This window comes from Zophobas morio, unplaced genomic scaffold (genome assembly GCF_036711695.1).
Source record: "Zophobas morio isolate AGI-343-1 ecotype UQ-CSIRO unplaced genomic scaffold, CSIRO_AGI_Zmor_V1 ptg000029l, whole genome shotgun sequence".
Taxonomy (NCBI): domain Eukaryota; kingdom Metazoa; phylum Arthropoda; class Insecta; order Coleoptera; family Tenebrionidae; genus Zophobas; species Zophobas morio.
This window is the reverse complement of record NW_026972134.1, coordinates 5,406,468-5,550,646: the sequence shown is the minus strand read 5'-3', so window position 1 is coordinate 5,550,646 and position 144,179 is coordinate 5,406,468. Positions and strand designations below refer to the sequence as shown.

The 144,179-nt window shown below is 33.5% G+C and overlaps 11 protein-coding genes and 2 long non-coding RNA genes across 24 annotated transcripts; 9 read left to right on the top strand and 4 right to left on the bottom strand.

Moving 5' to 3' along the window:
• Nucleotides 1-16,006: 16,006 nt before the first annotated feature.
• On the bottom strand, nt 16,007-16,996 carry LOC135137623 (uncharacterized). The gene is made up of 3 exons (XR_010281892.1): nt 16,865-16,996; nt 16,684-16,807; nt 16,007-16,635 (listed from the first exon to the last, which is right to left on the bottom strand). It is a non-coding gene; the product is annotated as an uncharacterized LOC135137623 (long non-coding RNA).
• A 16,367-nt stretch (nt 16,997-33,363) lies between these two features.
• On the top strand, nt 33,364-35,548 carry LOC135137397 (lipase 1-like). The gene is made up of 7 exons (XM_064067027.1): nt 33,364-33,562; nt 33,953-34,130; nt 34,185-34,299; nt 34,347-34,590; nt 34,636-34,770; nt 34,819-35,049; nt 35,100-35,548. The coding sequence occupies exons 1-7, from the start codon at nt 33,398-33,400 to the stop codon at nt 35,262-35,264; spliced, it is 1,233 nt and encodes a 410-aa protein (XP_063923097.1). The 5' UTR covers nt 33,364-33,397; the 3' UTR covers nt 35,265-35,548.
• Nucleotides 35,549-49,701: 14,153 nt separating this feature from the next.
• Nucleotides 49,702-55,556, bottom strand: LOC135137778 (heat shock 70 kDa protein-like). 3 transcript variants are annotated; one of them, XM_064067515.1, is made up of 3 exons: nt 55,504-55,556; nt 51,488-51,696; nt 49,702-51,439 (listed from the first exon to the last, which is right to left on the bottom strand). In XM_064067515.1, the coding sequence occupies exons 1-3, from the start codon at nt 55,539-55,541 to the stop codon at nt 49,800-49,802; spliced, it is 1,887 nt and encodes a 628-aa protein (XP_063923585.1). In that variant the 5' UTR covers nt 55,542-55,556; the 3' UTR covers nt 49,702-49,799. The 3 variants fall into 3 exon arrangements, with proteins under 3 accessions (XP_063923585.1, XP_063923586.1, XP_063923587.1); XM_064067516.1 differs by lacking the exon at nt 55,504-55,556 and adding an exon at nt 53,322-53,427; XM_064067517.1 differs by lacking the exon at nt 55,504-55,556 and adding an exon at nt 53,066-53,142.
• LOC135137320 (chymotrypsin inhibitor Ani s 6-like) lies at nt 53,460-79,619 on the top strand. Its single transcript, XM_064066944.1, has 4 exons — nt 53,460-53,679; nt 77,878-78,120; nt 79,182-79,367; nt 79,423-79,619. Exons 2-4 carry the CDS (start codon nt 78,069-78,071, stop codon nt 79,617-79,619), a joined length of 435 nt encoding a protein of 144 aa, XP_063923014.1. The 5' UTR covers nt 53,460-53,679; nt 77,878-78,068.
• On the top strand, nt 53,623-67,907 carry LOC135137780 (lipase member K-like). Of its 3 annotated transcripts, XM_064067518.1 has the most exons (11): nt 53,623-53,684; nt 55,583-55,689; nt 57,157-57,280; nt 57,385-57,426; nt 65,822-65,894; nt 65,939-66,116; nt 66,175-66,289; nt 66,467-66,713; nt 66,981-67,139; nt 67,184-67,414; nt 67,472-67,907. In XM_064067518.1, the coding sequence occupies exons 2-11, from the start codon at nt 55,656-55,658 to the stop codon at nt 67,625-67,627; spliced, it is 1,359 nt and encodes a 452-aa protein (XP_063923588.1). In that variant the 5' UTR covers nt 53,623-53,684; nt 55,583-55,655; the 3' UTR covers nt 67,628-67,907. The 3 variants fall into 3 exon arrangements, with proteins under 3 accessions (XP_063923588.1, XP_063923589.1, XP_063923590.1); XM_064067519.1 differs by lacking the exons at nt 53,623-53,684; nt 57,157-57,280; nt 57,385-57,426 and having other exon boundaries at nt 55,505-55,689; XM_064067520.1 differs by lacking the exons at nt 53,623-53,684; nt 55,583-55,689; nt 57,157-57,280; nt 57,385-57,426 and adding an exon at nt 63,889-64,263.
• A 6,079-nt stretch (nt 79,620-85,698) lies between the features above and the next one.
• LOC135137319 (uncharacterized) lies at nt 85,699-88,003 on the top strand. The gene is made up of 3 exons (XM_064066943.1): nt 85,699-85,739; nt 86,067-87,405; nt 87,464-88,003. The coding sequence occupies exons 1-3, from the start codon at nt 85,699-85,701 to the stop codon at nt 88,001-88,003; spliced, it is 1,920 nt and encodes a 639-aa protein (XP_063923013.1).
• A 768-nt stretch (nt 88,004-88,771) lies between these two features.
• LOC135137626 (lysosomal acid lipase/cholesteryl ester hydrolase-like) lies at nt 88,772-92,485 on the top strand. The gene is made up of 8 exons (XM_064067325.1): nt 88,772-89,176; nt 89,228-89,402; nt 89,456-89,633; nt 90,561-90,675; nt 90,726-90,972; nt 91,023-91,181; nt 91,232-91,462; nt 91,514-92,485. The coding sequence occupies exons 2-8, from the start codon at nt 89,253-89,255 to the stop codon at nt 91,673-91,675; spliced, it is 1,242 nt and encodes a 413-aa protein (XP_063923395.1). The 5' UTR covers nt 88,772-89,176; nt 89,228-89,252; the 3' UTR covers nt 91,676-92,485.
• A 483-nt stretch (nt 92,486-92,968) lies between these two features.
• On the top strand, nt 92,969-95,566 carry LOC135137627 (nose resistant to fluoxetine protein 6-like). 2 transcript variants are annotated; one of them, XM_064067327.1, is made up of 10 exons: nt 92,969-93,032; nt 93,082-93,667; nt 93,726-93,922; nt 93,974-94,149; nt 94,196-94,364; nt 94,419-94,606; nt 94,658-94,802; nt 94,969-95,158; nt 95,209-95,351; nt 95,399-95,566. In XM_064067327.1, exons 3-10 carry the CDS (start codon nt 93,914-93,916, stop codon nt 95,540-95,542), a joined length of 1,164 nt encoding a protein of 387 aa, XP_063923397.1. In that variant the 5' UTR covers nt 92,969-93,032; nt 93,082-93,667; nt 93,726-93,913; the 3' UTR covers nt 95,543-95,566. The 2 variants fall into 2 exon arrangements, with proteins under 2 accessions (XP_063923397.1, XP_063923396.1); XM_064067326.1 differs by having other exon boundaries at nt 92,997-93,667.
• A 3,390-nt stretch (nt 95,567-98,956) lies between these two features.
• On the top strand, nt 98,957-99,408 carry LOC135137525 (uncharacterized). The gene is made up of 2 exons (XR_010281839.1): nt 98,957-99,137; nt 99,189-99,408. It is a non-coding gene; the product is annotated as an uncharacterized LOC135137525 (long non-coding RNA).
• Nucleotides 99,409-102,487: 3,079 nt separating this feature from the next.
• On the top strand, nt 102,488-109,887 carry LOC135137456 (nose resistant to fluoxetine protein 6-like). Of its 3 annotated transcripts, XM_064067120.1 has the most exons (15): nt 102,491-102,603; nt 102,658-102,780; nt 102,838-103,138; nt 107,120-107,388; nt 107,434-107,596; nt 107,650-107,894; nt 107,952-108,052; nt 108,111-108,307; nt 108,358-108,539; nt 108,582-108,750; nt 108,800-108,984; nt 109,033-109,177; nt 109,228-109,417; nt 109,470-109,612; nt 109,664-109,887. In XM_064067120.1, exons 4-15 carry the CDS (start codon nt 107,291-107,293, stop codon nt 109,808-109,810), a joined length of 1,965 nt encoding a protein of 654 aa, XP_063923190.1. In that variant the 5' UTR covers nt 102,491-102,603; nt 102,658-102,780; nt 102,838-103,138; nt 107,120-107,290; the 3' UTR covers nt 109,811-109,887. The 3 variants fall into 3 exon arrangements, with proteins under 3 accessions (XP_063923191.1, XP_063923192.1, XP_063923190.1); XM_064067121.1 differs by having other exon boundaries at nt 102,488-102,780; nt 107,445-107,596; XM_064067122.1 differs by lacking the exon at nt 107,120-107,388 and having other exon boundaries at nt 102,488-102,780; nt 107,445-107,596.
• A 480-nt stretch (nt 109,888-110,367) lies between these two features.
• On the top strand, nt 110,368-113,283 carry LOC135137318 (nose resistant to fluoxetine protein 6-like). Its single transcript, XM_064066942.1, has 11 exons — nt 110,368-110,421; nt 110,574-110,747; nt 110,800-111,044; nt 111,094-111,194; nt 111,244-111,440; nt 111,490-111,665; nt 111,715-111,883; nt 111,930-112,114; nt 112,165-112,265; nt 112,945-113,087; nt 113,137-113,283. Exons 1-11 carry the CDS (start codon nt 110,368-110,370, stop codon nt 113,281-113,283), a joined length of 1,692 nt encoding a protein of 563 aa, XP_063923012.1.
• A 5,205-nt stretch (nt 113,284-118,488) lies between these two features.
• Nucleotides 118,489-121,153, bottom strand: LOC135137538 (lipase member K-like). 5 transcript variants are annotated; one of them, XM_064067228.1, is made up of 8 exons: nt 120,972-121,153; nt 120,689-120,889; nt 119,718-119,895; nt 119,558-119,672; nt 119,253-119,499; nt 119,041-119,199; nt 118,775-119,002; nt 118,489-118,723 (listed from the first exon to the last, which is right to left on the bottom strand). In XM_064067228.1, the coding sequence occupies exons 2-8, from the start codon at nt 120,848-120,850 to the stop codon at nt 118,568-118,570; spliced, it is 1,245 nt and encodes a 414-aa protein (XP_063923298.1). In that variant the 5' UTR covers nt 120,851-120,889; nt 120,972-121,153; the 3' UTR covers nt 118,489-118,567. The 5 variants fall into 5 exon arrangements, with proteins under 5 accessions (XP_063923298.1, XP_063923300.1, XP_063923302.1 ...); XM_064067230.1 differs by having other exon boundaries at nt 120,689-120,735; nt 120,916-121,152; XM_064067232.1 differs by having other exon boundaries at nt 119,718-119,870; nt 120,689-120,735; nt 120,916-121,152.
• A 14,168-nt stretch (nt 121,154-135,321) lies between these two features.
• Nucleotides 135,322-138,553, bottom strand: LOC135137624 (lipase 1-like). The gene is made up of 7 exons (XM_064067322.1): nt 138,422-138,553; nt 136,530-136,710; nt 136,368-136,482; nt 136,073-136,319; nt 135,870-136,025; nt 135,587-135,817; nt 135,322-135,532 (listed from the first exon to the last, which is right to left on the bottom strand). Exons 1-7 carry the CDS (start codon nt 138,434-138,436, stop codon nt 135,365-135,367), a joined length of 1,113 nt encoding a protein of 370 aa, XP_063923392.1. The 5' UTR covers nt 138,437-138,553; the 3' UTR covers nt 135,322-135,364.
• Nucleotides 138,554-144,179: the final 5,626 nt, after the last annotated feature.

The window sequence follows — 144,179 nt, the reverse complement described above, 5'->3', positions numbered from 1 at the left end:
ATAGAAATAAGACGTGAAGTTAAAAAGGAATATGCAACGTTCATCAGGAATATGGAAAACTCTATCAAAAATGACCCGAAGAAATTTGCGTCATTTTTTAACTCTAAAAGAAAATCGATGAGCATTCCAGGTAGGATGACACATGATGGGAACGACTTAATCAGCGGATATTGTGCAAGCGTTTGCTGATCAATTTGCCAGTGTGTTTTCAAATATATATATCTATATGATCTGTGTAAATATTGTATAATATATTGTATTTAATTCAAAATTTAGAAACACCTCCGTTGTTTCAATGTGGGCGATTATGTGAGAGCCAATGACCGGGGGTGCCTGTTTTTACACCCTCCGCCCTCTCGGGACAGTGTCGGGTCACCACCGGCCTTGAAACGGGGAGTTGATCTGTATCCTTCCGAGAATATACACCAAGAGTTTATCTGGCATTCCGCTGCTCTATTTATTAATCATATACAACATACAACTCATTCAATTCTCAATACTACATCGTACAATATCCAAAAAATGACATGATGTTTTATCGCAAGCCCGTCCATAACTGTGACAATGATCCAAAAGTTTGTATACATTGGGATTGCGAAATGTAAAATTTACTGACGAGATTTACATACTGACCTAATGTATCCAAAAACTGACAGTTCGAAACCTTGGCGGACGTTTACTCTTACCCATCTTTCCTCATATTTAATCTTCTCGTCATATTATTGTGAAGGTCGACTAATTTTGTTGTGTTGATAGAATTGTACCACGTCATTTTTAGTCCTTTAATTGGGCTATTAAGTATTTATAACAACGTAATAACTGAAGAAGATTAGATGAATTATTAATACTACGTAATTCAATAACAGTAATTAGGACAAAAACTATGCCCAATTACCAAAATTCACCCTTCGCATTTAATGTTTATTGGTTTGAGTACCTAATACAATAATAAATAATTAATGAAGCACTTATTACTTTTACTGCGACGCATTTATTTTAGTTAGTATAGGTGTATATCTGTGCGTAGTAAACGATGTATTCCAAGAACATAAAGCTGATGAAAGGTATGTAAATTTTATTTGGGCTTACAGTAAAGTCAATGTACTGTCGGGGAATTGATACTGATTTGATAAAGAAGTTTACAGACGCTTTTCGTTGTAGATGACTGTCTAAATTTTATAAGATGCACAACACTAGATATATTTGGAAATAAATACATAAAAATAATCATTCTAACTTCGGTATTGTTGCATACTCTATCAGTATTAATGACTATATGGCACTGTGTTGCTGGTTTTGATTCGACATCTTCAAAATATATAATGCTCATGTTTGCAATGTCAGGAGTTAGTATTACGTACAAATCATTCCAATATCCATGTTTACCAAATGTTTCTTTTAGATTCTAATATATAACTGTGCTATGTTCTTAATTGACTCGAGATTAAGACTATTCGCTAAAACCGACCTCTTTCAAGTTATGTGGTCCACGGACTCGGCCACAGAATCCACACAAAAACAAATCTTGAAAGAAACAAAAATGATAAAAATGTTTACGATCTGTAGTTGCATTTGGCATGCCATCTCTTGCCTGATAATTATACCAAGGGGAGAGGAAAAGGAACTTCACTACATGTTAATATATGCACAGCAAACATTTTCAAATTCTTATGGAACTTTAGAATTTATTTATTTGTGTTCGTGTCTAATTCTATTCTACGCTATCACATATTTATGTTTAACGACAGTCTACTACACGCAACATGTCAAGTTTCAAATTTACTTGCTTGTAGATCATATTAAACATTTAAATCGTGACTTTGATGAATATAACGAAGAAGAGTTATTGTACTCCGAACAGTTTCAGAGGACTATGAAAGACAGGTTATTGTTTATAGCCGAGAAATATATGTCTATAAGAGAGTACGTTGCCTTTTTTGTGTTATTTAGGATTATATTTGAAATTTCAGAGTTTATTATGTGTTTAAAAAGGAGACGGTTACTCTAATTCCATTGCTAGCATTAGGAGAAATTGCTATTTGTCTTTGTGGAATAATCTGTTACTACAATGTAAGTGGGAATCACTTTTATGCAATTACTTACTCTTTTTACCTTGATAATAAATTTTGTTTTTTTTAAGAGACAGTATGTCGAAAATCTTTTCCTGCGATTAATAATTTTTGCTATTGATATTGGTTTCATTTCAGTAAGTTTCTTTACTTCTTGTCAGGATTTAGAAACTACGGTATGCACTTTCTTATTGCTATGGAATAAGTTCACCTAATTCATTGTTTTAGTGCGACAAATGGTTTTCAGAACTTTACTTTTGCAAATGGGTTTACTTTAATAAAGCAAATCAACAACTGCTTCTCAATCTGATGAGTTGTAGCCTAGTACCACTTAAACTAGATTTAACACAAGATATTTCAATGAATTACGAATTTCAAGTGAAGGTATGAATGACTATAACAGTAAGGAATCTTATAAAAGTGATATAATTTTTTTTTATTTTATAGGTTTTTAAAAGGATTTATTCTTTTTCGGCAGTAATGTCGAATATTGCATTTGAACAATAAGTATTTTTCCGAAAAGCTTTAAAACGATTTACTTACTTTTCGCTTGTAACTTAGAAATGAAAATTCTTTTGACGAAAATGCTGAAGAATATTTCATTTTTCTCACATTGATGAAAATACCGGAAACAGTTATTTGCACTATTAGCAACAAAAGTGTTCTTTTTTCTCATTTTTATAAGTGCACCAATCAATTGTGGAACTCGAAAATGGACGTTTCCATTTTTCTTGATACTATTCTGAAATTTTCGTAATGAATTTGAAGTTTCCTTCTCTTTATCAATCCGCCTACATTTTGCTCTTTTCCGCATTACTAATCGTAAATAATAATTTTTTCTACTCCTATATATGAAAGTAGACTTTTTCCCATCGTTTACCCTTAACGAAAACATAATTTTCACTTCTAGAAGTGAAAATACTTATTCATTCTAGAAGCGAAAGTAACCATGGACTGCTATGTGAAAAGTGAAAATTTAAAGTTTAAATCCACTGAAAATTTAAGTATCTTTTTTTTAATTTGATTAACTGTTAAGAAATGAAATATGACTACCTATTTAAATTGAAACTAAATTGATTAAAACGGATTAATAAAATTAAACAAAAATGTTTGACGCAGCAAGATCTGCATACGTCTAAGCAACCAGTAGCGCTAGTCAAGTAGTCATATTGTTTATTCTACGTGATTGTTTTATTTCGTAATGACATATTAGGTTTCAAATTGTGTTCCTAATTTATTGAAAAAGAAAAGCCATGTCTGATTTAGAAGAATCGCGTAGTTCCACACCACCTTGTGTGATACAAGCAGCAACATCCGCTTCAAATGATATCTTACCACAAAAATCCCAACAGAGATATCAGTTTGTATACGAAAAATTTATAACTTGGCGGAAGGACAACCGAGTGACATCTTTTTCCGAAAATGTCTTGATGGCTTATTTCGGTACATTGTCAAACAGTCTGAAGCCCTCCACATTATGGAGCATGTATTCCATGCTACGAAGTGTAATAATAATAAGTCTGAAACATGATGTTGATATTTCTAAATACCTCAAATTAAAAACTTTTCTAAAAAGGAAGTCGACGGGTTTCAAATCTAAAAAGGCAAAAGTATTGAATTCGGAACAAATTCAGTTGTTTATCGATAAAGCAAATGATGAAAAATTCTTGTTCACGAAGGTAAGTTGAGTTGAGGTTGTGTTTTATAATGTTTCATACTAGACTATTTGAAGGTTGCTCTAATATTTGGGATCTGTGGGGCCTGTCGTTCACATGAATTAAAAGATTTAGAAATTCAAGATGGTCAAGATTTAGGAAGCGCTTTATTTGTGACTATTCCAAAGACAAAAACAAATTTACCTCGTTCATTTACAATTGTTAATACCCATTATAAAATCTGCAAGAGATACATCAATCTTCGTCCACAAGGAATAGACAATACGACTCGTAGATTTTTTTTGAATTACCAACACAACAAGTGCACCCGACAAGTTATTGGAATTAATAAATTTGCATCTGTTCCAAAAGAAATTGCTAAATTCCTCAAATTACCAGATTCACAGTTATATACTGGCCATTCTCTAAGGAGATCTTCCACGACACTTCTTGCAAACACGGGTGCTAACATGACTGAAATAAAGCAGCACGGCGGATGGAAATCGAGTTCTGTAGCTGAACAATACATCGAAGATTCGATTACTAACAAAATTAATAGAGGGAAAAAAATTTTTGATTCATTACAGGTTAGCAAAGAAAATATCGGAAGTTTACCACCTATTGAGGGTTCGTTGTCACCTAAGGAGACAGAAATAACAGAAGCAGAGGTTCCTCCTGCATCACATGCACTTGAAGACTATGTGCCTTCATCAATAATTAATAAAATAGAAAATAATGCTAAAGCAGCAGGTGTTGTACACAATTATTATAACTGTAATTTTCAATATATTACAAAATAAAATTTCCTGAAATTTATATGTAGTTAGGTATGTTTTTTGTCGTAGAAAAAATAGCATTTGCGACTCGAACTGAAAGTCAATTTTTTCGTTCGTTGAGTGTGTTACACTCGTCGCTGCGCGACTCGTGAAACAATACTCAACTCACGAAAAAAGTATGACTTTCACTTCTTGTTGCAAAATATACTATTTTCGGAATTATGAAAACATTCGTTAATTTTAAGTTAAGTAGATAATAGTAATTTACACAACTAGTTCGGGATAGCCTGCTTCCCACATGAACGCTTGTGTGAATGCGGGAAGCAGGCTCACGAACGTGTTGTGTACAATATTTTTTGCAACGAATAAACCTTTAAACTGAAGAGATTAACTGTGAGTTATTTATAAACGATGGCGCCGTCAACACCTCACAATGTTGACACTACGCGAGTATTTTAAGGTTACCATGGCAACGGAAAGTTAAAATGCACGTGTGCGGGAAGTTCGAACTCCCGCACTCTGGTGAATGCACGAAAGCCATCAAAAAAGGTCATGAGTGTAAAAATATTTCCCAATTTTTAATAAACATGTTGAATATCCAAGCTTGTTTGAATAATTAATTAATGTAAATGATAATCAATCTTGCTTAGCAATTTCTGACTGATTTGTGACATAAAGGCTAATTTATGCCCGCATTTGTGTGCTTATAAACAAGATTATGATTCTAAAATAGAGTAAACATATATATGTTAACGGGTATTATCGACTAACTTATTGCACTGATGGCTTTCTAGACTTAAAGTTTAAATAATATTATGATAATCTGAAGAAAAACTAATAACTTTAAGGATACTTACTAGTTATCAGGACTAAAATATTGGGACTTGCATAATGTTGAAAAAGTTTTATCACAAGCGAAAAATAAATGAGAAATATCTACATTTTGTTTGAAAAAATTTTGACTTTGCATAGGGAATCCAGATATTTTATTTTTAAAAATGTTATTGTGACTAAAACGAAATTTAAAAATTGCTGCTACTAAACACCTTGTTTAATTTTCGTTAAATCTCCTTTATTTTGAAAAAATTGTATATTGTTACGAAAAAGAAGTTTATGAATTTCCCAAATTCATGAATATATATCCCAAAAATAATAAAAATAAATTGAAAAGTGTATCTGTTGAAAAACTGGTTTCCGAAGGACAACTGAACGAGCCAGGCTGTATAATAACTTATTCAACTTAAGGATAATAAAGAATCTACTATATGCAAGATAATCAGAATGGAATCATCTTAGTTATTATAAACCATTATTACCTAATTATAGTTAGATTTTAAAAGTTCATAGTAAATTACTCCAAACTGCTAGATATGCGTGAGTTTTCACAGGTATTTTAGTTTTTTGTTAACAGAGGATTAGAAATACTGAATAGAGAATTAGAAAGACTAAAGTTGTACGGTTCTTTGTTTTAATTTAAATTTTTTACCAAATTAAATTTTAGAGCTTAAAGCCAAAATGTCGTCAGTGGATAATAGTATATTTTTTTTATAGTCTTTGCCACTTCTATTGAAACTCCACTTGTTGATTCTAAACTTGGCAACGTTCGCTTTCAGTTTAGTAATTATTCTATGGTATTGATATCAGTATTGAATGTCATGTCATATTTGTCAAAATATTCAAATTAAAAACAATAATTGTTTTTTCGTTTGAAAATGGAACAACGTAGAAAAAACGAGTCCTTTTGAGTGCTGAGATGAAAAAAGCTATCACAAAATTATATGATAAACTCCACAGATACCATTCAATGTAGTCTGTTAGAACAATTGCTGTTTGAAATTTCAGAAATCTTTTCCGTAAGTTAAAGAAGCGCCTTTTTAAAATTTTGAAATGTTTATATTGTTACTGTCTCGGAAAGATAGAACATCGGCTTTATGGAGCACATCTTTGAACAATATGTGACGAGCCGTCACTAAATTCGTTCATGAGAAAATTGTAACTAAAAAGACGAATAACAAATCCCCAAAACATAACTCAAAAATTTGCAAATCTTAATTAATTAACACGCATGTCCCAATCTGCATATAGTACAATTCAAATAGATAAACAAACTCAACCACCAATCCCCGAATGCAGAAAGAAAATTCGCGTATTCGTAAATTGCAAATAACATTGCGCTTGCCAGACGTTGCAAATAGCTTGTACAAAATAATACGCCATAAACATCGCCAATCGCAATTACTTGCATCTAAAATTGCATCCAAACTAAAACACCTGCAAACGAAACGCAGACGCATAAAAAAAAACATCAAAGAACGCCGTCGCTTCAAACTTACTACGTCATCAACCCAGCAGTGCATCTGTGCACGCACACTCATCTTAGCCCTCGCTAGAATGATCCCCACTTCATCCCCGGAACTGGGATTTCATCAGCTTCCCATATTTTTACCATATAAGGAAGCGGACTTACCGATTGGTCGACGCATCTTCACATTTTCATGACCATATAAGGGCACATAGTACCACACAAAAGTACGGGTCTATTCCTGTCCAAAACGAAGCTATATAAGGGTGAATGTCCAGCAGGACAGAGATTCAGTTTGAGTTGAAGTTCTGAGTTGCTGTCGGAGACGCTGCCAAAATTTAGTGTCAAGAATTTTTACTATTTTTGTTGAATTTTGAAGAAATCCGAACTTAGAAGAATTTGCTGAGCCCGAGAGGAAGATAGAAAAATTCTCAATGCTGCGGCTGTGTAAGTCTACATTTTAGTCATTCTTGATTTATCTTGCTTTCCATTTTTTCGTCATGTGTTCTCGAGTTCGAATCGTACATGTGTAGCGTTTAATTTATGCGTTTTCTTCGTTACGTTGGGTGTGAACAGTTAGCGCCGGCACAGAAAGTAATCTTTAGTGCTTCCATATGTTCCCGTTTGCAGGTGGCACGTTTGGCCTTGCGTCGGTTCTTGATAGTTGGGGAGGATTTTTCGATAAATTACCGTTCGCTTTTATGATAATTATTCTAATGTTTCCTTAATTTGCCGATTTAACTCTTTTGCTTGCGACATGAATATTTTATGTGCGTTTTTTGGAAGTTCCCGAATTGAAACCTTTTTAATTTAATTTTCTTGCAGTCGATTATTTTATGTTGAATGTTTGCCGTTTGTTTTCTTAAATTAAATTAACGTTCATTATTACGTTATATCAAGAATTTTATTTATTTTTTGATATTTAAAGAATGCAAACCTTTAAAATTTTCCCCAAGAGTGATACTTTTTATCCACGCAGAAAACCTGTGCTTCTGCGTTGGGAACTCGTGGTAGGTAAGTGAAATTTGTTTAAAATATGTTTAAACAAGATGGTATACAAAAATGCATTGCGTGTTTTAATCGTATTTTATTATTTCAAAATTACGAAAAATACGTACAAACAACAATTGCATCAAATTCAAATCTGAACTGTCATTCAAAGATAACTAGCGTCCTCGTAAGGAAAATGGCACCGAAAGTAACTATCGGGTTATTTGTCAAAAGTGGCTATTCGGCAGGCTTTATCAACCCAACTATCAACGCAGGCGACGCTTTAAATATATATGAAATTGATAAAAATGGCAATAGTGATGATTTTTGGACATTTTTGTAAATTCATGTAGATGACAATATTTGGAAAATAGTGTTACAAATACCTATTACTGTATACTAATTTGTTATAGAAAATAAAATTTAAAAACCCTTTATTTAGTTATAAACAATTTTTACCTTTTATGAATAATAAAATAATAGTAATAACAAAGAAATTTCCATTTTAATAAATTTACGTTTTCGTTAAAATTGTTATTGTTATAAATTTTTTTTTATACTTGATGTTTTTATTTAACAAAGCTCCAATCATTATTTTTTCATTATTTCTATATTGCCGGACGAAGCGGAATAATATCCCGAGAGGGGCCCTGCGACCGGAGAAACGAGCGTAAAGTCTGCGTCATGTCGAAGCCGTCGCATCGCCCGTCCAAGCCAACTCCGTCGATGGAAGTTCCGCTTCAGTTTCTCGACAACCGTCCCCATGTCGCCGTTACTCTTTTTGGCACCATATACGACGCCCTGCTGGACACCGGAGCCGGTAGTACGTTTATTGGCCAGGAAGTCGCCACCGTGCTGTGCCAAAGAAACGTTGCCCCCGTGTCAGCCCCCCAGGCTCGGATTCGCATAGTCCATGGCGACATCGTCCCGTCTGCAGGAACCTACGATCATGAGGTGATGGCGACGTCCCTGTGACCGTCACCAAGGAGTCCAGGTGACACCACCGTCTAAACCCGGAACTCACCGTCATCAAGGAGTCTGAACCCGGAACTTCAGTCCACCAGACCCGCACCGGAAAGCCGTCTTCAAAGGAAAAAACAAGAAGTTACACTCCTTTTTTTTATCGACGAAAGGAGGGAGTGTAATAAAGCGAATTTTCGCAGGCCTGAAGTGCTCGGAAGCGATGAAGTGTTGCCTGTGTGCTGCGGCTGGTTCCTTTTTTTTGAAGTTTTAAGTTTCGAGAAGTGCAGTTCGACCCTCCGACCTCCGTAAGTACCTTTTGGGTCGTCTGCCCGTTTACGTATCGGTTTTTGAATCGCCGCCCCCGAGCGAGAAACCGTACCACCATCACCGAGTTTTTTTTGTCGTCACCGTCACCAGTCGAAATCGTCGTGTACCGCCACCGTGCTCCCCTTCTGGGTAGCCGTACCATCCTCGCGCGATTTCCAAGTTTCGTCTTGAAGAATGTCGCCACCCAGAAGGAACGACCGTGCCGGATGTTTAATTCTTTTCCATATTGAATTTGTTGTATTTTATTTAATAAGTAGCCGTATGTTTTATTATTTTAGCTGTATAGCTCATGTCAAGGAATAAACCCGATTTATTGTTTAACATATTCCTTGCCGTTTGATTTTATTATCGTGTTTTCGCAGGCGGTCACTACCTGAGATCCGTGTCTCCGGCTTGAGAGCAACCCCGGTGCTACCTTCCCCGGAGAGGGAGCTGGCGCCCGAGCGACCGCCCCTCCTGAACGAAGGCGCCACCACCGGCGCTGTGAAGGTCGCCGCATAAGCTTAGGTCGGCCAGAGGTGTTTTTTATATCAACGACACTTGTGGGTCCAAGGCTTGGCACCCACACGTTATCGGTGAGAATCCGGAGCGTTCGTCCCGTCCCACCGGAATTTCGTTGCATAATTTTACCACCACCACCAAATATTACTACTAGAATGCGAAATTTTACTAAGCCTTTTAACACTTTAATCAAAATGGCAATTTAAGATCAAAAAGTTATTTCAGGCAAAATTTAAATTATTGAGGAGCATATTCTCATAATGAAACAGATATTGTTTTGCAGAAAATCGCTCCCTCGTCATCAGTGATCCGTACTTATGGTAAGTGTTTATCAGCCATAAGTGGGTTATGGTCTTTTCGTATTTCTAGTCCCTTTTAGAATCATAAGGTTTGTTGTTTGTAGAAGATTTTATACTACCGATGTAGTTCTGCGAATCGAGGTTTCTATGGTTGTTATTGATAATGTAATTATGTATTAATATTATTATTATTTTTTAAAGTGATCGGGCAGAGGCCAAGGTCTGTTATCCCCGCGCTAACGATTAGCGATATACAGGTTAGTTGCTGTGCAATCTACAGGAGTGGGCATCATACAGGATGACTGCGAAATATATGCAATAATTTTAACCACGGCATCTCTCACCCTAGTATTGTCGAAATATCGAAAAAATTAATTAAAAATCGAATGGGGCAAAATCCCCATGAACCACCCTCGATACGAAGGCACTGAGCCACCTTGTAAACAGAGTTGGAAAAACGTTCGAATTAAAAGGACGTAAACACATTCAGTTTCAATTAAAAGTAAATCTGACTTTTTGCTGTTTATCATTCATCGGTAAAGGTCAGTGCAAAAGATTTTTGGTAATGCTTCATGATGATCGACTTTTGATTCTGACGGATGTTTGGTCCTTGCCATAACGATTTTACATTCTTTATTGGAACAAAAATAAAAGCAACTTAGAATGCTACTACCTTTTTACAAGAAATGTTGAAAATGTTATCCTTGAGTAGCAATACAGTCGTCAGAGCGTCGCAAGATGTTTGTTAATAGGTAAAAAAACACCGGAGTAGCGGCTGCCACTTTCACTTGTTAAAGCTCTTCAATAATTTCTGGACATTGTTGATTTCCACAAACTAACTGTTTCATCCAATCGATACACGTTTATCGAAAACCATCTCTTGAAATCGTACTTGTTGACGAGCATGTGGAGTTTCATCGGACAAAAAGTCAGTGTTTCATCCGTAAACACAATGCACTTTAAAAAGTTAGGACGTTCACGACACTGCGGTAACAACCATTTGCAGTAAATTACACAACGTGGACAATCAGCGGCCTCCAAACCTTGCACTTTGTCCTGTGAAACTCCAACTTCTCCTTTCTGTCCTATCAGGGCCACGATAGTGAGTTTGAGGTTGAAGGTACCATGATTCGGAGATGCTGTACCACTGATCCAATGTTCGAGCACACCAATTACCATATCGACACACTCTGCATTGGAAAACTGCACCATACACCGATTTTACTGACTGCTCGATGTTGACTGGCCCTTTCCGTGTTTTTCACGTTGCGATTAAAAAAGTGCCTGATAAAGTCACTTTTTTGTTCTTAATCCGAGTCGCTCTGTCCCATTCATTGTAGTAATTATGTAGATCACGAAACATTACCATTATAACAATTTATATTTAATTTCAAATAATTTTTTCTAGACACTGCTACCACTCAAGACCGGGAATTTTACGCTGTGACATAATCGCGGTGAGCTATTCCCCATTTTTTTTTGCATGCATTTCGCAGTTACCTTCTATCTAACTTTAAAACTCGCAGTAGACTGACTGTCAACAATTTCTTGGGGTAGCGAGTTCCAGTCGTGGAAAACTCTGTTGACGATAAAAAACTGTCGAACGATTGTTATAAAGTCATCTTTTGCCAACTTAAAACGATGACCTCGGGTTCGCTGATCCGTGCTCAAAGTAAACAAATGATGTGACTGTGAATTGGACAAAGATTGGACAGCCGTCACTAAGTCACCCCTTTTTCGCCTTTCAGACTGAGCTATCAAATTCATTACCGCAAGCCTTTCACCCTAATTTGGTCGTATTCTACCGTAAAGTACCCTAGTCGCCCTACGCTGCACCGACTTTAGGAGTTGGAGAACAGGACTCCATGCGGAGTTTGCAAATTCCAACATAGGTCTTATATAAGTTTTGTACAACTTCAAGAACACCATGGGATTAATTTTACAAAAAACTTTACTTAGAAGAAACAACATGGAGCTGTCCCTTTTATAGTAACATGAACAACTTGATTTGACCACGACAGGTCAGAACTCACTAATACTCCCAGATCTCGACAATAATCAGATTTTGTCAATTCAGTATCATCAATATATAGTATTAAACCTTTAGGTTCTTCTTACCAATGTAAAGAACTTCACATTTATGTATGTTAAGTGGAAGCAGCCAATCAGTGGACCATTTGTATACTGCAAGAAGATCTTCTTTGAGAAGCACAGCATTAGAACTATTGTTGTATAACTTAATGTCGTCTGCTACATTGCAAAGTGCGACTTAATTGTATTCTTTAAATCTGCTGTATATGCTACAAAAACCAAAGGATTAAGACAGAACCCTGCGGGACCTCACTCAACACTTCCACTGGTTGACTGAAAGAACTACCCACTTTAACACGAAATGTACGATTGTTGAGAAAAGGATCAATCCAACGCCAAAGCTTACCTGATATTCCAAGATGCTAGAGTTTAACCAACAGTCGACGTTTAGGAACGCGATCAAAAGATTTGGAGAAATCGAAATACAAAACATCTATAGTGTTCCCAGAATCAAATTCTCTAGTCCAGTCTGACAAACAACATAAAAGATTGGACGGAGTTTACTTACCAGGTAAAAAACCATGCTGCTCTGTTGGTACTAAAGAATAATCTATTAAAAATTGGATCAGCTGCTCATAAATAATTGATTCCATAATTAAGACTAATCGGTCTATAATTATTACCGGCATTAAATTTATCTCCTTTCTTGAAAATAGGACGAATTATTGCTGTATGCCAGTCCGGTGGCAGGGAAGCTGTATCAAACGATTGCCTCGTTAATATTCCGATAGGTTCGCTAAGCACATCCGCGCAACACTTAAGAACCATAGTGGTAATAAAATAAGGACGAGGAGATTTTGGTACGTCTAACTTTTTCAATTTTTCGTATATCGCACACTCGGAAAAATCGACCTCACTAAGTGAAGCGAGATTAGTAGGACCAGATACGTTCGGTATTGCATCCAAGGACTCTCGTGTGAAAACAGTTGAAAAAGTATCGGCCAGTATATTAGCAACTTCACTACTATCATCCGTTAGAATGCCGGAATTATCCCTAATTTGAATAGTCGCCACGGGCCCTGAGAGTTTTGTGCGGATATGCGTAAACAGCCTATTGGTGTTCTTAGAATCTGCGATTCGGGACTCATATGCAGTTTTAGTCTTCTTGATGATAACTATAGAAACTTGATTTTTTACAGTTCTGTGAGCTTTGTAGCTCACTTCTGAACCAGACCTTTTATAGTTACGCCAGAGCGCTCGCTTCCTTCTTACTAACTTTAAAATGCTACCAGTTATCCAGGGTTTTTTGGAAGACCTTTTAGCTACAGTGGTAACAGTGTTTTGGTCGACAGTGTCATGTAAATTGCTTTTGAAGAGATTCCAGTTTGCCGAAATTGAATTACGAGATAGTAGTGACCTCCAATTTGTTTTTGCTAAACATTGGTTTACTGCTGCAAAATCAATAGCTGTTCTCTTAAACGAAACAGTTCACTTACGCGGTATAAAACAGATTTGCAGATTGACAATTAACGTGATATCAGAGAACACTAGCGTTTTAGGGATATGTATGTTTAAGTTTTTTCAACTAAATGTTTGTGCAAGATGTTTAGAAAATTAATAAATGACTTCAGTAACTAAAAAGAAATTTTAATACATAATAAATTTCATTAGTAAAAACCACAGTGAAATTAATTATTAGTGCAATATAACATGAAAGTAAAACATAATTTGACAACAAAAACGTATACTCGTATTAGTTACATCATTTTAACTTTCCCTGCATTTACGTTAATAGTACATTATTACACGTTTTTCATAAGCCGATTATTGTGGCACGAATGAGTTTTGAACACGACGAGCGCAGCCATAATAAGTCGTCTTATGAAAAGAGTGTAATATAATATTTTTTCTACGTTACATTCTAAATAAAATTTAAAAATAAATTCTAAGAAAATTATTTTTGATTAGGAATTTTCGACAGTCGATTAGTGAAAAAAATCAATATTTTCGTGATCATTTAACACAAAAGAGAGCAAATAGCCCATTTGTTAACAACTTGTCGACTTCCCGCACAATAACATTGCTAACATAATCAAGGAAAAAGTTACTGTGTTACGTGTTATAATAAAATTAATGTCTTATTCACACATTTTACAGGAGAGGAAAACAAATTGATAATAGTTATTTATATATCAAGGGAGCAAAGTGAAACATTTCCTCCCGAAGATTCAAGAATCCGAGGGAGGAAATGGCACTTTGCTCAAGTATATATACAGGGGTAGTCACGAGAAAATTATTTCTGAAAATTATTTTTACGCAACCCAAAATACTAATACCATGTACCACTGATACTAACTGAATTTAAAATTAAATGCTTAATCCATGATTGCTTTGACTTTGGCACTTTTGGCAGTCACTTTGACAATTCCAGAAAGGAGGTTACCGAGTGTCCATGGTTGTACCGTAGCTACTCGGAGATAGACTACGCTGGCGCCGCTAATAAATTTGTTAGGGCTTGGTTCGAGTATCTCTTGATCTTTTGCAATGCTCCGGATTAGTTATCAGAGAATTATTTCTAAAAATTACTTTTACGATATTTTATTCAAAGGATACAACGTAAACTTGAAAGCGTAATTAAATAATTTAACTACTGCAACAACTGTAGAAAATGTTGACATGTTAGACTGATGCTACGGCGTTTTTGTAAATGGGTGCTCGAAGAGGCCCAGAGGCTACTGATTTGTACTTCGAAGAGGCTCTAGTTGACGCAGAGATGGCGAACTAAACACATGCCTATTAACGGGGAAAAATATTGCTAGAGTACTTACGGCTTCAGAAGGGCGCAAATTGAGAAAGGTACGTCGATCCAATGGGGTTGCAGAACGGAGTAAACGATGAAGAAAAATGTTAAAAATTAACTAACGTCAAACGGACACTGCCAAAGTCAAAGCAATCATGGATTAAGCATTTCATTTTAAATTCAGTTAGTATCAGTGGTACATGGTATTAGTATTTTGGGTTGCGTAAAAATAATTTTCAGAAATAATTTTCTCGTGACTAACCCTGTGTATAATTTTTTCTACGAACGAACGTTTAAAATTAATTTTACAAAAGTTTAAATGAAAAAACTATTACCGCAAAAAACTAAGTCATCTTGATAGTTTCTATGACAATTTTCAAACAAATAAAAAATTAATCGCATTTGAACAAATCGTCTCGTGAATTGTAGTTTTGTGTTCCTTAAATCGCATTAATTTTGGGAAAAAATGGAGGATTTGAATGAAAATAGTGGTTCAGATAATAACTGTACCCCTCCAGACGTTTTATAACTACAGTTAAATCCATAAGGTTGTAACCACTCGTTAAATTGTAAGGTTGGCATTACAGCCAATGGTGTTTTTCACATGAACAGATTGGTAACGGCGCATGTGTCAAAATTTGACAATTACGCACGAGAGAGTTTTATTTAAATATCTCACAGTTTGTTATTAAACCATATCATTGAAAAATGGTACCAACACGGCATATTGTGATAAATAAGCAGATGAAAATGGCACTTGCCAACTGCCACAATGAATTGAAACTTGCTTATCCCTAAGCATCGTCCCGAGAACTTGAATTCAAGCTTGTAAAAATCTTTTCAGTATATACTTAGTTATTCTTATACCATGGAAAGAGAGTACTATACTATGAGAGTAACGTATCGACATTCGGAACTTTTTTCACAACACGGTGGTCTGTCGAAGGACTTTTAGTTTTAACTACCTCAAGTTGAAAGTGTATATCTCGCTTTTTAGTACAACATTGTCTTTTCAAGTTTTATACCCACTCTTTATATCCTACACAATACAACTAAATGTCCCTCATTAAATTCAAACACTGCATAAACTTTCCGACTTTCCCTGTAAACTTATCATTAATTCGTATCCTTTTCATAGTGTTCCCGATGTCAAGCCCACAAAATTATAACCCAACACCAATCTGGAGAACCGTTACAAGAAGCAAAGTGGAAACCAAAACAAAAATCGCAGTGGTATTCAAATTTGGAATTTAAAGATCTAACCTACCGTATATTTGACAAAAGCAAAAAAAATGAGTTTTTTACTCTTCAGGATTTGTTTATTTTTGCGAAAGAACATCCAGAATATACAGCAAGTTTAAATACTTTACATCGAGTATTAAAATCCATGGGATTCAGATCTAAGAAAGTTAACAACAGAAAAATAATTGCTTTTTGGTTATTTGGTCTATGTGTTCCCAATGTTTCTAACCACTCCTGTAACAGTAAGTTTAAATAAGCAGTCAAATTATTTTCAACATACGTATTATTTTAGCCTCTGAATTTTGTGAAGTTCCATTTTCTTCATTATTACCACTAAAATCCTCAGGACGGAGGAGCATAGCCAGACCTATCGCCTTCAACCAAATTCCTTGTACACTTTGTAAATAATAAGTAGTACCAAATATTAGAGTTATTAAACATAACGTTAAAGACTTGTTGGTGTCCCATTTTTTTGATGAAAAATTGGTCATCCGTTGCGACTAATTAAGGTGATCTACCCATTATAGACAATTTTGGTGTTGCTCGCGAAATTGATCATTTCAGCCGAGAGAGCTGGTCCTTCGAGTCATATCATATCATAGTTAGCCACACATATAATTATCACGTATACTCATGTACAATAATTTAAACAAATTCTGAATATCTCAGTTATTCCCCATCTGTAAAGTAATTTTTATGAAGCAGCAACAATAAATAAATCAATTCACCTTGTTTTTTTACCAACCCAACATTTGTTTTCATTCGTGACCACAATATTTTTGGCTTCATTTTATCGTAATTCGTAAACGTATCAACTGCAAGTCTAAATTACAGCAGGTGGCATTCTTCTTTCTACAGATGAAAGATAAAACACGTTTCTATTTATCGTTGCTCTTGTATCATAATTACCATGAAGACTCAGGTTATCCTGTTTTCATTGAAAATTGTTTATCAATTTTTACAATATTGCGACAAGTTACAATGATAATTATGAAATAACCTGTGCAGGAGTGCAAGAGTTGCAGTGAAGTCGAACGTAATCATGTGTCCAGTGTTGCCAACCTTCGTAATGGCGAATTCCCTACATGGACGATAAAAATTCCCTTTTCAGCCTCAAAATTCTCTTTTGCATATAGGTACCTACCTATTACTACCATTACAAATTGATAAAATTTCTCTCGGATCAAGAAAACACTTAATCTACTAATTTACTCCCCAAAAACAACGCTCCTTTCTTTTTAACTTCTTTTAATAATAATAATATAGTAAACAAACACTGTAATTTCAAAATTGACAAGACAAAGTAACAAAAATATAGTTCTATAATTACAGTACAAATAAAGGACAAAAATCCAGCCTCTTTATCAGTGTTTAAATTAATACATTGCAACATTATGTAACTGGATGGCCTTGTGTTATTGGATACTTAACAACATCCAGTTCTGTTGCCTGCAAAAAGCTCCTAAAAACAGCAACAGCGTTTAAAGAACTCTCCCCAATCTTGTTTCTTTTTTTGGTCTTGTCAATGACAAGTTGACCTACGTTTTACATTTAGTACATTTTGTCTACTCTTGACCTCAACACACAACCAAGACCTACCAAACCATGGTAGAAGGAGACATGGTATAGGCATCCGATGTACCAATTTAAAAATGGTCTGCGCATCCATTTGTGACGTTAGGTGGCATCAACGACCTTGTGACTCTTGTGAGCTTCGCTAGGGAAGTCTAGGGAATTTCAGCTTGAGTTGTCATTGCTCTGTCCAATACGTCAATTAGTTGTCGGATGGCGAATTGTATTTTAAATTTCGCGCTAATTTCACCCCAGTTGACGTCACACCCGATGCGTATGCCTATACCATGTCTCCTTCTACCATGTACCAAACTATGTTGCTCTTTTCTAAGCTGAAAAAATAATGATTTATCAATTTTCACATTTTCTTTGCTGCGTTGTCAGCGTACTTAAGAATGCTTCTAAAAATTCCCCAAAATTGCCGACTTTTGTCAAAAAATTCCCTTTTTCCCTTTCTTATCCTAAAATTCCCTTAAAAGGGAAAATTCCCTGCAGTTGGCAACACTGCATGTGTCGCGAATACATGAATGAACTGACATTATATTGACAGGTCACCAGATATGTCACCAGGCTACTAAAAGACAGATTTACACTGAATAATTTTTTAAAATTTACACTAGGGAGTGGTTACAACCTTATGGATTTGAGTTTAGCAATTTTATAAATTTATAAACGTCATTTTTGACAAAAATGTACTTTACCTCCCGGCGGGAGCCAAAATAGTTTACCTTCTGCCGGGAGGTAAAGTGACACTTTATGCCCTTAAATGAGGGAAGAAAATCACATTTTCTATATAGTGAGTAGAAATTAATATTTTTTTCTCAAAAATAATATGCACTATAAAAATGATTTTATTAAAAAAAACTTGTACAAAAGTCAGTTCATTTTTTAGTAAATGTTTTTTTTTTTTGGAGTAACAAACTTTGATACAATTTAATTTTTAAATATTTTTTGTAATCCAGATTCAGGTGGAATCGGTATTTTGGGTTGCCTATTTTAAAAACATAAATAGATCATCTTAGCTGAATAACCCTGTATTAATTTTAAAAACATCCCACCGTTTTATATGATATAATTTTTCCTTATTTATTAAAATAATTTCTTAGGTGACAGAAACCAACATTCCCATTTTGCTAAATTAAAAAGTATCTCAATGCAGTTACTTATTTTTCTAAATCTTTTTAAAAATTTAATCAAACGCCGAGAGCATCGAAACTTGTCTGGTTGATGCATTTTGTGTTGTACACTCGAAAATATCAAAATCTCAATTTGGGAAAAATTGGAGTTACGCACTTTTTTTTAAGAAGATTTCAGTCAACCCAAAGATTTGCATTAAATATCTCTAAACCCGGAGATAAACCCGGTGTCTTAAAATACCTTAGTTGGCAACTCTAAATGGAATTTATTGGGCTGTATTTCTGGGGCGAGGGATGTTGTGTCGAAATAACCTTCGACCAATTTTTTCATCAATACTGATAATAATACAAATTAATGTCTAATGTGAGACAAATTGTGTCAATCATTGCATGTAAAACATAGTGTTACGGAATAAACCCATACGCCGCGCCGCCCCGGTACGACACCTATGGATTTTCTGGTATATGCGGCCATGATGATAGGTGACTCATCGTCGGTGACGGCGGCCGGGCGGCGCTCGCTGTAGAAAAGCCTGGAAGCGGAAGTAGCGGTGGGTGCTCCAGACAAGTCCAGAAGCGGTGACGGGGGCGTTTCGAGAAGAATCCTATGAATCTTTAAACAGAGCCCACCGTCGGGAACGAGCATTATTCAGTTGGTTCAGTCAATGCAGTGTCTAGCCAAGTTGAGCCGCAATTATTTTGTACACAATCGCTGTGTAATTAGACATGTAAATTCAAGTTATTAAGAAATAAATTGTTGAGTTTTACCACGTCGATTTTTATTCACCGATCAACGTAACAATAGTCAGTTTGAATCCAATATAGGAGCTGCTGTCATTGTACTTTTTTCCGAAATAAAGTAGATGAATGTGAAATAAAACTGAAAATTTTCCAACAGAAACTAGAAATTTCCCGCTTTGGACAAAATAGTGTAGTTTGACTTAATTACTTGTACGTCATGACTCATGACTATGTTCGAAATATCTTGTCTTATATGTATATGTCCAGTTGAGAAAGACATTCTTTGCAGCATTAACTAGTATGTCACATATGAATCAATTACCTAATTAGTTAGTGTTTAATTCCACACACAAAATATAGACACCAAACCCAGAATATTGGTTCTAGGTTTTTATTTCGTTATGGAATTTGATCTAATTGTTCAATAAACAACAAATCTAGGATAGTCAGGGATTGAATATCTTTTCTAATATCATTTAGGAAAACCTGTTTTTCGCCGTGTAAACGTGATGAGAGTATTTGCGGAAGTGGTGATTGAAATTTCTGTCTTGGTCGTAGTTCCGAGAGCTGTTTGGGGTTTCATATAAGTCATTTTGTCAAACGAAGAATCAAAATTACTTTCAAGTCAAATGTCCACTTCCAAATAAACTATCTACTTATTTACCTGACTATATTCAGGCATATTTTAAACAATAAATTTTCTGCGATTGTTATAAATGCGGGATCCTAAAAAATTCAAAGTTGCCGTCAATTTAATTTTTTTTTTGCTCGTATTATTTAAATAAGAATAATAATCAAATACGATTTAAAGTAGATAAAATATAAACCACAAAACGTCGATAACTAACGTATCGAACAGAATAAATGAACAAATGAATAAATGTTAGTAGCCTATTAATATTCTCTTTATAACATGGCTTTGTAGTTTTACCAACTGTTGACGTGGCATATAGAGTATAAAACTTAGAAGATGCTAAGTTATACCCTCACTACAGCAAAAAATTACACTACATAAATGTACTAATAAATGAGCACTGTTTAAGTGAACTAGAACATTGTTTGTCTGAAATGGATTGTTATTTTAAAATTCGACCGATGACTGGTGAGTTGTATTTTTTTTCCTTTTGTATTTTATCTTCTGTCTTAAACATTTTCTTTAAAATTACCAGCATCTTTAAATATTAGCCTGTAGCAAAATGGTAACGCATTTGCATGTTACGAGTATTTTAGATGACGCCCTTTACTGAGCTCGCTTCTTTTTAGAATTTGAAATTAAGAAATTTATGAAACATTTATGTGTATCAAGCGGTACGAGACTTTCACTGAACTTTATTTTAGATGATCCGCTTGAATGGGCTCGCTTTCTTTCAGTCACAATTTTTAACAATAAAGTGTATCGCTGCGCAAGGAGATTCACTTTAATATTTTATACTACGTTGACAATTATCAATATTTACTTTTTTGTAACCATTTTCGAATTTGCTTATTTATGCAAATTTATCGCAACATTTCTCGCCATACTAGCAGTGGGTATTACGTGATACCCCAGGAAGCAAAATTACTGACCAAAATTCAGTTCACCTCAGGCAATATTTTTCAACATTTGCGTGCTATTGGCAGAAAAGAATATTGAGATTCTCGACAGAGAAATAAAGTCTAAGTTCTGGTCCATAGATACGACAACTTTGGAAACGGAAAAGAAGATAAAACGTAATTTTCAGTACATCACAGTCGCAGTTGTATTGAATACTCTACTGGGTGTCGCATCTGGCTTTGTGCTATATCCTGTTGGAAATGAACAGATGTATCAGTTTCCAATAGTATTTTTTCGACAGTATTTTTCAAGGTTTTCCTACGTTTTGGAATTCATTTATTTTGTAACATTTCCCGTGACCTCATACATGATGGTAACTGTGGGAAATCTGATGGGATATTACATATATCACGGGAAAGGTCAGATATATTTAGGTTTGGACATAGTATCACATGTTTCTGCTGATTACGTAGACCAAGACGAAGATAAATTGATACAGGATGCTGAATACCAACAAATTATTCATAAAAGAATGCGATTTATTATTAACAGACATGTTGAACTACTGAAGTAAGAAATTTAGCTTGAAAACATTTACATATTTAAGTTGTTTTTTTTTTGTTTATGCTCCCAATCTTTTATAAAATATTTGTGTACACTGTATTTAATGTATTTAATATAATAATCTCACGTGGATCTTCATTTCAAAGCTAACACTTCTGCACGCAGACTTCGAAGTAGATTATTAATCTCGAAACTACTGTATTTCATTATTTTTATCACTCTTAAATTTGTACACTGATGGACACAAGTGCTTAGATAATTTTTTGTTATATATAAACCGTAGCAAGAACGTTCACTATAAGTACATAATTACTAAACAGTTTTTTTTTTATAAATATTACCTTACTTTATCTGAGGTTTCACATTTTTAGAATTGGCAGAAAAGGTGGGGACTTAACCACACAATTTCTACCCTGGGTCACTTTAGGAAGTGTTATAATGATAATCAGTTCATTAAGTTATATGTATTTGGTTGTAAGTTCTTGACAATAAAAAGTTATACGTTTTTAATTTTGTTTATTAGGAAGCAGATTTTGGTTATTATCGATGGTTTCAAAATTTCGTATGGGCAACAACTTCGGGTGCAACAGGAATAATACTTATCCATTGTGGACAAGAACAGGAAGATTTAGTATGTATTAAGCTTTTTTCATTTAAAATAATTAATTAACAATAATTTTAATAACAAGTTATGACATATATTCAAACTGGCAACAATATTTGACACTAGTGTACGTTTGGTTAGGCAAATATTAATGCAAATTGCAAATCAAATTCTTAATAGTTTTCAAAACTTCGTTGACATTTAGTTTAAGTTTACTTCATAATATATGTAATCTCTCTCGACAAACAGTTCTGAAATACAAATAAAAGTAAGCGAGAAATCTTTTTTACTAGAAAATTTGAACATACTCTTTTGAACATAATTATTTCTAGCAAATATTTTGCTGTCAGTCGAGTTTGTCCTTTGATTTTTAGACTGAAACACTGTTTACTGTTATTAATGACGTTCCGTGGATAACTTTTAATACAAGAAATAAAAGAACAATGCTCAATATACTTACAGTTGCACAAATACCTGTCAAATTACAATTTACTGATACGGTGTCTATAAATTATGAACTGGGTATACGAGTAAGTAAATGTTTTATGTTCCTCAAAGTTTATTATTTAAAACAATTACGTTGCAGATTGTTAGAAATGTTTATTCGTTTGCTGCTGTATTTGCTAATATAAAATTAACCAACCAAATGAGTTCGTCAAATTTGCAAGTTAAACCCATAGATTAGTTTTCACTAATCTACACCACTTTTGCAAAATGCAAGCGTTAATGTGTTAAGAGAATATTTTCTGTCCGGAGAATGTTTTCAACATTCAGTGGGGTATACAAATAATGCGTTTTTATAATATACGTTTTAGATAAGGACACAAGCCGTGAGTAAACAGCTACTTAAGCCACGGGCTGAAGTTAACCGCGCTATTGTTCACCGCAGCCTGAATTTCCTTCTTCTTAAATTTATATTTCGTAAATTTTGACATTTTGAATGGAACCTTGTACACCACCTTAATTGTTGTTGAATGTTAATGGTACGCTTGATTTTTTAGAATCATGAGTGCTAGGGTCTGTATTGACAAGTAGAAGAAGTTAGTTTAATAAAAATTGTATCATGTTCCCTATCTTAGTATTTTATTTTTTGTATTGTAACAAATTTCAGTGTCTCAATAATTATGGTTTTAATTTGAAGCTATAAGTAACAGATAGTATGTATCACGTTCATAAATTTCTCTAGACATTTGTTTTTGAAAAATTCGCTCCGTTCGTTTGTGACGGGCCGTCACTAAGTCAGTTCACAAGAAAATTGCAACAAAAAGTTGAAAAACAAATCCCCACAGACAATCAGACTCGACCACCAATCCGCAAACGTAAGAACAAAATTCGCATCTTCGCAAATATCAAATATCATTGCGCATGTCAGACATTTCGAACAACATATGCAGAACTGTACCCCCTAAAAACCGTCAATCGGAATTACTTTCACTAGAATTCGTATCTAAACTAAAACAGTGGCAGGCTAAACCCAGATGGATAAAAAACAGATCAAAGAACGTCGGTTTTTCTAACAGAGATGCAGCAATGACGACATGGGAACTATGATGCAAGCTGAAAAAGCCGAAAGATTTACGAGTTAGCAATTATTTTAGGAAACCTCGCACTTCATGTGAATTTAATGCTTCCACCTTACTTTAGAGCATTTATGGTACTGTTTTCTCAGCGTTTAGCCTCGGTGAAAGGCTCTGACTATCGATTTTTGTTTTCATCTGACCACCGATTTTCTCGTCAACCAATATTCGTGCCCGGCGCATTTAGCGTATTAAATGATTATATTGTAATAACTTATCTCTTTTTAAATGTTGTATGTTTATAATTAACGTAGATTTAAGTGCACGTTTTAATACGGTTAATTTTAGTTTTTATTCTCGGGGGAAAGTTTCTTCGATTTCCACTGAAATCTTAGCTTTAATTGTTTTTAGCATTTTTGATAGTACTTATAGCTAGCGTTTAAATACCCAGTCGCAGTTTATTAAATGACTAAGTGCATACTCGAATTTGTATGTTGTAGTTTTCGAGGTTTAGTTATTACAGAGCCACATGCAAGTATTATTATTAATTTTTAAAAGATATCGCACATATTTAGGGATTTGTTAGTTTATTCTTAGAATTTTAATCGCACTGAATTTTATTAGTGGATTTTTAGGACTAATTTCAATTAGTTTCATGGGTTTGTTTCGTAGATTTTAAGATTTAGGTAATGGGACACAATTGCGTAGAGCTTCTATTACAATTATGCATGTTCTAGTTATGTAAATTTTCTCTTTTATGATGATTGTCGTTTTTGCCCTTCAATATATGTGATAAAATGTGAAAAGCATTTAATTGTATATTGCCTCTTCTCCCACATGCAGTTTAGCTCCTCCATTTCCAAGAAAATGGGTCTACACCCAAATAAATAATTTTATTATTGTTCGAATGCTCGGCCGCGGTCAAAAACAATTTGGACACCACATATGCTTAAGGCCAGTCGCTACGTTTTCTGAGTGGAATTTTTGTCTATTTTCAGACAAACAGAACTATGGTTTTGAAATTTTAAATACCTATATGTTGTCCACAATTTTCTTCATATAACGCAAGGGAAATTTTGTTAAAAACAGTTTGTGATTATATTTTTCTTTTAATTTTAGTGAAATTTTCGCATAACGTGTTTTTAAAAACCTGTATCTCAATTATTAAAGAAAATTTCAGAACACGGTTTTCAACACTGCTTTTAGCGTACAGAACTCCAGGTTACAAATTTCACTGTAGTATTCCTCCGTTCTTATTCCATCTTCCGCGGGTTTAATACTACAACTTAACAAAAATAAAACCCAAAAAACATACCTTTTTTCAAAAAACTATTGTGCCAGATGCTAATATTATGGTAATAGGGATTGTGAGGAACGCAAAGTTAAACTTCACATTTATGAATTATCTATGAAACTAAGTAGTGTTTTGTTTTATTAAGAAAATTAAACAATGTTCTAGAAATTAATATTTTAAAAACATATTTTTGTTTACTCCAGTCAAAAATTGTTTATGATATAGTTTTATGGAGTACTGCTACACCCCATAAAACACAAAAACATGAGTATACATCATTAAGAAAAAAATGTTCTAATAAAGGTGTTTTAGATTTCGAAATAAAATTGAAAATTTGGTCAAAATAGCAGTACGTTACCGAGTTAATAATGATTAAAAATATAATGTGGTTACTAAGAAAAATCTACCATTGTATGTGCATTGTAAAAATTAAAAAAAAAACGTAATCTTCATTACTTAGTAACTCTAAAAATTTCGTCAAATAAACGCCTATTTGGTGGGGATGAAGTGGCGTTTCTTTATAAATAAACCAGACAGGCATACAGACAGACAGGCTGAAACGGGAGACCAGTTTTTTCGTACTCTAGCGGTCATCACACGTCGAGTAATAATAATAATGATGATGGTAATTTATTATCCAACAGACAAATGATCTATGTGGATACTTGTACATAACTCCGGATAAGTAAGTGTACACAAATACATATAACAAAAAAAAAATCAATACAAAACAATTTATATAACTAAACACTAATCACTAAAAAATGATATAACTCGACATGCAGGAACTTCAACTACAGTGGCGTAAGAACTGCTTTTTATAATAAGTAAAATGTTTGATATTCTGTAAAAAGATGTCTGCAAGTGAAGCAATATTATTGTAACTTCTGCACATATTATATATCGGCGAATAGAAATGTTGATTAGTTCTACACCAACCTGTTGCAAATGTTCCAATATATCTACAATTTAAGCTTAAACTTAATATTACTAAGCAGATTTTCCGAAAAAATTTTCCCGTGGATCAGCTTATGTAAAAATAAAATATTTGCCACCGTTCTTCTATCCTCCAACGAGTTTAGATTAAATTCATTGAAAAGAACTTCGCTCGAACATGTTCTTACGGGATATCTGCAAAATTTAACATAAAACAAATGTTTACAAAATTTTCTTTGAATACGCTCTGTTGAAAATATATGAATTTTGTAGTACGAAAACTCAACAGGTACTGCGTTCCACAACTACAAAAAAAAACTGATCATTCGTCCGATGGATTCGCTTACGCTCGGGAAGTAGTAAACACAAAAATAGACCTGGGTTTGCAACAAAATATATCAATAGTCTCATCCACGTTCAAATAATTCTAAAGGTTTCAGAATATTAGTCCTAGAATGAGAGTTGAAAAATCATCCAGTTCCTTTAGCTTGGTTCTAGGCACGCGTAAGTAAATTTAGCACACGAGTGCGGGACAGTTGAAGCCATTATTAATACTATTCGAAAGAAGATTTGCATTTGAAATCTATACCGCAAAAAGTCAAACGCTATTTTCCGAAAATGCATTAAATTTAAGAAAACGTCGCTGCACTTTTCTATGTTGCTAGTATGCACCTTATAAATAGGGCTCCAACTACACTCGTAGATGCATATTCAAGTCTAGATCGAACAAAGCTAAATACAACATTTTCAACAAATCTATCATCTCTGATGGAGTTTTCGAATAATGAAACCAAGAGATTTATAAACTAATGCAACGACATAATCAACATGCTGAAATTCAACTTTAAGTCAAATGTGAGTCCTAAATATTTTATATGTTGTGGCTTTTCTAAAGCATCACCAGCTACGGAATAATCGAAATCGATAGTATTTTGCTTTCTTAAATAAGTTATTACATAACCTTTACGATAAGTTCGTGGACAGTTACTAGTTATAGATCAGTTGGTTACTGCCATTTTTGCATGCCATTATTGTTCTAACCTATATCAAAATAGTCCCGTTTAAACTAGAAAAATTCACACAGTAATCTATCATACAAATTTTGACAGTTTCCGTTTTTTCTGAAGCCAACTGTACTCCTGTAACAACCAGCCCCGTTGTCCCCTACGTAAGAGAAGGCGCAGTAATATGTTTCAACTCGTTTTAGACTCCCTACTGTGATAACCCAAACTTCCCGCCTTTAAATTGACCTTGAAAAAGTTTGAAAGGCCCGCGAAAAATTTAAAAATTCAAAGTTTGGCCTTTGCTGTGATCGTCTAACAAAAAGGGCCCTACGTTGTGTTTTTTTTTGTTTTTGAAAAATGGCGGGAAGACGTTCTTTCATACAAGTTAGCATATACTGCATGTGAGTTGAGAGCGCAAGAGATAATAGACAAAATTAGGGAGGCCGAAATCCTTCCTTGGAGGAAAAGAAACGAAGAGCGACAGTGACTCAGCGTACCCTTTTGGTGACTCCGCAGGGCCACGGCGTCATCGGTCTTCATTCCTAAAAACCCTCTGGGGTTACATTTCAAACACCTTAAGATATATGAAAGAAAACACTCGCGAATTGACAGACATACTCGTACACATGTGAAAAACGAACAAACGGAAAATTCTATACATCTGTTTGGGATCAATGCAAATATTTGAATATCATAAATTTAATAAAACAAAACAAACTGAATCAAGTAACTGGATGCAAATACACAAGTTATTACAGGCGTGTGGCAGCAGATCTTTTTTTCTTAAGTTACGGCAGTTAACAGGAGCACAAGAAAAGTGCCCCTGGGGCGTTGTAGCATAAGCAGAGTCTGGGCTACCGGTCTGGAGCTGTTCTCCCCCCACGACGGTGATTCTATCTATCGCAAAGCCTACCCCACACGCATCTCCATTACGAACGTGCCCTGCGGAACTAGGCCATGACGGTCGTCCAACCCGCAAGAGATTTTTAATTACAACAATTTACAACATCGGCGGCCGCCCCTGAATCTATCCAAACCTGTGGACTTGTACAGGTGGCACGATAAATCTCGCCAGCTCGACTAGGAACCGAACTTCGCTTCTACCACATTTTCTGTGTCATTTAACCTCAATTCCATTTTAAAATATTCAATCTCCCATAACTATGATGTCAACAACAACTGAACAAGTGTTAAAGTTTCAACGAGCAATAATAGATATTTATTTTATTAGGAGTTTAAGTGATACTTTATGTGCCGAGTATGGAAGATTAAACGCCGAGCGATAGCGAGGCGAATTAAGTCCATACGAGTCACATGAAGTCACTTAAACTCCGAATGAAATACAATATTTTATTTTCAAACGATTAATCTTCTCTTGAAATGATTATTTCCCATCTTCTTGCTTCACTAAGGAATTGCCTTGATTTCACTTACCATGGTTATTATGGTTGACAACCACTATGATTTTCACATATTTATACTCCGGCGGAGTATAAATGTTTTATTTATACGCCGGCGGAGTATAAGTAGTACTTATACGCCGCTCAAACACGGTGTCATAGAAATGAGACTTAAACCCCGGTAAGAGCTTTATATAAGTGTCAGTTATATGACGTTTGAAAATAAACAATATTTAAATTCGCCATACAATCTTATGAAATTCTAAACAACAAATAAATCTTATGCGAGATAAAAATTGGACATTAAACAATTTATGATAGAAACATTCACCAACAAAATATTTACAAAACAGAATTCCGCAAGGATTTATGGAACAGAAAATCTGGTGTGTAATAAACGTGTACAAATAAAAGTATTATGTGAGGATAAAACTGTAGAACATGAAATTTACGTCTTGGTGATGTAATCAGTCTGTAGCGTTGTGAGGCATGCCCCGATGAATTAATCATGATAACGATGATAACCACCTAAGGGAAGAAAATATCATAACCCCCGCCAGTTCGCAGTATAATGAACTTGTTTAACTGCCGTAAATGAACTATTAGCAATCTTGTGTGAAGAATGAAGGAGTGTTATAATGTAACACTTATGTATATGCATCCAGAACCTTATTCGTAATTAAACAATAAGGTGTTTTCCTGACTAAGCGAATTTCATGAAATCTTCTAGCAAATGGTTTATTTAAATAATCCTGATTGTTAAATTGTGTTTGCATTAGCTGACTATTAAGAAAAACTAACTTGATTGGTGAATTTACAAACAATGAAACAAATTTACAGCAGGTGTTTCGGTGGAGCGGAAGTCCGCATTTTCCGATTAAAAGGCGGCAAGAATTGACCGCGCGGGTTGGGGACAACTGTATGATTATAAAAAATACGTTTGATTGTCGTTAAACAAAGGCTTCCTCCCGTTTTATTAACTACCAAACCAACTAATTGAAACCTAGCGCTTACCACGTGTTTACACTCTCACAAGCACATTCATAATGAATCTACGCCATACAGCTTCTCTACCAACCATCCACCAACCCTCTAACTAAAACCCCTAGCGCTAAATTGTCACGCTACCAAACAAGCATCTCCGTGTGCCCGGTTGCCTATGTTTAACGATTACCCTTTTTGTGATTGAATTTTTTTTCCTTTCAAATTCAAATTATTCAAATGTGATTTCGCGCCGCTGTTAAATAATTTCAGCGCGAAAACTTTGATTTAAATTCGGTCACCACACTACATATAATATCTATATTTTATAAAGGACACCCATAGAATAATAATAATCACCACAGGGCGGCACCAAACAATTTGATGAATAATTAATGTACGAAAAAAATCAGTTCAATAAAACGAAAATAGAGTACTAAAACTTGTTCCGACCAAGTGGCTCATGACACATATGCAAAACACTGTTTGATTATTCATGATCCCATTTGCCATGTATAATACAAAAGTTTAAGTATCTAATGTACCCTGTTGTATATCATTAAATAAAACTAGTATACCAAAAGTGGCAGTCAAATAGAAAGAAGTATTATAAAGGGTTATAAATATTTTTAAATTATTTAAAAGTGGAAATCAGTATATTTAAATCTTTTTATGACTAACCCTCATGTCTTAGAAGTAAATCATTTTGTGTTATTTTCTACCTGTTTTAAGGTAAAATACAATTTGTTTTGAAGATTTCGGTTTAAACGAAACGGAACATTCAAACTATTAGATTAATCAGAAACAATAAATTAAGAATGTTCCAGTTGCAATGATTTAAAAAAATTTATACTAGAATGCTTAGTTTGTTGTCAATGTTTATACGACTTTCCTAAAATTGACCACTTCTTAAAGTCTTTTCTAGCGTACCAAAGCTAATCAAATGAACAAAAATTCAACCGTAAAATATTTTAGCTTCATGAATATTTCACCCGAGTTAGGAATAAGTTTCACATATTATCACATTATTTATGTACATAGCCTATAGTTTTGTACTTTCTAAGTGTAATATATGTTTAATCTAAGTTCAGCTACAGACGCGCAGAGAATTTATAATGCAGATAACCTTGTGGAATAGGTGTTATCACTACCAGACATATGTAGGGGAATGTGGGGCAAAGCGGACCCTTTAACACATAATAATTAATTACACACTCGATGGTATCCTTGTAAAGCTTTTGTTGCGTGTACTAGAAGACATATGTGTTAAGTATCAATCCCTAATTTTTAAATTTAATAAACTACTGCGGCAGTGTTACGGTTTTTTTATTTTTTAGGAAGGTCTGCAAAAGTTTTGCTTTGCCCCATATATGGGGCAATGTGAAAAAAAATGAGGGGCAAAGTGGAAATTTGAATCATCTGTAAAAATAGTTTATTGTAATAATAAATGATTGAAATATAAAGAATAAACAAATAAAAAAAAATCTCAATGGAACAAATTAAACATTAAAAAACAAAAACAAAGGAACTCATTTCGCCTTTAGTTTATACTAACAAAAATTGAAACTACAGAATTCAAAAAACATTTTTAAAAAACAAAAACAAAGAAACTCAATTCGCCTTCAGCTTATATTAACAAAAATAGAAACTATAGAATTAAAAAAATTTTCGTGAATTATATTATTTGGATTTTGCCATGTCTTAGTTTGTTTATCTTTACCTCGCCTACTATTTCTTCATAAACTATTTCACTTTCGTCTGCCACGTCATATATCTGTAGTTTGCTTATACTGTCTTAGAAAGCTTACAATTATACAACCATTTTCTTCAATATTTGTAATGTTTGCCACAAATTGTTTTTTTGTACGATATTTTTCATCGGTTAATTCAGTTAAAAGAAAATCTCCTTTTTTTAACTTTGTGCCTGGATTAACTTTCTCTACGTTAAAGGAAGACTTCTTCGACAAAATTTCCCAATCACTGTCATCACTAATTGTATTCTCACTGTCGTCGCTGTCGGATGATTCTTTCTTATTGATTTTTTGAGATTTTTTCTTTTGCTTTCTAATGATATTTTTCTTTTGGTTGACATTACTTTGGCAGGGCGTTTAGATTCTATTTGAAGTTTTATTTCCTCCATGTTTGGGGTAGACGTCAATATCATTGTCTTTACTTTTCTTTTTCCTCGTACTGAGTCTTTTCGTGGACCTGCTCTAGGCAGAGGCAGCAGATCTTGAGGTGTCCAATGGTTATTCGCTTCATGTGAAAATACCTGTGGAGAGGGTGTTCTTTCTTTTGAGCAACCCGCACGAGGAGATATGGTTCTGTTTGCTTTAGAATTAGTAAAGGCATTTCTGTTCGCTTCAGAATGTTGCTCTTCTCTATTTGTTGTTTCAGACGGTTTGAATAAATCTTCTGGAAAAATATTGCGATTGTATGGATAAATGCCTGTATTTTTGAATCCATCGCAAGCTGTTTGAAGAGTAGCAGCTCTTTGATATGCTCTTCCAAATAATTGGCCAATTTCGTATAATGTTATTACTTTGCCAGGGTTGTTTCTTAGCCATATTCGTGTCTCTTGTTCGTAATATGTGTTAAGAGGATACATAAATGAGACGTCAAGAGACTGCATGCGATGCGAACAATGAGGTGACAATACGAGTATGTGAACATGATTAGCTTTTGCTTTCTCTATTAAATTCAAATTTTTGGTGTGCGTCGCATGGCCATCCAAAATTAATAAAACGGGACTTTCTTCAGATGGCCGAGCATATTTTAGGAAATGTGGGAACCAAACGTCGCAGAAAATGTCCATTTGCATCCATCCAGATTGGTGACAGTGTACGATTGACTCGGGTGGCAAACCGTTTTCGAAAGCTGGGTTACGCCTTACCCGGGGAAATATCAACAATGGAGGCACGTAGGTTCCAGCAGCACTGAAACACACTTCCACCGAAACCAGCGATCCTCTTTCTGCTAAAGACAAACATCCAACCTGCTTTTTTCCTTTTAGGGAAAATATTTTTGTGGGCTTATTTGGGACACTCGATATTCCTGTCTCATCACAGTTAAAAATTCTGCTAGCTGGAAAATGGAATGTATCAAACAAACTTCCTAGCAGGTTAAAAAAATTTCCAACATTTGTCGGATTAAAAGCGGAAGCTCTTGCCGCCGAAATTTTTTCTGGAAGACGTAATGAGATATTTTTTGTCTTTCTAAAAACTTGTACACCCAATCACGTCCCGCCAATTTAGTATTGTGATTAAAACTATTAGGAATCTTGTTTTTTATAGCATATTGATATGCCAAGCTACACAGTTCTTTAAAACTAAGCCCAAACAAACGACTTTCCATTTCTAATATGAATTCCGCCAACTCTTTCTCCTGATCATAGGTAAATGTTGACTTAAATCTACCTAATGATTTATTTGAAGCTTCAATAACGTTTTTCCCTGACTTGACTCGTCGATATAATGTTGTCGCGGGATACTTTAAAGAAGCAGCTTTTAATTTTAATGTCCCATTTCGCACATCTCTAATTGCACGAGCCATGGAATCTTTAGACCACAATTGTTGATTTGTTATTCGTTTGTAATTGCGGATCATTTTGATATAATTCTGAAAATATGAATAAGCTTTTTTATTTGTAGTTTTTTGCTGATATGGGGCATAGTGAAAAAAATATTCATTTTGCCCCACATCGTAGTAGTTCACTTTACCCCATAGTACCAACAGCAAAGAAAAATTGAGGTTATAAATTTAAGATAGAGAAAACAACTGAAACTCACCTTCAACGGAAGACAAATGTCCCACAAATTGCACTCATACAGAAACAAATTAAAATTTTCTGTAATAGTCTCTATAAGCTTTAGTAAAGCACCCCGTTTTTTTACATCCAACTGCAAGAATGTTTTATTTTTACAATTATAGGTAAACTTGGGGAAGTTTTGGAGGGAAATTACACTAAAGGAACCTTTGGCATGTGCTTAACATAGTTTAGCACGGTAATCCCAGATGGCAGCATTTATTTAGTTTTTAAACAAAAATTTCACTTTGCCTCTACATTCCGCTTTGCCCCACATTCCCCTACATATACTACAATAATAATTCCAGATATTTATTTACTAAAATATCACTTTACCGTAGTTTGTCTTCAATCATGTTTCGCAAACGAAGTTCGATATTCCTTTTCCTATTACTGCCCGTTTTAATTTCATTTGTAATCAACATAAGTTCTAAAAATGCTTGCACAAATTACTTCGATTATTTGAAAATTAACTTTGGTGGTGACTGTTTCTTCAATCCTGACGTCGTACTGCCAGTTGTAAGTAGACAAATTATTTATATATAAAGTATAAAATTATCCTACCCTGGCCAGCCATAGACTGAACTGACTTAAATTTGCCGCGTTAATTAAGATAATATTTAAAGAGCAAGTACTTTTTGTTGTAAAAATTCAGTTAAAATTTTCAGTTTTTCGAAAAATCCATAAATTTTGTTCAACCTATTGTAGACTATATTCGATTCGTAATTACTTTGGTAAGGATGGGTCGAATGGCAGTTATATTCGTGTTGCGAAAGTGGCCAAGTATTGGGGTTTTAAAATACAGTTGCAATTCATCTCAGTAGACTGAGCAGATCGTAACTTATCAAAATAACTCAGTCGAACACAACCTTAGTGCGCCGTTTCAAATTTTCAAAGTAGAAATTTTAGCCGGATTTGATCGAAAAATATACGGGCCATGTTCAAACTTACAACATTACCACTGAAGACGGGTATATTTTAACTATGTTTAGAATACCTAGGACTAATCCTAAAGGCGTTATTCTCTTGCAACCACCAATATCCGCTGGTTCCATAGCTTGGCTGTCAGACGGGGCTAATTCTTTGGGTAATCCATGAAACCTAAAATTTTTAAGATGTTGACAACTAGGAGAGTTTCCAGGTTTCTCTTTATGGAGAAAAGGTTATGAAGTCTGGCTAAGTAATCACAGAGGGGCTTCTTATTCTCGTAAGCACGTCAATCTATTAGATGCAGATCCAACATTTTGGAACTTTGGGTTTTGTTCCCTGACATATTCTTTCAAAAATAAATCTTTTATTTCAGCTTTCACGAAATCGCGGTGTATGATCTTGAAGCTCAGTTCAACGTGATTTTTGAAGAGACTAAGTCTAAAATCATCTTCATTGGTTACTCGATGGGGGCAACAGAAGCTCTGATTTATGCATCTTTAAATCCTGAAAAGACTGAGAATTTTATCGATAGTCTTATTCTAGTGGCACCCCTGACTGTTCTTAAACATTTGTCAAGTAACTTTAAATATATTTTATACCCCATGCTGTTTTTAAAGGTATAAGTATTATTATGGTAACAACGTTCTGATTGTAGTTTATAGGATATTTTTAAAATGGGTGAATTTCTGACTTTTGAAGTCGTACGATGGTTGGCACAGCCTGTTACCATTGTACCATATATTGTTGACATAATGACGCCATTTTCAATGGGAGCGACACCCAATGAAATGGATCCTGTAAGTTGTGTTAGTTTTAGTCAATAACAGCCATTTTAATTTTAAAAGGCGTTATTTCCTTACGTTTTTGCCCATCACGGAAGAGGAATCAGCCATAAAATGATTTACCATTATGGACAGATTTTTTTAAATAATAATAATTTCTCCATGTATGATTATGGTACCGAACACAATAGACTGAAGTATGGATCAGACAGACCACCAGATTACCCTTTACAAAATGTGAAAAAACCAGTATACGTAATATATGGTGATAAAGATGCTGTGGCAACTCCAGCAGTAAGAATAAGTTGTAGTTTAATCTAAAAAACATGCTTTGTTTATTTCAGGATATCAATATTTTGTGCACTGATCTTTTACCAAAGGGAACAGTACGTGGTACTTTTGCGATGCCAAACCACAATCACATCGACTTTATGTTCAGTAGATACAGAAAGAATAAAACATACCAAGCTCTTTTTACTATTTTAGATAATATCGAAATGAATAAATAAATTCCGATAATGCTATTTATGTTGTTTTTAATAGATCTTTATTTGTTGGAAGTATAAGTGATCTTTTACGTTGTGGTGCCCAGTTTAAATTCAAATTTCGCGCTGTGAAAAAACCAATGCCGCGAAATCATAGGCAACCATGTGCAAGTTCAGTTTGGGAGCTCGTGTAGGAAATTAGTGCATCTCAATCTTTAAGTCAGTACTTAGTTAGTTTTGATGAGTCACTTGTTGTTTGCTTGGTGTAAGTGTAATCACGGTGAGGCATTAAGTGTACCTAGGTTAAGTTTAGTTGGTAATTCAATAAAATAACCATTGTTTAAACGAGAAAATTAATTGTACCGACGGCAGCGCGATAGTGTCCCCCACAACCACAATTAATTATTGTTAATGGTTTTTTAATCAGAAATCGACAAAATCTGTCTTATCTTGGAAAATATTAGCCCCGCCCGCCCACCCCCTCTAACGACTAATTTGATTTCTGTTCAGTATAAGATCATTACACCCATTCAAAGGGGATAAAACCAATCACCGAAATGGAGGCCGGGCGGGTGGGCGGGGCTAATTATGTACTTCTGTCGAGTGAGAGTGGAAACTAATAGAATCTAGGATGTGAAAAAAGTAAAAAAAGCGCCAATCGTAAATTATTTTTGGTCGAATATGTCAAATGTGCCAAAATCAGTCTTATCTTATCAAATAGTAGCCCCGCCCACCCACTCTCTATTTTCTTGGAAGGTATGTCATTTGCCAAAATTTTATTTCTGTTCAATATAAGACCATTCATTTCATTTAAATCGGATTAAATTAATCACTGAAAAGAAGACAGGGTGGGTGGGCGGGGCTAATTATATTCTTCTGTCGAGCGAGAGTGGAAACTAATAGAATCTAGGATGTGAAAAAAGTAAAAAAAAAGCGCTGATCGTAACTTTTTTGTGGTCGAATATGTCAAAAGTGCCAAAATAAAATCAAACACTGAAAAAGAGGCAGGGTGGGTGGGCGGGGCTAGTTATGTTCTTCTGTCGAGTGGGACTGGAAACTAATAATAGAATCTAGAATAGTCTAATGAAAAAAGTAAAAAAACCCTAATCGTATTTTTTTTTGTTATACTATTTGTTATAAGATTTATTTCTTATTTCATGCATCTGACTTGACTTGACCTACCGTGACCTGACCTCTTCTAGTTATAAAAATAGTCGAAAATGTCAAAAGTGCCAAAATCAGTTTTATCTTATCAAATACTAGCCCCGCCCACCCACCCTCTGTTTTTTTTGGAGGGTATTTGATTTGCCAAATTCAGCCTTATCTTAGCAAGTACTAGCCGCGCCCACCCGAACTCTAGTTTTTTGAAAGGTATGTTATCTGCCAAAATCAGTCTTATCTCAACAGATAGTACCCCCGCCTACCCCCTTTTATTTCTGTTTAGTATAACATCATTCATTTCATTCATATCGGATATTGCTATATTTCAAGTAGCGATTTTGGAGAAACGGTAGGAATTTTCGAAGAAACGAAGTTGAAAATGACTTTTGAATATCGAAATCTAGAAGGAAATGTATTCAACTAATTGGTCGAAAATCTCAAAAGTGCCAAAATCAGTCTTGTCTTGTCAAATATTAGCAACGCCCACCCACCCTCTAATTTCTTTGAAATTATGCATTCGCCAAAATCAATCTTTTCATAGCAAGTACTAACTAAAAACTTTTGTCGATCTCATTACGTGGTGTCAATTTTTGTTTATTGTTTGTAGATTCACAGTTCACGTTAAGTGTTTTTACTGTTCTTGGTTCTAACACAATTTAACAGTCATAAAATTGTTCATATAAACCACGTGTTAAGAAATTCACTTAGTCAAACTTCAATATTTTGTTTATCAAATTATAATACAATTAGTATTACATTATAGCACATTTCTTAATAGCATGTTTGCGCAAATCAGTTTCTTATACAGTTTACCTTATGCTTACACTTATAATTTATAATTATAGTTGTAAGTACAATTGTAACAGTTATGCTGACGGCTTAGGACCTTACATTGGCAAGCAGAACTGACTTTCTGTCACGTAAATTGATTAATTTTGCACATGGATAACTTAGAAATTTTGGCGACTTGTGGCAATGTAGAAGATGTTCAGAACTACTTAGTGTATCAGTCAGAGCTGTTAAAAGTACTCAACAAAAGTACTTGAAGTACCAAGTACAATGTACTTCTTGAAATAATGTCAAGTAAAGTACCAAGTATTTACTTTTACTAAAAGTACTTCAAGTCTCAAGTACTCTCCTTATGTACTTGAAGTATAATCCAAGTACATTACTTCAAATACTTGCATATACTTGAAATACTGAAAATGCTTCAACTACTTGAATATACTTGAAATACTGAAAATACTTCAAGTAACCTCTCTAATAATTTGAAATACTGCAGATTAACATAACTTTTTTGTTTCCTAAATAAGCTTAATGCATTTTTAAGTTGACATTGAGAAATAAACTATTAATTTATAACAAAAACATCGGCGCTATACGGTATTTTCTCAGGCTTCTGTTGCATTTTTTTAATACTTTGAATTTTGATTCACCACCAAAACGTTCTGATTTTTTAATAAAGTAGTGCTAAAAATAAGTATATGAATTTTATGAACCGGTTCCGTGTTTAAGTTTGGGGGTAGTTTACAGCACCTTTAATCATTGCGCATTGTGAAAGTACACAGGGCCGGATTTGTAAAACTGAAATTTTTCAGAACAAAATTTTAAGAGCAGTGCGATACATATACATGCTCGTGACATAAAAATGTTTAAGACACTATGTTGCATTTTCAAAAAAACGTATGAATTTTTGAAATAAAAAATAAAATGCCTAAAACAAGAGTCCATTTTCAGCGAAAACTGTAACTCTTGAAAAATATCAAGGTGATCAAAGTAATCAGTCGTTTTTTACTTTTGCGTTTACCAAAAATGCTGAGAATTTTCTTGGAATGAATGTCCCATATTCCTGAATATAGCTGTCTACCACTTAACGTATTTACTATTCTAAAAACTATTAAATTAACCTAAATACTACACTAAATAAATAGTAAACACTAATCACTACAACGTTTGTCTATCTAAGTATGTATCTTTACACTGACAAATCACAAATAATAGGTTCGTAAGGCTGTTCCCTCCATTTATACAAAAATTTTGTTCCTTTAATTCCACAATACACTAGATCAAGTTTGCTTTGAAATTTTGTGAATTTTGCCGCTTTGTTGTGAACTGTTATGATCAACGCGCGGAATTGTATCTCATACGCTAGAACCAGTGCTGTCGCGGCGATAGCTTGATTACAAATAAATATATTGTTCTTTTAGACTATTTCAACATAATACAACATTTCAAGATCACAAATCTGTGGTCTTGTGGTTGAAAAATTAATAAATAATAGTTTAAAAAACTAAAAAAACACGCTTTTATTGCTAATCGAACTAAAAACTAGAAAATAATTTTTAATGACAGAGTTTAATATTACAGTAGTAGAAGATCAAACAATCAATCATAATAAATCACCTCAAATTAAAATTATAATAAAATTTAAGTTATTAACAGAATAATTCAATTCAGAGTAAAAAGCGTGGGGTGCTTGATATTTTAAATATTACAATCATTCTATTGGCAACTATCTACGAGAGGATAGTTATGAACCGCAGTAAAATGCACCCCACGCTTTTTACTCTGAATTGAATTATTCTGTTAATAACTTAAATTTTATTATAATTTTAATTTGAGGTGATTTATTATGATTGATTGTTTGATCTTCTACTACTGTAATATTAAACTCTGTCATTAAAAATTATTTTCTAGTTTTTAGTTCGATTAGCAATAAAAGCGTGTTTTTTTAGTTTTTTAAACTATTATTTATTTTTCATTTTTTAGTCTGCGACAAATTCATAAATTGGGGAATTAATTACTTATTTAGATTTTTCTAGAAAGAACCACTCAGTGGTCTCCGTAGGATCGAGGATCCTGGCGGTCCTAATAAGGATAATGGGAAACTGTTATCAAATTATTGCATTGTCATCGATCCTTGAGACGTGTGCAAAGTTTCAAGATGATCAGACTTTTAGAAACCGATGAAAATTAAGCTCAAAGATTCCGTTACATACATACAACCCAAGCTAATAAAAGCGTGATAAAAAGGGCATCGAGTATTATTATTTGAAGTCATAATTATAGTAATATAGAAGTAGTTTTTTTACTAGCTGTAAACATTCCTAGCGACGCACTGGCTACGACCTTGTGGACCAGATCAAAGCGTCCCCGCTACTCGCCGTAAAACACACCTTACTTCAACTGGGGGATTGTAGTGGTGAGATAGAATCCCGCGTACTCACTGGTTATGATAGATGATCGCTTGGCGCACAAATCACAAATGTCGGTAACCTAACTTTTTTAAGTTTTACTATTTTTGCGGGCTGATAGACTTCAACAAAATGTCAAATTCTTATAAGAAATCTGGTGACAGAATGATGTGTTGCTGAGATAAACACCATAATAATTTCTTTAATTTGATGAAGATGATATCAGAGTGTTTCCTACACCGACAGAAGTAGGTAGTAGGAATTTTTAAATGCAACATACAACTATGATAATTTTACTACTTCCGTTCCATTTCGTTATCTTTATGTAAAACTCGGATTTTATGCACAACGAATATTTTATTTTCGACATGCCTAACATAATTTTATGAGACCTCGTTTTTTTAAATTTAAAATGGTTTCGTTTTATTAGTTTTAAGTTGTAAATTATAGATTACAATGAAATTTACATTTCTTCAGAAAAAAAAGTATATTGTCTTTGCTATTTCTATTGAAACACCGCCTGTTGATTTTGCTTAAAATTTAGCAATTGGTCACAGCTTTCGGTTGATTGACGACGGCTTCTAGTCAGAAAATTGACTGAATATGAACGTTGCCAAATTTACGATTAACAAGTGGTGTTTCAATAGAAATGGGAAAAGCAATAGATAACATTATACTGGTGCGTGATCAGGAATGAATGAGTCCGTTGTCAGCTGTCAAGATTGACAGATTGTTGACATTTCTAATTTGTAAAATAATGTATCCAAAACAACACCTCAATTTATCGCATGTCACGACTGACGTATCCGCCATACAATTAAACAGTGGCGGCTCGTCAGGGGGGGCCAGTTAGGCCAGGCCGAGTCTGTCACCGAACTTGTCAATTTTCGATATTCATTTTTATTTTAAACGCAAGAATATAATTTAAAGCTATTTTGAAATCACCTGATTTTACTTTTATTATTTTTTTAATTACAAAAAGCGTTACCTAATTTATTCACTTTCGTTCGGAAGCACAAATCGTGCCGGGACCGGGAAGTTTAAATATTTTTACTGCGAGGAGCAGTAGCTTAGGCCGGCCGACTACAAGAATAAATGTCAAATAATGTCATATCTGCTATCGCTCTCTGTTTAGCAGAATTAAAGAGAAATAGCTATAAAGACTGATAAACGCTTATTTAACTTGCCTGCAGCAGTTATTGGACTGATTGGTCAAATGTCTGATAAAATCGGCCGGCTTTTCGGGAGTACATCAAGTTGTTATAGCGCTATCACCTTCTGTTTGTATAAGTTAGAATGCAATAGCGACGAAACCGTACAATATTTCGTTTCATCACTGCACTTCTGCCGTGCACTTTTCCATGCGGTTCCCCACTACCAGCACCGGCTGGCCGCTGTCTGTATATTGTGAATTTCTGCAGTCTTCACGTGGATGAAATTAACAGTTGGTTTAGGTTTGTTTCTAATTTCAGTAACAATGCCAACAGTTAGTAAGAGAATTAGTAACTGATTTAAATTTTGGGACTGTTACACATCTATTAAATTATTATTAAATAATGACTTTCGACTTTTAACGTACGATGATCAATTCCTTGTATATAAAAGAAATGGGCCGTTCGGAACCGCGCATGCAACATTTAATCGAAGCACGGAGCAATAATAAAGTCAGCTCCGGTGTAATAACATATTAATAATTAATAATAATTAATACAGCATGGTATGAAAATTATGGTACCGCGTCAATTCGTCGTGCACAATTCGTCGCGCGACAATTGATCGCAAACAACTGATCGCAGCGTCAATTGGTCGCAGCGACAACTGGTCGCAACGACAACTGGTCGCAGTCACAATTGATCGCAACACAATTCGTCGCAAGTACAACTGGTCGCATGCGACAATTGATCGCAGGCGAAAAATGATAGCGTTTATAGAGAAATAAGTAATTGTTATGAATGAGGAAAATAAATTAATGTGCTATATTCTCAAAAATTTCATTATTTCTAAAAAAAGTGTCAAAATAAATACATACGAGTTCCATAAAAACGGTAACTATTAGGCTCATTTCCGACTAAACCAAAGTGCAAAAAAGTGAAAATATTGTAAAATATTTTTTTTAATGCTGACACATCTCGTCGGTATGCTACTTTAATGTTCATTTGGATTATTCGTCTTATTGATTAGACGCTCAAGTAAGTGATTCAAGCTTTTCTTCTCACAAGTTTAAAGTTTGTCAATTAAACGAGTGAAAAAAATAGCTTTCAAAACGTTTTAGACGTCATTTTTCTTTAATAAAAAATGGTTTTAAAATTATTACAACTGTCAAATTAAAAAGTTATAGATAAATCGTGAAAAAACTCTCGTTACAGTTTTAAGTGAAAAAGTATTATTTTCATTACGTTTGATAGTTTAAAAAATTAAATATATATATTTTTTAATAAATTTGGTGCAAAGAAATTTGAATTTATATATTAACAACTAATCTTGGAGTTTATTGCATTCTTTGCAGACAATTTTTTGCTCACTACAAATTAGTTCTGGATTATCTTTAATCCATGATAAAACCAAAGATGTTTTTTTCATTCAAAACTTTTTTGAACGCTCACACTGTTAATAAGGCGCTTATAGATACGACAGAATGAATAATTTATCTCCTTCCCTTTGCTAAGTACCTACATACCAATCTCCACTTTTACGCTATTTCCAGTGGCGGCTCGTCAGGGGAGGCAGGGGAGGCAGTGCCTCCCCTGGAAAAATTGACTATTAGTTTTTGTTTTAATATCTCTTAACTTGAAATATACATATTTTAAAGATGTAGCAAATAACTTTTTTCTACCGCCCACGTTTTTTGGTTTTCTAATAGAGCTATTAACGCACGCAAATGTCGTCACAGCAGTTCGTTAATAGCGGAAAGGCGTTCTTTAATAGATCTGGTGCAATTTAGATCGGTAAGATTGGCAGCCATGACGAGAAATGTCAGGTGAATGTCAGTGGCAAATCTAAACTTAAAATTTCCCATATTTCCGGACGCGTAACTTCTTCACAAGACATTTTAACCAATTTTAAATTACAAAAACTCGAATTGATTCGAATTACAGTTGTTGTTGTGAAAATTCGAACCTCAAATATTTCGTGGTTAGTGTCAGACCAACTCATCACCAACCACGACAAAAGTCCCCAGATTAAAAAAAATGCAAATTTCAATTAAATTTTGGGAAAAAACGTGTGCGGTAGAAAAAATAGTATAAATAACTCGTTCATAAGGCCATTGAGGCACTCATCCTTTATATAACTCGCGGCTTCGCCGCTCGTTCTATAAACTTGGATTCGTGCCTCAATATTTGCCTTATGAAACTCGTTCTTTAATATACTATTATAGAACACTGTGATTTATTAAAACGCATCTTGGTAACATATTTTGAAGTACGCGCTTTCAACAGGAATAAACTCTGATCATCACCGTGTAGGCCAGCTTCAGACGGAGGCATGCCTCAGATAGACGGATATCTTCAGTACGATTAGTCAATGCTGCTAATATGTTTGTAAGAAAGACAATAGTCATCAGTGCTTTATCAAAGCGCCAGCGGAGGCACCAACGCCTACCGTCCTTAAGCCAATCAGATCGAATTTTTTAATCTCACGGTGAAACTGCACAATAGCACAATGCTGAACAGGGATGCTGAATGTATTTAGTTGTGCATTAATTAGACGCGAGGAAAGGGGTTCACTGCATGTGCATTGCCAAGGTTATGTATTAAAACTTTTAAGTTAACTTAAAAACAGTAGGACAATGAAAATGGCAGTTTTGCAATGCTGATAGGAACATAAGAATTTCTAATCTCCAGAATTTCTTATAAAGTTTAAATATTTAAGCACGGTTTTCTTACGACGAACAATTGTATGTCAAAGATTTACAAACCTCTTATCCAGATTTGAGCAGAACTTTATTAATTAATTGATTATTAATATATTTAAATCAGCCCTAGATCATATGAATTAATATTTAATGCTAATAAAGCAAATTCTGTAGTCTTTACACCTTCTCGTTGGTTTGTGTGAAGCAATTAAATGTTTTTTATTCGACAAGTGTATCCATATAAAGATATGTTCCTGACCCAGAGTTATTTGTATTGTTTTCATAAAAAGGAATAAACAATCTGTCTTTTAACAAAAGTAATTGCGAACAATTAACATGTTCTGCTGATTTTAAAACGAAAATGTTGCCTCACCTAAGGAAAAGACCACGAGCCGCTACTGGCTATTTCTGTAAACAAGATCGTAAAAAGATTAGTTTTGACCATGGAGCAAAGGAATATACTCATACTGGAGAAAGTGCCAGACTTAAAATGATGGTTTCGAGCCAAACCGGTAAAGTGTCATAAACTGTACCCCTCATTACCCAGATAAGACTGCCGATGACAGTGACGTACAGTTTTTTTTTTGATGCGGCTCATGGAATAAAATTTGTTGAATAAAACAACACACATAACAGATTTATATTCTCTATTAATTAATATTATTTAAAATATTTACATCAATCAATACATCACGAGTAACAAGTAATACAAACAGTGAATACCGTTAAAAAGTACAAACAACCAGGATGACGACGCCACTGAGTAGTGGTTATTCGCAATGGCGTGACTAATTTTTAGCTTGGGAAGTTTGAAAAGTTTTCACTCGGAAGGCCGACTATTCACTCAGAATTATTTGCCTAATCTGCCGGATGTAGGTGATGGGCTTCTCCAGCCCATGTTGTAAATTTTTGTAGGATGCAAAGTGCGGAAAAGAATAAAATCAGGTAGTAGCCCGTAGTAGGGTCATTCATGGAAAACTGCGAACCAATTATTTCTTCCTTTTTTTTAGATCTGAGAGCTGTTTTACACGTCACAGAAATATCTATCGTAAAAGGAATTTTTAGAAATAATTTTCTCGTCATTAATCGGTTGCAAAAGATCAAGAGGCACTCGAAGCAAGCCCTGACAAACTTATTAGCGGCGCCAGCGGAGATCTCCAACTGGCTGCGGTACCACCATGGACACTCGCGTAACCTCTTTTTCCAGAATTGTCAAAACGACATTGCCAAACTCAAAGCAATCATGAATTAAGCATTTCATTTTAAATTCAGTTAGTATCAAGTGGTACATGGTATTCGTATTTTGGGTTGCGTAAAAATAATTTTCAGAAATAATTTTCTCGTGACTAACCCTGTATATGTATTTTTACACCCACATATGGTACAACTGAATGTTTCTTCAGTACAATACTAGTCACATAATAATAATTAAAAAATAAGTTTTTAGTTGCATAAGTACCTACATTTCTTAGATTTCCCGGTAACACAAAATTATTCTTGACGCTCTAACAAAAGTTTTTGCAATATATATTTACAATACACGTAAACCTTTCTCAAACCCTGTAAAAGATCCGTTGCAATTTACAAGGGATTAAAATAAGTATTATATCCGTCCAGTGGAATTTACATTCGCTGCATATGGATACTCTAGATGTACTATTAGTTCATAAATTTTATTGTTTGGTGATATGTATAAAGACAAGAATAGACAATAGAGGCAATTCTGTATCAAAATGTGCTAAAATTTAAAGGTTGTTAAAAATATGATTTTTTAAATAACTGTAATCTAGTTAAGAACAATAAACACTTGTTTTTATGTTGAGTACTTATTATAATGAAGCTAGTTCCTATAATATAATAGGTAAAATAAGCAACGAGATAAATAGAAACAATCTCTTAAAAAAAAATAACCAAAATGACAATTTATTAATAAAAAATCTTATGTAACAAGGTGTTTACGCTCGTATTTTTTAATTTTTAAAGTGCAACTACAAACTTCGTCACTTATCTATATTCAAATTGTTTTTAATTCGATATTTACACCTTACCTGGTTGCTAAATTTATTGCAACTTAAAATTCAGAATACAAAATATTTAGTTTTAATAAAAGAAAATACTTCCCGATGAATTTTACCTTGCGATCAATTGACGCTGCGATAAATTTACGTACGATCTATTGTCGCTGCGATCAATTTACGTGCGATCAATTGTCGCTGCGATCAATTGTCGCCGCGATCAATTGTCGCGTGCGACCAATTGTGCTGCGACCAGTTGCTTGCGATCAATTGTCGCGCGATCAATTGTTTGCGACCAGTTGTCGTAGAATCGAAAATTATGAATGGCTGACGGGGAGTGAGTCAAAAAACAAACTATTTTGTTGGTATTGTTTAATTTTTGGATATGATGTTGACAATAAATTCAAAAAAACTTCAGAAAAAGAGTTTTGCCTCTGGTCCTCTGGTACGATTGACATATTGAGTTACCGTGCTCTTTTTCCTAATTTCTCAACCCTGCTCCTGATGATGCTACTTACGAAAATGTGGAAGCCTGCGAAATTATTTCTGTCTTTAATTTTAATCATATACCATCCACATCAGCATATCTTAAACGCAGTTTTTCAGCTTTAAAGCGAATTAAAAACTTTACTAGAAACTCCATTAATCAAAATCGATTATCCAATTTTTTTGAGCAATAGAAAAAGAAAAAAACAAACTTAACGGAAGATCAAAAGTTCTAGAATCAAGTAATTGACCACTTTGCGAATACAAAACAGAGACACATTGAACTGGTTTATAAAAATTTCTAATTTACTTTTTTAATTTTGTTTTTTACTAATAAATAGTTGTTGACGTTTCATGTTATATTTTTTGTTAAAATGTGTTACTTTATAATTTGAATGTTATTTTCATTTTTATTTGAGTTTATTGTCGTTATATATGCTTTACTTTATACCTATTTGAAGAATATTTTTTATTTTGTTTTAGAAGAAAAGTTGCTTTTTTTCGTATTAATGATATTCATTATTTTTACATTTAATACATCCCATACTTCTATTACTAACAAACCTATCCTTATTGCAGTCCCGGAAGACCTCAGACCTTCGCGTAGTCCTTGCTGAACAACATTTATAATTTGCAATAGACAATTTTGCCAATTATACTACTATATGAATTATATAGTACTAGAACTATATAGGACTATATGAATTAACACCATACAGGTAGCAAATTATAGATAATGACTAACTTTAGGTCCCTGTTTCTTGTATTCTGTCTTAAAACTTTGGGTCACTCATTGCTGGCCGACCCAACCAAAATAGTCACGGGCCGCCACTGCAATTAAAGTAACCTCATTTGAGATACACCTGTTAAAACTTTTATGACTTAAGCGACTTAAGCTAAACCACCCTTATAAGTCAAAGTGGCTATTGTATTATTTAACTCAGTTGACAGCTACATTATGCCAACAATGGACAGTAATAATCTTGCGGTTCGGGTCCACAAAGCTTACAATAGCCATTTTGACTTATAAGGGTGGTTTGGCTTAAGCCGCTTAAGTCATAAAAGTTTTAACAGGTGTATCTCAAATGAGGTTAAAGTTTGTCTAGAATTATAAGAATTTTATGGACTCCCAAAGTTAATTCGTTTTATAGCCCTGTTGTCAATTTTATTGTACAGCTGAAGAGCGGGGCGAACACAGGTACAGAAAACATCGGCTTTCTCCTGACAGGCTCTCTACCTGTACAATAGAATTGACGCCTGGGCTGTAAAACGAATTAAAGTTGGGAGTCCATAAAATTCTTATAATTCTGGACAAACTGTAAAGATTGTCCAGAATTATATGAATTTTATGGACTCCCAAAGTTAATGTGGTTTACAGCCTTGTTGTCAGTTTTATTGTTTAGCTGAAGAGCGAGGCGAACTCAGGTACAGAAAAGATCGGCTATCCGCTGACAGGCTCTTTACCTGTACAATAGAATTGACGCCTGAGCTGTGAAACACATTAACGTTGGGAGTCCATAAAATTCTTATAATTCTGGACAAACTTTACTTCCGTTAGACCAACATAAAGGCAAAAAAAGTTTACATTTTTGTTTAAAAAGTACTGCCAACAGACCGCGTCATTTCTCATCACACGGTAGAAACTTTTACATGATACAGATGACAGAACTGATAACTGTTATTTGTCAGCAAGACGTTTGAAATTTCTACTTTTGTTTATATCAACGCAAGCACAATCGAAAAATCGACTTAAATTTTAAATACCGAACAAAATGTATTAATGATTAAAATTGGAAATAGATGCATTATTACTTGAACAATTGTTACAGCTCATTCAACAACAAAGGATGAGCCTTGACTAAGTGAATTTCATGAAATCTCCTAGCAAGTAATTTTATCTGTACAAACTTAGACTATTAAATTGTGTTAGAACCAGTTAACGATCAAAATCCTAACCTGAACTATAACTTTACAAACAATAAAACAAATTTACACCACGTATTACCGTCGGTCGGAAATCCGCATATTTCCGATTAGAAAACCGCAAGAATTAGATACTCGTGTTGGGGAAACTGTGGCGTCGTCGTCGTTACGATTAATTGTCGTTAAACAAAGGTTCTCCTTTTTTTATTAAGACCCACCACTGACCCGGAAATGACCGGCATTCAGGCAAGACTTCTATCATTACGGGTACTAAGACCAAGTAATGATATGCATTGATTAGATTAACAGAACAACTTTCGAGATTCTAGAATTACAGCATACAAATTAGTCTGCTATTATTCTCTAATCTCACGCCATCCCCATTATTACTATTATTATTAATATTATTATTATTGTTGACCACCCCTACAGATAAACCAATTATTAGGGTGGTATATTAGGGCTAACTTAGATTGTTGGAAATGCATAATTAAATAGTTAAAAATTAGGAGACTGTTATAGATGTGCATTTTTGATCTGGCGTAAACTACTATTGAAGATATCAAATTTATTCCGATAATTATTATAAATTCTGCACATAGTTGTAATGGGCGAGAACACATGGACATTAGTTCTAGAAATTTCAGTATAAAAACATAAAGGGTTTCTAATGTTTGACCGGGGAACTAGAAAGCATAATTTTTCAACTAAAGCACTTGAATTTACAACACCATTCACCAATTTAAAAAGAAAACAGAGAGACAAAGTTTCTCTCCTCTTTTCCAAGCTTTGAATGGAAAAGAGTACCAAAAGCTCATTTTGAGGAAAACCTCTACAAGGGTAATAGCCAAATGATTTGAAATGGAGGAATTTTAAAAATTTCCTTTGTAACTTTTCTAATTTGAGACAATGAACATCGTACCCTGGGGACCAAATAACACAACCATACTCTAGTTTTGATCTAACAAACGAAGTATACAAACTAAGGAGAGTACTGTTAAGTTGAAAGCTTTTGCAATTACGAATGATAAATCCTAACGCCCTAATTGATGAGGAAAATATCTCATCATAATGATTAATGAAGGATAATTTTTGATCAAATATAATGCCTAAATCTCTCACAGTGGAAACACGTTTCAAAATGAAGCCGCCAATTTTATAGTCATATATACTATTGATATGCTTTAGAGAATATGTCATTACACTACATTTAGGAAGATTCAGCGACAACCCTTTTACATTGCATGCTTGTTCTAATTTATAAAGATCAGCTTGAAGGAGAAGGTGGTCAGAAAATGTTGTTATTTTTCTAAAGATTTTTAGGTCGTCAGCATATAGAAGACACTCAGAGCTAAAGCCGATACTAATGTCATTAATAAACAAAATAAAGAACAGAGGTCCAAGAATGGACCCTTGCGGTACACCAGAAGTAACATGTACCTCAGTTGACTGAAAACCGCCAATGGTAACAACCTGCGTCCTGCCAATTAAATAAGAACTAAAAAGTTTAATTAGGAAATCTGACATACCAAAACTATCCAACTTGGCAATCAATTTAGAGTGGTCTAATCTGTCAAATGCTTTAGAGAAATCAGTGTATATACAATCCACCGAACATTTAACTACCAAACCAACTATACTTAACCTGGTTTACTCACCACGTAGTTTCACACACAACAAACAAACCACAAAATGCTACGCCGAATTGATGGAAAAATTCCAAGGCTAACTGTTGATCATACTTACCTCTTACATTTTTGCATAATAAGCTGTAAGCTTGTGAAAATACAGAAGACGCAAATTTTGGAAAGAAAAAAATGGCTTAATGATTTCATATTAAAATGCATGTATTGTTTTTTAAGTAAAAATTACATATTAAATATGCTCAAATGACATTTATCTAACCTTAAAACTGTTAAAAATATAATCACTGACGCTGAACCGGCATTAGTTCAAAATTATATTTTGTAACTACAGGCTCACAATTCGTCACAATTCTGTCACGCAATTTTCGTAGTCTACCTTCATTTCCTAATTCCAAATCTTCTACCTCCGTCTTGGTCACTTTACATAATTCGTAGATTTGTTTATAAGTTTCCTGCAGATTCTTCTTTTCTAAATTATATTTCGCCCGTTCACAATAGTCCAACACGTACTCCTTCAAAAACGCGAACTTAACAAAACTATCATCTTCTAACTTATTCTCTTCCGCGTCCTTCAGCGCATTTTTTACTTCCTTGTCGCTTTGATGGCCTCTAGCATACGTAATTGTTAAATTTTTAACATTATTGCGAAGTTTTTCTTTGGCTGTAACTTTCAAAATCCCATTCGCGTCAATACTCATCGTAAAGGAGGCTTCACACTTTCCCGGCGGTGCAGGTGTTATGTCACTTATGGTAACTTTTCCAAGATGACGGTTCTTCTTCGCGTCCATTCTCTCACCCTCGTATATATCAAAGCACATAGATTTCTGCTGATTGTCCACGGTGACTCGAGTTAAGGTTTTACTAACCGGGATCGGCGTGTTCCTCTCGATGCAGAAAGTCATGAGATCAACAAAATTACTGATCCCTAAGGATAAAGGTGTGACATCTGTTATTTTGAAAGCATGAATTTGTTGATCCGTATTTGTTGAAAACATGGCTGCCTGAAGAGCAGCACCTTCAGCCACACACTCATCAGGATTCACAATCTTGTTTGGTTTTTTGCCAAAATAGGAAGAAATCATCTGTTGAATTTTTGGAATACGTGTTGACCCTCCTGACAGTATGATCTCTTTGATATCACCTAGCGCAATGTTGCAACTCTTGAGACAATTGTCGATGATGTCGATAGTCCGCTGGAATAAGTCATGTCCCATTTCTTCAAATTGGTCTCTAGTTAATTCTATCTCAACTATGGGAACATCTTTAACGAACCCGCTAAGCACAATGGTAGTTTCTTCTGTCATTGACAAAGTTTTCTTTGCTTCTTCACACTCGTTGTGAAGTCTTCTCATTGCGCGGTGGTCATTTCTCGGGTTGTACTTGTAACTACTGTGAAGGTAGTCGCAAACGTAATCTACGATAAGATTATCGAAGTCGTGACCACCCAAGTGGGTGTCCCCGTCAACTCCTATGATGTCAATATTGTTACCATTTCTTTTCAAAATAGCAACGTCGAAAGTACCACCGCCCAAATCATACACCACAGAAATATTCTCTTCTTTGTCGTGTTCTAAATAGTAACTCAAAGCAGCAGCTGTTGGCTCGTTCAGAAGTTTCAAAACCGTAAACCCCGCTTTATTAGCTGCCGATAAAGTAGCTTCCCTCTGGCTAATATTAAAGTATGCTGGTACAGTGATGACTGCTTTGTCGACAGGTGTTCCAATTTTAGATTCAATGTCCGCTTTTACTTTGGAGAGGATAGCTGTACACAGATCTACAGGGGTCTTCGTAAAAGTATCATTCTTTTGGAGAATTGAGAGTACGGGATCATTGCTCTGACTGACGATCTTGAAGGGAAAATACTGTAAATTGTTCTGCACATATGGATCGTCGAATTTTCTGCCCAACAGGCGCTTGATTTCTGCAAGTTTTAGGTTAGTAGTGATCACGAATGAAAGTGTTTTCTTACCACAAATTCCGTACTCGGGTTTTGCCTCGGCCATTTTTCGAGCGTACTGACCAACAATGATTTTGCTCTTTTCCGTAACAAAAATGTAAGATGGCGTGACTCTTCCTCCTTCTTCATTTTCCAGAATTTTTACCCGACCGTTGAGGTAGCAAGCGGCGCACGTATTTGTGGTACCCAAGTCAATTCCAACAACTGTATCGCTCATTTTGCTAAAACAAAAAAATCATCAGAGAATAGTGGTAACAAAACTACGCACGATTTAACGTTATTTAATCTTTAAACTCGAAAAAAGAACATTGATTAGAGATAAAGAGATAAAAATGTTCAGATAAAACGATAACAATGTATTTCTCAGTTCATATTTTGGGTCTTCTATTGTATCATAAATAGCAATTTAGCAAGTGCTCATATCGAGCAGGTAGGTACTAAAAAAAAGTAACTTTCAATTATAATGTTGAAAGTTGTTAAGATCAAAAAATAAAAACTCAACGTCGCTCTAATTGTCGACGGTTATACAACTAATACCATTTTGGTATTCGTGAAATTCTAAAAAAATATTTTATATCATGTAACGGCAACTGTTACGTTTCTTTTTTAACACAATATAAAATAGGAGATGTTTGGAACATCTGAAATATCATCAATAAAGATGTTAAAGAGCAAGGGTCCCAATACGGATCTCTGCAATTTAATTTTGAATCTGCAAAACCGAATGTTTTGAAGTCTTCCAGTCGTTTTAAAGTTATGATAAGCATGATAAATGTTTAATCAAAATATATTTGCTTGTCTTCTCCAAAAAATTGGTACAGTTAGCTCAAAATTTTGCCCAATAAATCCCACCTAAAATATTCAAAATATGATGAATCTATACATTTATCATTCCACTCATATTTTTTGGATTTGCTTATGCAGGGTGACTCAAAAAAATTAATGAATGCGTTAATTTATTTTATTGATTTAGTTTTCCAGATTTTTGAAAAAAAAACATTTTACAATTTAATTTAGAATCTGTAAAACCAAATGCTTTGAAATCTTGAAGATGTTTTAACGTTATCATAAGCATTGTAAATTTTTCATCAGAATGTATTTGCTTATCCCCCAGAAAAAATTGATCACGTCACCTCAAAATTTTGCCGAATAAATCCTAGCGAAAATGTGCAAAATATGATGAGTCTCTACCTGTGATTTATTATGCATATTTTTTAGAATTGTTTATACAGGGTGCCTTCAAAATTAATGAATGAGTAAATTTATTTTATTGATTAAATCAGGAGCGGCTAACTCCATTTTCCCGAAAATTGAGATGCGTGTCGTTGCAGTTTAGTGACAACATTTTTGTAAAGGGGAAACTCATTATTGTACTTCAGGGGCGAGGATAATTTTGTCGAAGTAACATATGACCAATTTTTAACGTGACTAAATAGTTCAAACACCCATCATTCCTTAGTATTCAATCCTATAACTGTGCAAATATTAATACAAAATATGTTAATTTTTTTTTACATTTAAAACGATAGAGATATCAATATTTTTTATCCCTTTACATTAGGCTGCATTCCACTTAAATTGTAAATTTACCAGTATGAAATATGGCGAAATTTTTTGTCACTCACTGAAGAACCAGAAAATACCAACACAACTCTTCTGTAAAATGCTTGGGTAAAGTACTCAATAACGAATTCCTTTAAGAATTAGTAATCAGGCATTGCCAACCTTCAGACAAACTCCAAATAATATTCAGGCAAGAGACATCGAAACTGACAAAGTAAATATTACAAAGCTCTTTTTCATGCACATGAGGAACAAAAGTAAATGTTTTCCATGATACGCCTACCTGTTCTTTCGAATTTATTAAAGTTAATCTTGTTCTTGGAGTTTATTTCGTCACCACTACTACCAACCACCAACACACACACGCTTGTCTTCCGCCGTCATGTCAAACGTCAAACGTCAGTTAATTTTATCTGTGATTCTCGATTTTGTACATTACTACGTATATAACATGCGCGTCTAAAATAACGCGCCTCCTACATCGAACCTTTTCTGAGATAGACTATATGCAACTAACAATACCAATACCATCGTCTAATAAAGGACAATAATAATATATGACGCTACGTTCACGATGCTATGTGCTGTAGTGTTGATTACTGGTCTGTGCGTTGATTCCAAATAGGCTTTCACAGGTGTCGGTAAGGTAAAGATCATAGTAATGTGATTACTACTGATGCTGTTTATGAGTACTTTTCAAATTAAATAAACGTTTTTGTGTTGTGTCCAGTCTGGAACTCCACACTAGTTTATTACTGCATTTTTTTTGCAGAGGGGCACGTGCTACCCCAAAATCACAAACACACTGGACATAACAAAATAGTAATTTTCAATATTTAAAAAAATTATTCGGAAATTTGTGTCGTAATCATCAAAACTAATTTTTTTATCTCGTTCCATTTGAATAAAATGTATCAAAACTTATGTCGTGTCTTGGCTATATGATATGTTGCTGGTGAGTGCTGATAAAAGCGGAAAACAAATCATTAGTCATTTAGACCTTTTGTTTACACCGTTGCCATGGAAACCGTGCGTCTAGTATGTACCTGGAATCGTATCCTCGAAGAGTACCACTAGCAGTGGGTTTCATTTTCACTCTGCGCGACTGAAATTGTTTAATTTTAAATAAAAATAATAAATTCAGTTGAATATTTAATAAAAAACCGTCTTGTGTCTTACGACGGTAAAATGTTTGTGAAAATTTAAAGAGAGCTATCCCCGATTTATTAATAAAAAAAGTGTTGATTACAAAACAAATATGGTAAATTTTTGTGGATGTGAGGTTGTGAAAAAAATTGGTCGAAGGTTATTTCGACAGAACTTCCCTCGCTCCTGAAGTGAAGTAGAAGAAATCCAACTTTTTGATTGACTTATAACATTTGAATTCGCGAATTTTATATATTTTTTTTATGATAACCCTTGTAAGGCAAAATAAAGGTAATATGTATGTAATATGAAAGTAGAAGTAAAAAAGTTGCCATGCTTACAACAACTTTAAAACATCTGCAAGATTTCAAAGTATTCAGTTTTGCAGCTCCTGAATAAATCAATAAAATAAATTCACGCATTCATTAATTTTTTTGAGTCACCTGTATACGCAAATACAAAAAATATGAAAGGAATGATAAATTACAAGGACAGACTCATCATACAATTTAGATAGGATCCATTCGGCAAAATTTTGAGCTGACGTCATCAATTTTTCGGATGGGATAAGTAAATATATTTTGATTAAACATTTATCATGTTTATTCTAACTGTAAAACATTTGTATGATCGCAAAGCATTTGGTTTTTCCAAAAATCTGGACGTTTCGGTTAAAAACTTAACACGGATTCGTAAACTACACGTGTATGACTATGTTATTTGATACAGTTTAAAACCCATTCATATACAGTACACAATTTGAGGTGACATAATTACATTGTTGGTGCGGATAATTAGGCAAAGTTTGGTTAGTGTTTTATCACCTATATGATATTCGTAGTAGGTACACATATAAAATTTGACAAAAATCGGTGCGGTAGTCTCGGAGATTATCTAACAAAAATCGACACAGACGGCTAGACGGAAACGGGAGACCCATTTTTTTTGTACTCTAGGAAAAATACAATAGCAGCCCAATGGAGTGTTATTTACACCACTGGTTTTTACTTTATGGAGTTTATCAGAAAACAAACAACGCAAACAATTTTTATCATTTTCCGGACACGGGATTTGTTGGAATGTTCTTTTTAGATGTGGCTCCATTTTCTGTGTAAACTAACCTAGCCTTCAAAATTGACGAATGTTACAGGGCCAAAATGGGCATGAAGTATGTGACATAAAATATCTACAATTGCGGAGTAGAAACCACGTTGTTCTCATCCGTGAGAGTATCGATTCTTGTTCATATTTTTTAATAAAAGCAGATTCTACTACATCAATAAAAAGTACCGACCTATTTTAATGCCAATTGTACTTACCTATATAAATTGCTTCCTTTATTCTTACGTGAACACATAGTTTAAATAATTAATGACAACACTGCAGAATTATTTTCAGATTGAGTTTGTAAGAAGACACAAATCACAGACTAACCAATACGCTGTAAGACCAAACACTAAAATAAAACAGGATGCGGCTCTCTGGGTCTGGACAAATGGGTGCAGGTAAAAGTCCACTAATTTTAAAATAATATGCCGTTCTTAGGTGAGGGTTAGTATTTACCATAGACAAACTCAGATAAGATGCGTAGAAACATATGTCTGGACATTGAGTGAATGTAAAAATGAAAACCACGCATCACGTGGCTCTGTTTATGGAAAGTTGCAGTTGCATGTGGTCTACCATAGAAATAATATTATATGGAAGTAACTTAGAGAGAGACGCGCGTTGTCAACACAGTGGGACAGAGATAGGGCTCTCTGGGTGGCAAGACATTGACGCGAAACTGCAGAGCACTGTGTTTCTGAAGCTTTCTTTCGTGCTGGCGCATGGTGTTTGAAGGTGTATTTTTGCAAATTTACGATTTTTAGGCTCAAGTTACCTTATTTAAATGTCTACGGTCTTCTTAAGTTGTATTTTATCGGACTATTTGTTAAACATCGTGAAATCGTGTTGTGGTTATAATTGCATAGAACGTGCAAAGAAAGCAATCCTGTTTCATTTCATAGGTAATAATCACATACACAGACGAAGGATTTCGTAAATAATTTAAAAATTTTGTTAGATTCCCTAAACATTCCGAGTTACGAAAAAACTGATTATTGCTACAAAAAGAGGGAATTTTATATCTATTGATTATTGTTTTAGTTATTTGTACATGGATTTAGAAAATAGATTTTAGTACAAAATTCCACACAATTTAATATGTTTAATTTAATTAGACATCCTGTCACTTTTATCGAAACTTTAATTAATTACTTTTATCCTAAAAACTTCAGAATTACCAATGGACATACACAAGATTAGTTAACTTGTAGAAGATTATTGTACTAAGTGAATTCGTAATATATTGCAGATTCTGTATACATATAATTTTATTAAAAGACTATCTCCACCACTTAACATGATTTTTGTTGTTTCACATTACACATTATTTTAATGTAAACTGTAAAAATATAGTTTTCATAGTTTGTTATAATTGATTGTTTGAACAAATTCGCAAGAAAACGTATTAATTCCCGTTCAAATGAAGCGTTTCTTGCCACCCAGCACGTGATACGTGGTCAGCCGTCCTTTCCCCACTGATGTATAACGGCTATAGCTATTTCTTTCTTATGTTGATTACACTCGCTCGCGTATGGAAACGTATACAAGGCTCCATCCACTCCTTTATTAGATCAATGGTGGTCCACCATTACTCATTTCTGTGAGATGAACTCCTTTGAACGTTGTTTTCTTTATTCTGTGTTGTGGTTTGACTCGTTTCAAGTGTTTATTGGACAATATTTATGCGTTATTCGTTTATTCGCTTATAGAATAAAATTCCTATTGTTACTAGGAACTAGGTAAGTACTTTAATAATAATGTGGAAAGAAAATTGCCTAGTGCGTTTTGTAAAATTTCACCCACTTTCCATTTCTGTATTTAATAGACTATTTATTACACACTGTTGATTTTAACCAATTTTACAGGAACATCAAAAATAATTAAATCAGAGTCACTGGGAGGAGGAAATAATTATAAATTAATATTGGTTTTTGATTTGAAGACTACAAAAGCACAAGTACCTACGTTATTTCTTCTAGTTATTGTTTGGTAAGTGTATAAATAGCTACCTATCTAATATTTTAAAAAATGTTACTTCATTACTTACTTCATTTCAATGAATTTCTGGTATTAATAACATTTTATTCTTGCAGGTTACAAACCCATTCTACAATATTACAGACGTGTGTCAGGAGGTAATTAGTATTATTATATTCTTTAGTAATATTCAGTTAGATTATTTGGTTGCGATTTTTCAATATGACAAAACAAATTGCTAGCTACAAATGTAGATACCCATTATGTACAAGTGCATATTACAGAGGCAATCAAAATAAAACTTTTTTTACATTCCCGTCTGTAGAATGTGTTAGAAAACAATGGTTTGAAGCTATGAACCATCACTTAATTAAAAAGTTGAGTACTCTGCCACAAAAATGTATTTTTTCACTAGCAGCCATGACGCATGCAAATGTCGACTCACTTAGAGGTAGCAAATTCAACTTTTGCGACCACCGGTTCAAAAAGAAAAATTGAGGTTATGTACGCAATGTTTGATGTGATTATTTCTTAAAAAATGAACAAATGTGTGCTACAAACATTACTTGAGTATACGTATGGTAGTTGGTGGACGATAGAAGATAAAATGATTAACTCAGCGACAAGTATAAACGGTTTTCTTTGTGTTGAAGAATTAAATCAAGTTTGATTAGAAATCAAAACAAAATCATGTTGCGTCAAAAAATTGAACGTTTATTTTTTCAGTTTATTGTTTTATGGTTTCTACTAGTGAAAAAAATAGTATATTAACCACGGTTGCAAAGCCACTTCTAGACCTCGCGCTTCAGAGCCCTCGACGCTGCGCGTCTCGGGTTCTAATTTGCGCTCGGTCTAGAATGCTTGGCTCTGCAACCTTGGCTAATAATATACTATTTTCTACCGCCCACGTTTTTTGGTTTTCTAATAGAGCTATTAACGCACGCAAATGACGTCACAGCAGTTCGTTAATAGCGGATAGGCGTCCTTTAATAGATCTGGTGTAATTTAGATCGGTAAGATTGGTAGCAATGACGAGAAATGTCAGGTGAATGTCAGTGGCAAATCTAAACTTAAAATTTCCCACGTTTCCGGACGCGTAACTTCTTCGCAAGACATTTTAACCAATTTTAAATTACAAAAACTCGAATTGATTCGAATTACAATTGTTGTTGTGAAAATTCGAACCTCAAATATTTCGTGGTTAGTGCCAGACCAACTCATCACCAACCACGACAAAAGTCCCCAGATTAAAAAAAATGCAAATTTCAATTAAATTTTGGGAAAAAACGTGTGCGATAGAAAAAATAGTATAAATAACTCGTTCATAAGGCCATCAATATTTGCCTTATGAAACTCGTTCTTTAATATACTATTATGTGGATATCATTTTTCTGACACTGCTTTTACAAGTACATTAAGGAAACGGTTAAATAAATTTGCAGTTCCATCATGTTTCGACGGCTCAAAAATATGTGGACTTTCTGCAGATCTAACTTTGAATCCTAATTGTAATAACTGTAATGATTCCGAAATGTCTGCAAGTTCAAATAGTAATTGTGTTGACAATCTCAGTGGTGATTCTGATTTAACAAATCCAATTTATTCTGATTGTGACTTTGATCAAAAGGTTGATTTATTTGATATTGCTAATACATCGAAAAAATCCTCTGATTCTACACTTAAAAAGAGAAAGAGAGAAATGTCTGAATCACATTTAGGAAGGGCAAAGCGACAAAATGGAATTTTACAGCAAATTAATTGCAAATCAGTAAAAAATGTAACCCCTAGAAAAAAACATTTATATTTTTCATGTAGAAATTTGAACGTTCTGTTACACAAATTATAAACCAAACTCCTGAAGTCAAAGGATAAAATAAAGACCGCATACGATTTAAGTAACAGTCCACTTTTTAACACCATTGAAAATAATTTTGACGCTTCTGGGGTCTCTTTTATAAAATCACAGTTTGTAAATGCAAACAGAAAGAGACCACGTTATACTACAAAAAGCAAAATATTTGGATTAGCTTTATATAAAAGAGGACCTAGATGTTACAGGTTTTTACAGCAGTTTGTAAAGTTACCTTGCAAATCCACTTTGCAAAAATTGTTAATGAAAGTACCATTTGAAACTGGTATAAACCAGCAATTGTTGGACAAAATTAAGAGGGACGTAAAAAAGGACACCTGTAAAGCCAACAATTTGTTCCATTATGTTTGACGAAATGGCTTTGTCAGAGGAGCTGACATATTGAAAAACTTCAGATAAATTTGTAGGGTATGTTGACTTGGGAGGTTCTCGTCGCCAAAATATTGTTGCTAATCACGCTTTAGTGTTTATGGTAAGGGGTCTACGTAAGTCATTTAAACAACCTGTGGCTTACTACTTTACGAGAGACACAATAAAGACAACAGACTTAACGACAATATTATCTGAAGTCATTACAGCAGTTCAATCTACAGGTTTAATTCCAGTAGCCATTGTTTGTGATCAGGCTTCAACAAATAGGTCAACAATTAAGGACAAGGTGATACGCTCGACTGGTAACGTTAATAAACCGTATTTTCTTGACAATAACAAAAAAATCTGTGTTATACATGATGTTCCCCATCTGCTAAAAAATACTAGAACGGCTCTTGCGAAATATAATATTAAATATGACACAAATAAAACAGCAAAGTTTGAGTATCTCCAAAAGGCTTATAATAATGATCAGAAAACTAGACGTTTTTCCCTGTTACCTCGAATAAGAAGGTCATATTTGGATGTCGACAAAAAGAATTCATTTCTTAAAATGAAAGTATCTGTAGCAGCTAAAACTATGAGTCATAGTATGGCTGCTGCTATTGAATCACAAGTATGTACTGGGAATAATCCTTTACCATCTGAAGCTATTCATACTGCGGAATTTGTTGCTGACATTGATAAACTTTTTGATTCTTTCAATGGCATTTCTAGGTACCCTGTCAAAAGTAAACCTTTGAGATGTAGTATTACAAAAAAGTCCAGGCACATAACATTTTGGGATCAAATTATTCACAAAATAGATAACTGGCAATTTCAGCCGACGAACGGAGGCAAAATAAAGCAAAAAATGCCTGTTAAAACTGGTTGGAAGAACAACATCAGAGCGATGAAGGAGGTCTGGAAAATTTGTAAAGGTGCTGGAATGACATTTACGCCCCAGGTCATTTTGTCAAGATAGTCTTGAAAATTTATTTGGCACAATTCGTCAACATCGTCATGGAAATGTAAATCCTTCATGTTTCCAATTTATTGGATCTTTAAAGACATCGATTTTAAATAATTTAGCTTCAAATAGAAGTCCAGGTGGTAATTGTGAAAAAGACGAATGTCGGTTACTCAATAATTTGCAAGACTATTTATAACAGGAAAATGAATTAGCCACACCTTTGGTTGAGCATGAGAATAATGAATTATTGAATCTTGAATTACCTCCTCCAGTTTTCATTAACGATTGCAATTTTGATACACAGGCATTAACGTATGTTTGTGGTTATTTTGTAAAAAAAATTGAACATTTTACTTGTACTGAATGTAGGAATTGCTTGATTGACGAAAACTGGCGACCATACCTATCATATATTCACATATTTTAAGGAATATGATGACAACATGCAAAGACTGAAATATGTCACAAACCACCTATTACAATATATTGCTCATGTTCATGATATTATTGTACTATGCATAGATAGACTAGGGCATATTTCAAATATAAAAACCAAAATTTTTAATGTTATTAAAGAAAACACAGATTTTACTTGGTTCACTTGCGAAGACCACAAAAAAGATATTGTGATGTTATTACTTAATATAGCATTTGACTTAATAGCAAAAAAGCATGCAGGTACTATTCAAAAAAGTATAGAGGAAGCAAGAAATGCTAAAAAACAAAAAAATAAATAAAAAAAAAATTCATGCTAGTAGATAATAATTTCTGTACACATTAAAACACTAATTAATTATTCTTCAATGCACAGAATGTCTCCAAACTGTTTTAAATAATATACAACACTCTCATATATTTGTACAACGTAAATTATTAATTCTTTGGTTACATAATGCAGTCTTAATTTAAAAAATCCAAATTTAAAGATCTACCATCTTCTTGTCCTATAAATTGAATCGGTTGCACACAATATTAATTTAATTCTGTTTTTTAATTTAATAAAAGGCTGGTCGTTAATACCTTTAAAGGTAACTGTAAAAAGCTTCTTAAAGATCTGTATGAACTTCTTAAATTTCTATAAAAAATTATCTTATTACCGCCACAATCGTTTTGGGTTACAAAATGGTTGATAGAGCAAACTTGTGGAGTCTGTTATGAGCGGTACTCTTAAAAAATTATCACTAAAGTGGTCTTCACGCAAATAAATCTTGCTTTGTCTATGGTATTTACTAAGAAATGGTCATTGTTTCCACTAAGTACCTGTTCGTCTTGATAAATATGCCAAGAATATATAACAGGAAACTTTCTCTTCTACCTGAAGACGGTAGGTAGTGTGTACCGAAACACGTGTACCAGCGCAATTAAAATATTTAAATTCATTAAGGTTTTTTACTTGACCAATCAAGTACTTACAAGGAAACGTGTCAGATGATACAATTTTTCAAAGGAGTAAGGAGACGATTTTATGTAGTACATACCTACCATTAATGAGAATTAATGTAAATAAGTTCGAATCTAACCTTTCCAACATATTTTTTAGAATAAGCTATATGTGAAGTAAAATACATTTATATTATATCAGCATCGAAATATTACATTTATACAGGTCGCTAGAATGTATGAAAACGGGTACGAGAAGTTGTGTTCTAATTAACTATTCGTTAAAAAAATTCTTTTTGGTTCATTTGTGTTCGAGATTCAGTGCTTAAAATTAAATTGATGAATGTTGCCAATTATTTACTATTTTAAAATTTCCAAATGAGAATGTATTCAGATTAACTACATAATATTTAAGTTAGGAAAAACCATTCATCCCCTTAGACATTATTCATTATTACTTATTTCATCTGAATAAAGTTGCTTATTTCTTCGGTGTCACATAAGAAAAATAAAATTTCTAAGACTGCATGGAGTAAAATTACAATTTTCATGATTGTTAAACTGTGTTAGAAACAAGAAAGGTTAAAAACCTAACATGAACGATAAATTTATAATCAACAAATTTACACCACGTCTCACCTTTCTTATTTGGAGACATTAATTGTGCCGTCGCCGTCAGTATGATTAAGTTTCGTTTAAACAAAGGCTATTTTATGAAATTACCGAATCAAAATAAACCTATGTAGATAAATTTAATGCTTACCGAGTGGTTGCACCTACACCAGACAAAACAACAAGTGACGCATCCCAAACAGATAAGCCTGCTGTACTACCAACCCCCTTACCAGATTTCTACCCACAAATTCCCTAGACGAGCTTCCAAACCACCAGCAAGAAACTAAAGCTATACATGGTTGCCGATGATTTTCTGAATTCATTTTTCAAATTACTTTTTCGAGATTTATATATAGGGCACATACATTTTCTTCTCAGTCCTTATTGGGACCTATTCTGTAACATCTTGTTTATTTTAACAGGGTATTAAAAATTAACACCCTGTGTATTTGTCAATTCTTATTCTGTAGGATCGTACTTGTTAAAACTTAAATAGCTTTTAATACTTCATAATGTTTACAAAAAAAATCAACGCCATCTGGATGACTTTTTCAACTGAACACCCGACTTTGGAGAAAAAACACTGATAAACGTCGCAAAACTGATAGGGTCAGTGTAATTTTTTCAGTAAACGGCATAAATGGGAATAGAGTTCAGTCAGTAATTGCAAAAGTATAATTTTTTAACTACCTGAGTATATTTATAAAATTGAAAACAGCTTTATTAACAGAAATAAAATAATTAAATGAACTTCATCACTTGATGTGTGTTTAATTAGATTAATTAATAATAATCAGCTCTGACACCCTTACAATTGACGCTCGTTATTCAAATCATTGTTATAAACAACATTTTCCCAGATTTCATTAAACTTTATATTGGAACTTTTTTTTCTGTCAAAATTTTTGCGGCCTTAAGTTTAAAAGTAACGTTATTTTTAGCAACCCTAAACTAAACTTTTTTCTATATGGTTAAGATCTGTGTGATATGACGGTAGTCTTAACATTTGATGACCATGTTATCCTAATAATATCTCAAATTTATATATAAACTTTTATTTTATGTATTTACTTTTATTTTATGTATTTACTTTTAGATGTATGAAAGGTCGAATTTTACTATTCGCCAATGACACTAGTTTGATTAGCTGATAGGTACCAGGTTTACTACGAAATTTATCTTGTAGAGTTGCAGCTGATACGTTCCATATTGCGTATTTTGCATTACAGACACGTGCAGACATACTTATCTTATGGATCTTGTGGTCGGGGTCATTCTTGCATCAAAAATAGAATTTTTAAACTGCAGCGTAATGCAACCAGTGTCGTTGCAATTTTGGTAGAAGAACCTGTCGACACCAGTTTATAAAGTTAAATAGCTTTATTAACTTTATTAGCATTACATATCTATGAATATTTTATATGCAGAAAATTGCTTCATTACTGTATTGTCAAATTTTCGAGAAAATCAGTGAATCGTTTTTAATTTGATCAAAAAAAAATATTAGCCTTGAGTCAATCGAACCAGCTTTGGTGTTAGTAATTCAACATTTTTACAGTTCAGCCACCAAGTTTATCATACATCAGTGCTCTTATATCGACATAAAAGAAGATGATGATACCCATTTGGATTTTTTGCAAAAATGTGTATAACATACCTAGGGTACAAAATCAAAGCAGACTCATAAGCCACAAGTATAGGAGTATGTCATTTTATGAAATTTTTTGAGGAGACGTCATCAAATTGTTGGTGTGGATGATTAACAAACTTTAATTGGAACATACATTTTATAATTTTGATGGATAGGTATGCAAATATCATTTTAATTCTTGTAAATATTACAGGGAATGCTGGGAATGCTAACAATCACTAGGGAATGCTAGCTAGTCAGTCAGTGAATATCGATGCTTCGATAATATGAATAGTTTTGACTAGGCAATGTTAGCTTTCCCTAGGAAATGTGACATTTACTGATTCTCTCTCGGGAAAGTTGACTGGTATGTAGAGATTCTGGTTTCAGGAGGTCAAAATTAAATAATATTTTTATATGATAAAACATAGTAAATTTTTATTTACAGTAAATTACCAACAATAGTAAAAAACAAACAAAACCATTTTATATAAAAAAATATAAACATATATAAACCATTCGATGAACAAACTTGTGAAAAAGCTAAACATTTTTTTATTTGTTGAGACAAGGTAGAGATCCATGACAATTAAATGTGCATACAAGTTTTCTTTAACAGTCCAGCAGTAAAGACCATAGTAGTGTCAGAAACTTGGGCTGAAACAATAAATAATAATATATTTAGTCCAGGCCTCGTCGTTAAAATGTATTTCTATAATAATATTTCAAACAATTACAGATTACTATGCTACATCGAATGACATCTACTGAGTACAAATCTCAAAAGATGAAACTCTTGATATTTCAAAATAGATATAGGTAGTCTACAATGGGAATTACTTAGATATTAAGTAGTTTTCCTTTATCGCACAAAAAGGAACGTTCACATGTATGTAAACTGTCTAAAACATTTTTATTCGTGTTTAACATTCCTACTCGTAGAATCTAGATATGTTAAAAAATGTATATATTTTTAGATGATAATAGTTCAACATAAAATAATTTTTGCATGTAGTGTATTTTAATTTTTTATATGCAACATACCCACAAACCAAGTGGGGTCTTCAGTTAAAACTTATATGACATTGTATCCGAGTATGTCACAGTAAAATGAACTTTGTATCATTGATTATTTTTTTTGTAACGATTTCAATGTTACCAAGGCTATAACTGTGTTTTATTGATACATCATTAGCAAGTAAATTTCCGTAAGCTTTTTTACATATTTCTTCAGAAGAATAAATTATGATGCTGTTTACTTTTGATGTTACGGTACCTATGCAATTTCACATAGGTACATCTCTCCTACAGTGTCCACCGCCACTGCATGCAAACATGATACGTCTGTAATCAAAGAAAGTTCAGTCAAAAATGATAACAACAATTAAAAATACTATCGCTCAACTTATATATATATATAGAATATTAGAATATAAGTCAACGACACGAATTCCTTATTTTAATGTTCCAATTATCTCTTGTTTACTGAAAGTCTGTGTGGCTGGTAAATTACAGCGTATGTAGTTCCATGTGTAAACGAGCTAGAGTCAGCAATCACTATATTTTTCTGTAGTGACTACTCATTCGTCGTCTGCAAACGTAGACACTAAAGTTTCCATAAAATTTTCGGTCGTGTAAAATTTAATTTATAATGTTACTCACATACTTACTTCTGTTAGCCTTTGTTGAACCAATTTCACATTCCGTTAATACGAGACGCAATAATGTCTGCAGGCATTTTCGTGACTATTACTACCCAGACGACAACGAAAACTGCTACTACGATCCCGACACTACTCTCAGCATAGTAAGTTATACCGTCATCGCCTTCTTTTTACTAATCAACAATAGCCACAACTCATCGAAAAATATGCAGGAAAGGTAGAACTACACAATGTGACAACTGAAGATGGATATATCATTACTATGTTTCGAATACCGAATGGCAATCGTAAGGGTGTTATTTTGCTACATCACTCCATAGCCACGCATTCTCATATATATCTGTGGCAAGGTAACAATTCACTAGGTAAGCTAACTTCTTCGAAAAGACCTTCGTTTAATATGTCGTCATTTCTGGCCTAAAGCGCTCACCTTGTGGAGAGATGGTTTCGACGTTTGGTTGGCCAATCAGAGAGGAACTATTTTTTCGGACAAACATGTCAACATGACCAAATACGATTTTGCCTACTGGGACTTCAGGTAAGTTTCATAACTTATTCGTGTAATTATATCACCAGTATAAATTTATTTGTTCGGTCTGTTTAGTTACTAATGAACAAGTCGTTCTTGCTTTCTAACCTGCCATTAATACACATAAAATTAATATTTGCAAATATCCAGTATTAAATGAGTGCTTTGACGTAATATTAATTACAGCGTCCACGAGATGGGATTATACGATGTTACCAGTGAACTAGAGTTGATACAAAGCAAGACCAACGGATCACAAGTGATTTTTTTTGGACATTCTTTAGGTTCCGCGATTGGTCTAATTTACTCAGCTTTGAAACCAATACAAGCCAGCAAATATCTAAAAACAATGATCCTTCTAGCAACACCTGCATACTTCGAACATGGAACGAGCCTCGTATTCTTGTTTATAAGATTGTCGTCTTATATTAAGGTATTTAACTGCAACGTTTTTAATTACGGTGTTTAAAACACGTAGACCTGGTTTATAGAAACCGAAGTTAAAGTTAATTCGCGATTAACTTCTAATTGAGGTTCGTTGCTAGGCGACGTGCAGGTTTTAACCAATCACGAGCTCCCATTTCACATTTTAATCCAGTGTTAAATTAATCGAGGATTAAATATTTAACTTGCGCTTCTATAAACCGGCCCGTATTTATTTAAAACAATATATGTAGTTAATTATAAACCAAAATTTTAGGCTTTCATGGATCTCATTCATTTGGGCAGCCCTTTGATCCTGCTGCCATTTATAATACCAGTATCCAGAGTTTTTTTACGACTTTTCCCTTTCATTTTATTCGTGGTGAATGTTTTCGTTTGGCAGTGTTGTGGTTACACACCAAGCGAAACCGACCCGGTAATGTCATACGATACAGCAGTTTTGCTGAAAATTTAATGTAGACTTTTTTTAATTACGATGGGGCGATCTATGCGGACAACTTTTCTTGGAAAACTTTGGCGCATTTTGGACAATTGGCTAATGCAAGAAACCGCTTTCAGATGTACGATTATGGTGAAAAAGAAAATTTGAAAATTTATGGTCAAAAAATTCCTCCGCTATATCCACTTCAAAACATAACAGTGCCAACACTCTTGGTATCGAGTTACAACGATACCTTAGTGTCCTTAAAAGTAAGTTAAAATGTTACATCTTATAACGTTTGAAGCATAATTTCTTTTTCTTGAAAGGATTGTGAAAACCTGTATCAACAACTGTCCCCAAAAGCCAAAGTTCATGGGCACTGGAAAATTTCAGGGTTAAATCATTTGGACTATCACCTTGGACTGCATCGGAAAGAAATTTTTGTTCATGAATTATTAGAATTTTTGAACAATTTGAAATAATTGAACACGATAATAGTGCTTGAATTTTAATATATTAAAAAATTAAATTAAAATATGATTGCATGTGCCTGTGATACTGAACTGTATATAAAAGAATGACATTTAGGTTACAAAATTTCGTCTTCATGGCAATAGAAAATATTCTATTTAGGTATCTGAAGTCAGTAGAATTACACAAAATGTAAGTAGTGCATTTCATTAAAACTTCCATAATGAAATTTCTTATCTTACGCCTATTGACCTACTCTAATTAGTAGAAAATAAAACGTAATTTATCATACTTAACAGATGTTTAATTTATCAATTATTCATGCATATATTAGCGTACACTATGATTCACTAAGGATTTTTTTTGTTTGTGTTCAAGGGTCAATTATAATCAGCTTGCTTTGACATACACTTCTTGCATCCGGGTAATTGATGATCAAGATTTTGTGTTGTTAGACACATAGGTACAATAAAATTATTTAGGTGCCTATGTATTTTTCTAAACTTGCGATTTTTACTAAATCTGTAATTTCTGAAATGTTTTCTTTTAAAGGATATTTTTCCAAGTGCAGTATAGTACAGTGGCGAAGATGGTTTTATTAATTTTTCTTTTCTAATGAAAACATAGTTAAAATAATGTTGAACGAAATTTTTCTTTTAGGTAGGTAATTCGCATTTGTTTTTCTTTTACATAAAATAGATAACAACAAAAACTTGTTAATTACACAAGAATATTTTTTAAAAAGACATATATTGATTCAAGAAGCACACGAGTGATATAATTATTTAACAACCACGTTTAGAACATCGGTTGTTTGCTCTGGAATTGTGAGTGTACCTTAAAACTATCGTCCCACTCAAAATCTGTTCTTTCGTCTTTATCAATAATTTGATGAGAACTTGATTTGATGAATTGTGTTAGATGAACCCTACTTAAATTTTACTTCTACACTTACTGATTTATTGCTTCGCCCTTATTTTTTTTTACCTTAGATACGGAAATTTTTGGAAAAAAAAAAATTTGAAAATTTATCTTAGAAACAACAAAACAAACTGCTCTGAAATGTTACACACGCGTCAATGTTATATTGTTATTACTATTGTCTAATTAACGATTTACATGGTAAATCGTTAATTAGACTTCATCGATTCGTTTCTTTTAAAAAGTTGATGACGTGTCAAAATGAAATCGTAACCAAAATCAATTTCTTTCAAAAATTTCATTACGTAACTCAAACATAATAAATCCGAATTAAAATGGGGAAAACAAATGTCCCAACGTGTAATAATTTAATTTTACTATATACATTTCAATATTTAACATTTTATATCGTGCAGCAATTTTCAATTTTTCTCTAAATAAGATTTAACTATATTTTACTTCATTAACTTGACACTTTTGCAACTGTAGGTACGTAGATACTTCTAATTTTATTTTGTTCATTGTAACTTTTTAATTAAAGATTTCAAATATTACTATTTAATTCTGTTGTGATTTTTTTCTGATTTTGTTAAATTTTGGCTGCTTTTTTTGGCATTACATCAAGATATTGTTACGTTGAACGGTGAATAAAATCGGCGTGAATAAAACTCAATAATTTACTTCTTAATAATTCAAATTTACACGACTGATTACCAGCGATTATGTACAAAATAATTCCGGCGCAACTTGACTGTACTTTCGTGGTCTCGACTTGCTGACTGAATAATAATCGTTCCCGAAGGGAGCCTCTATTTAAACCCATACTTCTTTCTAGATGTCAGCGATCAGGGTCTTTCTGGAATACCAGTCGCGAGTTCCGCTTCCAGGCTTTTCTGTAGCGAACGCCATCGACGATGAGTCATTGTCGCCGTACATCTCGAACCCACAAGCGTCGTACCGGGGCGGCGTATGGGTTATTTCGTAACAATATGATTCCATGTAGTTTGTTTTTGAATTGACTGTTGTGTAAAAAATCAGTTAATTCCAAAACCATTGAGGTACTATTAGTGGAGGGAGCGTTCCTCATTTAACCAATGGTAAAGAAACTCTTGCAAAAGAGCTCCACGCAAGAGTCATTTGTGACCCTTTCCGTTCTACATTGGACGCGGTCGGTTGTCAACAGAGGATCAGAGGCGGTGCACTTTGGTTACGAATGAGTTAATAGGTAGTAAATAGTAAAAAAATCTGTCCTTTACCCATTCATGACCCTTATCCATTATCCCATGCATTAAATGTACTTAATCAATGCCATTAACTTGCTACATGTTAATTTTTGTGTTATATGTCTAGCCTCTGGACAACCGCTTTCGAGCACGCCACTGGAGAAGCTAGAAGAGCTAATTATGATCCCAGTCGAAAGCACGGTATCAGGCGCTTTTTCAACCTTTTTTTCTTCCTCTAATCTATCTCCATGTCCAAACACACTCGAAAACAGCTATACGTATTCTGTGTATATTATGTTGCATAACGCTTAACAAAATCTATTTTGCGAATAATTGCACGACTGCACAGATCATAAAGGAAGAAATATAATTTGTCCATGGAACAATGAATGACCTTTTCACTGTTTCATGTTCTTGGTCTCGGTGATCCATTCCAGCAGGTTTTTTAAACGTTCTTCAACATTGTGATAATCCAAACTTCCCGCCTTTAAATTGACCTTGAAAAAGTTTGAAAGGCCCATGAAAAATTCAAAAATTCAAAATTTGGCTTTGGCTGTGATCGTCTAACAAAATGGAAACCTACGTTGTGTTTTTTTTTAAACTTGGCGGGAAGACGTTCTTTCATACAAGTGAGCATGCACTGCGTGTGAGTCGGGAGCGCAACAAATAATAGAATACGTTTTTTGGGAGGGGGCAATAAAAATTGCGCCCTCTCTCTAAGAGGAAAGAAGCTGCGAGCGAAGGCGACACGGACTTGCCATCTCAGCCCCAAAACTCCCTATCGTAGGAGCACCACAAAAGTACCCCTGGGGCGTTCTAGCACAAGCGGAGTTTGGGGCTACCGGTCGGGGCTGTTCTCCCCCCTCGACGGTGATTCTATCTATCGCAAGCTTACCCACACAGCACATCTCCATGACGAACATGCCGTCCGAAACTAGGCCATTACGATCGCAGATCCGCAGTTAGGTCTCGACTAAGGATAGAAGTCGACAGCAATACAACATGTCCATCTACCGTATTGCAATTGGTTCCAATAGTGGCTCATAATTTGACGTGTCTCAGTTCCTCTTATGCATATTCTGAGATGGTATTAAAAATATCCTGTTTCCTTCAATCCGATTAATTTTTCTTTTATTTTATTTACTTTTTGATTGTTAATTGATGTCTTTTTTGTTTTGTTTCATCTTTCCTTTTTTGACATCGTTTGACTCTTTAGTAGTCCTTTCTTATTATTAGAGAGCGGATTTTATGAAATTTGCATATCCGTTATTTTTTGCATATGAGTCTTGATATTTAATATGTGGACGAATCATGCTAATTAAAAATGAATACAGCTATAAAAAATTGCATATTTGCATATATTTGCCTTCTGCTGCATATTTCACGCAACGGGTGCATATTTTGCATTTTTATCAATTTTTGTGCTAATTTGAAAAAAAAAATTGTCATTTTATTGACATTTATCTAGAAAGACGAAATTTCATTAATCATATTGCAAATATTGTCCTGAGCTTTAAATAACTAGAAAAGTTTGGGTTTTATGGTAGTTTGGAGAAACCATTAGGTGTTAAGCCATCCTTCCAGGTAAATTCTGGCCCTAATTACTTTTGGAAATACCGTTCATTCCCAATATTTTTGTTCGTTACTTAAGTATATTAATAATATGTTTTATGGTGGTCGAAGGGACGTTATCCTATTTTTTTTCGTCGTGAGTGCATTGAAAGCATTTAAAGCGATACAGGTGTGTCAATATGTCCAAGATAACTCAAATTAATTTATGGATTAAACCTTTTCCTGGGCTTATTCTTCAAGAAGGAACCTTGTTTTGTCGCGACTGCTCTAAACCGGTAAGTATTTTTACATCTGTAGACATAGTACGCAGTTTTTCTAATTACAAATACATACTTTAGAATCACCGGAAAAACTTTTTGTTAGAATATTTCGAAAAATATTTAAAAATAATTTGTTACCAAAATACCTAGTTATTAAATAAATAGTCGATTACTACTATTTTTTAATTTATTCTGTTTATATTTAGTTTTTATTATAAGAATATTATCTTTAAAATGTGATTTATGTGTTAGTAAGATGTAATCAAACACTTTGCAATGTGATTTATGTATTTTTTGTAACAAAACGTAAGCTCAGGAAACCTCTTTTCTAATTTTTGGAGCATATGCAACTGCATATCTCCGCATATATTAAGAAAGAAACTGCATATTTACATAAATTTGATGCATATCATATGATCATATTTCCCAAAATTTTGCTGCATATTTTCCGCTCTCTACTTATTATTAATGTTTCGTTTTCGCTTTTCTGTTCTTTGAATATTTCACTTTGAAGTTGTAACTCGTGAGCATTTGCCTCCAAAACATTCCTCAATATTTTTCTTGCGTTCAGGTTAGTATTTTCAACAATCGAAGATATTGTTACGTTCTACGGGTATTTGAATTCGGCTCAACAAACTCAACAATTTATTTCTTAATAACTCGAATTACACGACTAAATATTACAGCGATTATGTACAGAATAACTCCGTGGTTCACTTGGATGAATTCGCTCACTCGCTGGACTTCTTGACTGAACGAATGCGCTCCCGACGACGGCCTCTATTTAAACTCGTATTCCCTTCTCGATGTTTCCCAATCGAGGTCTTTCTGGAATACTTCCTTTTCTAGACCTTTCTTTAGCGAAGGCCGCTTCGAGTGTTTTTCTAGACGCCGCAATCGAGACTTCCGGTACTCTGCTGGAGGGCTTTTTTTGTGCGAGCGCTGTCTGGGTGACGTCATCCACGATGCGTCATTATCGCCGTAAATACAGAAAACTCAGGAACCCATAGGCGTCCTACCGGGGCGGCGTATGGGTTTATTTCATAACAATATATTATCCGAGAGACCCAAAAGTGGCACAATTTTGGGTACCACAACTGCTTCGATAAAAAATTCTTTCGATCAAATTTCTGCTCCCACTCGTTTAATTGAAATTTGTGTTGTTTTTCCACGTCTTCATTATTTTTTGCGGGATGTAGCATGAGGAGAATTGTTTCTTCTATTTCATTTTCATGTGCATTTCCCAAAATTGCTGCTTTTAATAGTTCTTTCATTTTTACTTCCCGAGCGTAAGCAAAGGAAGTATTGTAATCGAGTCCGTCGACCGACTCTCTACTTTTACGTTTTCTCGATCTTTCATGACCCCTAGAAGACGAAGAAATAGGTCTCCCATTTCCGTCTGTCTGTCCGTCTGTCCGTCCGTCTGTCCGTCTGTTGTCCCGGATTTTTATTAGACAGATAATCTCCGAAAGTACTCGACCGATTGTTGTGAAATTTTGTACTTATATTAAGAATATCATGTAGATGGTAAAACGCTAACCAAAATTTGTCTAATCATCCCCACCACTAATGCGATGACGTCACTTCAAAATTGTACATAATAAATGGGTTTTCAATTGTATAAAATAACATAGTCCTACACATGTAGTTTACAACTCTGAATCGACTTTTCACCCGAAACGTCCAGATTTTTGGAAAAAAAATCAAAATTATAAAACAACATTTTGAAATTTAATTTTTAATCTGCTAACCAGAATACTTTGAAATGTTGCAGATGTTTTAAGGCTATAAGGAGCATCATAAATCTTTAGTCAAAAAATATTTGCTTATCCCCTCCAAAAACTTGATGACGTCAGCTCAAAAGTTTGTGGAATAAATCATATCTAAAATGTACAAAATATGATGAGTCTGTACTTGTGATCTATCACTCCATTCATATTTTTTGGATTTGCATATACAGGGTGACTCAAAAAAATTAATGAATGCGTAAATTTATTTTACTGATTTACTCAGAAACTACAAAACCGAATGCTTTGAAATCTTGCAGATGTTTTAAGGTTCTAAAGAGCATAATAAATGTTTAGTCAAAATATATTTGCTTATCCCCTCCAAAAAATTGATGACGTCAGCTCGAAAGTTTGCCGAATAAATCCTATCTAAACTGTAAAAATATGATGAGTCTGTACTTGTAATTTATCACTCCATTCATATTTTTTGGATTTGCATATACAGGGTGACTCAAAAAAATTAATGAATGCGTAAATATATTTTATTGATTTAATCAGGAACTACAAAACCGAATGCTCTGAAATCTTGCAGATGTTTTAAGGTCATAAAGAGCATAATAAATGTCTAGTCAAAATATATTTGCTTATCCCCTCCAAAAACTTGATGACGTCAGCTCGAAAGTTTGCCGAATAAATCATATCTAAAATGTACAAAATATGATGAGTCTGTACTTGTCATTTATCACTCCATTTATATTTTTTGGATTTGCATATACAGAGTGACTCAAAAAAATTAATGAATGCGTAAATATATTTTATTGATTTAATCAGGAACTACAAAACCGAATTCTTTGAAATCCACTGCGAAAAAAAAAACATAATAGGCATGCAGTCGTCACGTTTCCGACAGCGAGGGAAGTACTGTCTAAACTCTTTAGACCAATTTTTAACAACTCGTACTTCAAATAATAATGTTTATCACAAGCTTTACGCGGGCTTGAATAAATTTTATTTGCAATACTTTAAACATGACTCAACGTTAATATTTAACGCTATTTATATAGAGCATACGTTATTAGTGCATTTCGAATAGGTATGTATAACGTTTGATTGCATAATCTCTCTTAATAACCGATTCCTGTATTCGATCGCCTATACCGTAAGGTTTAGCGTGTACACTAAAGCAACGTTGCTAGGCAATGCAATGGTGTCAAGTGTCATCCATTAATAATTATTGTAAAAGATTGATAAGCGAAATCGTTCACGTCTATACGAAAATTCTCGAAGCTTGTGTACACTGTGTACGTTCCACGAACAGTCTCTCATTAGTAATTACATGATTACGATAACATTAAAATGTTTGCATCTTCAAACTTATGAGTGTTTTTAGGAAAAAAATGAGTGTGGTTAATTAATTAATCAATCCTCACCTCTGCGTTGGGAAGACAAAATCAGTCAAATTTCATTTTCTTTTAACCGCTGAGGCATGTAATCTGAACGTACTAATAGTTGAATTCTTTGAAATAGGTCTAAACATAGACAGTCAAAGTTAAGCATGCAGTGAGAAATGGAGAACATTCACAATTTTCCTGTTGATTATCTGCTTTAAATTTGTTTCATTTTGTCTACACTTGTGCGGATCTTTATAATGGTATTCATAAAAAGAAAATGGTAGATTCGAATTTTGTAATTTTTTAAATTAGTCGGATTATATGTATTTCAAGAGCGAGGGAAGTTCTGTCGAAATAATCTTCGACCAATTTTTTTTCGAGATATGTCTCTTGCTCACCTTTGTCTGAATTCTGAAATATCGTTTTTTGGCTTCTTTTATCTTTTTTTTATAAACGTTTCAATCTCCCTCGTCTTTTTGATTGTTGATTGATGTCTTTTTTGTTTTGTTTCATATTTCCTTTTTTCACATTGTTGTCCTGGAATTAATTACCTTGCAACTTGCAACACTGTTTAGTAATCCTTTGTTATTATTAATAACAAACACTTACTAAAAACGCTTACATGGCATACCTACATACACAACATCGAAAATCAAATTCAGAAGGATCCAAAAACTTGTTGGTCTTTTTTACATAATAAAAGAGGGTCTATTAGAATTCCGGGAACCAAGTCATATCAGGATTTAGAGTTATCATCACCGACTGAAATTGTGAATGATTTTGGTGCTTAATTTAGCAGTGTTTTCATTAGTTCCGATTCAAGTATTGATAACTCTCGTAACTTCACTGGAAAGGACATTCCTAATGCACTTGTTTCAGTGTCAGACATAACGGAAGAAGAAATTTTGCTAGCGTTAAAACGATCTAAACAATCTCTCACTTCAGCTACCGACTTAATACCTAGTTTTATACTGAAAGACTGCGCTTATGTATTAGTCAAACCGCTGCATTCTTTATTTTACTTAAGTTTAAGGACATCTTCTTTTCCTGAGAAATGGAAAAAGGCAACGGTTACACCAATTTTTAAGAAAGGCGACCCTTCTATGATACAAAACTACAGACCTATATGTTTACTGTGTAATTTTGTCAAAATCTTTGAAAATATTCTTTATGAAAGGATATATTCTAACATCAAAAGTTTGTAGAAAAAACATCAACTGTCACTAACTTAGTTTCTTTCTGTCAATACGCTGCTGAGCCTATAGATCACCAAAATCAGCTAGATGTTGTATACACAGACATTACCAAAGCCTTTGATCATATTTAACATTTTCTGCTTCTCAAAAAACTCCAGTGCTTTGGCTTTTCCAAACCGCTTTTAATTCTTATTAAATAGTACCTCTTTAACAGAGAGTTGGTCGTGAAATACCGTAACTTTATGTCTCAACCTTTCACCCCAAGATCCGGTGTGCCGCAAAGGTCTAATCTGGGCCCCTTGCTGTCCATATTGTTTATTAACGACATAGTTGATGGGCTGAACTGCAATAGACTATTATTTGCTGACGACTTAAAACTTTTCTTCAAATCTTTGAGCGATTGTCAACAACTTCAATTAGATTTAAATTGTCTAATTTACTGGGGAAGGTGTAATAGTCTCTCAATTAATCAATCTAAGTGCTTCGTTGTCTCTTACTCGAGAAAAGCTTCTGTTGTTAAGTTTGACTATTACCTGAAAGGCGTAGTCTTAACTCGTTTAGATAGGTACAAAGATTTAGGCGTTGTTTTTGATAATAAATTCTACTTTTATAATCACACTGATGAATGTATTTCCAAAACGTATAAAATGTATGGTTTCATATATCGTAGCTGTCGTGACTTTTCGAACACACACTCACTTATTGCCCTATTTAATTCTCTCGTCAGGTCATCTCTAGAATACTGTGCTTTGATTTGGTTTCCGATCTACAATACCTATATCGACCAAATAGAACGAATTCAAAGAAAATTTTTAAAATTTGTTGCGTATCTGACCGATGGCGTTTATCCCCCTCGAGGATACAATCATGAATTATTATTGGCCAGATTAATTGCAAACGACTTCACACAAGAAGGATAATTATTGTTGTTAAATTTTCATACAATTTACTAAAGAATAGAATAGATTGTCCATACCTCCTTGATAAGTTTTTCTTTGTTGTCCCTAGATTAAACTCCAGACAAAATCCTTTATTTTATGCACCTCGCTGTAAAACTAATGCTCTAAGTAGATCGCCCGTTGCGCTCATATGTAACTATTGTAACTTAATTAGCAGTGACTGTGATTTCAATTTCGATTCAGCTCAACATATATTTAATCTCTTCTAAAGTTGTTAGTGTTGTAATTGTATTAATATTATCCCCATTTTTGTTTATTAATATGTTTAGTTTGAGGTTACTCCTACAAACATTTAAGTTTAAGTTTCTGGTCTTAAGGGATTACTATGTTATCTTCATTAATTTGTAATTGTCTTAATTTTCATCCTTATTTTTTATTAATATCTTTAATAGGAGTATGTGCTTACTCATAGATTCATTTAAGTTTTAGACTCTAATCTGAGCGATTTAAATATTATATTGCTTTCTTTAATTGGTAATTATTTTAATTTTCGTATTTATTTATTGATAATATGTTTAATTATCATTTATATGCTTCATTCTTTTCTAATTGTTTCCTGTAATTGGGTGTTTTTTGCCCGTTGGAAATAAAGATTAATATTATTATTATTATTAATATTATTAATATTTTTAGGTTTTTGTGATGGGTTTTTTGAAAAGTAAACAAGTTTTACGTAAAACGGAGATAAAAACTGGAAGACCCCAATTATTATCAAAAAATAAGATCTAGCACTCGAAAAGTCTAAAATAACAATAGACATTTTAAAACGTAGTGCAACAATGTTTTCAACATGACTCACTTATCAGTTGTCAGATGTAAGACGGATAAAACTTATTTGTTTAAAACCGCTGACCGATAGAGGAAAATAGTGATATTTGACTTGTTAATGACGACACTTTCTGTACAAGTTACATCAGTTTCCTTTAAATTTTTCGATGCACAATTTCTTGAAAAATACATTTTTCTGTTTGTTAAGTTAGTCAGACTAATTGTACTCAACATTGTTTTTTAGGCACAACGATCTTGATAAAATCTTTATTTTTTGCCAAAATAATTTTGAAATAATTATTTTTGGAGTCAAGTGGCGATAAAAATATTTGTCAATAGCAACAATTAGGTATTTAAATCCTGCATTGCAACTGCACAATCAGAATCAAGACAAACTTGGTAAAGTCTACAACAATCCAAAAAAATTCTACCAAAATGTTTGGTACCATCATCGTCACCTTCTTCCTTCTAGGGGTCACATTTGGCAGTAAGTAACCAAAATTCCCATCAAACTAATAATAGTTATTTATCTTATTAGTGGGATAGAGCCATTATTACAGCACTACGAGTGTGAAGATTGCAGAAGACGAGGTCGTTAGACCGAGTCATCTGTAATCACACGAGTTGCTGTAATATGCTCTAGCCCACGTATGAAATACAAAACTTTATCTGCAACTGCCCAAAAATGAAAAAGAAAAAAAGCCGATTAAATTTTTTTATTAATTAAAAATCAAGAATCAAGAGAATTTTTGCAGTGTTATGACAACCGCTCAAATTTGTTGTAAACAACGCGTCAGTTTTTAGAAAAAAAATGTTGTTCAATCGAGAAATGAGTGATTCTGAAGCAGAAAGCTTGCCTTTCGAAACAGAAGAAGCTGCTACAAACCTAGTGTCTTCATTGTTCCCTGATAAATCAAAAACTAAATACGAAAAACGGTTCACTGACTGGTGTGCATCCAAGAAAATAAATCATGAAGCAAGATAGAAGGTGCTGTTGCCATTTTTTGAAAATTTGTCGAAAAGTTATAAATGCAGCAGCCTATGGGCTGTATGTGAAGGTACTGAAGGTTATATCGACACTTCGATTGAAAACAAGAAAAAGACCGCTTCTGATATTCTTGGAGGTGATCCTGGAGCCAGAACAAGTACGGCCAGTAGCTACAACCGAGATTCAAGCATTGTTAGAAGAGAAATCTTAAATACTGGAGCTGTAACAAACATTTTGTTAACAAAACCTAAGCATTATGGACAAAGATACAAATAATTTCATTTCATCTGGTATTAATATCAGTAATTGTAAGAAATGTATTATCGACGTGTATAGCAAATAAGTTAAGAATTAATCAATGTAATTTGTTGTAATTTACATGTTAATAAAATTCAACTAAGAAGTGGAGCCCTTCATTACACCACTAGTGGTGTAATCTTTCTATTACACCACTAGTGGAATAAGAGGGTTTATTACTCAACTCAAACAGTGCCGAATGAGTTGTGTAATAAGGCCTTTATAAAGCAGTTGTAGATAAAAATCATTTGACACCTATTTAGATAAACTACCCATCTGCTCCGAAAACGAAGAATACCAGAATTGCGGCACCGAGTGCCCACAAACCTGTCTAGAAATCTTTGAACCGAGAGAATGTACAGATGTATGTGTCCAGGGTTGTTTCTGCAAAGACGGTTATGTGAGGGCAGGAGAAAGCGGTTCTTGCGTACCCAGGGCGTCTTGTAAAAGTAAGTACTTTAGGCATTTTCTTAGATTTTTTGATATTACTTTTCCCAACTCTAGATGTACCCAAATGTCGAGTAAACGAGATATACTCAGAATGTGCAACGCTGTGTCCTCTGACTTGCCAACATAAGGAACCAAGGGTCTGCCCGGACATTTGTGTGGAAGGATGTGTTTGTAAAGACGGGTACATCAGAAGTGTGCTTGGAGGTCCTTGCGTTTTGGAAGATGTCTGTAGCGCTTACTCCTTGCTTTAATTTTTAGATTTTAGTTTTCCGTATGTTTCTAAGAAGAAGTTACGCTTTCAATAAATATGATATTTCCACACTTCACTACAAATTCCGTCCACCTACATCCTCATTAGATTATTGTTTTGCTTTAATTATGCCAATGCAGGCGACGGTAGTTTAGAGGAAGTTGTCGACAGAAACTAATTTAAAATAGTTAAATTACTTCGTAAGTAAATGCATTATTTTACAATTATTTTCTGCACTTTGAACAATTTGATGAATATATAAGTTTGATTATTTGTTGTATGGGTCCCAAGGGTCAAGAAAAAACGTGTTAGAATGAAAAAACAGTGAGTGATTTTATTTTACTAACGCATTTGTTACATATTCACATCAGTAAATAATCTCTCTCTGTGTACTTTGGTACTTCATCCTTTACTATTTTTCTATACTCTGCATTATATCTAGACTCCGATATTCGCGATCTGCGTTTTTACTTATCTATATCCTTATCTCTTACACTCAGTTATTCTTTCATACTCCTTCCCATTTCTCTCATTCACTCTATTTCTTCACATCCCTTTCCTTCATAATACTTGTCTCTTTCGTTCCAAACATGTTTTCCCCCTTATTTTCTTATTTCTTTCCAACATTCTTGCAATATTTTACAGTCACCTCTCTCATTCCTTTTACCCGCTTCCACTCTCATTTTCTCCCTTTTGGTTTCTTCTCTCACTATATACCTCGGCATATACTTTTCCAATACCAATGTCCATTTTAAGTATTTTTCTTGCACTCACTCTATTTCTTGATATTTCCTCCATCCCCAAATCTCAGGTCCGTACATAAATACACTTTTGATCAAACTATCAAACATCCTCATTCTTCTCTTATAATCATGTCCAAATTTCCTCTCTCCTATCCCCCTACTATTTCTATCACTTTGTTCGCTTTCCGGACCGTTTCTTGAATATGCGCTCTATCTGAGTTATTGCTCTTACTTTCTTCCTAAACACCACCATTTTCGTTTTTCCGCATTCACTTCCAATTCCTTTTTTAACATACTGCTCGAAACTTTTAATCATTGTTTTCATCTATTCTCTTTTCTTTGCCGCAATCACCAAATCATCTGCGTACGCCAACGACCACACTTTCTCTTTGCTCACTACCACCCCTCCTGTCTGTGCTTTTCTGAACATTTCAGCTATATCTCCTAGATAAGTTGCAAACAATGCGGGGCTGAGTGGGCATCCCTGTCTCACTCCTCTATTTGTATAAAAACTCTCGCTCTTTATTCCATACACTCTCACATTACTTACTGTTTCTTCATATATTTCTTCCATTTTCGTTAGCAGGTATGCATCTACTTTCCTTTATCCTCAAATACTCCCACATTTTCTCTCTATTCACGCTATCAAACGCTGCTTTGAAATCTATGAACAATGCGTACATTCCTCCACCCTCTTTTTCTCTTTTATATCTTCTTTCACTTCGAATTTCTTTTTTTCTAGGCTACTTCTGTATCTTTGAATTCCCTCTTCATCCCATATTCTTTTTTCTATTTCTTTTCTTTCGTTTCGTCTCTCTTGTTTTTTTACTCTTGCTCTTTTACTTTGATTTTTATTTCTAGTGGCATGTGGTCTGATTCTACCCTTTCCTCGACTTTGAAACTCTATTTCTTCCAACGCCTGTTCGTTGACAATTCCATAGTCGATAATTGATTCTTCCCTAACCCCTACGTACGTCCAGTCTCCTTCTTCATCTCCTTCCTTGTTTCCATTCAAAATTTCCCATCCCATTTCTTCTATTATCTCCCACAATACTTTCCCTTCTTTGTTATTTGCTTTGTCTTTTGATCCTATTTTACTACTCGTAATAAAACTAATGAGGAGGTTTTACCCACACGGAAAGAAGCCCGTGCAATGGGTTATGATTTTTCGAATCACTGATTTATTATTGCTTAAAAATAGTTGAAAATTTAACTAAGTGTTGTCAAAGGATGTGGCATTTTGCCACCGTTAGAATTTTTTAAATCTGATAAGTAACTGTTGCAATAAAAATTCACAAAATCACATAAAATTGGCTTAAAAGAAGCGTTTGTAACTCGGCAATTAAGTGACGCCTTCGAAAAATTCAAATGGAGGCAGCAAGATCAATGTTTCGTAACTGTCTATATAAAATTGCGACGTTGTAAATTAGAAAATGTTGCTATAAGACGAAAAAACAGAGCGCATGTTTTCGGACAAAATGTAAGCCGATTTCTGCTCGCCCTCACTCAGGTCAGGTGAGGAAAGACGCTGAGCGGGGGCTCACATCTACTCCCACTCTAAAACTCAAAGCACATTCACGACGAGATCGTATTTTGAAATACTTTTGTCACATTATCATCGGCATGGCGGAGCGTTACAAGTCAGCAACATAAAAAATCTTTCCAGAAATAGTCTTATATCTCCAGTGCTTTAGATTTAATTGAACACAGCAATTTGGGAGCCGGAATAGATACTTCCATCGTAATTATATCAACTATTTTAATGGAAAGAAAATAATAATAAAAAATTGGTCGAAAATTGTTTCGAGAGAACTTCCCTCGCTCCTGAAGTACAATAAAACATATCAAGCATTTTCGAGTTGAATTTTTTCTTTACACAATTTTGTGATGACGTCTTCAACATTTTTACAAGGACACGTACATCGACTTGGATTGGTGCAGTGTAAAATAAATTGACGTATTCATTTTTTTTTTAGTCACCTGTTTAAGCAAATCTAAAAAATTAGTCGAAAATTATTTCGACAGGACTTCTCTCGCCCCCGATGTACAGTGCAACAACTCCCGCTTCTTTGAAAAATTAAAAAATTTGATTTTTTGTTATAAACATTTTTGAGATGTCATGACATTGATAGGGAGATTGGGCAACTTTTGGTTAGCTTTTTACCATCTACACGATATTCTTAACATACATATATATAAAATGTATAAAATACAATCGGTCCGGTAGTTTTGGAGATTATCTCCCTAATAAAGGTTTGAATAGACGGTACACAGACTGAGCCACGAAACCTAATTTTTCATACTCTATGAGTCATGAAATGTCGAGAAAACATAAAAATAGCCAGTCGCCTCCCGATAGACTCGATTACAATACTTTCTTTGCTTACGCTCAGGAAATAAAAATAAAATTTGCAAATTAAATTTTATAATTTGTTGAACATTTTGTATTTCATAGAACGTGTATTACCACAACACCGAAAACACACAAAATATTTGTCGACGCGATGAATAAACTTTTAAACCGAAAACATTAACTGTGAGTTATTTATAAACAACGATATTGACGGCGCCGTAAATACTTAGGTATTTAACGTTTCCGACCTATTTTAAGGTTACTATGGCAACGGAAAGCTAAAAGCACGTGTGCTGGAAGTTTGACCTATCGCATCCTGGTGAATGCGCGAAAGTCATCAAAAAAGGTCATGAGGACAAAAAAATATATTTACAGCACATTAATAACGGGAATAAAGCTAAATGTGCAATATGCGTATTAATAAAAATGTTAATGCTTATACAGAAGAATGTCACGTAGACATTTGTTTGATTTCAATGAGTTTATCGCCTAAAAACATACGACTAAAATTATTCATAAAACTGAATTGAACAAAATATTCTAAATGTTGTTATGATAATTCTTACCTTATCATTATTTTATTGTTACAAAGACGAGCGTATTCTCACATTTTTGAGAAAATGGGGTGGCTCGTTCTTAATTTGATCAATGATAAATTGACTGATTCAATAATTTTTTTGAGTCACCTGTATAAGAAAATAAAAAAAATATGAATGCAATGATAAGCTACAAGTATAGTCTGATCATATTTTGCACATTTTCGAAAGAATTTATTCTCCAAGATTGTGAGATGACGTAATAAATTATTTGGAGTTGATAAACAGATACTTATATTTTGATTAAAAAGTTACCATGACGGCAGATAGATGGACAGACATACAGCCGGAAACGGGGACATAATTCTTCGAGAGGTCATTCTTATTATTATCAAGTACAAGGACAGTTAGCAGTAACAAAAAAAGCTGTTGTATTTTTGCCTTTTGGAGGCCCGAGGATATTCATACTGAAAGTATTTTAAAAGACACAGAATTCTGGGACACAAAAATTGACCCAAAACTGGGGAATTTTTATGTGAATTATGCAATATATTACTTGAACTAATACCCCTAAGAGAACAAAGAAACAACGTCAACAAAAATTGTTCACTTGTAGGCACTGTCGAAGCAGGCTGCCTTTCTTTTTATCTCCTACATAGAATATGGAATGAGTGCGACGGCTGTATGTCCAATACTAACCAGATTATTCTTTTGATTGCTTTTGTTGGTGCCAGATTATTATCTTACATTGTTCCTTCCCAAGCATAAGCTAAGGAAATATTGTAATAAGTTCCATGGGACAAATGGCTACTTTCATGTTTTCATGACGTTTTATGATTCCTAGAGTACGAAGAAATAGGTTTCCCGTTTAAGTATGTTGACGTCTGTCCGCCATCTGTGTTGATTTTTATTAGACAGATAATCTCCAATTATTTATTATTGTTTTATTGTAGTATTGTTATTATTAGTATTACACTGCACCCATCCAAACTGATATACTAAGTGTCCTTCCAAAAATGTTGATGACGTCAACAGAAAACTTTGTGATGGAAACATTGACTTGAAACATAAACATAGCATGCTTCTTTAGCTTTATTTTAACATTATATACATATTTTTAATTTAACTTACAGGGATTATCGTAAAAAAGTAATAATAGTTGCCAAATCAAGTCTTAGAATTTTCCGAAGAAGTTGGATATGTTGTACTGTTCTGCAGGGACGAATTATTTTTAAATTTTCCGAGTAGTGGGACGTGAATCATCTTACTATATACACTGACCGGCAAAAAAACCGGTCACCCTGAAAAATTTCGCAAAATCAAACTTTAAAAATTATTAATTTAACTAGTGATCGTTATTTTATTAAAGAACCATTCACTATTCACAAATGATGTATAAATTAGCAAAAAAAGAAGACAAATAAATGCAGAATTAAATTAAATTTAACAAAACAGAAACAGCGACAATTTGAGAGACGTCTGTAAGAGTTAACGGCATTGTTTTCGCGTGAAAACGTTTATTAACTGCCAAACTTATAATCAAATGATGAAAAACACTGTTCACAGCAACAGCTTCCTTTATTGTTTTATTTAAGAAAATATCGTACTTGGTCTGTTTTTGTTATTTTGTTAAATTTAATTTAATTCTGCGTTTATAATGTTTATATATCTTCTTTTTTTGCTAATTAATTACAACATGTATCAATAGTGAATGGTACTTTAATAAAATAACGATCACTAGTTAAATTAATAATTTTTAAAGTGGTTTTGTGAAATTTTGCAATTTTTTTGCCGGTCGGTGTAGATGGTAGTTATTTTTTTTTTTGTTACTGTTCATTTACACTTTGACGTTTTGGTATTTTGTTCGTATAAGTTCTTCTAAATAAAAAAACATGAACCTTTTAAAGAATATTTTTCATTTAATATATTTTTTTATGTTAAATTATTATTATGTATTATGTTAAATTTTAACTTATTAAATTGTATTCCCTCTGTCCGAAAATATGGTATACATTTTACAAAATTATTATAATTAACGAGTGATGACCAGCAAACTATAATCAAGTAATTTTATTTGCAACTTGTGTAATAATGGAACATCATATAAATAGTGGACTGAGATCTACGTTCGTTTCTGTTAAAAAAGTGACCAAGAAAATTACTACAATAACAACAAAATAAATCGACACAAGAATAATTAAATTAAATAAATTATTTATTATAATAAGTAAGGTTACCAATGAGATTGCTATGTTCCCCAGATGCTCTAAATAAAGTCCCATTGCATATACATTGAAATGTATTGTCTTTATAATAGTATTATTAAATAGGGGAATTGTGCTTAATACGGCATACTAGATAAAATGGCATATCATGTGTATTGTGGAAACTAAAAAGAAAATTTAAACTTGGCGCCAATAACTATAACGAATTTTTGTTTGCGTGAAGATGTATCCAACAGTCATGGCTGTGATCGGTGTTGGAAGCAGGTGACATGTGATTCTTTTCTCGAAGGTAAATATAAATTTTTCTTGAAACGGATCTAATTTGCTATAACTTTCGTTAAACGGATTTTTACTTTATCAAATTTAAACGTAGAGCAGTTAAAAATGTGTATTTTTTAACCCATATTCAGTTTTGTAAATAAACGTAACCTAAAAAAATATCAGCTTTAACTTTCCATAACCTACGGTAGGGGCAATATGGCACACAGGGAATCAGGGTAAAATGACATATTATGCCGTATTCCCCGAATATGTTCCCGACAATAACTAAATTCTTACTAAAATAACAATAATGTGACTTTTATGTTGCAGTATGGGAAATAATTATATTCGTAAAACAAACCGACAGAAATGGTCTGAGGCCGACATGCTTCAAGCTATAGATGCGGTGCGAGCTAAACGCATGGGATGGCTTAAAGCCACTAAAATGTACAATGTCCCATTTGGGACTTTAAGACGCCGGGTAAATAATATGAATAAACGTGTTAAAGGTACCCAAAAAGGAATGGGAACGAGCACGACAATACCACTTGAAGCTGAGCAAGAAATTGTTAATCATATTCTTGATTTAGAATCAAGATTATTTGGTGTTACAGCTCTTGAATTAAGACAGCTGGCCTTTAAAATTGCAACTGAGAGAGGCTATTCTCATAAATTTAATACAGAAAAACAATTGGCGGGGTGGGACTGGTTAAGCGGGTTTCGCCGAAGACATCCGGAAATATCACTTAGAGCTCCAGAAGCGACGTCAGCAGCAAGAGCCAAAGGTTTTAATAAAGTCCAGGTGAAGAAATTTTTTGACTTACTCACTGACACCATGACTAATGAAAATATTCCTACTAGTAGAATTTATAACATGGATGAGTCTGCCTTGACAACAGTACATAAGCCTCCAAGGGTATTTGCCCGCAAAGGAAAAAAACAAGTAGGCGCTCTTACTAGTGGCGAAAGAGGCCAACATGTAACAGTAGTGGCTTGTATGAGTTCTGGTGGTCGTTTTATTCCTCCAGCATTAATATTTCCAAGGAAAAACTATAAAGCTGAGTATTTTGATGGATGCCCGCCTGAAACGTTAGGATTGTGTTATGAAACTGGATATATGGTCTCAGACCTTTTCAGTAAATGGATGGATCATTTCATTAACCACGTGAAACCATCAAAAGAAGAAAAAGTTCTACTAATCGTGGATGGACACAGCAGCCACAAATCGTTAAATGCTCTTGAAAAAGCCAAGAAACACGGCATTGTTTTGTTATGTTTACCAGCTCATTGTACACATCGGCTCCAACCGCTAGATGTCTCATTTTTTGGCCCTTTGGAAACTTATTTCAATGCAGCATGTGCCCTTTGGATGAAAAATCATGTGGGAAGAACAATAACTTTATACCAGATAAGTGGATTATTTTGTGCTGCTTATTCAAAATCTGCTACTGTTGAAAATGCTTTAAGTGGTTTTCGAAGTTCGGGCATATCACCATTAAATCCAGACATTTTCCCCGACCATTTGTACGCACCAAGTGAAGTTACTGACAATCAAAATTGGTATGATGAAAACACCAACAAAGCTAACTTTACTGTGGAGGAAAATGTTGACAATAGTAATAATAATGAGAAAGTAAACAGTGAAAGGGCAGAAATTATAGAAAATGTCGTACTTGATAAACAAGAAACAGCTAGTAAAAAAAAAAGAAATAGTTGAAATTAACCAGAAAACTGATAAAAGTGATAATATAAACCAAGCTAGTTCCTCATCACTCGAAAATAATTATCAAATTCACATTGGAAAAGATAGGAGTAGTGAGGGCAAGTCTAATCTCGATATTTCCATAAAAGAGTGTCTAAATTTACTGTCTCCTATACCTGTAATTGAGAAGACGGTTTCTGGAAAAAAAAGCAAAAAACGGCAATCACAGGGAACTGCAGTTTTAACAAAAAGCCCTTATATTGCGGAACTGAAAGATAAAGAAGCGAATAAAAAGAAAAAAACGTTGAGAGCGTCAGCTAGAATAATCAAACATAAACTGTTCCAACCTACGTGTGATACAAGTAGTGAAGAAAATGATCATTGGGAAGATTTCGAAGACGATGAAGATGATGCGTGTTGTCTTTATTGCAATGATAGTTACAAGAGATCTAGAGCCGGTGAGAAGTGGATAAGGTGCATTAGCTGCAAAAAATGGTCCCATGTCGAATGCTCAGGAGTTAGTCCCAAAACGAAGCAGTTTATCTGCGAAATTTGCGAAGAATGAATAAGTTCGTCGGTAGAACCTATTTTTTGTTATTTTTTTATATTTTGTATATTATTTACATTTTTAGTTCATATTTTTGTTGTGTTGTTCTCTAATTATTGAAGTAATATTTTGGTTTTAATATTTTTTTTGTTATAATTAATAAATATATACGAATTTCTTCTTAAAATTCCTATTCCTATTCCTATGCCATTTTACACCGTACATCAGGGTAATATAGATTCTGTCACTTCCAAAACTTTGAAGTGTTGCAAAAATGTAGTGCTTGATTAAATATATGTTATAACTGAACTTCAAACTTAATTGATAAAGCTAACATGTGCCACAAATCAGAAAAAGATTATGTTTTTTTTTATACGTGAAAATGATTTTTTTTAAAAAGTATGCCGTATTAGACATATCTCCCCTAAAGTTACAAATGTATATGTACCATAATTTCGGACAAAAATAAATTTAAAATGTATACCATATTTTCGGACGTAAAATTAAATTTTGTTGTCGACAACTCGACACGATGTTCCCCTGACTTATTCGTAACCTTGAGCCTTGAAGTGGTAAAATCTACCTACACCTTACACCAGTGTGAAACATGAAACTGATATCTTTGCCGGCCTGGCGGCGTTCCTTCACTCTGCTGGAAATACGTCAAGATACGGAGTTGGACGACGGTACCCGAACTAAGTTGAATCTTTCTGTGTTTGCATTGACTACCGGTCACCTTGCCCCCCGAAAATGTTTACGTCCCTCAGAATGCACAGATGTCCCAGTTCGAGAAACGAATGAATGGCTTGACGAAAACCTCCTCTTAAATCAATCATCAATCTCCGAATATTAATGGCTGCCGAACCCTTTTGAATTATAGTGTAATGTAACGTATTTTTGAAATTTTATCGAAAACGATTTTCTTTTTCTAATTTTGACATGAAGGCTGACAATTTTCAAAACTGTTTGAAGTGCAGCAGTGCAGTTCACGAGATCGTCGCCTCTGGATGAAAGTTTTAACCTGCACCAACTGGTTACACTTTCCATAAGTCAGGTAATTCAAACGACTATTTTGTCTCCAAAGTATAATGATGTCTTTAATATGACAAATAGATGTAGTTGTGGTAATTTATTTATAATGGTGCGCAATATCGACATAAAAACTGCGAAGGTAATCATCATTTACCTTGTGTAAAAATTGAAATTGCTTAAGGCGTTCGTTTAATAATTTTAGAATTTTAGCATGTGTTAAACGAAAATATCCAACATGCTGTCGAAATATTTAATGGTTTTGTTATCAATTAATCTTCCTGCATCTTCTTTAAGACAAAATAACGTGTGTAAGAGTTTCAATGGTTACTTTTCTCCAGAGAACAACATGGACTGCTATTACGATCCAGACACGCAACTAGAAACTGTATGTACTATGTATGTTATAGAAAAATCAGTTACATAAAAAACAATTTTTAGCCGCAACTTATTAAAAAATATGCGGGCGTTGTTGAAACCCATACAGTAATATCTGAAGATGGTTACATGGTTACCCTATTTCGAATACCTGTAAAGACCCCTAAAGGTGTTGTTTTAGTCCATCACTCTATTGCAACATCGTCCCAGATTTATCTATGGCAAGGAAATCATTCGTTTGGTAAGATACTGGGTGACATTTTTATGTCAAACATTAATTAACCCTCTATAAAGCTTGGCTTTCGTTGGCCGTTGATTAATTCAGCAACACACAAGAGAAAAATTCGTTAGGTCTTTGGTACTAAGAGCAAATAGTTTACTTACTATGAAATTCTAGATTTACTTTAGAATTACTCTATAAACACTAACCAAAATGTGTCGCCTCACGAAAAATTAGATGACGTCATCTCAGAATTTTGCATAGTAAATACTGGCAAATACTATTTAGACTGTGAAAAATAATGCACTGCTAGATCTGTAATAAGGAACTGCCTTGAAATTTTATTCTCGTACTAATTTATTTATTACAATACTCGTTTACGCTCAGGAAGTAATAAATAAATTAGTACGGGATTAAAATTTCAACAATCTTGCATGTTTCTTTGACGTTTCATGACCTCTAGAGTATGAAACAATATGTCTCCCATTTTGTGATGGCAAAACTGATTGTATCTTAGAGGGATTATCATTAAAAAAATAATAATAAAACTCAAATCAAATTTTATCATTTTTCGAAAAGGCTGGTTATGCTGACTGTATTTCAGGGGCAAGAAAAGTTCTGTCTAGATAACCTTGACCAATTTTCCCACCAAAAGTGTATTTTCACTGCATCTATTACAATTAAAATCTTTACTAAAAATTAATAAATAAACCTTTGTTGGCGTATATGTAGTCTTACTTGATTATAGAAAAAGGGTGGGTTTAATTTCCATTGTAGCTATATTTTGAACATTTTTGTGTCTAGCGGTCAACTGAACCATGGAAGCAGTATAAAGAAAAATGAAAAATCTATTATTCATTGAAAAAATTTGCTTTAAAACAATACATATTAGTAATGCAGTAGTGTGTGAATTTTATTTTTTATTTACTTGTATAGTTAACATTTTAGCAGTTACTTTGTGGCGCAATGGTTTCGACGTTTGGTTAGCCAATCATAGAGGAACTTCTTATTCTAACCGACACATTAATATAACGACCTCCGATTTTAATTATTGGAATTTTGGGTAAATTATTATTACATTATTTCCCACAGATTCACTAATAATTGTTTTAGTGCGCACGAAATGGCTCTATATGATGTCAGCGCCGAATTGCGACATATCAGTGAAAAAACTAATAATTCGAAGATTATTTTTATAGGACATTCTTTGGGCTCAGGAGTGGGACTAATGTACGCTTCACTACAATCTGAGGAAGCCAAAAATTACTTACACACAATGATCCTTTTAGCACCTCCTGCATACTTTACATATGCTACTAGTATTGTAGCGGTATTGAAGCCTTTTGCAGCAATACTTGAGGTATAACTAGTGAATTTAACTGATCGTGTTTATTTTATCTACGATTTCAGAGACTTTCTAAGTTCTTACAGATAGGAAGCCCATTACTTTTTCTTCCTTATCTGCTTCCACTTACTAGAATTATCCTAAGATCTTTCCCCATCATATTGCTCATAACAGCAGTAATAATTTGGATGTCTTGCGGTTTCACTCCGAACAGAACTGATCCAGTGCGTATGGTTTAAAAGAAAAGAAGTGTTTTAAATTAATCATATTTTAGACATTCTTCAACTTTAATGCCTTCATTTACGGAAATAATTTCTCGTTAAAAACCTTCATACATTTTTTACAAATTAGCAACACCCACCGCCGATTTCAAATGTACGATTATGGTAAGAGTGAAAATTTAAAAATGTATGGAAGTGTAATACCTCCTCTTTATCCTTTACACAACATTTCCGTGCCTATATTACTTGTGTCAAGTACTGGAGATTCATTGTGTACAAAGATGGTACGAGTACGATTTAGTTCTTGTGAACATTCTCTTCTGTTTTTTTTTTAGGATTCTGAAGATCTATTTAACGAACTTCCTGCACAAGTTAAAATTTACGGACACTGGAAATTAGATGGGTTAAATCACTTAGATTACCTTGTTGGGTTGCATCGTGAAGTATTTACCAAACGATTAATAATGTTTCTAAATAATATCAATCGTATAAGATAATAATTTATCACGATATTTAAACGAACTTGTATTTTTGTAGAACAACTAAGCCCATTTGTGTATAAAGTAGTTTGATCACTTGATCAGCAACTGCAAACAAAGTGCTGACACAATATTAGCAACAATTTGTTGGTCTAAAGTTGTTTACATAAAACTTCCTCGTCTCTGAAGTACAATCAAACAAAGCCAGTTTCTTAAATGCATTTTAAAATTAAATTTAGCAAATTTTATTAATTGGTGACAAATGAGGCATGCGATGCATCTGTTTCAAGTGAGTTTTCCATAAAAGATGTAATGCCGTCATCAATTTTTTAGCAAGGACACATCAATTTATATAGGTAAGTGCACTAATAATACCACTGTATTTCCAAAATTTCGGGAAAATTCAGTGAGTCGTTCTTGATTTGATCAATAAAATAAATTGCTTAAATCATTAAAACACCACTTTCAACTGAAAACATGCTTTAAAAGACTCTCTTAAGCATTGTTTTGTGATTTTTGATATTTCTGACTTTATTATATGGTATGATTGACAGATAATTGACATCTAGGAATTTTCATGTTATTTGTGCAGAATTAGAACGCAAATCTGTTTTCTTTTTAACTTAACGTCAAACTGGTTATATGTTGAAGCTCATGACAACATTCAACGGTAACTTGAATGGCTGCCAACTAAGACTGTCAAAATAACTAAATTGATTTTGATGATTTTTGAAAATGAAGACATTAAGTTTCCTCAGTAGAAAAAAATAATATAAAAACTTTTTTGTCAGGTCATTATAACACTCGTTCGTTGTGGAAACTTGCTCTTGCCGCAATCATATTTTGTAATATATTATGTACTTCAGCCTTAAATAACTTTTTAACAATATATAACTGTATTTTCAAGACATGCATTGATTTTTTTTTGTATAAAACCTTGTAGTAAAAAATAATAGAGGTCGTGCTCACGAAAGTTTACATACGTGATCACTGTACGATTTACTTAAGTATAGTCCGTGCTTTATCACAAAACTAATAAACGGTTCCTTGTAACAAGTAAATGAATCATTTTTGGAATCATAGTTTAACTATGTGGTTGCAAATTTTTGTTCTTGAGTGCTTAGTATTTTTCACAGCAGGAAGAAAAATTTCAGGTTACCATAATTCTGCTATAGATTGCTCCACTAAGGATTTCAATTTAATTAAGTAGTTGTTAATCGTAGACAGTGAATATGCTTCTATGCCGCCTCTCTACCACCTAGATGACTATGATAAATGCATGTTGTATGGTGAAAATGCTTTATATTGCGGAATACACGTTCAATTGTATCCTATAAATTCAAAGAATGTATCAGAGGTTTGGAAGATTATTCAAGTATGTAGCCACTGTTAACTTTTTCCGTCTGAAATATTAAGAATTTTAGAAAGTTTCATCTTCACCAGAATATTTTAGGCACGATTTACTTAGGCATGGAATTTGTGTGACCGAAAGATGTCCAGACATACCAAAAACTGAATTGCTAAAAAACAATTCGAAATATGTTAAACAACTGAGTAGGTGCTACAGTTCTACTTTCGAGGAAAGTGGGATTTTTGGAGAAATTGAGATCACGACATGTAGAACGCAGAAGTCATCATATTCTCTTAATAATTTAGACTTAATATTCGGGTAAAGAAGACGTGTATTCGGATATGTAGGGGACGTAGATATACATATAGCGGGACGTTTTTGCTTTCCAAGCGCACCTACAGCAGGTGCTTTCAAAGTTTGGTTAGATAACAACATATTTACTAAAAGTTCTGGGCTATCATCTCAAGAAAAATTAAATTTCCAGTATATACTGTCCCAATGAATATTAATTTTCTTGCAATAGTTTCTTATTGATAAATTACTCTAATTAATTTTCAGGAATTGTGTGATCGTTATTGTCTTACTTGTACTTTGTGCCTCCATTTATGACTCACTGTCTGGTTCACAATTTGAAGGCCAACATACAACAAACAATATCTGTAAGTAGCACCATATACGAGTAAATATTGACCAGGATCTTAAAAAGCTACATTTCAGTTAGTAAATTTTTCTGTTCATTTTCTCTCTTGCAAAATTGGAGACGTTTAACAACCGTCAGTTTTAAAACCGCAGACACCGAATTGCTTACTTGTCTACAGGGTGTACGCTTCTTTAATACCATCATCGTAATTGCTATTCACAGTTTTTCGATCAATGTGTTGGTGCCAATTTTGAATACTCACCATATGGAAGCTGTATATATTTTTCTTCTGACAGAAATATTTTCTGATTGTCGCTTATTCTAGCAAAGAGACAACAGAGCTTCTCATTTTCTTTTTGTTGGTATCGAATTCACAATTCTACAACCTTTCTTCTTAATATCGGCCTGGTTGTTAACTTATACCTTTTGCATAGACTCGGAAGGCAAGAAAATAGTACCTATATCGTACTGTATTAAAAAATTTTGCTCCAGAATCTTCAGGTATGATTGTTTTATAACGACATAAATATCTAAAATTCTCTTTTAGACTTACTCCAAGTATGGCCGTAGTAGTTCTTTTTACAGCGACGTGGTTGCCACATATTTCAGATGGACCTCTTTGGGGAATAATCGTAGAGCATGATTACAACATATGTCGCAAAAATTGGTGGACTAATTTGCTTTACATTAACAATTTCGTGCCTTCATATGACATGGTGATGTTCTTGACTGTGCACCCTAAATTGCGCTAATTATTATAAACATTCCAGTGTTCACCTCACCTGTGGTCCCTGTCTGTTGACATACAATTTTACGTGGTGGCTTTAATTGTTTTATGGTTTTTGTGGAAGTCCCCGGAAGAAGCGGGGTGGCTTGTAGGATCCATTTGGTCCTATCACATAGTCTACACGTTTTATCGAACTTACGGTAAAGTTAATTACACAGACCGCTCTCCAGAGTATGTTTAATCTTGATAACAAAGCAAATTTATTTAATGTGCAATTTTAAGGCGAATGTTGCAAAAATCAGACAACATAATGGAGGTTCTGCGCGTTTATAAACTAGCTTCGTCAAATCTCCCTGGTGTTCTAGGTGGTGTGGTTTACGGTTTTATTTCCTACAAATATCGAAACCGAAAAATTGTCACCAAAAAGGTACTTGTTTCTTGCTTAATGTTAACAAATTCTAAAACGTCGATCAGAGAGCGAATTCCTGCGGATAAGGCGGCGAACCGCCAGTGCAGTGATGTACTTGATCCTCGCGTCGGAGCGACTAACTGTCTTTTGGAATATTACTTTATAATGTTTAATATTATTTTAGATTTATCGTGTTGTATGGTGGATTTTAAGTTGGGCGTGTATGTTGATTGCTATAACACTTCCTGCGATTATTCTACGTTCTTTTAAAGAACGTGGAAATGATATGTACATATTCTATGTCTGTGTAGGTAGAACGCTCTATGTTTTTGGCTGCGGATTATTCATTCTGGGAATGACACAAGGAAATGGAGGTAAGATATTTATACTTATGTTAAATAATCTTCATCTTTTTTTCTTGAAGGTATTATTAGAAATATTTGTAAATCGTCACCAGTTAATATCTTAGGACGTCTGACGTATGGAGCCTATCTCATGCATCCCATCGTACTGCGTGTTAAGAAAGGACTAATAAGGACACCAAATTTTTTAAACAGCTACTTACTTGTAAACAAAGTCTTGTGTTCTGGTTTAAATTACCCTTTCGATTTTAGATCTTTGACTGCGTAGAGTCTATCGCATGGTCATTTTTAATGTCGGTATTTCTAACTTTGTTTTTTGAAATGCCGATCAAAGAAATTGTGCTTCGTGTGTTAAAATCACCACCTTTGCCAGATACGTCGCATAAGACAAAATAGTTGTCGAAGCAAGAAATCCAGAAATGCAAATAGGTATAGTCACACAAATACAAGTCCGTGTTCATACCAATAAATGTAAAGATGTTTTTGTTTAAACTTAACATGTGTCATGCACAATTCTTGTGTAGAATGAATGCGATAGCCTTGATGAAAACATGGGAGATTTACTAATATTAAAGTAATAAGCTCTAGAAAGTCTACCAGATGGGGTACCACACAAATTCATCGCCTGTCGCACAAAAACATGATTGAAAAAAGGAAAAGTCCACAAATTGTCTTCTTCATGTGGATCCCAAGCTCTAAAAAAGCACACTGTCTCTTCGCCTCCCGTACGGGTAAGGCTAAATCAGGACCATTATCCAAGCAAACCTGTTCGAAGTACTAGATTTTTAACGACACCATCGGTCCGACGACTTGTACTGTACTGGAGTACTGCCACTCCACACCTGACCTTTTCCGTTTTCCTTGAGTTGTCAAAGGCTCTCCGTGGCGAGCGACGTACAATTATGTGCCCGCCCTCACAACCGCTTGGTTAGCGCCCCCGGGGGCTATCGCTGGCCGAGACCCAACTACAAGGTGCCAAATTTTGCAAACCTTGAATTAGGAATTGAAGACTTAGTGCGTCTTCGATAGAGCTCTAGTTTATGACAACAACTTTGCACCAGCTAAAATGTGGAATTGACATAAGGCAAGAGAGGCTATGTTTTCGCCTTGTAACCTCCGCTAATACTGGCTAAGAAAGTGCTAATAGTCGAATTCTTTCGAAGTATAACTATAAACATGCAAAGTTAAGCATGTTTCTGAGAACCCATTTTTTCCCGGTAGTTATTTGCTTTAAATATATTTTATATTGTGCGGACCGTGCTCTCTTGCAATTTGCACCCCCACGACACAGGGGCTGCGGGGCTATTATTTGCTCCACTGGTTTTTACTTTACAGAGGTTATTACAAAGCAAAAAAATCGCAAAATTAAAATCATATCATTATCTTATAATTTTTCACAGAAGCGGGATTTGTTGCACTATACTTCAAGGGCGAGGGAAGTTCTGTCGAAATAAACTTCGACCAATTTTTCTACCTTTCTTTTTACTTGGAGTCGATGGAACAATTTTTGCGTGTTATTTCCTTAATTTTTCACATACAGAAATAAAAGTCGCAAGTCGGTTTTGCAATAGGTAAAAATAACAAATCGATGTTTTTTTCTCACGATCGCTAGTACCTTTTACACTGTTCCTGAGGTGGCGATTCTTACAAAAGCTTTACTGAAGAATTCAGTGGTTTCGAAAGTTATTAGTTTTTGTTGTGGGTTATTATTTTTTAAACATTTTGTAGAGTATACAACGTATTTCGTTCCTAAAAGGAGGGAAAGATTTGTTTCTAATGGCCATTACAAGTTGAGTTATGAAAAACAATTGGTATGCTGTGCATAGCGGCTTTGGTAAGTACACAACCATGACCTTAAACTCATTGTTCGATCTTTGTTAACAGCTTATCGCAAAAATATTTTTATATCATTTAGAGAACTATCTATTAATAGCATCGCTGTATTCCAAAATTCCCCTACAAAGCAGTACGATTGCTATAGTAGAACCTCCATCGTTCTTTAGATACGTAATTTATGGGTGCATAAAAAATTGTCTAAGCGGAAACAGCTGGTTTCTCTATACTTTTCCACGTTTTTTTTTTCAGCTACTGTGTTATAGAACAATGAGAATCCTCTCAGTGCCCACGTACGAGTATATAAAATTGTATGGGTAATTTCTTCCTATCAACACCTGATTATCAGCGTTTATTTTCACACATAACCAATCAATTTTATACCTGTTGGCTTTTACTAATCACTTAAAATTTATGCTTGAGAGCTGAGACAGGGCTATGAAAGCGTCAGCTGTTCCCATAAGAAATACATGGGGAGCTTACGGAACGACATAAAGAGGTCACTAGCGTCTCTAAAGGTGCTCCGACCTTGAAGAACATAGTTTCTTTTTCATTTTAAGGTTTTCGGTGATCGGTTTGTCTGGTTTTGTCAACAAGAAATGTCATATTAATTACAGGATCATACGGGATGTTATGGGTTAAAAACAAACGTAAAATTTATTTTAACAAAGTAATAGATACTTACGATACATGTAAAAAATACTAGAAAATTACAGGCTAAAAAGGTCAACAAACTGCAGGTTAAACGAAATAGTTTAATTTTCGATGTGTGCGTGTTTGAGCGGTCCAAGATTTATTTTTAAATTTTAGTGTGTACAAAATTCTAACTCTAATAAAAACTGAAACGAGGTAATCAAGAGGAAAGTCTTTGCAGGGGTGGTGGAATGGTATTTTTTTATGGTTCATTTTTTAGCCGCAAACCAGTTAACAACTACAGTGCATAAATTGGGAAAAACTCACAAAATGTATTACCCATTACCGAAGTATAAACTACAAAATGTTCAGGTGGCATCATTAAATCGCCAAAAATCACATCTTTATTGATGACTTTAAAATGTCACACAATTAAAACAGGATCCACCACTTCGTAAAAATGTGCAAAGTTCACACAAACTTCACAGAAGTGGTGGTGTAAGAATTTTCGTATTAATGAGTATCCACAAACATACCATAAGCCATAAACAGTTGTGTTCTTTCAAGGTGAGTTTCCGGTAACTCACATCACTTAATGATTGTTGAAGAGACCGGAATACAGGGAAGATGTGTTGTGGAAGTTTGTTTAAAAGAACACCTTTGCAAATTTTTCATTTCAAATAAAATAGTGTTTCACAGTTGGTTCTTGCACTTGTATCGAAATAATCTGCAGTAAATAGTTTCCGAAACGCTTTTTGGAATTGGATTGGTGTGGGATTTATACAATTCCCAAATTGACGCCTCACAGAGCCAAACAAATATGCCAAACAATACTGATTTAGTTGCAGCAACCTGTTAGTGAAAATTGTAAACAAATTGTATTCTGTGAAAACTATTAAAAATAATAAACAAAATGTTTATGTTCCTGAAGTTGTTTTTATTTTTTTGTGAGTGATTTAAAAATATTAAGAGTGAAAAAATTTTGCAATTCACTTGTGAATAACAACTTATTTTTCAGACTTGTTAAGGATTTAATAAACGCAGTTTAAAACGTCAAAATTGAATAAAAATGTTTTGCTTGAATATATTAATAATTTACAAAAAGAAACAAATCGCCAATGTCACTAGTACATACCAGCCATTTTTATTTTTGTGTACAATTATTAGTATTATACGAATGTTACGAAATATTTGAATCTTTGTGTTTCCCGGGAACCGGCTCCCAAGGTCACACCCGTTCCGCAAATATTGCTAAAGTATCGTTACGGATATACTGTGGCTGAGATCTGTGTGGCAGATTTTGCAAATGGTGGAACTCCTACTGTATCTAGTCCGAATAACTACTGCATCGCAAGCTGACAGTTAATTAGTTTCGTTTAAAGACTGCCCCAGCTCACAACTCCAAAATGAGAACTTTAATCGTTCTTACAATAATTGTTTGTCTTTCGGTGACATTAGCTTTGCCCGTAGTGGAACATGATCAGAACTATAACATAGTGCCACTTTCACGTTTAAGAAGGGAAAGGTAAGTTCTTTTTAATTGGAAAACAAAACGTTTTTAATAATAAGATTACAGGGAAACGAAGCCAGAAGTCGCACACACAGATGAACCTAAAGTCATTGGTTCTAGTACCCCTAAACCTAAATTAACTGACGCTGAACTTCTTAAGCGTTATCAAAATGATCCCTGGAAAAGAGTATATGTAGCCCAAAGTGGTCCTTTTCCAAACTACTCGAATGTAATTAGATTTTAATGAGTTTGCGAACTTGTTATTTTCAATAAATCATGCATTTATCACAGTGTATATACCTACCTTATATTTAATTATTTGTATATGTAAATAATAATAATTGTTGCTGTGCTAATTTAACACTTCTTAAAATAAAGAACTACTCTGGTAATTTAATAGTAAATTTTGGAATAAATATGAGGAAAAATTAGAAATATGAGCAAAAATTAGTATAACATTGTATACAAGTGTTGTAGTGGAAACGTTTATTCTCAGTTCTGCACAATTCCCTCCTCTCTTTTTGCAACATGTGGATCTATGGGATACAATTGATATGTTTGAAATTTTCCACTAAAATCAAGATGTCGTGGAAGATATTCTTTCAATAAATTTGAGTTTTATAAGGTTCACCGGTAAAATGAAAAGTTAGCATCAAGACACATATGTATGTTCATAAAATAGAAGATCAAACGATGATAGTAAAGTTTTATTATTTTCCATACTTACTAAGCATCTATGCTAAAATATAAGTATGTTCACTTATTTAAATTTATTTATTTAAAACAGGATGTATGTCGTATCAAACTACTTACTGCAAAACATAATCACACGATTAAATAGTTATACAACGGTGGAAGTTTACGAACTTTTTTTTTTCATAAATTAAGTAATTGACTAATTAGCTTTCGCTCCTGGTTTCGTTGGGAATACACTTACTCACAAACAGGCTTCTTGAACGATTATAACGACCCTGGCTGCTATAGCTCACTTCACGGTAAAGGAAACAGTAATGATATGTCTATTTAACAGTTAGGTATGATGAAAAATATTTATTATAAATAAAAAAATAAAAAAAAAACATTATTATTAATAATAATAATACCATTTATTGTAACCAACAAACACTAAGTCCAATTACAGGATACAATATCAAACAAACCACTTTCTTACATATAATTAGGAAAAAAAAAAAATAAATAAATAAATAAAGTAATTCTGAAATACAAATACAAATATTTTTTTTAATTTAAATTAAAGAGTTTCTTGCATTCCCTAATAAATGACGGACAACTATGAGTAAATATATCTACATATTTGCAAATATTGTTATAATTCCTACACATAGTAAGTATAGGCGAGTACATATGCTGATTAGTCTTAGGTGTACTATAATCAAAGGTTAACATTAACCTAGATGTTGCACGAGGTACATGAAAGTGCAACAGTCCAGTTAGAGATTCAGAAGTGAATATACAATTAACTAATTTATACAAGAATACGACAGACATATAATTACGTCTTACTGCTAATGACACTTGATTAAACTCTTTTAATAATTCAGCTTGAGCACAATGTTGTGGTGGATATCTACCATATTTAACAAAATATAGGTATTTAAAAAATTTTCGCTGTACTTTTTCTATTGTATTGATGTGTACATCATAATAGGGAGACCACACAACTGAACAATACTCAAGCTTGGTTCGGACCAGTGCATAATACAAAACTAATAGACTATCAATATTACTAAAATTAGCCGTATTCCGTCTAATGAATCCTAGCAATTTAAGTGCATCATTTGAAATTTTTGTTATGTGTGGTATGAACGAAAGCGTAGTGTCTACTAAGACACCAAGATCACGTACACAAGACGATTTGGTTATAATTTCATTATTGATTGTATAAACAAAATTAATTGCAGTATTTTTTCGACTGATGGTCAATGACTGACATTTTTTTATATTAACAGATAATTTGTTGTTTTTGCACCAAACTAAAAATTTATTAACATTTTCCTGCAAAGTTAAACAGTCAGTTTGAGAGTTAATTGTATTTATGATTTTTAAATCATCAGCATACATAAGAAATGGACAACTAAAACAAGACTTTACATCATTTATATAAATATTAAATAGTAGGGGACCAAGGTTTGACCCTTGCGTCACGCCACTACTTACTGGAAATGTAGAAGAGCACAAACCTTTATATTCGACATACTAGTAGCGATTACTGAAAAATGATCTAAACAAATCCAGTAAACTTTGGTACAAACCTAACCGACTGAGTTTACACACTAAAATTTCATTATCTACTATATCAAATGCTTTTGTCATATCAGTATAGATTATGTCAACTTGCATACGATTAGCAAGTGCATTTAAAACAATTTGTGAAAATTCACACAAATTCGTGCAAGTGGATCGACCTTTCACGAATCCGTGTTGTTCATTAATAACTTGTAACGAAAAATGACTATACAGAACTTTAGAAAAAATCATTTCAAACATTTTTGCAAAATTACTGATTAGTGATAATATAATATTATTAGAACCCAACACTGACCCGGAAATGACCGGCATTCAGGTAAGACTTCTAACATTACGGGCAGTAAATAATAATATGCATTGATTAGATTAATATAGAATTTTTGAGATCCTAGAATTGCAGCATACAAATTCGTTTGCAATTATTCTGTAATCTTACCCCATCCCCAAGAGTCTAGCGTAACTACGGATCATTTATCCGCACATTATTTGAAAAGTGACCTACACTACTCTGACCTACTGGTGCTAACCTATTCTGATTGACATGATCAGATTGTTCCAACAACTTCGAACAATATGACATGTTCTGAACAAAACAGGATTTTGCATTTTGACAATTATTGAATCATTTAAGTGTAAATTTATTAATATAATTATAAATATACAACGTGTTTCAAAACGATTTCCATCTAGTCGCCTATGGTTGCAGATTTTCTTCAGGGAAGCGATTTCAAAGCTAACTAGATGAAACTCATTTTGAAAAACCCTTTATAATATTAATTATAATTTTATATGTGTAGGCCTATGTTATTTTATACCAATTAAAACCCATTTACTATGTACAATATTACATTTAAATTAATGCCATATTTTTTTAATTTATAAATTAAAGTAAATTTAATATAAATATTAATGATCTTATTACTAAAGCAAAATTAGAAATAGTACGAAATTTATCGCTATTGTTGAGTAATAAATGCATCACTGGGTTTACCCCGGCCCCTTACTGAATTATGGCAAAAATATAAACAACTTCGAGAGCCATTGCGATAACCTTGTTCAAAGAATTATCGTTGCAAGAGCTCGAGTAGCACGTGCATGAAATAAGTATTTGTCGCAAGAGTTTGTTTCCATTTATTGCATTTATTTATTTATTCCACATTGAGAAGTTTTTTAAATACAGTCAAATGTTTAGTTTGATTTCTTACTTCCGATGGTAGCTTGTCATAATTCGTATGAATGCACAGTAACAATTTTATAGGTCTTAAAGGCGACAAAACCATATCTCAGCTGCCGATCGTGAATTTGAGGGCAGTGTGTGGTAAGGTAGTACTCGGGTTACATGAAACATAAAAGTTGGGTGTTAAGGTGTTGATAAGAGGAGAAGATGATGGTAGGTTAGAATGAACCTGGCCGTAAAAGTAGTGTTGATGTGTAAAATCTGTGGCAGGTACCGGGGTATATACCTGGGTACTGAGGGCGTTCTCAGGTGAGGCGTCTTTGGACCATTGCACAGCAGGCTGGCAAAAGCCGCGAAAAGGGTGTCCAAGCTGTTGGACGACCGGTGGGGGCCGTGGTGGCAACCAAATAAAACAGAGAATACGTTGACGGGTAAGGGTTGGGAGATTAATTCAATGGAAAAACAGTGACGTATGGATGTGGAGGTCTCTTCTTCTGGCCGTGACAATGCTCTTTTTGAGGGGGCTGTGGGCAAGCTGTATATCCCAAACTGTACACTAGGGCGATTTCAGGTAACTCGATAACGTCAGCAGGAGATCGCGCGGCGAAGATGACGCAGATGATATTTACTTCATCAATCAAATTGTGTTCCTCGAGTTCAAAAGGCCACGAGCCGCCACTGCGAAAGAAACGAGCGAATCAAAAACTGTTGAATGAGTTCTATGTATGCATCACTCATAAACATGAAATAATTGATAGAAAGAAAACAAATTGTCCCAGTCTACTTTCACAAAACTTTCCTCGCGCCTGAAGCAGTGACTATGTATTTATTTAAAAGACCGGCAACCCCGTATCCTTATGCGTACCAGTGAGTTAATATTGGCGATCAGATGCCGCCCCAAAATGCGACAAAAGCCCTCTAACCTTCAATGGTTGTTACTAACACCATTTTACGGGTTGTTGTCTGAGCTTGTACAACACAACTACTGTAAGTGAATCGCTCTTGCAGCCGTTTTAGTTTGAAATTTAACAAGTCGGACGGCGCGGAAAATTACTGACACTTTGCGACTCGAATCAAATAAGGGTGTGGGGACCAAAAATCTGCGCAAGTTTCACACAACCATAACTTTATTATTGAATGACGAATTAAAAATGCAACTGTCAGGGCCGGCTCTAAGGGACCAGGCGCCCCGATGCAACTTACTGTTCAACGCCCTTAAAAAAATTTTTGTAAAAACAAAACAAATAAAGTTTTATAATCACATATTTTTGTAGAGAGATACTTTTTTTTAACAAACATGCATAAAATTATGATGAATCAATCTTAATATATAAAAGTGTTTGTCTTAACTGACAGACTGACTGATTCATCAACGCAAAGCCTAAACTACCGAAGCTACAAACATGAAATTTGAACAGTAGGTTCCTTTTGTGTCATAAGCACCCATTAAGAAAAGATTTCTGGAAATTCCGCCCCTACGGGGACAAAATAGGGGATGAAACTTTATGCAGAAATCCCGTGAGTTTTTAAGTCAGACGGGTTCACTGGGGAGGGAGGAGTGAACGAGATGAAAAATGATAATTTCCGAGGTTTCCACGGTCAGAATCAATACATGATCGTTTTCCGGGTTGGAACCGTGTAATTTATCAAAAAAGTTTCGCCTCTGGTATGGTTGACATACTGAGTTACCGTGCTCTTTTGCCTTATTCTTAACCCTGCTCCCGAAGATGCCACTTACGAAAGTGTGCGAAACGTTGAGCCCAAAAACTCAATTTACACGGTTCCAACCCGGAAAACGAACATGTATGAAAAATGATGAGTCCTAATTGCGAATTCCACGCAAACGGAGCTGCGGGCAACAACTTTTCTATAGTTAAGGAAATATCGTTGTACCCTATAAAATTTTATTGGCAATAACGAGACGGACAGTAGTACAATAGCAAGAGATATTTACAACTTAAAGTTGTCGCGTGGAGGTAATCCGCAGACCTTAAATTTCTAAAGCTGCGGAAGTCCGACCCTGTACGTACAATTACCTGCTAAATGTTCTCCGCCAAATTCAGGGGGACTAGTGTGAGCCATAAATATTTCTCAGCATTGTACTACTGTCCGCCTCGTTATTGTCAATAAAATTTTATAGGGTACAACGATATTTCCTAAACTATACATAGTATAAGTATAAAAATATTTATATTGCAAATGTTTTCAATTTTCAATATTTTTTTTTATTTTTTTTTGATTCCATTACGTCCCCCAACAGGCACCGAGGCCCAACTACAGGGGAACGGGACATACACGTTACACCCAGAGCCATGGCGGGAATCGAACCCACGACCCAAGGTGTAGCGGGCAAGCATGATGCTAACTAACCCACCCCGGCTCCTATTGTAAAATTGATACGATTTCAAAGTTATTATTAAAATTAATGATGACAAAAAGCCACGAAATGATACAGAATTACACAGAACCAAATTCGGCTACAAACAGGAACAGTGAAAAATATAACAAAACTGTTGAACAACCACCACCACCAAAACCAACCGACTAGACTTGGAAAATAAAATTTTTAAGTATGCCGACATAGACTTTTATGGTAAAAACAAACGTGGCAATTGTTAGGAAAAACATCTGCTGTGTGGTCATACCGCTGTCTCGTCAAATTGTACCCAGATAATGCATCATAAATCTGGTTATTTTTTGTCGGTATTGATCTAAAGGTCCCATCACCCAACCCAAAGGCGCACTCTTTTTCAATTTATTACAGTTTGAAAATGCCAGGAATTGACTTCTTGGGATCTGTTTTGGTGGTCAGAGTGGAATGTTAAAATATAGCTTTTTCTGAAAAGTTTTCGATGGGCGCCTTGGTCTGTTACTGCAATAATATTTTGTTGGTAGTGATTGAATGCAAATGTAATATTAATTTATTTTTATACAGTTAATATAAAAGCATAGGCGGCGCCAGCCGCCCGGCGCCCCTTGTCACGGGCGCCCCGATGCGGTGCATCTTTCGCTTACCGTGTTGAGCCGGCCCTTGCAACTGTTAACATTTATAAAACAACTTTATAGAGTACGATTTGCAACATATCTACTTGCTTCACAAATTTTTGTTTTAACACGGCGCGCCGCATTAAATTTGTGAAAGCCAATATTTTTTTCTGCCAAATTTTCAGCAATACACACTGCTTAATTCTATATATGTGAAGGGTTCCTACCCTACATTTTTCACACAAATTCCACTTTAGATTTCTTCAAAAGCGTTCAATTGGTCACAGTTGAGGGACGTTCGGAACATTTTTGTCCTTAGGAATAAACTGAATATTTATATAAGTCATTTATGCATCAATAACGTTGGCAGTGTAATGATTCAGAATTTTTTTTTAATTTTTGCTTTTGTTCCAATTTTTGTTTTTCTGAACATTTGGGAATTGATTTTCGCTTTGCAAATATGATTTTATTCTCCCTTAGTAACGTACTTTTTGCTGATTTTAAATTTCTGTCCAAAATTTCTAAATGGCATTCCAAGTTTACCGTGGTTAGTGAGTATGGATGTTAAAAATAGGACACACTATTTACACTATTATATTACTAAATTACTAGTTATAATGTTTCAATACATGGTTACTGCCGTGGTTCTGACTGATTAAGGCTTCTCTCCTCTTCTGGGCCATTTTTGTTGCTGGAATTCCACTTCTTGTCTGTCTTTCTATCGAATTACCATTCTCTACAGTTATAATTTGTCCTTTTTGATATCCCCATTTGGAAAAAGTGATTAAATGTGAAGGCCTTTTTTAAATGCATACGGTCTGTATAAAATTCGGCAAACACATTTCGGCAATTATTTTCATTCGCACAAAATATTAAACTTCTAGTGGAATTAGCGATAACAATTTTTGATAAGTCGTCGCCTGGGAACATGTTTGATCGACAGACCAGAGCGCGCTCATGCCAATGTCGATTCTAAGCGTTCAGAATTGAAAAAAGAAATTGAAAAGTTCCCAAAACTGATAATGTTGAAAAAGTTGAGAAATCGGAAAATCTATAAATCGAAAAATTTTAAAAATCGAAAAACCAAGATGGCAAAATTTGTATGATTTGAATGAGTTTGTCGCCTCAAAACAGGGAACTAAAATTATTAATTAAGCTACAATCGAACAAAATGTTCTGATTATTATTATTATAGCACTGACGTACAGCATTTTCGAAAAATGATAAAATTTTGAATTTGCGAATTTTATCCTTTCTAAAGAGAACTCCTACAAGTTAAAATAAAGATATGTATGTAACGTTAAAGTAAATGTTAAAAGGCGTGCTACGCGTATACATCAACAGAGTTTTTTCTTTACAAAATTTTGTGATATCATCAATACTTTTGCAAGGGCATATGTATATCAACTTGGGTTGGTGTAGTATAATACTAATAATAACCTAAGTTTAATATCATTATTTTTGGATAATAAATAAAAAAGTTATTCAAGGTGTCCCTTTTTAGCTAACTCACCCTATACATATATACAAATTTTTAAGATGTAGATAGTGGTAATTTCTTTTTTAGTTTTAGAAATTTTTCAAGTACATGTTATGAGAAAGATATTGAATTACAAGTTCGATTTATTACCAAATACATAGTTTGTGAAACTATTTTTTACTAATCTCTGTTAATTTGCACGGATTGAAAGCATGCTTTATCGCAAAATTACATTGTTTGTTCTATAGAAACTAACATATGCTGGCATACATTTCCATTTATATTTTTTGTCATGTGGCTGTATACATATTGCGCTACAGCGCTGTTACTTTTGACAAAATCAAAGGCCTTATCAGGTAGGTAACATTTTAATAAAAAACATATCCAAAAATTATTATTAGGAAAATTTCAGATCGTGAATATGCTTCGATGCCGCCACTTTTTCACATGGATGATTTTGATACCTGTATGTCATATGGAGAAAATGCTCTGTACTGTGCTATAGAGTTCCAGCTCTCACCCAAAAATTTACACAATACATCAGAAGTTTGGAAAATTATTCAGGTATTTGAACCACAAATCAGTTTTTTTCTATAATAAATAGTGTTAAATTTTAGAAAACCTTGTCTTCGACAGAATATTTTAAACATGACCTACTCAAACATAACATCTGTGTAACACAAAGATGTCGACATATAGCAAACGTGGAGATACTAAATAACAACTCGAAGTATATTAAACAACTGGGTGAATGTTATAGTTCCAATTTCGAAAAAATGGGTCTCGTTGGAGAAATAAAAACAACACGTTGTAGAACGAATAAACTTCCAACTTTTTTAAATAATTATGACTTTCTATATCTGTAAGATTCTCTTTTGGGTTTGTTTTTTCAAGTAAAATGCTAATTATTATTTTCTAGTGCACTTGTGATGTTCATCGTTTTGCTCGTACTTTATGCCTCATTGTATAATATAATTAAAGATCCAGATTTAAAAAACACCGAATTTGAACAGACTATCCGTAAGCAAGAATTTTAATATTTTTATCCGTTTAAACTTTGAATAGTTAATGCTTCCAGATGGTAAATACATTTCCGCATTTTCCATTTTTCAAAACTTGAAACGTTTAACGACTGTCAACCTAAAAGATCCAGATATGGAAGCACTCAGTTGTCTACAAGGTGTCCGCGTTATTAACATAGTTACAGTCATTGTTAGTCACAGCCTAACAATTAACTTTGCATTTGCAGCTATTAATCCTAGATATTTGGAAACTGTAACTACTGAATTATTGCCATTCCTAAGTACTAAAATCAGAAATTTCAGTTACTACTTAGTAACAATCTCGGTGACGAAGCTATTCGTTTAGATTCTAACTACAACATTGTCCAGCCTATTCTGCTGATCTCTTCGTGGCTGTTAACTTACAACGTTTTGAAGGAATGCGAAGTCAGGCGAAAAATGTCTATCTCGTACCTTGTTTGCAGATTCTGGAGCAGATATTTCAGGTAGAATTATATAAAAAAAAGTTTTACAAGTTTTTTTTTAAGATTAGCGCCATGTATGGCTGTGGTACTTCTATATTCCGCAACATGGATGCCACATCTAACAGATGGTCCAGTTTGGGATCACACTGTCTTAGACGAACATCAAATGTGTCGAAGAAACTGGTGGATCAATCTGTTATTCCTTCATAATTTTCAACATTTCCAGGAAATGGCAGGATGCTTTACAGATGTCGTTTCAAATTTCTAATTAATTGTTTTAGTGTGGGACGCATCTGTGGTTCATTGCTGTAGATCTACAACTTTACTTGATAGGTTTAATTATTCTCTGGGTTATATGGCACTACCCACGTAAAACGTTTTGGCTGTTTGGAAGTATGTGGATCTGTCATGTGATTTATGTTTTCTTCAGAATCTATAACAGGATAAACTTTATTGATTTATCGAAGTAAGTTTTGGAGGTTTAATGTAACAGAAATGTTTTTCTTTTTTGTAGCCAAAGTCAGTTTGATGAAGAAAATTTAGTTGAAATTTTTAATGTTTACAAGCTTTGCTGGTCCAATATTCCAGCAGTTTTAGGTGGTATAACATACGGTTACATTTTCTACAAGTATAAGAACAAAAAGTTATCTACAAATAAAGTTAGTGTGAAGAAAAAAAATCGTTCACGATAATTGTTTAAAAATTGTAGACCCATGTAGTATTATGGTGGATTTTAAGTTGGGGTACAATTATAGGTTTATCCAAAGTTTTGGGATTAGCACTGGATACTTTTCAAAATAACGTAAATGAAGTCTTGGCATTTCGTTTGTGTTTGACCAGGACTATCTACATTTTTGGTTTTGGTTTGTTCGTTTTGGGTCTGACACTTGGACAAGGCGGTATGTAGGATCGACCAATTTCGAACATTTAACGAAAGCAGTGTTTTCTTAGGCTTAATTAGAAAATTTTACACAAGCACTCCAATGTATATACTGGGACGTCTAACTTATGGAGCCTACCTCATGCACGTCTTCATCATACGTTTCAAAATTGGTATAATGAGAACACCGCGTTTTTTCAGTAATGGCTCCTTGGTAACAAAATATTGTTCTTTGTTTTGTAATGTTATAATAATTGGTTTTTAGATCTTTGACGTGGTCGGGGAAGTCGTATGGTCCTTTTTGTTGAGCGTTCTGGTATCGCTATTTTTTGAAATGCCCTTCGAAAAAGTAAAGAGTTATGTTTTAAAAGTAAATCAAGAACAAAATAGAAATTTTAAGAAGACCGAATAATGTCATTACCACTGGTTATAGAAATAAAATAATTTACTAGTAAAAGCAGTTGTAATATATAATTTGAAATTTCAAGATAGAGTAGAATAAACTAAAACTAAACTTCAATCATTATTTTTTGAGTCTCCCTACACCTATAAGCAAATCTAAAAAAAATTGAATGCATTTTTTGCAGTTTCAAAGTTATATTGTAACATGTTGATTTTTTGGACATCCAAAACAAAAAGTAAGGTGGATTCATAAGCCACAAGCATAAAAGAAATAAGAAAATTTTGAGCTGACTCCATCAGTTTGTTGCTGAGGGTGATCAGACAAATTTGGTTTACTGTTTTACCATCTACACGATAATCCAGTCCAGCAGTTTCGAAGATTATTTGTCTGATAAAATCGCCAGCCGATCACAGGAGGTATATTGTTTTTTTGCTTGAGGTCATAAAACATCGAGAAAATATGATATTATCCTTGTCTTACGACCAAGAAGTAAAAATACAATAATGTAGACAGAAATGTGTTATATTATACGGTTGAGTGAATATTTTCCAAAAAATAAAACAAACATGTTAATGCTAAATCAAAGCGCCATTAAACGAGTGCCTACGTGCTGTATCAAGGTAACTATTCACGACAATGTAACATTAACAAAAACACGTCGTTCCAACACCACTTAATCAAAATGTGGATGCAAAAATATTGGCGTGCGTTTTCTCTTCTATTTACAAAAATATGGGTAGTCACCGGTACGTGAATATCTTGCTTACTACAGATACCCATAAATAAAATTCTAGAAACAGAATATGCGTCCATGCCAGAGGTTTTTCATCTCGACGACTACGACAGGTGCATGCTACATGGTCCAGACGCTCTGTACTGTTCAATTTCTTTCCAACTTTACCCCAAAACTGCAGAAAATACATCAGACGCCTGGAAAGTTATAGAGGTTACTAAATCATTAGAAGACTAGTGCTCACAAAATTTAAACGCATTTTTAGAAAGTATCAAACGCTCAAAGCTACTACAGGCACGACCTGTTACGACACGGTATCTGCGTTAGCCAAAGATGCCCAAACATTCCAAAATTAGAACTTTTAAACAATAATGTGCATTATATTAAGGAGCTAAGCGATTGTTACAGTACTAAATTTGAGAGATTAAGTATTGAAGGACGAATTCGAACAATATATTGTCAGACTCGCGACAGTTTATACCCTGTAGACTTTTATGATTACATAGTTGGGTAAACACACACATTTTTCTTTTTTTATTGATTAATGTATTCGTTTCAGCATAATTTTGTTAACAATTATTGCACTTGTGATAACAGCATCACTCTACGATGCTTACCACAGCCCCAATTTTAGCAACGAAAAGTTTAGAACAAGAAAATGTAAGTAACTTGTTACACCAAAATATATTCTACAGGCTCAAATCTTCAGTTGGTATATTTCTTTCTTCATTTTCCATTATTCGAAATTGGAAAAAACTAACAACCATCAATTTGAACAATCCGGATGCTAAAGCCCTTAGTTCCTTACAAGGTATACGGTTCTACAACGTGGTTGGGGTTATCATAGCACACACTTTTACCATAAACATGGCGGTACCAATTTTAAATCCTCGATACATGGAATCTGTACTCGCTAATTTTTAATTTTACTCATTAGACTAAGCGCTAATTTCAGCTCAGAGACCGCAAAATTGATCAATTCTGGGGATTAGGTAGCAGATATGTGACAATGCAAACATTTTTCTTGATGTCAATTTGGTTATTGACTTACAAGTTTTACAAAGATAATGAGGGAACCAAAGAAGTGCCGTTTAGATATATCATTCAAAAAATCACCAGCAGATATCTCAGGTGGCTAAATTTGGATCGTTTTCTCTAATAATAAATTCTGCTATTCTAGACTAACACCACTAATGGCCACTACGATTCTTTTCGCAGCTACATGGATGCCTCATATTTCTAAAGGTCCTCTATGGAATTCGATCATCGGGACTGAATATAATCTGTGCCGATCAAATTTATGGAACAATTTCTTGTTCATCAGCAATATTTTCCCTTTTCACGAAATGGTTAGAATTGTGTTGTGACTTAAGAGTTGCTCAAAATTTTTTTCAGTGTGCGAATCATCTTTGGCATATAGCCATGGACATGCAGTTTTGTGTACTGGCGCTGATTATTCTGTTGTTTTTGTGGAAACACCCAAAGAGAAGACCAGTGATTTTATTAGGCCTTTGGGTGTTTCATGTTGTTGACACTTTCTTCAAAACTCTCAAGATAGAATTTAAGGAAGTTGATCCAGAGTAAACATCAACTGTTCTACAAACAAACAAATTGAGAATTTAATTTGCAGGTCCAGTTACAACACAACTTTGGTTAATATGGAAGATAATCTTAACCTCATTAAAGCTACCGCGACAAACATACCAGCGATTATTGCTGGGGTAATATATGGTCGGTTATTTTATAAATACAAAAATACAAAATTGTTGACGAAAAAGGTAAGCTTCCTAAATAATTTCCCAATCTATACATAATTAAATTGATAAATGATCACTATTGAAGACTCATGTTATAATTTGGTGGGTACTAACTTTAACTACCTCACTTGGTACTACGGTACTTCCAGGATTTATTATCAACGTTTTTCACGAAAATTACATTTTATATACACTCTACATTTGTCTAAGCAGAACTGTTTTTTCTTTTGGTACTGGTCTGTTTGTGTGGGGAATGACGCAAGGGCACGGTGGTAAGTTATTTTTTGATCTAAGCAGTTTTGACAATATCTGCAAAAAATTTAGAATTGTTTTAAGGAATTTCAGACTAAAAAATAACTACTGTTCGAAATAGTAGCAAACAAGCTAAAAATTTTGTAATAAAGTATTCTTCCTTCTGTATTATTATTTTAACTTCAAAAAAAAACAAATTTGAGATGTGTTAAAAATTGTGTACTGGGCTACAATTAATTTTTTGTTTGGATATTTCTGTATTTGCATAAATTATAACACCATCCTCATTAATACGTTTTTCTTCGTTAAACCAATCTCTTTATTTAGATTCTTCTTAAAACAATTTACTAAACGATTGCAAAAAATACTAGTTTATTAATTCTTTCTTTAACTGGTTCCAGGTATAATAAAGAAAGCTTGTGAATGGCCTCCAGTATACATTTTAGGTCGACTAACTTATGGTGCTTACCTTATACATCCATTTATTCAGCGTCTGAAAGCTGGAATTCTTAGAACACCGAATTTTTTAAACGACTATTTACTTGTAAGAAAACTTTGCTTTGTGGGTTGAGAGCCTAACGTTAATTTTGCAGATATTCGAATGCTTGGGTTACGTCACTTGGTCTTTTCTTCTGTCCATCCCATTAACGTTATTTTTTGAAATGCCGTTTGAAGAGATCAAAAACAATACGTACAATGCAATGAAGAAAATACAAAAAAATCGTCAAAGAAACGATTAATATTAATAGAAAATATGTGTGTATGCTGAAAAGGCAAAATAAAGCATTTACAAGGTTGGCATAAATTCTAAATTATGTTCAGGTAGAAGTGATTTACAATAATCCTCAACTCTCTTTGTTTGACCTTGATGATATCTTGTTTTTTTTTTTTAAGTTTAAAAACGACTTTAAAAATGAGGTTATAAATTCAAATATTTAGTGTGACAAATGTGGAAGCTGGGCTGCTAAAGTTAGATTTTATTTATCAAAGTTGACACCATTATTATAATAACAGGCCATTCCTGCATTTGAATTTCTTTATACGAGACTGTAGGAGTTGTATCTAGCTGCACCGAGTGGTATGGTGCATTGTCCAAAACCACTACACATATTACACATTCAAACCAGGAATAAGCTGTTTAGTATTATTCACCCAACTTTGAAAAACTACTCCATCTTGTGGTAGGTATTCTGTCATTATTTCAGTTTAGGAAAAAATCCCAACCCTCTAAAAAGCCAAAAGAAAAAAAACACCTCCCATGCAAAATAGTAAACCTTTAATCATCACTGGTAATTTTGATGGGGTTATTTTTCAATTCGGTCTCATGTACCTGCTCACCCATGAATGGAAGATCCATTCTGATAAGCCAATTTCTCCTTTAAATAAACAAACAATACCTATATTTTCTCTGAAATTTTAAAATTGTAAAAATTTTCTTAAAAAAGTGATTTTTGATGCAACGACATGTTTTCATTCATGTACAGTTTTGCGCCGTTAACTTCTTTGTGTTCATATCCCATGGATTTTAAAATAAAAAAAAATGGTTAAAGATTATTTCGACAGAACTTCCATCGCCTCTAAAGTATAATAAAACATCCAGATTTTTCAAAAAAATATAAAATTGCTTTGGCGAATTGTATTTTTTATGTATTTCAATGTTATTTATATAAAATTGTACAGGTCTGCAGATCAACGATCGAAAAATTTTTACGCCAATCCATTCGAAAAATTTAAATCCAACAAACTTATGCAAGCACACAAAATGGATTATTTACGAATTTTATGTTTACTTTAGAAAAAATCTACAACGACTAATTTGGAAATATAACAATAATAATGAATATTTTACTATCAACGCACTTCGCGAACATCTGGAATTTAAAGGTGGAAATAGTGTAATCGAGTATCGAGTTTAACAGGCAACTGGGTACTTTTATGTTTTTTCGACGTTTTATGACCCGCAAAAAACGAAATAACATAACATTAGTCTCTGGTTTCCATCTGTCTGTCTGCCGTCTGACCGCGTCTGTGTCGATTTTTATTACATAGTAATTCCTCTAAATTCTCGGACCGATTGTTGCCAACTTTTGTACGGTATATTAGGAATATCGTGGAGATGATAAAAAGCTGACCAAAATTTGTCTGATCCTCCGCGCCATCACTGCGTTGAAGTCATGGCTGGAAATTTACAATGGCAAATGATATTTAAATTTTATACAGTAAGATACATCTCCACTTGTAGTTTATGAATCGGTTTCAAGTTTTTACCCTAGGCATCCAGATTTTTGTAAAAAAAAAAACAAAACTGTATAACAAAAATTTACAATTTAACTTTGAAATTGCCAATCCGAATCTCCGAAGCCTTGGAAAATTTTAAGGTTATCGTATCGGAAACATGGTAAATCGTCTTTCAAAATTTATCCATTTAGGACCGTCCTCTCAAAATTTTGCCAAATAAATCCTATTTAAAATGTGCAAAATATGATGCGTCTATACTTATTGTTATTTATCATTCCAATTATATTTGTTAGAATTGCTTATACGGGGTGACTCAAAAAATAATGGAGTGTTAATAATTAAATCAGAAACTGCAAAATCGAATGTTTTAAAGTTATTGTAAGCATGGTAAATCTGTAATTAAAGTATATCTGTTTATCCCCTCCAAAAAATTGATGACGTCAACTAAAAATTTTGCCGAATAAATTCTCTTGAACATGTGCAAAATATGATGGGTCTATACTTGTGGTTTATCATTGCATTCATATTTTTTAGAATTGCTTATACAGGATGACTACATTTCTTCAACTTGACCATCCGGAAAAGTACACCGGGCATTGTTTTCGGAGGTCTTCAGCCACAATGTTAGCAGAAAATGGTGGAGACCTTCTTACTCTAAAGAAGTTCGGAGGCTGGAAATTATCAGCTGTGGCCGCACAGTACATAGATGAATCGGAAAACAAAAGAATTAAAACTTCCAAACAGCTTTTCCAGCACAGTGCAGTGGAAATTTTAAAGAATTTTAAGCAAATAGAAGAAAAAGAAGAAATTCGAGAAAAAGAAGAAATTCTAGAAAAAGAAAAAGTTTCCATGGATGTTATTTCCACAGAAGATATTTCTAAAGAAGATTTGCAGAAACAGTTAGTGACGTTTGGCGTAATAAGTAGTAATACAACTTGCGTGTTTAATTTTTGTACTTGTTCGCACCGAAATTCTGCTTTGAAATTAGAATAATTTTGCCTTATCTAATTTAAGATTTTCATTGTTAGATTTTCAATAAAACAAGTAAAACCATTGTTGTCGATATTCTATTGGTTGAATAGGAGTGTAAAATAAAAGTTGCCTCGTGTACGATTATTTTAATAACCGACCTAGGTGGTTATTTGTGGCTTATCACATCAGTCAACTTGGTTCTGTTATTTCAAAATAATTGGTAGATACGACGAAATAGCTATTAAGGCAACAAGTGTTTTATAGAAAGTTTAAAATCAAGGTCGATCATATTAAATATCGAGCGAAGCGAGAATTTTTGATCAAATACTTTGTCAAAAATTATTTGCGGCGCGTCGTAGTAAATGAGAAAGTGTACGTATCATTTCAAGCGTGGAAAAGTAAAAAAGGTATTATGGAAATAACTGAAGATGTTATTTTAGCCTTTCTTGATATGAGAGTAAGTGTGTAGTAGACAAACTTCTTTGAAAAGCTAATTTATTTATTATATTCAAGAGTCTATTGAAGAAAGAATAAAAATTGCGACAAAAAAGAACAAGATGTCACTGAGCTGAACAAGAGATCTAGCCCAGGTACTAGCAGAAGAACTGGTGAAAATTTTCAGTTTATTAATTGTGTATTTAACTTGTAATACTCGTAATTGTAGAAATGATAAGTAAAAACTAGAACCATGCGCAGTCGTACTTCATTCATAAAGCTGTAAGATATGTTGCTATCAACGACATATTTTATAACCAATTTAAGAGTCGAATTCAAATGCGGCATAAAAAGACTATAAAGTGTTAGCGTTTGAAAAAATATTTAACCGTCGATTAATTTAACAGAGGATTAAAATGTAAAATATGAGGTTGTGATTGGTTAAAACATGCACTTTACCTTACCAACAGATCTCAATTACAAGTTAATCGCGAATTAACTTTAATCCACTTTATATAAACCGGGTCCAGGGGACTTAAAATTAACTACGAACATTTTAAACGTACGGTTTTGAAAACTTTGGCAATTTTTGATACGTCTAACCTTTTTAATTGCTTACTCGATTTTTGCTGATTTGTACCTTCGCTTTACACTAGGCAAACATTGTTGTCAAATGGAATTTTATCAAATTATTACAAAAACAACACAACCATATCTTTGTACGTTCTAACTGAAATGAACATGGTCATGGACGAGAGAAATGTTAACTAAAAGTTTTATTACAAGTTATTGTGATAATGAATGTGTTGTTTAGTTGTTAAACGTAGCTAAAGAACCAATTTTAAAATCATTACAAATTATAACTAGACAAAAATGTGAGAAGGAATTTTTTTACTATTTTTCCCAGACTCACCAGTTGATCGTAGCGGAGAGTTAATTCGCCATTTTCAAGACACCCGGTATAATAATAATGGTGTCAATTTCAATGCAAAATTTTCGAAAAAAGAACTTCGGAATTTCATTATCCTTTTTCATATTAACCGGGCCGAGGTTTAAATTTAGATACTTTCTTATTAATATGTTAACACTTATTAATGCTCATTTTCAAAGTGGTTGTACTGAAAGATTAAGCTAAACCAGTAAATCTGTTTCCTTTGTTTTCAAATCTTAACTTATATATTACTCTTGTAGTGAAAATTAAGTCGAAAAAATATGCTAAAACGAAGAACCTATTTGAAAGTTATACGTCACGAAATTAAATTTTTAATGAATATGTTTAAAGAAACCACTTTTTAAATCGCTGACTCTAAAAATTCTAATTATTTGCTTTGTTTATCCATCCTGACAGGTTTTGAATATGTTGTACCACCGTAGGAATAAATTAAATTATAACTATGATCCTAATATCATACCTACAGTAGCGGTCATTTCTACGGAACCACTCGATAAAAAGTCAAGTTGGTAGCCCTGTCATCTAGTACTTTACGCCGAACGCAGTTGGTAGCGGCAGTTGATATGGCAATCAAAATTAGCACAACACGAATGTTTCGGTTGCCCTTAGCTATGCCGCACTGTATCCGGTACAGACTGTATGTTCTGTTCATCTATTTATTAAAATAAAATATCTACATTGACAATGGGGCCATCTAACCTGTCAAATTTTTGACACATATGTTTCCCCCAGAAACCCGTCAAGGTCACGTACACCAAACAAATTTTGAAAATTTACACTAGGGAGTGGTTCTATAGAAAAGATCGCGACTTTACTGTGTTTAAACACAGTAACAAAACATGAATTAAATTATCAAAGAACAAAAATTTATCAACAGCCAATTTTATAGTCCCATCCGATAAAGGAAGTCTAACGTCGGCAGCGTAGATTCTACATTTGTCACATTGAATGATTGAATTTATAACCTCATTTTTAAAGCCGTTTTTAAACTAAAAAAACTGCTAAATTTCAACAACTGGTCCTTATCCAGAAAGATCGTGAATAGCTAACATACCTATGTGTGCAATAAACCCATGGGTAAACCTAAAACTTAATCTACATAAGGCAGCTGACAACGCGGAATGATGCAACCTAACCTCACTTTATCCTAACACTTTTCAACAAGTAAATGCCACTTTTACACAATGGTATGAAGTTATGAACAAATGAAGCACATGCGTTGTTCGCGACATCTTTTACAATCATTTCTAGTAAGCGTGTAAAAATAAATGTTCTTTCAGTATATAAATAAAAAAATGTTGCAAATTCGCCAATGAAAAAATTGTATACGATTTTCACTTACATGATGTTTTCTCAATAGTTTTATTTTAAAATTAAAGTTGTTCTACAAGAACAAAAACTTTTGTTGGAAGAAAAATATAAATAAATTACAAATCAGTCTTTAGAAGGAAAGCTAGCCTTTCAAAAACAACTTTCTGTCGGCTTAAACCAGCCAAAAAATCTAAATGGTTCAGTTCAGAAATTTTCCAGTGCCCATAAAGCTTTGCTTGCTGAGATAACTTGCCAAAAACGTTCTCACAATCCTAAAAAAAAAAATGTTAATATCTTGTTATAATAAATAACATTCTCTTTACTATTTGTGGTACCAAAACGTCCCTAGCACTGGATATAATCAGTGTAGGAACCATGATATTTTCAAGTGGGTACAGAGGAGCACTGCCATTACCATACACTTCTACATTATTTTCTAAACCATAGTCATACATTTTAAAATGACTAGATCCGATGAGCTGAACAAAATGGAATAATGTTTTCCACGAGTAGTTGTTGAGATACATAAACGCATCAAAACTGAAAAATGTCTGGAGAATGGTCACGAAAGCTAAAGAAGTAATGTTACCGGATCCGTTTCTTCTGGAGTAAATCCACAGAGGAACCAAAGAAGAAGAACTGCGATAATTTGAATAGGAGGAAAGAATCGCATGAAGATCCTAGAGGCTGCAACTATGAAATGCAGGCCAATCAACGGGGAACCGCTTTGAAGTATGTTTGTAACAAACTAAAATAAGTACATATTTATAAGTAGAATAATTTTGTTACATGATCACATACTTCCAAAATGGGAAATAAAATCTTCCCAATGCCATACGTAATTGTAGGAGACTGCATTGTTGTGGCCGGAGTTACAAGAACCATGTTTTTTAAATACTTTGCGGCGTCAAATGATTTTAGTGAAGCGTAAACTAGTCCTATTGTTCCACCCAAAGAATGACCAAAATATGTAATTTGCGAGTTGTTTGTTTTTTCTCGAATGAGCTCTAGTTCGGAACTAACGTCATATATGCCCATTTCGTGAAAACTGCCAAAAATTTATTCGTTAAACCGTTTAAAGTTTTCTTCTTATTATATCGTTTCACCTGAAATTCCAGTAACCGTAATCACGTTTTGTCATATTCACGTGTCTGTTAGAATATGAAGTTCCTCTTTGATTGGCTAACCAGACATCGAAACCGTTACGCCATAAAGTGATGGCTGAAATTTACAGAATCAATATAAGAAAAAAATGAAATAACTTACCTAAAGAATCGTTGCCTTGAAAAAAATAAACCTGGGAATACGTGGCAATCGAATGGTGAATTAAAATAACGCCTTTTGGGTTAGGTGCTGGTATTCGGAACATGGTCAGCACGTATCCGTCTTCACTAGTAACTTCATGGGTTTCTACGACACCTGCATACTTTTTAATAAGTTCTGGCTAAAACTGAAAATTGTTAACGACACCGTACAAAAATGAACTTTTAAATTTATTACAAATATTACACTGGAAATATCTGGCTTTTATTAATTTTTGTTAATTTACAACTCTTCAACCGATTTACAAAATCTGAAATCTTACTTGGCATTGCTTATTTTAGAATTACCTTTGAGAAACACATTTTGTTTACATTTCGTGTTTCATTACTTTTTTCGTTATCGTAATCGCAAACTTTTTTTTTTCTTATTTTCTATTTTATTATGATGCCATATTACCAAGAATAGTTGCTGACGAACATTTCTTTGTGTAACTGTCTAATATCTATATGTGTGTAGTGTGTGTAGTATTTGGAGTTTTTGACTATGTTTAATTTTGTCTTTTCATTGCATTTCATATATTATGAAAATGTTTTTTCATCTCATTTTATTTCAATGTAAGTAAGTAAAATATATAAAATAATGATTATGGTATATGTTTGATTGTTTATTTAGTTATCTGCCTGCGCGTCTATTTTTAAAAATTTGTATTTTCTTTCAGAACAAAATTGATGACATAATTTTTTTTTACTTGAATCGTATTTGAAATGTGCGTAACGCATATTTATGTGTACATTAACAACTGGTCCCCAATTTACAATTTTAAGAAATAATAATAACAGGCTATTTAAAAAACTAACACTTCTGTGTCGACAAATTAGCATGCTAGTAAATGACGCAAACAACTGTTTGAAAAACTTGTATCATTTATGAAATGGCCGGAAAATAAATATGTGAGGTTAAATTTGCAAACTTACAGTTTCCAGGAGTCCGTCTGGATCATAATAACAATTTTCGTTTCCTTCTGGAAAATAATAATCTGTAAAGGTTTTACAAACATTGTTTCCATTTGGGATATACACGTGTACGATTAATTTTAGCGCCATTAAAATAAACAAAACTTTAAGAAAAGTTGACATTATGGGTGTTTTCTCACGAATCTTATCTGCAGTGTTTATCTAAAAAAAATAAAATGTGTACCTACCGTAACATTTATAAACAAACGAGGAAAACTGCCCCCCCTCCCCAACAACTACTCACTTATTTTTATTGTGACCTTCACAGGTTGCAATTAAAGTAGCAACTATTTTTATTATATTCCATTATTTCATATTAGCGACAGTGTATACATAAACAAGTTCTTCAAACGAGTTGTAAAGCGAATAATACATTTATGGGGAGTAAACTGGAAACTTTGTTAATTTAACTGGCGTGTATTCTACACAACAATACCTACTTGTTATCGAAACCTGTTTTCGACTCATTTTGTAACCAACGACGGATGTGTTCGTGGCCAATATGTGTTTTGGTCGAAAACCTTGCATTTTCAAATATCCCGATTTTTTTAAAATCTGAGAAAGTGAATTCACTATGGTTTAGGTTTTTTTTTATCTCAAATGAATAAAAATACATGTTTTTAATTTACTGACTTGATTTTGATTTATATTTTATTACATGGATTGTCAGAATCGCACTGCTGGTGCAAATAATTTTTCTAATCGTATGTTCCAAAAAGTTTCTGATGAAGGGAGGCTGTCTGAGGAATGATAAGAAACTACTGTTTATTGGAATGAACTAGGACAAGCTTACGTTGTGTATATTATGCATACCTATATACTCATACAAATAACCTCGAATCATTTAATCAAAGACATAACACATATTTCCATGGCCAACTCTAATCTGAAAACATTTTGATCACTCTTTAAAAATTTGGTACAATATACGAATAACATCCCTTCCTGAAACTTGTCGCAATTTTTAACACGAGCTTAAGGTACCACGTAACCGACTTGACGCCAACAAGATGGCCCTTAACGACTCGTTAAGTACATGATTAACTTAATCTCAATTAAAGTAGTATAAATTTACCCTAATCTAGTAAATTAGAACCCTTACACATCCGGTTTCATAATACTACATATAAAGTTACTGTACCTAAACACTTTTCTTAAAATGCATAAAATCCCATTAGTTCGAATTTATTGTCAGTTAAAGATTTGGAATATAAGTACTAATTGTTTTGTTTACTGAAAACATGAGTTCGTGCCATAATACTCGCAAAACAGGTCCCAATTTTGGTAAACAAGAGGAATTTTTTATTTGAAGAAATGCAAAAAAAAAATATTAAAACTGTGATGGAAATGAAAACAACCAATAGCTGAGCTACCTCCAAAAATTTTGCTTGGAATAAAATTCTATCATTCTAACCATATCTATATATGGTTCGCCTGCTACTGATGATGATTGTGATAAAATGCAACTCCATTTAGATAGGATTTATTCGGCAAAATTTTGAGCTGACGTCATCAATTTTTTTGGAGGGGATAAGTAAATATATTTTGATTAAACATTTATAATGTTTATCATAACTTTAAAACATCTGAAGGATTTCAAATTATTCGGTTTTGCAGATTCAAAATTAAATTGCAAAATGTTTTTTTATAATTTTGATTTTTTTTCCAAAAATCCGGTAAAAATTCAATACGGAATCAAACTACATGTGTAGGACTATATTAGACAGACAGAGAGGCGGAAATAGGAGACTACTTTTTTCGTACTGTAGGGGTCATGAAACGTCGAGTAAACATAAAAGTGGCAATTCGTCCGATGGAGTCGATTACTTTACTCCCTTAGCTTACGCTACTATTAGAAATTGAAGTGGCGGAATTAAAAAGAACATTAATTACAAATAATAAGATCCAAGAAGAAGAACGAATATATAAAAGAACAAAATGTAAAAGGGACGAAGAATAACATGAGAAAACATATTATCACTAAACTTTCAAATTGCCCAACTAATAAATAAGTACAAATAACCACTAATCATAGGTAGGTAATACCATACATATTATTGCTAAAATAAATGCTTCTTTTAGACAAGAATTTATTAAATATTGTCTGGTCGTGCGTTAAGGCAGGCCACCATGCAACAATATTTCTTATTTTTAAATTAGCATCAGACGCTGTTTCGATATTTAGATCAAAATATCTTTGTTGGCTTCGAAAAACTTCTGTATCTTCCCCTCCAGGCGATGCAATAGGGATAAGAATGTAGTCGATAGCACAAACCACTCTTGGAAAACCAGTCAATTGATAAAATTCTTCTCCCATTCTGTTTTTATGTATCGTGGACGAAGACATACAACGGCCTGTGAAACCCTGTAAACAATCTTGCATGTAGATGATTTTGAGACACCTATAAAATCACCCATGGCGATCAGCATACTTTCGGTGGCAAAAAATTTTACCATGGGTGACATACATACGTCCTTGGAATAATATGCATGCAATGAGTTAATTACTGCCGTTATCTTGTAAATAAATCTTATTTGTTGGATTGGAGCTGTAGTATATTTGAAATTTGTTGCAACACCACCGTTGTAGTTGCTATACTTAGTTAAGCGAAATCTTTCAATAAATCAAGATTATCGTAGTTGTCGAATAGATTTTTTCATTTTCTGTTTCGGGTTCCTGGATCGTCGATATAATATTTCTTCTTCACCAGAAGAACTCGAATAGTAGTGGATAGTACATATCGGATGTCTTAAACCCGCTCACCGATATCTACCTGGAAAGACCTTTTCTGGTAAAAGCACAGGGCAGGACTTTACTGGTCTTCTTCTTTTATGGAATGCTGTACACAATTGGCCCACGTTTCGGCAGTTATTTTGGAAGCTTCTTCCCTAATTATGTCAATTGTTGCATTACTAAATTTTGGTAATCTTAATGATATTCTCAAATGTGCAGAATAATAATGATTAAATAATTAAGGTACGGATGAAACGTTAAAAACAAAATTACTCTTAGTCCGGTCCTTCGCGTCTCGGTCGTCCCTGGCACGTGGCATGGTTTACATTTACTAAGTTTTATGAAAGGTCGGCTGTAAACATATATCTAATAGTACTATATTGCTAACACTTCGGAAGTAACATAAAAACGGTGTTCACGGACAGAGAGAGACAGAAGATGTTGTTTTCTGTCTATAAGAGTACCGAGGGTCTGTGCGCATGTACACAAAATAGAAGCGAAAGTACGAAATGTCAAAACGCATCCAGTCACGCTATCCATTACAAATCAACCAAGTACGAGTGCATGCGCAGTACTGTTTGGTACCACAGAGAGACAGAGATGTCCGATATATTGCTCTGCCGTTATGTTTTCGGAATCTTTTGAGGCCAGTTAGCAATATAGTACTATTAGATATATGGCTGTAAAAAATGTTACTGGCTGCCAGTAAAATTTTTACAGCCCTGCTCGTATTCATACCGTGATGTATTTTAAACATTTTAAATTATTATAAGTTGAAATGACAGCCAAAATTGATTCAAGGAAATTTGCACTCACAATTGCTGCTTCCTCAGTAATATAGCTTGCTCACTTCAACACATCGAAAACGATAAATGGAAAAATCTAAATGACAGAAGTAGACAACACAGTAAATGCTATGACAAGCGCCATGCTGACGTGCGTTTCCAAGGCAATACGTCTAAAGCTCATACGATGTTTCTTCAAATATTGGACCTTCTAGAGTTTTTAATAATAATTTATAATAGTTATTTACAAGTGAGAAACAAATAAAATATTGAACAATACACGCAAGGTAACGGGTTTTTACTGGCTCCAGTAAAAACAATTTTACCATGCTAGTAATGTTAAATACTATAAACGTCAAAGCCATAAACGCCTTAAATGTTTGAGTCCAGTCTACCGTACGCGATTGTTTGTTCTTGTAAATTGTTGTGATTAAATCAACTTCACAACCGCCAGAATAAAAAGCCCCATATACAAAAATCTTAAAAAGTGGTAATTATCGAGATTCTTAATTTTTCAGAGAAATTTTCACATTTTCATAACTGTTTAACTGTTCCGTGTTCACGGTGTTTGTTTTAGAATAACAGCAAATTTTTGAGATATGGTTTACAAGTCATTTTTTAAGTGCAAAATATAAAAAGTGAGGTTATTATAGAATAAGTACAGTATAAAGTAAACTCACTTGACATATACCTCGTAAAACTTGTATTACTTGAGCGGCTTAAGCCAATACACCTTTATAAGTCTAACTGGCGATTGTAAGCTTTATGGACCCGAACCGCAAGGATTATTCTGTCCATTGTTGCCATAATGGAGCTGTGAACTGAGTTAAGTCATACAACAGCTAGTTTGACTTATAAGGGTGCTTTGGCTTAAGCCACTTAACTCATAAAAGTTTTACAAGTCAAGTGAGGTTACAGTACGCACATGCGAACTCTGTTCTAATGTTGTATTTAGTCAAAATACTGTATATGTATAATTAGTCGACTACAAAAACAGATAAAACGACAACTAATTTACTGTGTTGCTGGATTACTAGTTTTATCTTAATACATATATAAAACAGACTGACTAATTCATCACCCCAGAACCGAAACCACTGTAGTTGGAAACATGAAATTTGGAAAGTAGATTCCTTTTGTGTTATAAGTGTTATAAGCACCCAGTAAAGGGAGAAAATAAGGGATGAAAGTTTGTGTGAGAGTCCCATGAGTTTTTAAGTTAGACGGGTTAAAAAAGTGCTAAAAATTGCTTTTTTGCACTCATGACCTTTTTTGATAGCTTTCGCGCATTCACCAGAGTGCGGGAGGTCGAACTTCCCGCACACGTGCATTTAACTTCCCGTTGCCATGGTAACCTTAAAATACTCGGGTAGTGTCAACATTGTGACGTGTTGACGGCGCTGTCAATGGCGTTGTTTATAAATAACTCACAGTTAATCTCTTCAGTTTAAAGGTTTATTCGTAGCAAAAAATATTGTACACAACACGTTCGTGAGCCTGCTTCCCGCATTCACGCAAATGCGGCACTCCCTTCGGTCGTGCCTCAAACAAGCGTTCATGCGGGAAGCAGGCTATCCCGAACTAGTTGCGTAAATTACTATTTGTAACGAATAAACCTTTAAACTGAAGAAATTAACTGTGAGTTATTTATAAACAATGGCGCCGTCAACACATCACAATGTTGACACTACGCGAGTACTTTAAGGTTACCATGGCAACGGGAAGTTAAAATGCACGTGTGCGGGAAGTTCGAACTCCCGCACCCTGGTGAATGCACGAAAGCCATCAAAAAAGATCATGAGTGCAAAAATGATTATTCTGTGCTAAAGGTCTGTTGTCGGCAACCTGTCATAAATTATTATTCTTCAATATCGGCTTATGATGTTTTTATGACCATGTCCGGTAATCGTCTATCCCTATATACATTTTAGGAAGAATTGCTGGTTCCGTTTAAGGCAAAATAAGTACAATTTCTTAGAATGGTATTTAAATCCCTTATAGGATCAAAGGCTGCCTGGCAGGCCGGAATCACTAGAGTGCAACTTTAAATTTTCAGATTTTTGTTAAAACTCATTTTATTTTAATCTCGTTTCACGATTTCTGAGGATATATCACGATAAATTATTCTACCGAGGGTTGTAAAAATATTCATTTTATTGGCCAAGATTAACACTTAAACATAATCGGCACATTCTAGGGCAAAACAGACCTGCCAAGCCCGCCTCGCGTTAGGTCCAACAATGAAAAAGTGAAGAAATGACACATGTGGCAACAGGAAAAGATGCTACATTTGTCTGAAAAATAAAGGTATAAAACAGTAACAAATATGCGATTTATGCGAGAGAAATGTATGTATTGAACATTCGATTAGTCGATTACAGAACTAATTTGTGCTAATTGAAAAAATTAATCATTATATAACACGCAATTATTATTTTCTAAACATAATAACATACCTTAAACAAATATTTTTACTATTAAAATTACTCTTATTTAATAACACAAATACAACCAGCGGGCCTACCGGACCCGGGTTGCTCAGGTACACAGATAAAATGCATTGCCCCGATAAGCGTAAAACGCAGTGAATACTGAATTGGGGTTTATGGTTTTTAAAATACCATCTTACCATGGCTTAAATTTATTACCCCTCAGGATTATATTTAAAGATGTATAACTACTGAAGGCTACAATGTAGGAAATGATGGTATTTAAAATATGAAAATTTCCGTGACAGAACACTACTTGTGGACCTCTTACCTTTATGTTTGTTTATGTGACCAAATCACCAACATTAAGTATCAAAATACTGAAAAAAAGTGAAATAAAAAAATGTATCTCTATCTGCGCCATTAATTTTGTATCTAGACACAGATATTTTGTGCTTAAATTCGATTTTATCTAGATACATACAAGGTGATTGCAAAATACATGCAAAAAAAAATGGGGAATAGCTCACAATATGGGTAAAATTCACGGTTTTAAGTAGTAGCAGTGTCTAGAAAAAATTATTTGAAATTAAGTGTAAATTGTTATTGCTCGTGTTTCGTGACCTACATAATTACTACAATGAATGGAACAGAGCGAGTCGGATTAAGAACCAAAAAAGTGACTTTATCAGGCACTTTTTTAATCACAACGTGAAAAACACGAAAAGGACCAGTCAGCATCGAGCGGTCGGTGAAATCGGTTTATGGTGGAGTTTTCCTATGCAGATTGTGTCGAGATGGTAATTGGTGTGCGCGAACATTTGGATCAGTGGTACAGCATCTCCGAGATCATGGTACCTTCAATCTCAAACTCACGTGATAGGACAGAAAGAAGAAGTTGGATTTTCACAGCTTGTAGTGCATCCTACATTAAAAGAATACGGCCACATCCATACCATGTTGACAAAGCGTTTGGAGCCCGCTGATTATCCATGTTGTGTAACTCACTTTTTGTCCGATCAAACTCCACATGCTCGTCAGCAAGCACGATTTCAAGAGACGGCATGATGAGCGATTATTGCTGGATGCTGTTGCATGAAACCGATGGTCAAAGGTATGCTCGACAAAGTAATACTGGACTACACTTTTAATTTTAAAGATTTTGGGTTGCTCAGGTACACAGATAAAATGCATTGCCCCGATAAGCGTAAAACGCAGTGAATAGTGAATTGGGGTTTATGGTTTTTAAAATACCATCTTACCATGGCTTAAATTTATTACCCCTCAGGATTATATTTAAAGATGTATAACTACTGAAGGCTACAACGTAGGAAATGATGGTATTTAAAATATGAAAATTTCCGTGACAGAACACTATTAGTGGACCTCTTACCTCTATTTTTGTTTATGTGACCAAAATCACCAACATGAAGTATCAAAAATTACTACTAGTATCACTCAACTATAATAACTACTGAAAAAAAGTGAAATAAAAAAATGTATCTGTATCTGCGCCATTAATTTTGTACTCGTATCTAGATACAGATATTTTGTGCTTAAATTCGATTGTATCTAGATACAGATACTAGATACCCAAAAATGTATCTAGATACTTTTTTTAGATACAAGTATCTAGATACTGTCCAACAGTGCCTACAAATACAAATTTATTGTCGTTAATAAATGCTCGTAATAATAAAGAGAATGTTTTCTTAGTGGCAAATTTAGCTCCATTTATCCATCAGACCAATAAAAAGTTCGTACAATTAAAAATTTGATTGTAAAATGTGTAAATCTAAAGGTCCAGGAATATTGCCACTGCACAACATTCTACAGACTAATACAGATAAAATGCATGTCAGTGTTAGATTCAAGACAAATATCGTAATATTTTTGAGAAAATGAAGGATTTAGAACAGTTGCGCATTTTCGCTCAAAATTATAAAAAAATTTAATAATCTTTCTACACAATGACGCCATGTCAAGCCCAATTAAGAATTGTTCTTCTACATTCTTTTTGCCTTGCATTGTTCCTGCAATACCCAAACTCAATAATCCTTTTCTGTAGTACTTTTACTATTTCTCAACTGCACATTTTTAAAAGTGATATATTTTGCGGGTATTATTTTCACAATAATAATGATTCACATTTAAAATTATAAAAATGAATGAACTAAAAATGCCTGTTATAGTCTTATACTTACAGACAGATACTCTAAAGGGAAAATACAGATTTTTTTATTTATGGCACAAAAATTATGAATACAAATCTTCTTTAAACGCACATCTAAGAAATCTAATTCTTTCTAACAGATAATGTCCACTCTAATATTCCATAAATTCGTAGGTAGCAGTAATAATGGGGATTAATGGAGCCTTACGTAGGGATGAATTGACTCAGTTATGCGTAGATAACATTAAGGATGACAAATCAGTTCTAACTGTGAACGTGAAAAATACCAAAAATCAGTGGCGGCTCGTCAGGGGAGGCAGGGGAGGCAGTGCCTCCCCTGGAAAAATTGACTATTAGTTTTTGTTTTAATATCTGTCAACTTCAAATATATTTTAAAGATATAGCAAATAACTTTTATAGAACACTATGATTTATTAAAACGCGTCTTGGTAACATATTTTGAAGTACCCGCTCTCAACAGGAATAAGCGCTCATCATCACACCAGAGAACATAGAAAAGCGCCATAGTTTAAATCAAATGACGGTTGAGGACTTCTCAATTTATGTTGGTAGCAGTGTTTGTTTCTAACTAGAAACAAAAGTAACTAGAAGAAATGTCATAATATTTTTTATTTTTCACTCGTATATAATGTTTGTTTTATATCCATGATTTGATAAACGTAAAGCGGCATCTTATATCCGGGGCACAATGAGCGGGCATAAAGAGTTATTACGCCCTCTCATTATGCCCTATTTTGCTAAACCGAATTAAACAAAAATTTAAAAAAAATATTGTTTATTTTTAACTACTTATTTATTTTTTGACAATTTATTTAATAACGAAGATACAAATTACAATTTGCAAACTTGCTATTCATACCAAACTATTCAGGTAAACTTAAACTTTTCGGAGGTGCCTCTATTGGAATTATTTCTGCCACTGCTTCCATTCTGCTAGCACCGAATAACGTATTATATAAAAATCTTGAATTGTGTTCACTCATCCTCCAACTACCTTTATAGCATAAAACATTCGTATTTAAATTAATTACAATCATCAAAAAATAACTTAGTTTACCTTCTGAAGTAAATATCTGTTGTCGGAAGCATCTTTTAGAAATTGCATGACTTGTTCGCCAGTCAAAATTCGGGATTTTTTTGCCACATAACCTTTTGGGTTTTTTATAGAAATATGTCAAACAATGATAAATAATTAGAAATGTCTATGTTGTCGTTTACTCTTAAAGTTGTCTTGACCATCGAGTATTTTCACCATAAGGAACTGGGTGAATATTTTTCTGACTAAAAATGAAGAACACAGTTAAATAATTATTTTATAAACAGAATAACTCCCCAATTCTTGGAAGTAAGCCACTTCTTAATCTTCCAATTAAGGAAAATTTTGTATTCTTTTTCATATATTGATCCTGATGTTCCAGGTAACACATTTTCATTGGCTTTTTGCGCTTTCTTCACATTTTTTTCTGGAATTTCACAATTTTCCTCATTCATTTCCGCGGTCGAAAATATACGTGTTGACACCGTGAATAGACGCCGTGTTTGCAATAAACATAGAATCTCCTTGACAACAAAATCAACGCCACGTAAATTTTTTTTTTACGAATCAATTATATAAAGTAGTCTTTTTTTTAGATTTTCTCGTGAAAAATAAAAGTTTGTATGCACCACGGGCACAACTTGATGTTTATAAATCTCGGGCAACTTACAAAATCTCGGGCCAGAGGCCCTCGATTTTGTAAACGTTGCCCTCGAATATAAACATCTTCTTTGTGCCCTTGGTACATAAATAACTATAACGACGCGTTTTATTTTCGACAAATTGACACTAGATTTACCAGAATATTACAAGCTGCTTACTGTTTCCTTCACTTTCATTCATGTCACACGAATTACAATTATAGTGAAGCAAGGTTTTTATTGGCATCGACTATTTAAATTTGGCGCTTGCCTTTGGCGGTTGAGGACTCCAATGTCAATAAGGGTGGTTTTGCAAAATCAGCCTCTATGTCGCTTCTCTATGTTCTCTGATCACACCGTAGGCCAGCTTCAGACGGAGGCATGCCTCAGATAGACGTATATCTACAGTACATGGGCGCCGGCAGGGGGGTTCAAGGAGGTGCACTTGCACCCCCCCCGGCTTAGTATAAAATACACACTTTAATTTAAATCCAAATTGCAATCTTCTTGGCACTGGATAATAGTTTTTGAAATGGCTTCCGCTTTTAATTCTTGCAGCGGCACATATCCTAAAAATTCTTCGCAAAGTATTGGATTTTTATTGTCTTGATCACAACGCAAATACCGAACTCCAATCGATAATAATTGTTCTGTGCCACTAATATTAGCAGTCTCATCAGCCAACACCTAAAAAACGGGTGCCTGATTCACCTCCTCAATTATTTTGCTCTTCAGAATATCAGAACAAATTTCAATCAATTCATTTTGAATTTGATGCGATATATACAGAGTTTCGTGCTCCTGACTCTAAATGATTTTTTAAAATTTCATCCCCAGATTCAATTCGAAAATGGAGCAAATATACTATATCCTATAATGTATGGGTGCACCCCCCTGCAAACAATCCTGCCGGCGCCCATGTTACAGTATAATTAGTCAGTGCTGCTAATATGTTTTTGAAAAAGACAATAGTCAGCAGTGCTTTATCAAAGCGCCAGAGGAGGCACCAACGCCTACTGTCCTTAAGCCAATCAGATCGAATTTTTTAATCTCACGGTGAAACTGCACAATGTCAAAGGTTTAGGAACCTCTCATCCCAGATTTGAGCAGACCTTTAGTAATTAATTGGTTAATATCATTGATCTAATAAAGGAGTGGATGGAGCTTTGTATACGTTTCCATACGCTTGCGAGTGTAATCAACATAAGAAAGAAATAGCTGGAGCGGTTATGCATCAGTGGGGAAAGGACGGCTAACCACGTATCACGTGCTGGGTGGCAAGAATCGCTTCATTTGAACGGGAATTAATACGTTTCCTTACGAATTTGTTCAAACAATCAATTATAGTAAACGTCTGTTAATGAAAACTATATTTTTACAGTTTACATTAAAATTACGTGTAATGTGAAACAACAAAAATCATGTTAAGTGGTGGAGATAGTCTTTTAATTAAATGATACGTATACAGAAGCTGCAATATATTACGAATTCAGTTAGTACAATAATCTTCTACAAGTTAACTAATGTTGTAACTTGTAGTGTATGTTCATTGGTAATTCTGAAATTTTTAGAATAAAAGTAATTAAACTTTGGATAAAAGTGACAGGGTGCCTAATTAAATTAAACATACCTATTAAATTGTGTGGAATTTTCTACTAAAATCTATTTTCTAAATCCACGTACAAATAAATAAAACAATAATCAAGAGATATAAAATTCCTTCTTTTTGTAGCAATAAACCGTTTTTTTCGTAACTCGGAATGTTTAGTGAATCTAACAATTTTTTTTAATTGTTTACGAAATCCTTCGTCTGTGTATACGATTATTACCTATGAAATGAAACAGGATTGCTTTCTTTGCACGTTCTGTTCAATTATACGCACAACACAATCTTTAACAAATAGTCCAATAAAATACAACTTAAGAAGACTGTAGACATTTAATTAAGGTAATTTTAGCCTGAAAAACGTAAATTTGCAAAAATACACGTTCAAACACCATGCGACCGCACGAAAGAAACCTCCAGAAACACAGTGCTCTGCAGTTTCGCGTCAATGTTTTGCCACCCGGAGAGCCCTATCGCTGTCCGACTGTGTTGACAACGCGCGTCTCTCTCTAAGTTACTTCCATATAATATTATTTCTATGGTTAATATATTTGAATCAGCCCTAAATGATATGAATTAATATTTAATGCGAATACAGTAAATTCTGTAGTCTTTACACCTTCTCATTGGTTTGTGTGATGAAATTAAATGTTTTTTATTCCTGAGGTGCATCTATATATTATCCATTCACGATCTTTATATAGTAAAGTAGGCTTTGATGTTTTTTCTTTAAATTGGATAAACTGATTTGATGATTTAGTTTTTCGTCTGTCAGTAGTCTGAGTGACATTTGCTTTGAGCTGGAATGCCACTTTTCTACTTCATTTATTAGATCAGAATTATTAGACGCAATTTTTTAATCAAGCAAACAAATGTTTTAATTTTATCAGCATAGATAATTTGTCATTGTGACAGATTCACAGATCATTCCGACATTATTTAAAAAGAAAATGCCTAAAATAGTTTTACTGCAACAAAAAATTGCAAAAAAAAGTTTTTTGCAGTTTCGAAAAGACAGGCCCGAACTTTCTTTCGAAGAAGTAACTATGAGGGTCTCGAACATATTTTCTGTAATGTAAGAATTCGCTATAAAATATCTTTTAATTTTTTTCTCATAGGTGGGGACATCATCTGTGGCGAAAATTTTATCAACAGAGGACCAAAATTTAAAAACATCACTATCTGGCAAGCGAAAACCAACGGATTTATTTACAAATTATATGGATTTTCAGTCTAACAAAAGTTAACATGAGTTATAAAATTTAACACGAGAATCCCTATGGCCACTTTTAGAAAAAGATGCACTGCATAGTGAACTTTAGATCAAATTTTATATTGTTTTGCAAAATTTTTTAAATAAAAAGTTGCAATTTTATGTGCTGGCAATGCTTCATTTATCACGTGTGATGTCGTAACCTTGACTTATCTATTTCTCTGAAATTTTTCTCCAACTTAAATTTCAAAATGTTAAATTTATGCTGTCCCATTCGTAACATGCAAATGTATTTTAAATTTGCTGCAAGTACCACAACCATAATAACCATTTTAGTTGATATCTAGCATCAGCGGGGTCGTTTTGAACTAAATAGCTTGGGAGATAAGAATTTTAATGTAAAATAAATGTACTTGTTTGTAAAAACAATATCGAAATTTGCTAATGGATACCTTAATGTATAAAAATTTGGTGACCGTGGATATTAAAATGCGATAAAATTAAAGCGCTGATATTTTAACATAAAATATTACTTCGTTATCTGGTTGCAAAAAATTTATAATAAAATTTGAACCGGAAATTCTGAAGAATGAGTGAAATAAATGCAATATTTTAGTACTGTTTGTAGACGGTAAGGAATAAGGATTCAGACTTTTGGCTACCTGGCTTGTTATAAACTGTTACAATTAATTAACCACTTCGAACGAAATTCCTTGTTCATTTCTCAGCGAATGCTTTTATTGACATTCTTTCAGGTACCTTGTTATCTTACCGTTTTTGCGACAAGTCTACTTCAGACAGCTTTTTAAAGAGAGATTTTAATTTGACCTATTTTTCTCTGATGTTTCATGGTGACTTGTGCGGTATCTACTCTACTATTGACAAAAATTACACTGTATTACACTAGTTTTAACAATTTTTTAAACAAGCTTAAAAGATCGAATTATTTTTTCACCCAGATCTGAAATTTAAATGATGAGAATACTAATCGTTTTGTATCCCATCTCAAAGGAAAGTCATATGTCCTATAACAGACGCGCTTTAAATCCTTAGTTTCGATTATACTGACAAAGTTAGAAATTATACACCAATTTCATTACTGGCGATACACTCGAAATGCTTGGAGAACTTGTTGTTACTACAAATTTTTTAAATGTGAAACGTCAAAATGACAATAAATCATAGACTACTTTAAAATTTTCTAACTGACAGAAAAATGGCGTCCAAGATTTTCTAACCTATATATATATATATATCGATTCCATTGATCCAAGGTAATTATTTTGACAGAATTGTCCTTGCCCTTGAAATGTAGTCTAACAAATCCAGCTTCTTCGAAAATTTATAAAATTACCCCTATAGTTAAATTAAAACAGCAAAAAACTCTCCTTTAATAAATATGAGGTTCCATTTAAGAAATTATCCCTCTCCTGGAAAATTCCCCAAAATAGCGCCCTGTGTACGAGAGAAAAGTAAAAATCCTAGTAGATTCAAAACCAGGATATGATTTGACACCTCTAATGTCAAGAAAATGTACAAGGATTGGTTGTGCGAACCTATCACTCTAACATCCAAGAAAGACAAAGTTCCGTCATTAATGACAATATTTAATTGTTCTGGTCTCTGCCCTCATAAGTTTCTGTTCAAAATCGATGTCCCAGTGATGTTGCTGAGAAACCTCAAACCGTACTAATTCTACGAAGGTACCAGGATCTTTTTTAAGATGTGATCTGCTATGATCATCAAGTGTCGGATAAAGTTACTAAAGTTAGCAACGATAGAATTAAGGGAACACTGTTTGCCAAACCGATTACTTTTATCTGGACTGTTGTAGCCTGTGATCTTAGTGTCTAAAAGAAGAACCACCAAAGATCCCGTCTAGTTGAGATCCTGATCCAAAATAAATTTTTTAGTGTTGAAATTTTTACATTAATATTGGCGTATAATTGTCTATTAATCTTCATTAACAAATTTCATTTAAATACGTCAATTTTCTAGATTATCTTTCGGGTTTTGAATGTTTGTTGATAACTTCTACTAATTGATCATAAAACAATTCCTTTTTTTGACGTCCAAAATGATAATCCATATGGCTTAAACCCTTTACCTTCCAGTGCCCGTAGATTGTAGTCGTATTCTTTAAGGTTTCAATTAACAAGTCAGTATCCTGTAATTGTAACATCATATGAAAATTGTTAAAAATTTTATCCCTCTGATTAACCTGTAAACTAGTCAGTGAATCTTGGTAACTAGATACAAAATATATTGGAACTGATACACGTTCCAAAGGATAAGCGGGAGGTTTTTCTGTACCATAATATCTCAAATTTCTTCTTTTGCCATAATCAAATCTTTGAAATCTCATTTTAGCTTTTGCTAGTTGCAGATAATGTAACATTAGATACCAGGAAAATTCTTTAAGGTAAATTCCACCATCTAGATTGAGAATAGTCTACAAATACACACGTAAATTTCTAAATAATAGACAATTTTAAACAACAAACCGGGTCTGCTTGATTTGGCGCCCATCCAAAGAAAAATGCTAGAGCATACTTCACCAGATATAACGTCAACGGCAAGCTTCGAAATACCTGCCTTGATATTTTGTCAACAGGTAAAAAGAACAACGCGTTTCCCAATTTTAAATTGTTAACTGTCGCCTAAAATAAAATTTTGAGTCTTTAAATGTCTACGGTTAACAAGTTACCGTTATCGCAGATTCGAAAGGAATCAGATATCTCGTTGGACTTGTCTGATGCATATAGTAACAAGGGGTTGACATAAAAATGAAAAATTTTACAGATTCCTTTGCTTCATCAGGTTTAAGCGAACTATAGACTAGACCAGCTGAAGCACCTTGAGAATGACCAATATAAATGATCTGAGAAAATCCGGATACTTTTTTGATTAAGTTGATCTGACTGGGAAGGTCATAGAAGCCAATTTCGTGAAAACTAAAAATCACAGTTGCAGAAATTTGTTTCAACGATGAGAAGTTTTACCTAAAATTCCAATAACGGTAATCGGACACTGAAAGTGTTGTGTGCTTTTGAGAATATTGGGTCCCACGACAATTGCTTACCCATATTTCGTAACCGGCATTCCACAAATAAAATGCTAAAAGTGGATAATTATGCTGTTATTTTTTTCGTTTAAATATTTACCTAACGACTTTTCTTTTCCTTGGCCTATCCAAACTCTAGAGTCAACGGTTAAAGAATGTTGTAATAAGATGACACCTCTAGGGTTATTTCGATTTATCCTAAATATGGTTAAGATGTAACCATCTTCGGTAGTCACTGTGTGAGTTTCACCATTTCCTGTATATTTCTTTATTAGTTGGTCCTAAGAAAATTTTTAATTAATTACCTATGTTAAATTTATTTGGTTACATTGCAGCTAATAATATACATAATAAAAAGGTGCTAAACAGGTACCAAATATTTTCATCAGTGCTTATAATATCTTCACTTTATCAATTTTGCTAGCGTACTTTAAAAAATTTTAATAATAACCTTAATTTTAAATGTTGTATCACTGACATCACCTAACTAGGCTTTGATGTTGGTTTGTACTTTCAAAATGTTAATTAATGTATATTAATTTTTTTTAGGAAATATATCAGAGAGTGAACTATGTACCCTTCACGAGACGATATTAAGGCAGTTAGCACTCTTCCAACCGTCATGAAAGTAATTTAAAAAATCTGACAATTGGCAATTACATAACCTCAATCTTTATTATAGACCTTGATCAATAATGATTAACTTCACTTCCATTATTAACCTTGATCAAATTTAATTATTATTATTGACTTTGATAGAGAAAAAAAAATTACAACTCACAGATGAGCATGATAATGGTGTATTTCTACGCTACTAGTGAAAAAAAGTAATTTGTTACGGAAGGCGCTAATTACTGATGTGTGCCGATACGGTGACAAATTCTATGATGACATATTTTGGAATTTAATAAATCTTAGTTAATTAAATATTTGTAGGTAGTTGTTTCGTTTTTTTTGTTCTTAAGGTAACTAGCATTCATTAACACGCTTATATTAGCTTCAGTTGTAACAAACTATGTAAACAAATCTAGGAAGTCGATTTTAATTAATTAATAGTTCTAATTATCGCATCAATTTAAAACTTGACAAGAGTATGTAGTTTGGATGACAATATAATTAAAAACGTGTTTTTTAGTTTTTTCTTTAACTATAATTATTTATTTTTAGAGAATCTTGATTGTATTTTTCACATTGTTTGTTTAAAAATTTTTATCACATTATTTCTTGTATTGTTATACTTAATTTAATCTGTTCTTAAATGAAAAAATCTGTTGAGCAATAAAGGTATTACTATTATTATTAAGACCCACCAGTGACCCGGAAATGACCGACATTTAGGCAGACTTGCGGGTACTAAGATCAAGTAATGATATGAACTGATTAGATTAATAAAAAACTTTTGAAATCCTGGAACTATAGCACATAAATTCGTCTGCGATTATTCTCCAATCTTACCCCATCCCCAAGCGCGTGGCGTAACTACCGAACATAATTAGACTGTTCAAGGAACCTACAAGCAGTATGACGTGTTCCTAACGAAACAGCTTTTTGCATTTTGACGATTATTTAATCATTTAAATGTAAATATTTCAAATTCTCAACTAAACTATTCGGTACTGCACCTATTTTGGAGATAAATATTTAAAAGCAAACGTTTGTCCTGCGCACTTTGGTCCTTTATTTCTCAAAACTATTTGACAAAATTAGATTTAATATGAGTAATGAATATTATAATTATGCTTGCTTGATGCGCTACAAATATAAAAACAAGCACGTTCTTGACACGACAAGAAATCCGTCGTATAGAAACTATATTAGATTGCAAATTATGTTTCTCGATTAAATGTAATATTATTGCCCTGATATATATATTATTTAATTTTTTTAATTTATTTTAGTCCAGTAAATTTACAACGAAAGGAAAAAAATTATAAGAATAATTTCATAGGTATATTAGAATTCCAAATAATGAAATTTATCAAAAAAACTTACCGGTTCTAAGTCCATGTCTGGTTCATAATAGCAGTTTTTACTGAGGCCATAAATTAAATAATCTCGATAATGTTTACAAGTATTATAGCGTACTGTAACAGCAACATTTATAAAACAAAAAAATGTTAGAAATAATAGGTCCATTGTGTTAAGATACATTTCAATAACTGAAACTGGTGTCGCGTTTTAAGTTAGTTTGGAAAATTTGCATTCGTATGTAAATTAATACAAATGCAGTTTTGATTTACGCAGACGCACGAACTAATGACGTCTTTTGAGTTTTCACTTACAAGCTGAACACGCGCATGCCCATATTGAATGATAAAATAAAGAAATTTTTGTGTTCCATTGTACCTGGATTTAAAAGTATGTTTTTATAAGATTAGAAAAAGTTGTAAAAATGTTGATTTTGTTGAGTATTATATTTATTTAATAAATTTCTATAAAGTAAACAATTTTATTTCATTATTTTTAAAATTAAAATTACTTACCAAAATACCATAACACTTGACTTCAAGGCATACCTATCTATATTTTACTAAACCTCTATGCGTATGTTAAATGAATTTTCGAGTTGACAACTTTCTGACGGTCATGAAGAAATAAATAAATTTTAATTGATATTATTTAGTCACTAAAAATATTACAAGTATGGAGATCTTACGTTGTTATCAAATTTTACCAAGGATTTTTAAAAACACTTTGCCTTAATAAATATTTAAATATTTAAAAATATCGTTACATCCACTGGATATTTTTGAGGAAGTTTATGTAAGTGATTTATTCTTGATTATATTGGAAGCTCTGCATAAAGGAAAACAAGTACTTATATATTGGTATTTTAAAAAAATATATAAAGTAGGTACAGACTGAATTAATTGAACTTTTTTGTCAAGACGTATACTATATATTGACTAGAACAACTTTTAAATCTACAATACCTACCTGTACCTCTTTGAAAGCCCTATTGTTTGTGACATTTTTAAGTCTAGTCAATTACTATATGTCGATGATTTCGTAGAAAAAATATGTAGTGAAGTAAAATTAGGTGATGGTTGATGCGCATTCATAATTAGGTCACCGTTTTACACAAAATATATTCTAATGTATGAGCGTTTGCAAGGTAAATTTTTGAGGTTTGCATTTTAAAAACGTTATGTATTTAATTTGAAATACATTTCACCAAATTCTTTATTGGAACAATTTATAGTAGATCGTTTAGCAACTGGAAGGGTGCATAAAATAAATAATGAAACCGATTGTCCAAAAATATAGAATACAATTCCACTTTATGTTTATGGAAGAGTAGTATAGTAGTTCGAGCTATTCGCCATGCAAACTGCAGATTTTAAAATTTTTGAAATTTTTAAAGAAACCTTGACTATTAAATAACAAGCACTTGCTAATTTACAAACAAAAATATATTTTAACTGCTTATTTAAATGAAACTGTTGAATGTTTATATCAACAAAAAAAAAACAAAAATAAAAAATACCGTTTTATTAAATTTTATTAAAAAATGGTTATCTAACATCTTTATTTACAAAATTTGGGAAAATATATATATTTTTTTGACATATAAAAACGTCGACTGTTTTAAGTTAAAAAAATATAAATAAATTAGTAAGATCTTAAACTCTTGCTTTTTCATTGTCTTTTTTGTGGATTTAGTCGATATATAATGATCGAAAAATCCTATTTACAAAAACTCAATAGATTATGTTAAGTGTACAATTTGGACACTAATTATTTTTCTTGTAGAATTGAGTTTGTGTCGAAGGAAATTATATACTGTCTTTAAGCAGCAAGAATTAGTAATTCACGGTAAATACAAGTATATTGTTATTATGATTTTAGGAATTTAAGGTATTACGTATCGTCACCTCGAACTGTCTGTCCAAAATTGATTTTCCCCTTAGAATTTAAAATGTTAAATTTATATTTCCTCATTATAATAACCACATTTGTGTATATCTAATATAACGTGGTCGTTTGAGGCTAAACGTTTTTAGAGATAAGAATTTTCAATGCAAAATAAAATTATGTACGTATTGTTAGATAAAAACCACAGCGACGTTTGTTAATGGAAAACTGCATAAATATGTAGTGGCTTAAGGTAATTGTATTTTTCACTAAAAATGGGTACTTCGTTTACGCCACAAATTTGACAAAAAATTTGTAACACAATCTAAGTCGATCGCTCAAAAAAGTCCACTTTACTGATAGTAGGCCATTTCATCCTGTATACAGTAAAATCTTTGAATAGATAATATACTTTATGAAATGTTAAACGCACACCCAGTCGTATTTTGACTTATGACGTCTATATCTATTTAGATCTTACTATACTCAACTTACATTTACATTACACAAAAAATTTTAACTCCCTCGCAACAAAACAAAAAGTCGTACTCCGTTGTTAGTAAAATCTGTGGAAGACAACACATGTATCTAATCTACAGTATCAGGTCATGTTGAAAAAGAATTAATTATTATTTACTTTTATATTCTTTCCGCACTGTTAAGTATAAATGGTTCTCGTATCGCTCAAAATAATTTGGAAATGAGAGATGCAACTGCAACTTCGAGTAACAATGACAATAATAATAGTTTATATTTCCCTAAACCTTACCTTAAAAAAAAACGCTTCATATTTTTTGAAGATTATAATTTATTACTTGTGGAGAAATATAAAACTATCTACGGTAAGTACGAAAAAATCAACATCACGATGATAGCATGCAGTGGGGAAATTGTTTTTTAAAATATCTGCAACAACATTATATTTTAATTTCAAAACTTAACTTTTCGGGAACATTGAAACAAGTGTTTTTCGCTTATTTTATTAATTAACACAAAAACCACATCTACTGTGTGCCGATTCAAGAATGAAATACAAACTGATAGTGCTTTCGTCGTTACTGCCGCTTCTGTATTTAAAATGTTTAGCCGCAGGATTAAAAACGATTTTAGAAGAAAAGTAGACAATAATGAATTTCTAATGTTGTTTTAAGAACGTTGGTATGTCCTTCAAATAAGTAAATGGTCTACTCATTTCTAAAACTAAGCTAGGGAAGTAATGTAAAAGCATCCGATTGATGAATGACCAATTTAATGTTTTCTCGACTTCACAAATATGAAATAGCCGGTCTGGAGCTTTCTTTTTCTGTTTGTTTGTCTGATGATGATTGTTACTGACAAATTTTGGGTGTATTTTGTCGCTACTGTGTATATGAAACCCCTGGAACCCCGTTATCTCTAGCTTTTTGCATTTCAGAATACTTATTTCATCGCAAGCACCTCCATAACTGTGACAATAATCCAAAAGTTTGTACACTGATAAATCTAAAATTTACCGATGAGATATACATACTGGCCTAATATGTCCAAAAAATGAAGTTCGAAATCTTAGCGGACGTTTACTCTTACCCATCTTTCCTCTTATTTACTCATCTCGTCATTTTATTATGAAGGTCGACTAATTTTGTTGTGTTGATCGAATTATACCACGTCATTTTTAGTCCTATTTATTTGCCTATTATTTATAACAACGTAATAACTGAAGAAGATTAGAGGAATTACTAATACTACGTAATTCGATATCAGTAATTAGGACAGAAACTATGCGCATTTACCAAAATTCACCCTTCGAAATTAATGTTTATTGGTTTGAATAATACAATAATTAATGAAGCACTTATTACTTTTACTGCAACGCAGTTATTGTAGTTAGTATAGGTGTATATCTGTGCGTTGGAAACGATGTATTTCAAGGACATAAAGCTGACGAAAGGTATGTAAATTTTATTTGGGGTTACAGTACCGTCAATGTATTGTCGGTGGAATCGATATTGATCTGATATGGAAGTTTACAGACGCTCTTGGTTGTAGATGACTGTCTAAATTTTATAAGATGGATAACACTAGATATATTTGGAAATAAATACATAAAAATAATCATTATAATCTCAGTAGTGTTGCATACTCTATCATTGTTAATGACTATAGGGTACTGTGTTGCTGTTTTTGATTCGACATCTTTAAGATATATGATGCTCGTGTTGGGAATACCAGGAGTTAGTATTACGTACCCATAAATCATGGGACTATCCATGTTTATCAAATTTTTCTTTTAGATTCTAATATATAACTGTGCTATGTTCTTAATTGACTCGAGATTAAGACTATTCGCTAAAACCGACCTCTTTCAAGTTTTGTGGTCCACGGACTCGGCCACAGAGTCCACACAAAAACAAATCTTGAAAGAAACAAAAGTGATAAAAATGTTTACGATCTGTAGTTGCATTTGGCATGTCATCACTTGCCTAGTAATTTTACCGAGGGGAGAGGAAAAGGAGCTTCACTACATATTAGTATATGCACAGCAAACATTTTCGAATTCTTATAGAACTTTAGAATTCATTTATTTGTGTTCGTTTGTAATTCTATTATACTCTATCACATATTTATGTTTAACGACAGTGTACTACACGCAACATGTCAAGTTTCAAATTTACTTGCTTCGAGATCATATTAAATATTTAAATCATGACTATGATGAATATAACGAAGCAGAGTTATTATACTGCGAACAATTTCAGAGTACTATGAAACTCAGGTTGCTGTTTATTGCCGAGAAATACATGTCTATAAGAGAGTACGTTGCCTCTTTTGTATTATTTAGGATTATATTTGAAATTTCAGAATTTATTATGTGTATAAAAAAGAAACAGTTATTCTAATTCCATTGCTAGCATTAGGAGCAATTACTATTTGTCTTGGTGGAATAATCTGTTACTACAATGTAAGTGAAAATCACTTTTATCTACTTTCATTGTGTAATGTGCTAGATTACAGGTTTTTCTTTGATGTTGTAATGGTAGTTTTTACCGCACTAAGTGCGGTAAAGGAACAATTACCGCACTAGTGCGGTAAAGAGTGACTTTTAGAAAAGAAAGTTTCAAAACCATTTATTAACATAAATTACACAGTTTGAAGCATTTATAAAGTTAACACCAGACGCTGTTCCCATGTTGAAGCGGGCTTCTCCACTGTGACCTAATTTGATGAACCCACAGTAACTGAAGAACCCGTTATTTTCGTAGCAATTATTTTCTTATTCTCGACAGATGTTTCAACATATCCTTCTGCCATGCTATCCGACTTCCAGTCTCTATGACCAAGCAACATGTTAATTATTCCCTTTGAATTCAGTAAGGTATTCTTGATAAATTCTTTTTCGGCTCTAACGTCTCGTGTCGTAAAATTTGTGATCTCCTCGTGTCGACAAGCACCAAACACTCCGACTATCAAAACAACCTGAAACTATATAAATTTGAGATTGTTTTTTATCAATATGAGTTGCAATTTGCCTTCATAAATAAGAAATCCTTATCATTCATTTTCGTAAGAAATTGATTTATCTCTTCTTTGGAACAAATAAACGATTTTCTGGGTCGGGAACCTTCTGATTTCCGAGAAGAAAACCACAACCTGATGATATTCAGAAATATCAACATTCTTCGTAATCAACACCAAGGTTCGCAACATGGAATATCGGCACCATAAGGAGGATGGTTTTAACTTCTTTGCTTGTTCAGCAAAATAGGAATGCATCACCTTGTTCAGAAACGTCACCAATTTTCTTAACTTCCATTCATGCATCAAAATATTTGTACGCTATCTCGTAACGTTCTTTAGATTTACCAGGAACTAACGTTTCGATGGCAGATTGAGTAGCCACTTCAATATCGGAAGG

Excerpts from the sequence above, each read along its gene's own strand:
- LOC135137319 (XM_064066943.1), top strand. The coding sequence starts at position 85,699 with ATGTATCCAACAGTCATGGCTGTGATCGGTGTTGGAAGCAG. Across the intron at positions 85,740-86,066 it reads GTGATCGGTGTTGGAAGCAG|TATGGGAAATAATTATATTC; the intron begins GTGACATGTGAT and ends TTTATGTTGCAG. Across the intron at positions 87,406-87,463 it reads CAGAAATTATAGAAAATGTC|AAAACTGATAAAAGTGATAA; the intron begins GTACTTGATAAA and ends GAAATTAACCAG.
- LOC135137318 (XM_064066942.1), top strand. The coding sequence starts at position 110,368 with ATGTTAATGCTAAATCAAAGCGCCATTAAACGAGTGCCTACGTGCTGT. Across the intron at positions 110,422-110,573 it reads TGCCTACGTGCTGTATCAAG|ATACCCATAAATAAAATTCT; the intron begins GTAACTATTCAC and ends TGCTTACTACAG. Across the intron at positions 111,195-111,243 it reads AAAGTTTAGAACAAGAAAAT|TTGGTATATTTCTTTCTTCA; the intron begins GTAAGTAACTTG and ends TCAAATCTTCAG.
- LOC135137780 (XM_064067518.1), top strand. The coding sequence starts at position 55,656 with ATGCGGCTCTCTGGGTCTGGACAAATGGGTGCAG. Across the intron at positions 57,427-65,821 it reads TTACAGACGTGTGTCAGGAG|GCATTTTCGTGACTATTACT; the intron begins GTAATTAGTATT and ends TAATGTCTGCAG. Across the intron at positions 66,117-66,174 it reads GCAAGGTAACAATTCACTAG|CGCTCACCTTGTGGAGAGAT; the intron begins GTAAGCTAACTT and ends TCTGGCCTAAAG.
- LOC135137397 (XM_064067027.1), top strand. The coding sequence starts at position 33,398 with ATGTTTCGCAAACGAAGTTCGATATTCCTTTTCCTATTACTGCCCGTT. Across the intron at positions 33,563-33,952 it reads CTGACGTCGTACTGCCAGTT|CCGGATTTGATCGAAAAATA; the intron begins GTAAGTAGACAA and ends TAGAAATTTTAG. Across the intron at positions 35,050-35,099 it reads ATGCTGTGGCAACTCCAGCA|GATATCAATATTTTGTGCAC; the intron begins GTAAGAATAAGT and ends TGTTTATTTCAG.
- LOC135137626 (XM_064067325.1), top strand. The coding sequence starts at position 89,253 with ATGCTGTCGAAATATTTAATGGTTTTGTTATCAATTAATCTTCCTGCA. Across the intron at positions 89,634-90,560 it reads GCAAGGAAATCATTCGTTTG|CAGTTACTTTGTGGCGCAAT; the intron begins GTAAGATACTGG and ends TTAACATTTTAG. Across the intron at positions 90,676-90,725 it reads TTTAATTATTGGAATTTTGG|TGCGCACGAAATGGCTCTAT; the intron begins GTAAATTATTAT and ends TAATTGTTTTAG.
- LOC135137320 (XM_064066944.1), top strand. The coding sequence starts at position 78,069 with ATGTTTGGTACCATCATCGTCACCTTCTTCCTTCTAGGGGTCACATTT. Across the intron at positions 78,121-79,181 it reads TCTAGGGGTCACATTTGGCA|ATAAACTACCCATCTGCTCC; the intron begins GTAAGTAACCAA and ends ACACCTATTTAG. Across the intron at positions 79,368-79,422 it reads ACCCAGGGCGTCTTGTAAAA|ATGTACCCAAATGTCGAGTA; the intron begins GTAAGTACTTTA and ends TCCCAACTCTAG.
- LOC135137624 (XM_064067322.1), bottom strand. Across the intron at positions 136,483-136,529 it reads AGGAAAAGAAAAGTCGTTAG|CATTTTATTTGTGGAATGCC; the intron begins GTAAATATTTAA and ends ATCCACTTTTAG. Across the intron at positions 135,533-135,586 it reads ATTCACTGACTAGTTTACAG|GATACTGACTTGTTAATTGA; the intron begins GTTAATCAGAGG and ends TTACAATTACAG.
- LOC135137456 (XM_064067120.1), top strand. The coding sequence starts at position 107,291 with ATGCTGGCATACATTTCCATTTATATTTTTTGTCATGTGGCTGTATAC. Across the intron at positions 107,895-107,951 it reads AATTATGACTTTCTATATCT|TGCACTTGTGATGTTCATCG; the intron begins GTAAGATTCTCT and ends ATTATTTTCTAG. Across the intron at positions 108,053-108,110 it reads CGAATTTGAACAGACTATCC|ATGGTAAATACATTTCCGCA; the intron begins GTAAGCAAGAAT and ends TAATGCTTCCAG.
- LOC135137778 (XM_064067515.1), bottom strand. The coding sequence starts at position 55,541 with ATGTGTTCACGTAAGAATAAAGGAAGCAATTTATATAG. Across the intron at positions 51,697-55,503 it reads AAAGGAAGCAATTTATATAG|CAAAATGAGCGATACAGTTG; the intron begins GTAAGTACAATT and ends TTTTTGTTTTAG. Across the intron at positions 51,440-51,487 it reads ACCCGAGTACGGAATTTGTG|AAATCAAGCGCCTGTTGGGC; the intron begins GTAAGAAAACAC and ends TAAAACTTGCAG.
- LOC135137627 (XM_064067327.1), top strand. Across the intron at positions 94,150-94,195 it reads TTTTGCTCCAGAATCTTCAG|ACTTACTCCAAGTATGGCCG; the intron begins GTATGATTGTTT and ends ATTCTCTTTTAG. Across the intron at positions 94,803-94,968 it reads GAAAAATTGTCACCAAAAAG|ATTTATCGTGTTGTATGGTG; the intron begins GTACTTGTTTCT and ends ATATTATTTTAG.
- LOC135137538 (XM_064067228.1), bottom strand. The coding sequence starts at position 120,850 with ATGTCAACTTTTCTTAAAGTTTTGTTTATTTTAATGGCGCTAAAATTA. Across the intron at positions 119,500-119,557 it reads TACGGTTACTGGAATTTCAG|TTTTCACGAAATGGGCATAT; the intron begins GTGAAACGATAT and ends AATTTTTGGCAG. Across the intron at positions 119,200-119,252 it reads TTTTATTTCCCATTTTGGAA|TTTGTTACAAACATACTTCA; the intron begins GTATGTGATCAT and ends TACTTATTTTAG.